At 32.5% G+C, this 106,349-nt stretch overlaps 2 protein-coding genes across 4 annotated transcripts; both read left to right on the top strand.

The window, feature by feature from the left end:
* The first annotated feature begins 26,310 nt into the window (after positions 1–26,310).
* Positions 26,311–99,668, top strand: LOC127714477 (putative bifunctional UDP-N-acetylglucosamine transferase and deubiquitinase ALG13). Of its 3 annotated transcripts, none has more exons than XM_052220536.1 (15): positions 26,311–26,350; positions 30,616–30,688; positions 33,110–33,191; positions 35,833–35,965; positions 72,963–73,038; positions 84,582–84,696; positions 86,669–86,715; positions 91,315–91,412; positions 92,191–92,240; positions 92,656–92,687; positions 93,382–93,475; positions 94,409–94,783; positions 95,532–95,572; positions 96,735–96,798; positions 97,618–99,668. In XM_052220536.1, the coding sequence occupies exons 1-15, from the start codon at positions 26,325–26,327 to the stop codon at positions 97,626–97,628; spliced, it is 1,317 nt and encodes a 438-aa protein (XP_052076496.1). In that variant the 5' UTR covers positions 26,311–26,324; the 3' UTR covers positions 97,629–99,668. The 3 variants fall into 3 exon arrangements, with proteins under 3 accessions (XP_052076496.1, XP_052076495.1, XP_052076494.1); XM_052220535.1 differs by having other exon boundaries at positions 96,735–97,412; positions 99,619–99,668; XM_052220534.1 differs by having other exon boundaries at positions 96,735–99,668.
* On the top strand, positions 38,620–41,882 carry LOC127714483 (uncharacterized). The gene is made up of 2 exons (XM_052220542.1): positions 38,620–39,102; positions 40,716–41,882. Exons 1-2 carry the CDS (start codon positions 39,018–39,020, stop codon positions 41,228–41,230), a joined length of 600 nt encoding a protein of 199 aa, XP_052076502.1. The 5' UTR covers positions 38,620–39,017; the 3' UTR covers positions 41,231–41,882.
* Positions 99,669–106,349: the final 6,681 nt, after the last annotated feature.

The raw sequence follows: 106,349 nt of genomic DNA, 5'->3' as shown, positions 1-106,349 counted from the left end.
ATATTTAAGGACTGATAAAAAAAAATTAACGCAATTAAAAGGTAAAAATATCTAGGCCTTGTCAATATGTATTTTAAGATTTACTGTACACAACTAAAATCTAAAAATATAGGGTGCTTTATACAATGGAAAGCAGGACACCCTTGCCTCTACCTTTACACATATGTACATTGTGTTCATCTCATATCTTTCCTCATTACACTGATTGTATTATCTATATATTTAGCAAGAAGTTATTATTTTCCTTGTAATTTCCATACACGCTGAGAAGGGAGTCTATAACACATGTCCGTAGCTAATCTTTGAATTTTGTCCAATTCGGTCCTATTTCTAAGCTTTGGCAGCAGAAAAGATCTGTCGACAATAAGTCTTATCAGATCCAAATGTCCTTTGAATTCTTTACTGACCAATATCCCATGCCAATAACTGATATCACATAAGACTTAAGCCGTTTGCTGAATGTTTCTTTTCTCTGCTGATGTAAGGCTGGACACAACAGCTGGAAATGGATTATATCTTCATCCGACGTTCCACAGCATTTACATAATGCCGACTCCCTGCCACCACTAAATTTAGATCTGTGAGATTCAAGTAAATAAGTCCCAGTTAGTAGCCGGACTTTTATCGCTCCCTTTTTAACATCCGAGACGGTTGAAGAAAGGCTGGTCCAAACCGGAGGTGTAGATCCAATTCTTAACAAGGTTTTGTCCAAATATGTTAATGAAGACTTTGTTTCTATTTCTTTAATGATGGTTTTAGTCCAATAATCCTGAATTGCTAATTTTAAATTAACTGTTGCTTTCCATTTTGATTTTGAGGGTAAATATTGACTACGTGTAGTTATACTTGGCAGATCATATAAAGCTAGCACACCTGTGACCTTACAGAAGAAGCTGAGATGGTTATCAATATTCATGATGATTTGTCTGTCTACTAAGCCTTGAATTGTCGAATTGTTACAAGAAAGAACAATGTACAGAAATGAAAGTTGCCTTTTAATTATTTCTGCCTCAATTGTTAGAGCACCCAACAGCATAAATCATACCGATCCAGTGGCTGTTCGTGTAGGCAGAGACTGAATATTACGCAATGTTTTTGTGTGAAAGCGGGTCATGATATCAAGTTGGCTCTGGTTAAGAGGGGGTATTTCCATTCCATATAACAGACGAGGAATAACATAGCTCTGATATATCCTGTAAGATGTCTGTGGGTTTAGTCCATTTGTTCCATGTAGACCAGTATTCATCAGAGAGTATAGGGTTCTTCTCCCAATGCTGATGCGCGCATCAACATTAAGATTGTTTTCCTTCAATTCTGATCTTATCAAGCCAAGATGTGTTGTGTCTTCTGATGAATAAACAGGGGTATTGCCTAGTGTCCAGTTTAAGTCGGACCTGTTTATATTTTTCGGTTTGTTGAGGATGACAGCTTTTGTTTTGGTAGGATTTATTGTTACTCTAGACTGTCTGACATGCTGAGTTGCAACAGAAAGCATGCATTGTAATTCCTAATGGCTGCTGCTTAAGAAGGCTATGTCGTCCGCACAAGTTGGGCAACCAACATAATTTGTGCCAATTTTAAGACCAAGACTGTGCGATTTAAGATCCTCAAGCAGATTGTTCACATAGACTTTATATAGAAAAGGTAAAAGAATGCCTCCTTGTCGTACTCCCTGATGAATATTGAAGCTATCACTAATGGTTCCCTTCCATTTGACTCTTGAAACTAGCCCTGAGTAAAGATTTTTCACTATTGAACAAAGAGGATGATTCTGAGTATGGTCATATAACGCATCTAGTAGTATGATGTGATCTACCACGTCGAAGGCCTTCTGACTGTCCACAGTAATAAGAAATAAAGGCTCCATTGTGATTAGTTTTACTTCTGCTCTAGCTTCAGTGATAATGAGACTGGCCATAAGCATCGACATGCCTTTTGTAAAGCCGAATTGAAGTGTTGACTGATTAAAATTCACTGTTAGACGAGGAAGAATGGTACATTCGAAAAGTTTTGAGATGACAGGTGTTACGTACGGCAATTCCTCTATAGTTGTCCATTAGCATTGGATTTTTCCCTTTTTTGAGTACAGGTGTTACGATACCAGATTTAAAGATATCAGGTATATGATGATTGTTGAGAATGTTATTAAAGCAGTTTGTAAGAAAATGAGTTACAGTTGTTGGAGAATTTTTAAAATGTTCAGCAGCAAGACCTAATTCATCTGTTGCCTTGCCAGAATGTAGCTGTTGGATTGCATCACAGATATTTTTAAAACTAAATTGTGGTTCGTTGCTGCTTTGTTTGCAAAGTTCATCAACTATATTATGCCGGATATTGCAGAGATCTAAGAATTCGGGATCATATCCATTGTCTTTGGGAACAGCCAGGTCCTCAAAGTATCTAGAGAAGCTGTTTGTTTGGTCAGTTGCAGAATAGTGGTGCTCATCATTTTCCATTATGCAGATTGCATCTTTATTTTTGGAGCCTCTGTTTCGTCGAATGAGTTTATGAAACATATCATTGCTTGGATTGTCCATCAATTCATTATAGAATTGAGTTCTATCCAAATTCTGTTCCTTTCGGAGTTGTTTGCGAAGATTTCGTTGCGCCAGTATTTTGTCTGTTTTGAGATGGTCATTTTCTTGCCATGGGGTTTCCAGAGTTGATATTTTTCTTTACTTATTTTGAGGAGCATAAGAGTGGTTGGAGATGCCTTGAATTGTGGACCTTTTAATTTGATAATCTTTGATGGAACAGCAACTGAAGCAGCTTTTTTAAGACCGTTGCACAGGAAGTTAATGCTTTCTTCTATCGAGTGACTTTCAATATTGTGTTGAGAGAGTTCATTACTGATATGGTTATGGTATGTCTCACTATCTATATCTTTCCACTGGATTTTGAATTTACTGACATAGCCGGATTTGATTGCTTTATTCGTTGGTTTTGATTTAACATTCATCTTTGCACTCACAGGAACATGACTTGAAGTATTGGAGTGACATTGGTCATGGATCTTGTAGTCCGAAAGAAAGGCAATTGTAGCATTGTGCAGAATATAGTCAATTTGAGAGGTTGACATTCCAGAATGATGAAAAAGGTTGATTTCTCAGAGCGATGAGATTGAAGATTCATTTCATGTACGAAGGCTTGCAGAAGAAAATCGTGTTTGTTATATTTTCTGGGCGTCTTTAAAGTGCCATTGCTGTCTCCAACTATGACGATTCTATGTGATACTGAGTACATTGATAGAAGTGAGCTAATAACATCAAGACATTCTGTGTATTCTAGATATGAGTCCCCAGAGTTATTCGTAGGCATATATACACAAGTGATGCAAATCTTCATTGGTGATTTCAGTTCAATTGCAATTATCCTGTTGTTTCCAGATGGTATTTCACTGATGGATGGAGTTAAGAATCTTTTCCAAGCTATTGCAACACCACCTTTCCCTCTTGGCCGATTAAAATTTGAGATTTCCTCGTATGTATCGCTTCATCTGATGAACATGTCCATATTTGGTAGAACATTACATAATGATTGTTTTTGAAATTCATATAACCAGTGTTCTTGGATACAAATAATGTCAGATGAAGATTCTAATGAGTTTATAAATAATGCATTTCCTTTCCCTTCCATATTAATTGTTGTTAATCTAAGATGTTCTGCAGCATTATTTTGAGAAGTTTGTTTTAGAATTGATGATTTTGTCGGATTTTGATTAAGCCTAGATCGGGTGGTATGTTGTTTTGGCTGAACCCTAAAAAAGAGTTGTGAGATATTTCCGGTTGAGGATCATCCACTTTTGTTGTTGGAAGACAGTCCCTGGAGGTTACATCTGTTGCCATATCAGATTGAGGAGCGTAGTTTGAGGACGATACGGTTTGCATAGGATGTTGGCCGTCATGAGGAGAAGAGTCTGCAGAATTATCGCATGAAATGTCACCAGGTGAGTAAACAGCGGAGATCCCTCTTTGCTCTGAGCTTGCCGTACATTTGTCATGTTCTCATTTTGCTGGTGCTTGTGTTTTGTTAGCACTTCTTCGGAAATTTGCCGCATATTGTTATTGTGAAGCCTAGGAGGAATTTGACTTTTCTTGTGATTCTTCCTTTGCTGTGGTCTGTGGCACCTGTCTGTTTGAGACACTGACGGTTTAGGTTGTGGCAAGTTTACTCTCAGGTCCCTTTGAATATGCTGACTATTGTAGGATTGATTTACATTCTGATGTTGTAGATTTTGTATGGAAAGCCTCAGCTGTCATATATTAGAGATTTACAAAACGTTATGCTGAAGCTTAAAATGTAAAGTTAAGACAACGTGATGTTGAATTGAGTCACCAAAATGCTAACTCTAAATTACAATATGCTAAGTTGAATTTGCGCAATGTTGACTTGCAATGACAAGTGCTTTAGTCGTGATAGTATAACGATAAGTCACGTTGTTGTGATGATATACCAAAAACACGTAACGTTGGGTTTAAAGTACATGATGTAAAGTTGACGTTGCATGATGTTAGCTTGCAGATTGATACTGCTCAGTCATCCACATCGACAGCTATGATAACAAATAAAATGAATAGCTAAAATGTATGGTGCTGACTTGTTATTAATAAATGTTGAGCTGAGATAGTACGATGTTATATCATTGTGATATTACGATTGGTCTATCATGCAATCTGTTGATTTAAAACACAATGATGCACAGTTGAAAGCACATGATGTTAAGTTAAGATAACACGATGCTACACCACTATATTGAAACGAAAGGTTTACCATACAATTTGTTGACTTATAACAACACGATGCAACGTGTTAAGCTAAGATGCTCACTTGAAACTACAGGACGTACAGTTGAAATTTTGTAATGCTAAGCTACGATAGCATGATGTTATATCATTATAATGTCACAATAGGCTTATTATACAATTTGCTCATTTAAAACTACACAACGTACAGTTGAAAGTACGTGATGTTAAGCTAAGATAGCACGTTGTTATATCATTAGAATGTCACGATAGGCTTACCACACGATATGCTCGTTTAAAACTACAAGACGTACAGTTGAATGTACTTGATGTTGAGCTATGATATCAATATCTTATATCATAATAATATCACGATAGGCTTGCCATTCAATATACTCATTTAAAACTACACGACGTACAGCGGTTAAAAGTACGTGTTGTTCAACTAAGATAGCACGATGTTATATCATTATAATGTCACGATAGGCTTATTATACAATTTGCTCATCTAAAATTACACCACGTACAGCTGAAAGTACGTGGTGTTAAGCTAAGATAGCACGTTGTTATATCATTAGAATGTCACGATAGGCTTACCACACGACATGCTCATTTAAAACTACATGATTTTCAGTTGAAACTAGGTGATGTTAGGCTAAGATATCATGTTGTTATATCATTTGAATGTCACGATAGGCTTACCATACAATATGCTCATTTAAAACTACACAACGTACAGTTGAAAGTATGTGATGTTGAGCTATGATAGCACGATGTTTTAACATAATAATATCACGATAGGCTTGCCATACAATATGCTCATTCAAAACTACACGACGTACAGTTGAAAGTACGTGTTGTTGAGCTAAGATAGCACGATGTTTTATCATTATGACGTCACGAGAAGCTTATCATACAATGTGTTGACTTGAAACTACACGATGTAAATTTGAAGCAGTTTGGTCTTGACTTGAAACAGTAAAATGTTAAGTTATAAAAACAGAACATAAAGTCAAAATAAAACAATGATAGGATGACATATACTTGTGAAGAATTGAAGATTTTTGGTGTTGACTTCGAATATAGTACAAATATTAGATCGTTTTATGTAGATTGAAAGACAATAATGATGCGTAAAACATTACAGAATTATGTGAATTGAAACTGCAATTCTATGGAAAAGAATGAGGGACAAATCCTCAGGATTTTTTCTTCTTCATTTGCAAGTTCGGAGGCAAAATGATATACAAAGAAAGTTTTCCATACATTCATAAGCAAAAAGAATTACCCATCGCTATATATTACACTTGAATATAGTTTTGCCGTATATTTTACATGTTTTGTTTGGATTTTTTTTTATATGATTAAAAACCAGACTTTTTTTTATGAACAATATTTAAGAAAATATTTATCTATGTTGTGTGTTAATATATACAACATAATATTGTGCTTATAAGACCTCTGACTGTGAGGGTCAAATTTTACTCATATAAAATCACATCTATGTAAGAGTTAGCGGAGAATTTGTATTTACCACTCCCGTTTTCCACGAAATAGAACATAAAAATCTGGAGTCTTAATCTTAAAAAACAAAGATCAACTGATATGACAAATAATACGATTAGCGTAGGACTGAGAGGGTCAGAGCTATATCAGAATGTGACCCCCCGGTCTTGTTAGAGGTATCTGAAAATTTGTTGAATTTTCTTTTCCATGAAATAAAACAAAAGAATCTGGACTTAATCAAAAGCGATGCAATTACGATTTCCATAGAATGTCAGAGACAGTTTGTCGACTAGTTCGTTGAAAATTTGGCTAGGCAAGTAAAGTATGTCTTGTAACAAAGCAGGGTTTATTCATATTCATATCACACTTACATGTTCTCGTCCTGATATGCATGTAATATTTGCCACTGTACGTAAAACGCACCCCTTTTCCCCGAAATAAAACCAAAAAATCTGGACTAAATCAAAACCGATGCTATTTGGATTTCCATAGATTGTCAGAGTCGGTTTGTCAACTAGTCTGTTAAAAATTCGGCTAAGCAAGCAAAATATGTATTGTACAGAACCAAGATTTATTCATATTCATATTACACTTACATATTCTCGTCCTTATATGCATGTAATATTTGGCACTGTACACTAAATACAAATACATTATCATCAATTATTTTTTATGAAAAGGAGCCTATTTTAGGCACGTTCATCGATTTGACACCCTGTAGTTCATGTTTTTTGGGAGTTCCTCGAAAATTATAACAGAGTCCTTCTTTATTTGCAAAATCGCCAAGTGACGGGTGCCACATATGAAACAGGATCTGCTTACCCTTCTGGAGCACCTGAGATCACCCCTTTTTTGAGGGTTTCGTGTTGCTCAGTTTTTGGTTTTCTATATGTTGCGCTTAATATACTGTTGTTTGTCTTTTGATCTTTTTTCTCTCGTTTATTTCGGCTAATGAGTTTTTGTCATGACATTGTCAGTTTGGTTAAGATTTTTACTATCCCTTTTGTATCTTTCGCCTTCTTTTATCAATTTTTGTGTATTTTTTTCGATTCTCCCCTCCCCTAAACAGTATAATAGATAGATAAATGAAAACAGAAACCCTTTTCAACAAAAGGAGATCTACAAGTAACTCGACGTGACCGAAATTGCAAATTTCTTCCTCATTAGACATTTTGCCCTTAGGGTAGATCGGGTGTCTTCCGCCATCTTAGGGAGCTACTATTTGATTTTTAATGGGAGGAGGGGGGCTAGAATGAAATTTGAAAAAAGTCAGGACAGGAGTTTTGAGTAAAAAAAAAGGCAGGATGAGCAACTTGGCAAAAAAAAAAGCAGGATGACAATTTATGTAAAAAAAAGTCAGAATAAACTAAAAAAAAATGCAGGACCGAATAGAGTGAACAATAAAAAGGAAGGACAGAGATTACAACTGAAAAAAAGGCAGGACAAAATTTTTCGTCCTAGCACCCTAGTTTTTCAACTTTTCCATATAGGGGAGATAACTCGGATAACATTATTTTTTGTCGTTTTTTATTTTTTTTATTTTTTGCCATGGCATTGTCAGTCTGTTTTCGACTTATGAGTTTGAAATCCCTTTGGCATATTTCGTCTCTAATGATGGAATGTGTAGGGACTTTATCTATTTTGTTTTGTAGACAGAAAACGAGTCTCGTGATTCCAATTTTTATTTTTATTTTCTAACATTGAGTTTTCCATGTATAGTTTATACAAAATCTGACAATACTGCATAACCTGTAGCTTGCAAAATGCCCTGTGGCCCAAACTTTTTATTATGTTTTTTTCAAAAATGAATAAACTACATTTTGGCAAATAATTATAAAAAAATCTACCGATTTTAATTTAGAACACACTCATGAAAACTATAAGAGAGAGAGAGAGAGAGGGAGAGAGAGAGAGAGAGAGAGAGAGACTGTTGAAAAAAAAAACATATCTACAAATTAATCAAAGCAATACCAAAATAATTCATGGACTTTAACAATTTTTTACAGATTTTTGATTTTCTTCTTTTTCTTTGAAAACACATATAGATAGAGAGAAGCTGCAAAGAACCAAGAAAATCACTATGGACAAGAAAATAAGTGACGGAAATCATTAATTGGCTTCTTATTATAAGTTATAGGGGTCATTGTCCATTAATGACTTTACCAATTTAAAAAAAAATAAAATATTCTCCGAGTGGATATATACATAAACCTGGGCACTATCTTACTTGGTACTGGAAAAATGGTTGGCACTGCTGTAAATGATGTTTTTTTTTTAAAGTTGACGGTTTAGACTGGAGGCTCTAGGTCAAATTTCATTAGGTTTCATATAGACTTCATGTATGAACGAAAAGTATACAACAGAATCTACCATACTTTATGTTTGGGTTGGCCCCATGCAGTATTCTTCCACCTATCAATTCTTTTTGTTTTATTTCGTGGAAAAGAAAATTCAAATTTTCAGATACCTCTAACAAGGCCGGTGGTGGGGGTCACATTCTCATATAGCCCTGACCCTCTCAGTCCTACACTTTACCTTTTTATTTGTCATATCAGTTGATCTTTGTTTTTTTAAGATTAAGACTCCAGATTCTTATGTTTTATTTCTTGGAAAACGAGAGTGGTAAATACAAACTCTTACATAGATGTGATTTTATATGAGTAAAATTTGACCCTCACAGTCATAAGTCTTATAAGCACAATATTATGTTGTATATATTAACACACAACATAGATAAATATTTTCTTAAATATTGTTCATAAAAAAAAGTCTGGTTTTTAATCATAAAAAAAAATCCAAACAAAACATGTAAAATATACGGCAAAACTATATTCAAGTGTAATATATAGCGATGGGTAATTCTTTTTGCTTATGTATTTATGGAAAACTTTCTTTGTATATTATTTTGCCTCCGAACTTGCAAATGAAGAAGAAAAAATCCTGAGGATTTGTCCCTCATTCTTTTCCATAGAATTGCAGTTTCAATTCACATAATTCTGTAATGTTTTACGCATCATTATTGTCTTTCAATTTAACATAAAACGATCTAATATTTGTACTATATTCGAAGTCAACACCAAAAATCTTCAATTCTTCACAAGTATATGTCATCCTATCATTGTTTTATTTTGACTTTACGTTCTGTTTTTATAACTTAACATTTTACTGTTTCAAGTCAAGACCAAACTACTTCAAATTTACATCGTGTAGTTTCTTGAAAGTCAACACATTGTATGATAAGCTTCTCGTGACGTCATAATGATATAACATCGTGCTATCTTAGCTCAACAACACGTACTTTCAACTGTACGTCGTGTAGTTTTGAATGAGCATATTGTATGGCAAGCCTATCGTGATATTATTATGATATAACATCGTGCTATCATAGCTCAACATCACATACTTTCAACTGTATGTTGTGTAGTTTTAAATGAGCATATTGTATGGTAAGCCTATCATGACATTCAAATGATATAACAACATGCTATCTTAGCCTAACATCACCTAGTTTCAACTGAAAATGATGTAATTTTAAATGAGCATGTCGTGTGGTAAGCCTATCGTGACATTCTAATGATATAACAACGTGCTATCTTAGCTTAACACCACGTACTTTCAGCTGTACGTGGTGTAATTTTAGATGAGCAAATTGTATAATAAGCCTATCGTGACATTATAATGATATAACATCGTGCTATCTTAGCTGAACAACACGTACTTTTAACTGTACGTCGTGTAGTTTTAAATGAGCATATTGAATGGCAAGCCTATCGTGATATTATTATGATATAAGATATTGCTATCATAGCTCAACATCAAGTACTTTCAACTGTACGTCTTGTAGTTTTAAACGAGCATATCGTGTGGTAAGCCTATCGTGACATTCTAATGATATAACAACGTGCTATCTTATCTTAACATCACGTACTTTCAACTGTACGTTGTGTAGTTTTAAATGAGCAAATTGTATAATAAGCCTATTGTGACATTATAATGATATAACATCGTGCTATCGTATCTTAGCATTACAAAATTTCAACTGTACGTCCTGTAGTTTCAAGTGAGCATCTTAGCTTAACACGTTGCATCGTGTTGTTATAAGTCAACAAATTGTATGGTAAACCTTTCGTTTCAATATAGTGGTGTAGCATCGTGTTATCTTAACTTAACATCATGTGCTTTCAACTGTGAATCATTGTGTTTTAAATCAACAGATTACATGATAGACCAATCGTAATATCACAATGATATAACATCGTACTATCTCAGCTCAACATTTATTAATAACAAGTCAGCACCATACATTTTAGCTATTCATTTTATTTGTTATCATAGCTGTCGATGTGGATGACTGAGCAGTATCAATCTGCAAGCTAACATCATGAAACGTCAACTTTACATCATGTACTTTAAACCCAACGTTACTTGTGTTTGGCATATCATCACAACAACGTGACTTATCATTATACTATCAGGACTAAAGCACTTGTCATTGCAAGTCAACATTGCGCAAATTCAACTTAGCATATTGTAATTTAGAGTTAGCATTTTGGTGACTCAATTCAACATCACGTTGTCTTAACTTTACATTTTAAGCTTCAGCATAACGTTTTGTAAATCTCTAATATATGACAGCTGAGGCTTTCCATAATTTTGCGCAGCATTAAACTGTGGATATGGAGGAGGCTGGAATTGTCGATGATATTGGGGGTGATGATAAGAGACCCCAGGCGGAGCATATATACCATTTGGAGCAGAATTTGGTATTACATTTGGCACATACCCAGGAGGAGGTGGAATATGCCTTGGTATTGCCATGTGAGGATAAGTAGAGAAACCAGCAGTGGAATGTAGAAAAGATTGTTGCATCATCTGTTGTTGTTGCATCACCATTTGCATTTGTTGGTTAGCTAACATGTTGTTCATAGACATGTTTTGCATCATTTGAAACTCAAGCATTCTTATTCTCTGCTCGTCAATGTTCGAGCTACCAAGATTTGAAGTTTGTGGATTTGGCTGAGAGGATTGTTGAATATTGTTTGCACTAAAAGATGACGCTTGCTGATGTTCCTGTAGGTTTCGGAGGCTATTCTGAAGTTCAATAGTTCATTTAAGCTTATTGATCTCGTTTTCCAGTTTGATAATATATGCTTTGTCTTCTGTGTTTATGATTTTAGATTTAGCTACTTTTGAAGGTTGGCGTTTTGCCTTTTTCTGTAAATTCTCTGTTGATGTTTGTTCAGAAGTGGGAGGAGTCTGTGGTCTGGTTTCATTGCCTTTGGTGGAAGAGTTTAAAATGGAGTTGTCCTTTGGTGACTTTATCTGGTCATGTGTAGCATGTGGAATAAAGAATTTATTGACAATTGCCTCTTCAGTGTCACTAAGTTCATAGATTGGCGGAGAGGCCTCTGGATTATTGTCATCGTCCGAGAGAGAAGAACATGTTACCATTTGCAGAGTTTGTGATCTGTTATAAGCTGATGAGTCAGCATGGTACAACATATTGTCAGTACATAGAGAGCAGACAAAGGCTAGTGTGTTTAAGGCATCAACAGCCGATTGTGAAAGTCCAGCACAAGGATAATGAATCCAGAAAGAGCCCTCGGTGCATTCGATAGTGTCTAGAAGTGAGGTTGTGTTGCAAATTGGACAGATGTCTACAGGATCATGTTCAGAATCTTTACTTTCATCATCCCTAAATTCAATGCATAAATCAGCAATATTGTCTCTACAGGTTTTGGTAGCTGACGGACGGTTTTGATCTGTTCCTACACTATTTGACGTTGAAACAGTTGATGCGATGTTGCCATTAAGAACCGACAGCATGTGACCATTTATGGCAAGCTCGTCGCATAATTTATCATGAATTTCAGCCAAATAAAGATCTACTCTTGAGCCATTAATAACCATTCTTGAGCTGGTATGATAGAGATTAATAACGAATTTCCGAGTTTTGCCCTTGGTGTTGTCATTTTTTCGGTTAAAGACTTTAATACATGAATCAACATTAGCGCCAAAGTTCTCCTCACTGTGTCTGATTAGGCCAAAATATTGTGTGGAATTAGTCTATTATTTTGCTTAGACTAAGTCTGGCAAGCTCATATGCTGCTGTGCTAAATTCTAATACCAAATTGTTGCCAGGTTTCATAGTAAATTCAATGTGCGATTTTGAGCATGCATCATTTTTCCTGTGAATGGCTTTATTTTTGTCTAGAATGTAGTCTTTGTATATCGGATTTGTGATTTGTAGGTTGCTGCCAGAGTTCATACGAGTAATTCGTCTTGTTGGGACATTTGATGCAGCCATCATTGACTGTCAATATGATCCAAATACAAAGGTGAGGGTGGTGTGCAATAGAATGTTTCCTTAATCAATGATTGTATGACGAAGATAATTATAATGATCCAGTAATGGTTGATGCAATGGTAATATTATACAAGCAAGTATGAGGTGGTCACGCAGATGTTATATATAGCCAGGCGAGTATATGTTGGTTAGGCGATGATTATATGCTAGAGGCAGATATATAATAGGTTGATTATTTAAAGCAGGTAGATGAGACGCAAGTTTTCAAGTTATAGAATAGATTGGTATAATGGTGGCAAACGGCCAGTAGAGCCAACACGTCGTGGATATTCCCACCGTTGGAAGGCTCTGCTGGTTGAGTTGGGGTTCGGAGGCTGAGTCAGGGAGCACGTCGTGGATATTCCCACCGTTGGCTATAATATCAGCCCCAGCACTGTTTTTGTACCTGATTTGCCAATTTCTTGGATGCTTTGGATGTATTCCGTCCCTGTATAAATAAAAAAAGTACTTATCTCTGATGGTTAATTTTTTGGATTTTGAAGTTTTTTCTTGATGATGATGGCTGATGTCTATTGCAAAATTTGGAGAGAAGGTGTCTTAAGTTGAATTTATATAACGAATGCTGCTGTTTAGTTCTTCTACTTTTTTAATTAGTTGTTCCTCTTGGTGTTTGAAGGTTGACGGGTTGTCGTGCTTTTTATACGCGTTGAAATCAAGTATTGAATATGGAGGAATTTCTAAGAAGGTAATTTTACAGGCAGGATATGGTTTCAAAAGTTATTATTTCTTGAAATGTGTCTGTTATTTGCTGTATTTTGTTCTCTTCTGTTGAGAGTGAAATGAATTTCCCGTCGTAGTTCGTTAGGTCACAGATGCCTAGCCAGACGTATAGGTGTATGTTATCCAGTCGGCCAATTTGTTGGGCTATGTTTTGTTTAAGCCAGTCGTAACCTTTCACTTATGTGCGAGACGACTTACACCACCATCTGATCTCTAATTCAATTTGGTTAGGTACTTGATCCCACAGATTAAATCCTTTGCTGTCAGTGAGGACTACTGGAGTATGAGTTTTAGTACTGATGATAGAAGGCAATGGTCTTTTTAAATATTTTTGAAGTTTTCTTTCCGACATAAATGTCTTGTGTTGAAATTAATTCTTTATAAATAATAAATTTTTCTCGGAGGCAAGCAAACAAGAAGAGTCAATTAGCTATGGTGGTCCAGCGACTCTTTTCACAAAAAATCTTAAGAATAAAAATACTCGTAAGTCATACACATTTCAGTATAACTTACGATAAATTTTAATCGTAAGATTTTTTGTGAAAAGAGTCGCAGGTGAGCAGAGACTTGTAATTGTGGATATGAACTGATGAATGGAGAATGGTGAACTGAAGTTTTTATCGAAAATGATACGCCAAAGAGTTGATGATCAGATAAAAGTCCAAGAGAGCCGACACGTCGTGGATATTCCCGCCGTTGGAAGGCTCTGTTGGAGAACGGTAGAAGTTGTTGTTAGGGAGCTACCATTTGATATTTATGGGGGGGGGGGGGGAGGGCTAGGATGAAAATATTTGTCCTGCATTTTTTTATTTGTAATCTCTGTCCTGCCTTTTTATTTTTCACTCTATTCGCGGTCCTGCCTTTTTTTTTTTTAGTTTATCCTGACTTTTTTTTTACATAAATTGTCGTCCTGCCTTTTTTTTTTTTGCAAAGTGTCTCATCCTGCCTTTTTTTTTACTCAAAACTCCTGTCCTGCCTATTTTTTTCAAATTTCATCATATCCCCCCCCCCCCCCCCCCCCTATAAAAATCAAATGGTAGCTCCCTTACGCTGATAAATTTTTACTAGTTTGACAGATTAAAATAATCTCTGTTGAATTGAAATATTTATATCGATATACAGTACAATGTGCAAGGTAGATGCAAGGGGAAAATGTTTGCTAAAAAATAATGGTAGCCATTTTTTCCCGGGCAAAGTGTGAAAATAAAATATGATTCAAAATGCCAGTTCAAAATATTGTCTACCGAGCAATAAAAGTCTTTGAACGCATGGCAGTGCGACAAAAGGTGATAATAACACAATACTAAAATGTTTTCAATGAATGAAACACTATAAAATCTAAAAGATTTCTCTCAGGAGGTGCAGGTGCTGGTGCGTGGTTCAAATCCACATATTTTTCAGGCTTAACGAATTATATGTTGTTGATATATAAATTTCCGTTTTTAATGGTGTAAAATAATCATACGGCCTACAACCTCGTTTTTGGTGTAACAATCTGCTACCTAAACGTTGGTCAAAAATCGACGTTTTCAAGTGACAGCTTACACCGCAATGTTTCGCCTAGAGGCTGAGTAGAGCACCACTTTGAATGATGCACACCGTAAAAACGAAGTCGGTGGCCCTATTATTATTTTACATCATTAAAGCAGAAATTTATGTATCAGCAACATATCGAAATGTAAGAAAAACCTATGGATTTGATGATTTTAAGATATTTTTAAGAACGCTGTTTGTCGATTTTATGTGTTTTCTCATGATATAGACATATATACAAATGTCAAACTATTTTGAAAGAATTTAACCAGTTAATAATTTAGAAAATAAAAGAGATAGATACATTATTTTTTTCGATTTTCTGTTATAGATCAACGAGGTAAAGATGTATGCACAATTTTTACCAAAATGTACTGTACCTTGACCTCAATCAAGACTTTAGTACTTCTTCGCATAGCATTGTACAAATAAGTCCGACATTGTTTATGACTTGTTGGGGCCGATTCCTAAAAGGTCGCCAGATGTAAGAGCTCCCAACAAGTCCACCTAAAAGGCCGTCAGACGTCCGAGCAATATTGGACTATATTCAGATATGATTTCAAACTGCAGTTTTCACTGATTAATGTTTGACGAACAGGTTTTTTTTTTACTGTACATTTTCATATTACCTTTCTTAATCCATTAAAAACAATATACTTAATGTTAGATTTCTTCCGAGATTATTTTCTTTAAAAAAAAGATAGTCCGCTTTCAAAGAAACTATTGGACAGACGGTTCTAAACATGGTAAAGTCGATCCATATAAAAATAAGAAGATGTGGTATGATTGTCAATGAGACAACTTTCCACAAGAGACCAAATGACACAGACATAGTCCTGGCATTTTGCAGCATGATAACCGGACAATAAGCGACAACTCTATATTAGTTTCGGCAAAGAATATGAAGATAATACGGGGGAATGCAATATGATTTATTCTAGGTTAAGCATAAAAAAAGTCTTGGTTCCTAGCCGTTATCCGGAACTTTATAGACTGACGGAGAACCGGTTAGATGTCAGTGGAAAGCATGCGATGTCTTCATAAAATAAGTAGATGTGGTTTGATCCCCAATGAGACAACTATCCACCAGAGACCAAATGACGCAGATATGAGCAACTATAGGTCGCCGTACGACTTTCAACAATGAGCAAAACCCATACCATATAGTAAGCTATAAAAGCTTTATTCATCTTTCTATTTCAGTGTGGTGAATTCTATACTTGACTTCATCCTGCTTCAATTGTTCACTGTGAAGAATCTGACAGTTACCTCATCATGCCAGTTTGTTCCAAACAAGACAGAAGCTTGTTTGTTTTTAGTTGACCGTACGCCACCACCATCAATTTCAAAAGTGTTATCATGTTTATTTCAGTACAATATATACACTTGATCTTAATAACTTTTGAGAACTTTAATTAGTTGGATTTCATTATAATTTTTGCACAATCAGTTGAGCATTTCATGAATTTTATAAATCAATGTAAAATCAAGTTTTAACTGCATACGGATTTATAGCGGATATTATAAAAACAACACAATAAAGAAAGGAGACCAATAGTTTTCATAAGGTTCGAATTTAATATCCATGCACTGGATATAAAGCCAAGAAATTTACGTACATAATCTCTACCATTACATTTGAAATATCAACGATTCATTGTAAATTGTCATATATCAATATGAATGTAGTATGAAGTTTTAAACACTGAAAAAAATAAATTTACCTTGAATTTCAAGAAATATTCAATTGTACTGAATACTTTATAAATGAGCAGACTCATCCAGAAAACAAAAATGACCGCTTCAGATATATATCCATACATTTTCAGGAAGAATTTTGAAACCAGATTATCTATATAATATTTTATATAAATATGTTTTTTTGTTGTTGTTTTATTTGTTTGTTTTGGGGGATTTGATTGTTGCGTTTCATACATAATTATACTAGGGTCAACATTATGTTTATGCAAACATTCAAACTTGAGGGCAAACCGTTGCTGTTAAGCGTTTTGAAGCGGCAAACTAATTAACCTAAAATACGATTTACTTCAAAAAAAACTTCGTCCCCGACCCACTGACGCATGCAGAGATAATATAATGTTTATAACAATTGATATTATCCAAATCCAAAAAGGGTTAACACATTTGGAAAACGATCAAATTCGAATCTGCATGCACTTCTCTTAATATAAAAAGATATATACCTCTCATGTCTCGGAGAAAATTAGTGGAATCCCATCCAGAGCAAGTCAAGGTGTAACTAGTCTTGTGATTGAGATGAAAAGTGAATGTGGTATATACGTCGGTAGCCACCACAATGTTTAAAAGTTATTTTGATTCAGGGATTTCGTTACCACAAATTACTTAAAACCTTTACTAAATTCTCTCATAGATAAAAAGATTTGGTTTGGAAGTTTGGTTGTACCTGTTGAGAAACTTATTCAAGTTAAACAGGATAGCACATCCTATTTTTTGCGGAGATGTTGTTTATCGAACACGGAAATTTAGATACGATCCGGGTAAACTTATCGAACCTTTAAATAAACTTACTCTAAAATGTTACCAATTCAACACTGTAATTAGATCTTTGAATATTTGTTTATTGGTATTAATATTGATTTTGTTATCTGTCAATTTTTATATATATACATATGCAAATCCATGGCTCTACAATCTGTCGATACCTGTTTCTTGGCATTGCACAAAGTCATGTTTTTCTCTGACTGTTAATGACGTCTTTACACTAAATCCATCATTGGATGTTGGATGTGTACTGATTGATATTTTACACGGATTACCGTGGGACTCTGGACTATTTACTGTAAATGATTGTATATATATATGTGAATTTCAGTTATATTGTATATATAATTATTTTGCATGTGTCATAAACTTATTGTTTAAAGTTTATATGGCAATAAACATTTGAATTTGAATTTGAAGTTGAATTATAAGCCTTTATGTATAAAATTTAAATCAAGTTTCTAAGAGTTGTATTATATCACGACTGGTTTCAATGATATTTATTCATCACTAAGATTACTCTTAGTTTATCAACATAACACTACGGAGACAATATATACTCTCATCTCATGATTGTACATAATTTTGGACAATATTTATTTAGCGTATGCTATATACAATACACAGAGTCCAATACACAGCTTGCTTATCATTTTATAGAAGGAATGTTTGATAACATAAATAAGATAATTTGAAGAAAACGTTAAGAAAACAAAAGTAAATTACCACTCCTTTCTTTATTTTGTTTTTGTCAAATGCTTGTAAGGATAAACAGGGAAGGATCTAGAAATTTTTAATGGGTTGTCACCAAAACAAACTTTCAAAATATTTCATTTTTTTTAGTTGATATTAAGGTTATTATAATAACAAAGCAAATGGTAACACATGGTTTACAAAATTTATTCTAATTCAATTTTTCTTTGACAGCCTCGTAGTCTGATTGTAAGGTGCTCCCCTCGAATGCGGGAAGTTGTAGGTTCGAACCCCGACCGGATCAAACCAAAGACTTGGAAATACGTTTTTGCTGTCTCCGCTATGCACGTGGCATTTAGAGTAATAGCATAGACTGGTGGACTCGGAGTCAGAATAATTTGTAAGCATAGGCTGACATGTCTACCTGTGTACCTACTAAACACTCACATTCGGAAATGGTTCCTATCATGCAGATAGTTGAAGAATGGCAACAATGCATTTGGATGGTCAAACTAGATGTATTTCTTTATGCTTTCATTTGCTGACCTTTGGCAATATTTCTTTTGTATTTTGTCAGAAAGAAAGCCCACTTTGCTTAACACTAAAACAGTTTTATAGGCTTCGATCCATGACGTGCTAGGTCTAAACTCTGTGGAGGGGACATTTTCTATATAATTTGTATTAGGGATCGCTGTAGTAGGTAACTTTTTTTTGCCTCATTATATGGATCAGACTGAAAATGTGTCGGTGTGTGTGTGTGTGTGTGTGTGTGTGTGTGTGTGTGTGTGTGTGGAAAGGGGATGGGAGCAAAACAAAACTTTTCTATAGTCAAATATTCGAGAAGTAATTCAGTTTTGCCCCTTGCTGCAACGCCCTTGAAGTTTAGCAGGTACTTAATTCAATTTCTGAATTCCAGCAAACCAAACAATATTTCCGATAGACTTTGAATTTTCAATATCGCAAGTAGTCAATGGATGTCTATGCATGTCAATCTTTTATGTTAGGTTGCTCACCCGCTGAATTTAACTAATTATCTCCTTATTCATATCTTAAATATTAGTATTTAGTATAATAAATGTTTGGCTCGTTCCTCCTCTCCTAACTGACATGTAACTACACCCCTTTTTAATAGTTCCTTGATCCACTACTGATTAAACTAAGCGAATCAAAATATGCCTCTGGGATTTACCTCTTCCGTTTGAACAATTCATAAAGACAAATAAAACAATTGCTACTACAGTATATACATGGTAGAATTAAACTACATGAAATTAATATGTTGTGCATTGGTGGGGTTATTGCATAATTAAGAAACAGTGAGTAAACTAGAAACATTTAAAATAAATCAAAGAACAAAAAAGGTCTACGCTGTGAAGTTTTAAGGAAAAGGGAAACATACGCATACTGTTTACATAAGCAAGAGTCACATGACTATAGTCACATAAACTTCTCCAGTCTTGTATTGGGGGAGGTGTCTGTTTTAAACACAATCACGTCTGATCGAAATGCATACAGTACAAAACACAATATTTTTGTGTTTGTTATCCCTTTCGACCCTCTATGCCTACAGAACCTAGACAATTTATTATATGTTAACACTTGTATGTTAACGTATTAAATTTGACTGAAATGTTTGATATTTGACTTGAAAAGGCAACTACTAGTAGTCTATATGGAGGTAGAACTTTTTTTTTATCTATTTGCCAGCCATTAGATCTCGGGTTTATCCGAGTAGACAGCACGTCAGTACTTTGATTATAGTTTGTTCTTTTGTTGTACTTTTCCACTGTTCCAGGTTAGGGGAGGGTTGGCGCCTTCAAACTAGTTTAACCCCACCATATTGTATATGTGCCTGTCTAAAGTCAGGCGCCTGCAATTGAGTGGTTGTCGTTTTTTTTTGCACTGGTTGTTTCTCATATAACCCCGCCACATTGTATATGTGCATTTCCCAAGTCAGGAGCCTGTAATTGAGTGGTTGTCGTTGCACTAGCTGTTTCTCATATGTTTTATTCGTTTATTGTTTTGCATAGTTGTTTTTGTGTTGTGCTGTTACACCACAATCCCAGGTTAGGGGAGGGTTGGTGCCTTTAAACTAGTTTAACCCCGCCACTTTCTGTATGTGCCTGTCTCGAGTCAGGAGCCTGTAATTCAGTGGTTGTCATTTGTTGCTGTATATCATATTAGTTTTCGTTCATTAGTTTGTACATAAATTATGCCGTTAGTTTTCTCGTTTGAATTGTTTTACATTTGTCATTTCTGGGCCTTTTATAGCTGACTATTCGGTATGGGTTTTGCTCATTATTGAAGGCCGTACGGGGACCTTTAACTGTTAACTTCTATGCCATTTGGTCTCTGGTAGAGAGTTGTCTCATTGGCAATTATACCACATCTTCTTATTTTCATAGTTTATATATTCATATATATATAATTATATGTTAATATGAACTATTTGAAATATACATACAAATGCAGATCGTCTTAATATCATTTGTTATTTAGAAAAAAACCCGCTGTAGAATCTTTGCTGAATATTGATAAAACAACCTGGTACAAAATTGTAGCCATATATAGAATTTGAAGCTTTTTCCATTAATCAATTTTCTGTGCTAATTGAATAAGCTAGCCACCTTACGGCAACAAGGTAGAAATGACTATTCCGTCAAATAATTCTCCTGCCACTCCTTCCCCACACACTAGAAAATCTACATAAGAAAAGAAATACTAGTATACAAAAAAAAAAAAAACATATTGAGACTTGGAGTATAGTCTTAGCTAAAACAAACCAACAGACGATAAAATAGTCATCTCACAAAAGAAGAGGAAAACACTTTATTTTTCCATGAAAGATAATTTTGAAGGCATTTATTGTTGTATTTTAACTATTCGTGCGTTTAAAGACACAAAACTGAATGATTTCAGCTTCCCAATTGTGAACTTTCCATTTCAATGTGTTAACATTCCAGCAGCGCCTGCATAAAGAGTGTATATCTCTTAGTTGGTACTATATTCCAGAGCTTGCGTTTCCAGCACAATTTTCTTGATAGAGGGTCGCAGCTGACAAAGGAACTATTGAACCATGGGTTTCAAGGGGTAATGTTGAAGTCATCAAGTTTTACGGAATACGGAAGCCATTTAGAGATAGTTGACCGTTATGGAATATCTGTTTCACAGATGATCACGGCTATATGTTCCAACTGTCATAACCAAAATCCATATAAACATGAGGAGATGTGGTATAATTGCCAATTACAACTCTCAAACAGAGACCAATTGACGTAGGAGTTAACAACTATAGTTCACCGTACAGCCTTCAACAATGCGGAGCAAAACCATACCGCATAGTAAGTTATGAAAGGCACTGAAATGACAAATGTACAACAATCCAAACGAGAAAACTAACGGCCTGATCTATGTATACAAAACAATAAACGAAAAAAACCAAATATGATTTATTGCAACAAACGACAACCACTGAATTACAGACTCCTGACTTGGGACAGACACATACAGAATGTGGCCGGGTAAACCAGTCCACTCTTCTTGGATTATAACATCACCGATTGAGACTTATTACCGAATTTGTAATTACTATGAGCAACATGACGAGTGCCTCTAATGCAGCAGGATCTGCCTTTCGGAGCACCTAAGATTACCCCCAGTTTTTGGTGGGGTTCATGCTGCTGAGTTTTTAGTTTTCTATGTTGTATATGTGGATTAATTTCTTTGAATTTTGTCGTATTCTTTTTTTTTTCTTCATGAAATTGTCCACATTTCCTTCTTTTTCGACTCTTTTTTTCCTAAATATAGTGTGATTTTTTTACGTAAGAAAATAATTAGATATTTTAATTTTTATGAAACGTTTTACTAGTTACTTTATGTATTAAGAATATTGATCTGTCTTCCGTTCTAACATAAAAAATGTTGAGAGATTTTAAAAAGGAGTTGACCTTTTTGCAAATTTGATAAAGTTGCTGTAAAACATGTCGACAACCTCCATGCACCAGCCATTATCGTGTCTTGCATCTTCTTGTAAGGCCACAACCATTTATCTTTTTTGTCTCATTGATACTCAATGTTGGATTTTTCATGGAAATAAATTGTTTCCTCTCCACTTTTGAAACAAATTAGGGGGAACCATTTGATTTTCGGGTTTGTGGGATGTAAAAAAAGGTAGCTTTCGTAAAAATGAATTATTATAATGGTTGATACCAAATCAGTGGCTGATTGAGGGGTCGTAGAGGTCGTATACCCCCTTTCATACGAAAATTACGGCATTAATTTGAAGAAAAAGTCTTCTTACTACGCTTGTCGATGATGTTAGTTCCATGCACTAAAGAAACCTACCCCCTTTTCATCGAGCCCTGCATGGACTTCTCTTCAAATGTCTGAAAATCCAGAGGTCAGCAGATAACAAACCAAATGCCAGAAACAGTAAAGAGCCTCCTCATGGGGTTTTTGATTATGTGATTACTTGGCCGTTTTTATAGTGATTATTTGATTACCAGACCAAATATTTCATGATTATTTGATTATTTGATAATCTAGGACTGTATTTTTGATTATTTTATTATCTTGTTTAAAAAAATAATTAATGCTTATGTGATTATATTGTAAATTTATTCTGGGTGTGCACAAAAAAACCACAAATTTTGCAGCCTTATCTGAACTTGGTCGGTTTCCACTGTACTTTGACTTAGTCAAATCTATTTTGAATTATTGGCTTAGACTAGAAAATTTAGACTCATTTCCTTTATTACAAGTTGCATACCAGCATTCAAAAACTTTATTTTCTCAGCATAAATCGTCATGGTATGGCTCTCTCCAACAAATTTTAAAAACTCTTCCTGGGTTTGCAAACCTAAATGATGGGAAAAATATTTCAAAAAATACCATCAGGAAAATATTGAAAGAGACATGCATAAAAATTTGGAAGGATCAACTGACCAAGAATTCAGAAGGGAAGCTCCGCACTTATGTAAAATTTAAGAATAATTATGGTTTCGAAAAATATCTAAATATCATGTCCAATTTTGAACTTAGGAGATCATTAACAAAATTTAGGGTGTCATCTCACCATTTGCAGATTGAAATAGGACGATACCAGGGTACTCCTCCACACCTTAGACTATGTCAGCAGTGTAACTCTGGTAATATAGAAGATGAAGTTCATTTTCTCTTTTATTGCACAAAATATAACGAAGACAGACACCATTTATATCACATTATTTCGGAATCATGTCACAATTTTATTAACTTAAATTCCCAAGAGAAATTGCTATGGCTGTTGTCTTGTGAGAACTTAACTGTATTAAAAGAGTTGTGTATATTCCTGGTTAAACACTGCAAATAGCAGATTTATATGACATGTTTCGCATAATTGATAATTGTTGTTATTTAAAAAAAAAAATAATTATTTGTTAATTGACCGGATTCAGTTTCTCTTTTTATTTTGTTCATCTGCTTCTGACACGGGGAGGATTGCTGTTATTGCCTATCGCAATCAACAGTATATCCTAGAGCACCGTCCCTTGGTGTCTCCTGCAGATGAACAAATTTCCATCTTTATAGATAATAATTTAAGGTTGTTCAAACTTTATTATTAATACTTTTTTTTTATTTTTACACTGCTGGACATAAGGAAGGAAGGAAACAACAAAAATACTCAAGAGTACTTTTAATGTACTTTTGTTATTAATGCTATTTTCATTGTCTATTATAATATCTGTCACGTTATATACTGTACAATAAAATTGTGATTACGTGATTACTTGGACACCCCCATGAGGGGCCTCACTAAATTCTCAGCAGTCTTGTTTGCGCCAAGAATAAAAAAAAATGTTTTCTGTTCTGGGTTTAAAAAAAACTCCGTTCCTCGAGGATCAAATGCCTTTTGGGGTTGCTTCCTTACCCCCCCCCCCCCCCCATATATATGATCAAGCAATTTAGGGAATGATCATTTGATTATCAGAATTGGTGGTAGTAGGATTTTTTATTTTCATTCTTGTACACAACTATATCCTGCATTGTCCTGCATATTGTTGGACAGAATATTCATGTCCAGGCTGTCTTAGGCAAAGCTTTTTATTAGGTATTACTAGACTAGAATATTCATATCAAAAAAAGTCCTGCCCTAACCCCCCAGAATATTAAATTGTCATTTATTAAAAAAAATGCCATCTCACAAGAGACTATCGAATACGAGACTAGTGTAATTTCTAAATGTATGTTTATTTAATTCTCAAACTGGAATTTCTGCAGCTAGATACATTTGTCAATTTCGGGTTAGGAAAACAAGGGTGCTGAAAATGTTTTTGATCCCTATAAACATTGATTTGACCCACATTCTCGCCTGAAAACATCAAAAGAGATTTTTCCCGATTTCTCGTGGGAAGTAATCATCGGTCCTTTGATGTGTGCCACGTGACCTTGTCAGTTTCCACATGCGGAGTTCATCAATTTCGTGCACTTTTAGTCTAATCAGCTGATGGACAGTGTGTAACAGGGACACACGCATAAGGTGTACACGCGTTGTCGCGAAAACAATGCATTATTATGTGAGCAGTCCAGGAAAGAGTAACCAAAGATCACAAAAACTTTCAAGCATGGACAATTATTTGTCCACCCTTGGTCTGTGGAGAAAACCCGTTGCCCGTGATGGGTTTTGCTTGTTTCGAGCAACTTCAGAACAGGTGAGTTGACGAATGGAGTTTCTGTTGCAGAAACTGCTCTTATTATATTTGCTAAATTGCTATTATTTGTACGATGTTTGAATTATTATTATTTTTCTGTAATCTGCCTTTTCACGGCATGATATCGTTTTTTAAAAATATTATATAAAACCTGAGAAACAATTTCAAACGGCAAAAATAACTGATAAATTAGTTGTTTGTTATTCATTTTTTTCACAGTTGCAGTTGATGTAATTATATATTGTTGGTTAACTCCTTTAAGAATGGCAAAATCTGACAACATCAAGATTGTTATATATGTACGTTGATACCAAGCATCATTTCAAGGGGGCAATATATTAATATACGTAGTTTTATGAATTGAAATTTTGGAATTGATATATAAAAGGTAAAATTCTGTGGAAAAGTGATATATTTGTATGTTTTTTAATTGATAACATACTCTAGTTATAGTCATTGATAGTTGTGAAAATATATTTATATTTATAGGTATACATGACACAGGCTCATTATGAAAAACTATATAATCTATCCAAAGAGTTTTTCTACAGACTTGAAGGAATAGACCAGGATTATGTAAGTTTTCTTCTAACATAAGTAATTTTATTTTTTTTTAACAATTTTCATTAACTTGATAAATAGCCGATCCAGTTCAGGAAGCTAGTAGTCTGGAATGGTGATTTTTTTAGAGCACAAAAAATCTGATGTAGATACTAAAAAATAGTTGATTTGTAGTAGTATTTTTTTTTTCAAATGGACATATTCTGATTGTAACTTAACTTAAATGACTGGTGAAGCCAGGCGACCACATGATCAGTCCCATGAAGCCAACAATTTGTGCTTTTTAGTACATATTTTTTGAATTTTTACTGGAAGGCCCCCTTTATTTTTTGGTGGCCCTTCTGTGCCTCCTTTTTTTTGAAAATCTGGATTTGCTACTGTTTGTCTGTAGAAATTTTTTGCAGATAAAAATCTTATTAGACCAGAAACGGTAAGTTTAGTGTAGTTTCATTTTAAAAATGTATAGTAAACAGCTTCACTTTGTGCAAAATTCTCTCATTTACATTTACAACGCAAAAACCATTTGTGTTAAGAAGAAAACAAAATCGTAGAATTTGAAGGTGATGGTGATAGGGTTGTAGCATTTGTACTTTCAGAAATAAAAGACAAAATTAAGCAACAATGTTCAATCTTTTCTTCCTAACTTTAAAGAATAATTTAGTTAAGTTCATCCTGTAGAAAAAAAAATTTCCGAGTTATCTCCCATTATAAATCTTTGAATTTCTAATCTGTTATTTGTTATCAAACATATATGAATTAGAAAAAATAATCATAAATTGCTTCATTTCATTAAGAAAAAGCTTGCAAATATATTTATTTCTGCATTAAAATTTGCTAAATTCCGTAAAAATCTGGACTGATCATTTGCAGTCTTTGGCTTTATATGGAATGGAAAACTCTCATACTACTTTTAAGACCTTATGGTCTAGATATCTGCAATTAAATATTCATTTCATTTACTAATTACAGGTATGGACTGAATCTGATGCTATGTTTTCTTTGTCTGTTATATGCAGGTAATTATTAAAATTCAGACAGGATCCTTTTTAAAAAATCATTACAGTGAAAATCATTCTCTGGTTGAAATAAACAAAAAAATCAAGATTTCCATCAATGCAGGATTGATGCATAATATGTCCCTATGAAACTAGAATTGTGATAATTAGAGGTGATTCTAGAATATGATTGTTTAATTTTAAATCCCCATTCTGAAATGAATTACAAATATACTAAATATACAAAGACCAATTTAATTTTTTTTTATATTTACATGATTATGGGTAGGTTGTTGCTGTCATATTAATGAAAGATATTTGAAAATAGAAAACTTAACTTTAATACCTTTCTTAGTCAATTCAATGTGTGATGAAGTTAATTTCCCAGACGTTTCCAATTATATTTCCAAGATATGTATATTTTAAAACCTTTTCTAGTTTGTCACCATTTGAGTAAAAACCATATTTATTACATAAAATATTCATCTGTTGAAAGACCATTATTAGCTCACATGGCCAAAAGTGCCAAGTGAGCATTTCTCATCACTTGGCGTCTGTCGTCCGTCGTTATAGTCCGTCGTTGTTATCGTCGTTAACTTTTTACATTTTGAACTTCTTCTAGAGAACCACTGAATAGAATGAAACCAAACATGGCATGAATGTTCCTTATGAGGTGCTGACCAATTGTTGTTACTTTGAAGCAGATCCAAGATGGCCACCAGCATGGGACTTCGTTTAACATAGGACCCTATGGACAATACATACAAATGTCTTCTTTTAGGGAACCACTAAATGAAATGAAACCAAACATGGCATGAATGTTCCTTATGAGGTGCTGACCAAGTGTTGTTTCTTTGAAGTCTATCCATCATTCAAGATGGCCGCCAGAGGGAGACTTAGTTTAACATAGGACCCTATGGGAAATACATACAAATGACTGCAATCTTTTAGAGAACCACTAAATGGAATGAAACCAAACATGGCATGAATGTTCCTTATGAGGTGCTGACCAAGTGTTGTAACTTTGTAGGCAATCCATCATCCAAGATGGCCGCCAGCATGGGACTTTGTTTAACATTGGACCCTATGGACAATACATACAAATGTCTTCTTTTAGAGAACCCTTGAATGGAGTGAAACCAAACATAGCATGAATGTTCCTTATGAGGTGCTGAACAAGTGGTGTTACTTTGAAGCCAATCCATCATCCAAGATGGCTGACAGAGAGGGACTTAGTTTAACATAGGACCCTATGGGAAATACATACAAATGTCTTCTTTTAGAAAACCACTGAATGGAATGAAATAAAACATGGCATAAAGGTTCCTTATAAGATGCTGACCAAGTGTTGTAACTTTGTAGGCGATCCATCACCCAAGATGGCCGCCAGCGGGGGGGACTTGTTTAACGTAGGACCATATGGACAATACATACAAATGTCTTCTTTTAGAGAACCACTGAATGGAATGAAACCAAACATGGCATGAATGTTTCTTATGAGGTGCTGACCAAGTTGTGTTACTTTGAAGCTGATCCATCATCCAAGATGGCCGTCAGCGGGGGACTTCGTTTAACACAGGACCCTATGGACAATACATACAAATGTCTTCTTTTAGAGAAGCACTGAATAGAATGAAATAAAACATGGCATGAATGTTCCTTATGAGGTGCTGGCAGATTTTAGTGTTGTTATTTTGTAGCCAATCAATCAGCTAAAATGGCTGCCAGCGGGGAACTTAGTTTAACAAAGGACCCTATGGACAATACATACAAATGTCTTCTATAAGGGAATCACTGAATGGAATGAAACCAAACATGGCATGAATGTTCCTTTTGAGGTGCTGACCAATTGTTGTTACTTTGTAGCCAATCAATCATCCAAGATGGGTGCCAGCGGCCCTATGTGAAATACATACAAAAGTCTTCTTTTGAAGAAACACTGACTGGAATGAAACCAAGCATGGCATGAATGTTCCTTAAGTGTTGTTACTTTGTAGCAAATTCATCAACCAAGATAGCTGCCAATGGGAGACTTAGTTTAACAAAGGACCCTATGGGAAATATATACAAATGTCTTCTTCTAAAAAACTGCTAAATGGATTGAAACCATACATGGTATGAATGTTTCTTTTGAGTTGCTGACCAAGTGTTGTTACTTTGTAGCTGATTTGTCATCCAAGATGGCTGCCAGTAGGGGGAGTAAGTTTAAAATAGGACCCTACGGGAAATACATACAGATGTTTTCTTCTAGAGGAGCACTGAATGGAATGAAACCAAACATAGCATGAATGTTCCTTATGAGGTGCTGATGAAGACTTTAATACTTGTATCTTTATAGATTGAGATATACTGTAAACTGCAAAAATATCAAGAAAAGAGAGGCCCCTCTTGGGGGTGTCCAAGTAATCAAATTTTTTGCCAATATAATCACATAATCAATAATTATTTTTTTAAACAAGATAATCAAATAATCAAAAATACAGTTCTAGATAATCAAATAATCATGAATATTTGGACTGGTAATCAAATTATCACTATAAAAACGGCCAAGTAATCACATAATCAAAAAACCCATGAGCAGGCTCAAAAGATGATCTACACATAAGTCAACATGAGCAAAATTGTCAATTGACATCTTGTTGGAGTTATTGTCCTTATAAAGTGATTTTCTACAATCTCAATTTATATTGTAATTTCTGTAAACTTTACAAAAGTCTTCTGCTTTTGATTAAATTACGGGGCCAATATTAAACCAAATTTGGCCTCAATCATTATTAGGGTATCTGTTATGATTTTAATCTATTTTAACATGATTTCCAATACCAAAGTAGAATTAGGTGAGCGACACAGGCTCTTGAGAGCCTCTAGTTTCAGTTTTTTATACGCCCGTTTACGGGACGTATTATGGTATACCGTCCGTCTGTCCGTCCGTCTGTCCGTCCGTCGTCAACATGTCGGACATTAACTCAAAAATGCTTTAACCAATTTGCATAAAACTTTGGTGAATTGTTTATATCTATTGACGTGAGCTCCCTTTCCTTTTTTATAAAATTTAGATTTGACGTTTCCGAGTTATGGGGTTTTATTCATTAAAAAAAGGGGGATTTTCCAGTTTTCGGACAATAAGTCAAGAATGCTTTCACCAACTTGCAAGAAATTGTGGTGAATTGTTTATATTTATTGACATGAGCTCCCTTTTGATTTTTAAAAATTTCAGATTTTACGTTTCCGAGTTAGAGGGTTTTATTCATAAAAAAAGGGGGGATTTTCCAGTTTTCGGACAAAAACTCAAAAATGCTTTCAGCAATTCTTATGAAACTTTGGTGAATTGTTTGTATGTATTGTTGTAAACTCCCTTTAGAATTTTATAAATTTTACATTTTACATTTCTGAGTTATGGGGTTTTATTCATTAAAATAAGAGGTTATTTTCCAGTTTTCTGACAATAACTCAAAAATGCTGTCATTAATTCTCATGAAACTTTGGTGAATTGTTTATATCTATTGATGTAAGCTCCCTTTTTATTTTCATAAATTTCTAATATGACATTGAGAATTAATTGAACTTTATTTGTTTATAGTCTGACAACAGATTTACTAAGTATTGCACAACAGCAAGAAAACTTTACATGTAATTGAACATAAATTCAATTCATATAACCAATTTCAAGTTCTTTGAATACATTTATTCAGAAACCTATAATATGTCAAATATTTAATTACAATCCAAATTCAGACCTGAATCAAGCTTGAATATTGTGTCCATTTTTGCCCCAACTGTTCAGGGTTGGACCTCTGTGGGCGTATCTAGCTGCGCTCAGCGAAGCAGTTTTTGTGTTTTTATTGTGAGCTGCCACTGATTACAATAAGAGTTTAATTTATCTATAGAGTTCTGTAGACCTTCATGAGTTGCAGGTATTACTAACAGAATGTCATCTACAAACATAGGCAGTTCATCGTCATTTTTTCAGTCACTGGTTTACAGTTTTACTGTTTACATCAACTATTTCTGATAGATCATTTATATATATACAATCTATGATAAATTAAAATTGTATTTACCTCCCCTAAAAGATATGACCAGTTTGAACCCACCTTGGCAGGAATAACTAGTTCCTTGTGTTTTCTAAATGAAACCCAAAAGATGTTATTTATCTAATTGGTCAGTTTTCAGATTTTATTCCTATTGAAACTATGAGGTCAAATTAAATCCTACAAACTTATTGGAATGACAATGGCAAAACTGATAAGGTATAGATAAATATTATTTTCATTATTTTATTTCAGACATAATTTTTTAGTATATGAAGTACCTGGGTGTCCACCATATTTAGCTATAGATAATTGTTTTTCAGAAAATGTAAGTTATGATAACTATTTCAAGAAAAGTTTTATATGTTTGTCTGATTTCTATTTACTACTAGCATCCAAAACTGATTGTTTTTGCCAAAGGATACTAATAAGGTCTTCAAAAGATATGATTGCCTTTAAATGCCTTATACATCATATGATATAAAGCTCAGTTAACTGCCTAGTATAAAAAGAAGGAGATATGGTATGACTGTCATAATGAGACAACTATCAATCAGAGTTCCAATTGACTGAAAATAAAAGCAATTATAGGTCACAGTACAGCCTTCAACAATGAGAAAAACCGAAACCATATAGTCAAGCTATAAAAAGCCTCGATATGATAAATCAGTCCAGTGTCTTGATAAGTTAATAAATCTAAAAGAGACTTGCATAGATCTACAATGTTGTCTGTATTTTCTACTTCTTCTTTTTGTGATAACGAAAAGAAATAAGTTAAGCCTTTCAATTGATTATCTTTCTAGTTGATCCCATATGTTGGAATTTTTTTTTAGATACAACCTTGAATAGCTAATTAGGATAAACCTTGATGAATCAGCAATCCAGCAATACAAGAATAAAGAGATGTGGTATGATTGCCAATGAGACCGAATGATTACCAACTATCCACCAAAGTTCAAATGAAGTAGATGTAAGTGTAAATGCTCTTTTGTTCCGACGTTGGAAAGTTCCGGGCGGAAAGAACTAACTAGCCGAAAAGTTCCAGAGGAACTTATTAACTAGTTACTTTGTTCTTCCACTGGTTTAAAAGTTCCACCGGAACAAAGTGACTAGTTGAAAAGTTCCAACGGAACATATCAACTAGTTAGAAAGTTCCTTTTTGCCAAATTAGTCAAAACCAGAACTAACAAACAAGCCCAAAAGTTCCTACAGAACTTATCAACCAGGCAGAAAGTTCCATTTGGAGAATTGATGCAAAGTAAAAGCGCAACATATTATATTTGAACCTTTCAAAGGGAAACCAAGATACTGATTACAAAAGTCAAAAGGAACTTATCAACTAGCCACAAAGTTCCTCTTTGGCAAATAAGTCAAAACCGGAACTAACAAACTAGCCCAAAAGTTCCAACGGAACTTATCAACCAGTCACAAAGTTCCATTTGGAGAATTGATGCAAAGAACCACATGAGGAGGGGGGTATTCTTCCCTCTCTTGAGGGTACTATGAATACTAAATTTGCATGATAATGCAACTTATTCCGTTTTATGTGAGCTATGAAATACAACTTAAATTTTGCATATTTGTCCCCAAAGAAACCCCTTTCAGTGCGTTGGGTATTCTTGTAAATTAATGATTTGCTCTTATATATACTGATACTCATTCTCCCCCCTCTTTCTACAAAAAGGACGAAATATGGTATATTCGGAACGATGTAACTAGTTGTTCTGTTCCTCCAGAACTATTCAACTAGCTACATTGTTCCGGGACTTTTCAACTAGCTACTTTATTCCGGAACTTTTCAAGTGCACTCGAAATAAAACAACTAGTTGGAAAGTTCCATCGGAACGAAATAACTAGTTGAAAAGTTCCGCCGGAAGAAAGTAACTGACGGAACATAGTGGCTGTTACATAAGCAATTATAGTCAACCGTACGGCCTTCAACAAAGAGAAAAACCCATATGTGTAGTCAGCTATAAAAGGCCCCGACATGAAAAATATGAAACAATTCAATTGAGAAAACTAACAGCCTGATTTATAACAAAACAATTTAAGAAAAACAATATGACAGACATGAACCAGTGACAATCACTGAACTACAGGCTCCAGACTTGGGACAGGTACATATAGAATGTGGTGGGGTTAAACATGTTTGAAGGCGCCAACCCTCCCCTAACCTGGGACAGTGGTGTAACGGCACAACACAAGAACAAACTATAGGGTTAAACTGGTTTGCTGGCTCCTAATCCTCCCCCTAACCTGGGACAGTGGTGTAACAGTACAACATTAGAACAAACTATAACAAGACCGGTAGACGTGCGCAGGGGACAAAAATCAGTTGAAAAGGGCTTTACTCGTCAGATCGATACAAAGTTTACAATAAATATATATCTTTAAACATGCTAAATGTGACAAAAAATTTAAAACAAAAAAACAAAAAATCCATTTTGATTACTGTGGATTCATTTATTTTCGTTGGCACCAATTTTCGTGGGTTGAGGAAAACTTGCATATTCGTGGATATTTTATTTCGTGGTTTTGGTAAAGTCTGCATACATTCCTTAAGAAAATTTGTATTTCGTTGAACATTTAAATTCGTGGTTCTCCTGTATCCACGAAATCCACGAAAATTGGTATCCAACGAATAATAATGAATCCACAGTAACATAATTTGGTTTAACTTACTCCATTGATGATCAGACCTCAAGCAGTTTCATTTAATGCAAAATGTAAAACAAATGATTTTTTTCAGGTTATGCTATGTAGAATAGATGCCACACACCTTGAAAGTGTTTTTCCCAAGTCATATGTACAAGATTTAGCTCTATGTCAGTGTAAGTTGATTATAAAATATAGATACTTTAATCATGTTAATAGACTTTGGATTTACAAGAGCTTAACATTTTGTTGTTGGGTTGCTGTCTTGAAAACACCTTGGACCCTGTTCACGCTTGGACATTTAGATAGACTTAAACTAGATTGATTCACTTTAGATCGATTAAACTATAACAACAAAAGAGGTAGTTTAGTTTGAATCGATCTAAAGTGAACTATTCTAACTTTAAATGTGAATGCAGAGATCAATCTAAAATGGTACTATTGAATCGAAATAATTTTTGCGCATGTATGGCGGCAATTTATTACAAAATTGACGACCAACATAAAAGGGATGAAAATTAACGAAAACTATACAAACAGCAGTATTAACATTTAAACTTGTAGTTCAAGTGAAACAATAACTTCATCCATTAGTTTTTTGCAAGCATATGTATCGACACATTAATTTGATTTAATATTTCTATATTTATACACTGATTTCACATTCATGGGTAATTAGGTCAGATCGATTGCATTTTTACTTGTAGTGTGAACCCAGTGGTTCAAATTAGACTGATGGAGATCCTCTGCATCCGTAGGATTAAAGATAATGTGAACGCTAACTGGTTTTATTAAGATAGATTCAAATTTAGATTGATTAAAAGAATGCTAGTGTGAAGGGGTCTTAATTTAGAGTGTGATTTTTCTACACAAATTGTTGATAGTAAAATTTACTACTATTGATTGCTGACCTAGTTTTCATGTAATAATTTTATGATTTTACATCCTGTTAAATAGTTACACAATATGACAATGTTTAGTTTCATCTTTAATCTTGATGATATTGTTAATTAAATGATGACAATAATTATCAGATTATAATTTTGATCCTGAGAAAAAAAAATTCTGCTCACAATTCACACAGTTGCTTTATTGGGGATGGGCAATATAATAAGAACTTGTAGGAAGTCAAAGGTCAATGTCACAACAGACTGAAAATTTGGAAAAGTTTTAAGTTTTTTGGATATTATCTTTTAAATCCTCCATGCCATCAATACTGAAGTAAGTTTTGTTCATGTCACTTGAAAAGAGAAAACATTAAAAAAAATTGATTGTTTTGGACAAAGATGTTTCTAACTCTACAAATCCACTTGGCATTCATGTGTGAGGGGCTGGATGGGGGTCCTCTAACTCTGTATTCTTAAGTCAATTTTTTATTTTTTATAAATTTTGCCCATTGTTCTCTATTTATATTTTAGCACCCCATCATTCTCTATTCTTTATATTTTTTGCTGATTATTCTGCACCTTTTGCCCATTATTCTCTATTCTGTAAACCCCATCCAGACCCTCATGTGTTAACTAGTATTATATCCTTTTGGTTGAAATACTAGTGTAAATATTCCCCGACATATTTCCTTAAGGTTTTATTTTAAAGGAATGAACATGCTTGTGAGACAAGGAATACAGTCAAGTGCTTTTCTATGGAAAGCCAAATGGGTAAAAATTTCAACATTTCAATTTTTAAATTGTTAGTATGTAACTTCATAATATTGAAATTCGAACTTTGCAATTTAAAAAAAAATGTATCAGTGCAACTCGGTAAATAAACTTCTAAAAATTGAAGCTTTTGTTGCAACTCTACAACTATGTAATTTTAAATTCTAAATTTGATGTTCCATACTTTCAACATGGTATATTTTTGATATGTTCATTTAGAATTTAACTGTTGTAATTGTGACCCCTTTGGCTGTTTGGCTTTCCATTCATTTCATGTACCAGAACTCTACATGCCAGAATAAAAGTATGCTTACACGTGATGCCTTTATCATGTTTATTATTTTTGAAAGTATCTCTTAAAAATGATTGAATTCATAAGACTGAAATTTGAAGATATTTCTTACATAGGTAAGTAATTTTGTTGAATTATTGTTATATAAAGTTCAGAAAAAAGTATGTGGGAAAGTATTATTAGGGAGCTACCATTTGATTTTTATGGGGGCAGGGGGCTAGGATAAAAAAATGTCGTCCTGCCTTTTTATTTATCACTCTATTTGGTCCTGCCTTTTTTTTTTATTAGTTTATCCTGACTTTTTTTTACATAAATTGTCATCCTGCATTTTTTTTGGCAAAGTTGCTCATCCTACCTTTTTTTTACTCAAACTCCTGTCCTGCTTGTTTTTTCATATTTCATCCAAAGCACCCCCCCCCCCCCCCCCTAAAAATCAAATGGTAGCTCCCTTACAGATATTGATTTGTGGTCTTATTAATGGCTTTTCATCCATTCCTCGTAGTGAAAAATATCTGCAATACAATGATCAGTTGAGTTAACTTCTTAAAAGCAACAGAAAAGTTGTATTATATTTGTCAACGTATATTTGTTCTGCTTAAGAGAAGTTCCCCTGGAAACTTTGTTATAAACAATGTCATAATATCTGTTCCTGTTGGAACAAATATTCTATACCCTTTATTCCGTAAGGAACAAATACTGTAATATTTGTTCCAGTGGAAATAATATTACAGAATATTTCTTCCACTTGGAACTTATATTATGAAGGAACTTCTATTTCGTGACATATCTACATTTAAATATTTGCCTACTGTAATTTACAGCTGCTTAATTTGCTTCAAAATCTGTAAATGTTAATAATTATTTCAGCTATTGTCTATGATATATTATATCATGGTGTCTACAACTTTGGTGAAGAAGAAATAAAAGAAGCAATACAAATAATAAGGGAACAAGAAGGAAAACAGAGGAAGAAGTCCTATAGATACAGTGGAACTCCATGGTAATGTATTTTTTTTTTAACAACTGTGCCTAAGGGAGCTACCATTTGATTTTTATGGGGGGGGGGGCTAGGATGAAATTTGAAAAAAATAGGCAGGACAGGAGTTTTGAGTAAAAAAAAAAAGGGAGGATGAGACACTTTGCAAAATAAAAAGGCAGGATGACAATTTATGTAAAAAAAAGTCAGGATAAACTAAAAAAAAAAGGCAGGACCGAATAGAGTGAATAATGAAAAGGCAGGACAGAGATTACAAATAAAAAAAAATTCAGGACAAAATTTTTCATATTAGCCCCCCCCCCCCCCATAAATATCAAATGGTAGCTCCCTAATTAAACCAGACTTGGCTACAATCATCCTTGTTGTATCTTGTTTAAAAAAGTGTGTCAATTAATCCAAACTTGGCTACAGTCATCCTTGTTGTATCTTGTTAAAAAAAAGTGTGTCAGATGACCACAGGGTTTTTTGTGGGTATTTTGGGAAAAAGCACCCTGGGCAGTTCTGGGAATTTTTCACATGATTTTCAATGAAATTGGGACAATCCAACAAATATACCAGATGTGAGTTTTGATGTGTATAGTTCATATAAAATTATCTCTTTTGTGAAAATAAAGTGAGAAATAACATGATTGCCATTTATAATTTGTTTGAATTTTGACATGAACACTTGTGGACTAAAAATGTCTTCCGAGTTTCCGTAAAAAAATATTTACTTTTTTCTTCTTCCTTTTTAATATATCTTTTGGTTATCAATTCAAGAGTTTATATGTAATAGCTATAGTTTGTCACCTGAGGCGAATTTAAAAAAAAAAAAATTTGTATTTGATTGGCAAACCCAGAATTAGAGGTAGCACTCCACAGTTAAGTGTGTAGTTTCACATTTTGGCCCCTGTGGATTTTTCAAATATGAAAGCTAGTGTGCAATAAAATTCATTTTTGGATGGCTGAAGATTAATGTAGCCTTCATACTTGGATTATAGGAATATCAAGATTGTGTAATGTATATTTTATGGGCTGTTGTCTGTATTTTCATATCCATACCAGATATTGGTCCGGAAATTATTGTAATGTATTTTTCCAACTTTTTGTCACACGAACTTTGTGATTAAATTTTACAAAAAAATGAGCCGAAAGACACCCAATTTTCATTGGCTTATTTGGTAGATTAATGTCAATCGTTTCAGAAAATGTGTCACTCAAAGGGATTGCAATTCTAGATTGAACCAAATTTTGTGGGAATATTTGACATTTTCATCCCCCTTTTTTCAATATTTTATTGTAAATTAATGCAGAATGTTGCCATGGATACACAAAAAATGAATTATATTACACTATTTTAACTTCTGAAAACAAATCTATGTAAGATACTGATTACATACATATGCACATATATGACACAAACAGATGGCTTAATGTATTAGAGAGCCAGGAATAGAAGATGATTAAACATTTTGTGGTTCAATTTTAATTTTATTTTCTAACTGTGGAGTGCTACCTTATCCACTTGCGGAATCTGATCAGGTATTGCATTTGTCTACATTTCCGGTTTATAGCGGCCATTTGTCAAAGTTGTATTTGTCAATCGGATATGTCTTAACTCGGTTTAACACATTTACTTGTTTGTGATTTTCTGCATAAAGCTAGCGGTTGAACAAAAAGAACATCGCTGTCATGAACAATATAGGTGAAAATGTAATTTGAACAATTTTCAATCCTGCCTGCAGATGTCCCTAAAAATCTCGTATGGGAATTTTTCCACCCGAAATTGGGAAAAATGTAGAGGTTTTGCCATTGGGAATGGGTCCGAATACCAGACCCTGTGGGATGCTAGAAAAATCCGACCACGCCTGCCAACCAACTTGGCCCCTAATGCTAAAAGAAGAACACGGGTAAAATGCAAGTATTTTCTATTATCTTGTAAACTGTTGTAGGTAGAGAAAATCTGGCATGGGCGGAAATGTTCCAAATGATGGCATCTTCCTATTGTCCATTTACACCAAAATTGCCAGATAACTCCTTTCTTTTTGCAGTAGAAACTTTGCTTTTCTTCAAAAATCACAGATTTGGAGAAACAAGACTTATTGTGCTAATTTCAATTAAAATTGATATATACAGAAAAATGTAATAATTATGGTCAAAAAGTTTTTGTTGAAATAATCATGAGAAAAATCTTATTGTAATAGGATTTCAACAAAAACATAATTTATTCCAAATTGATAGGGATGTAAACAAAATTAAATATGTAAGCATACATTCATTCTGATGTATAGAATTTCTAGTATATGATATGTCCTATTGTATATCTTCTTCCAACTAGTGAAATTATTCAGTCAGATATAAAAACCTTGGGGAAAATTTGTCTTGGATTTTTTGTTTTTAAAGGCAGTGCTTTAATGCCTTTCTAGTTGCCGTGTTAATATTTCTTTCCGCGATATCCAACTTATCTACGTGGGGGGTCATTTAGCTCCAAGTAGATCCGGAAAATGTTGATTCTCTCCTCTTCTTATTGTGGTATAAAATGTTTTTTGTCTCATTTCATTTACATTGGGAAATAGAGAAACGATCATTGTGTTTTGTTAGTTTTAAAAACTTTTGATATATTTGTATTTTACATTATAAGCAGTCAACCGATTGACAAACTAGAAAGAGGACGGGTTAATTTCGAGTGTTATCTGCAATCTAGATGTTTATAAATCATTTCAGTCGTTGATATAATAATTAAAGGTCGACTGAACATGAATTATATTATACAATTTAAAGCGCATTTCTGTTTATGCACGCGAACCCGTCTAACGTTATTGTTATTTCGCAGTTATATAAAGTAGCAAATTATCGTTCCTGAATAGGTGGCGCCGTGGTAGCCGATCCTGTACTTCAACTTCCGGTTTCTGCACTGTGCAACTATTACAGTTGCATTTTTAATTAACGATGCCAAGTACTTGTTGTTGTGTACCTGGATGTCATTTAAGAGGAGGACATGCATTTCCAAATGACTTAAAAAGAAGGAAAAGTTGGATCAACGCCATGGCCCATACGCAGATTGGACGAGAACACGATGAAATCGTGGAGTCCATCTCAATCAGCTGTTGTTTGCAAGGCACATTTTACTGAAAAAGACTACGTGCAGGAAACTGTTCATGGTAAAACTCTATTTTCTTTTTAAAATATATAGTTATAAATGTAATCGCCATGCGAATAAACCAAAGTCAGTTTACAACCGCAATTATCGTTTTAGAATAAAAGGGGGTGGTTAATTCAAGACGTCATAATTTTTTGGATTACGATTCAATGTGATCTGTTTGAGATTTTTTGGTGCTTGCTACAATTATAATGATTTCTTACAAGAGGTATATCATACTGAGAATTATTTTAGCAGTAATTATGCTTATGTAGTAATGACAGGAATGCATAAGCTTTGCCTCATAGACTTTCTTGAAAAATATCAATGACAATGTTAACAGGAACAAAACAATGACATGCTCTCATCTATATTATAGTTATTTAGGTACAAACAATGTATGTTTGTTGCATACGTCTCTCATTGTTTGTCCTTTGGATTTACATAACATACATTTTGATGTACATTGAATCAGGCTAACATAGTTTTATCCAGATTGTAATGAATAAATCTAGTTAATATTTTGCCAGGTTACGAGTACAAAGGAATTATAGTTATCTCGTACCATTGTAACTCATACCAATGTCAACTCGTACCACTAAACAAAAACTCGTTCCAATGCAAACTCGTACCACTGCTAACTCGTACCACGGTAAATTCATACCATTGTAAACTCGTACCAACTTATTTAAATGCATTCAAATGGTGTTTAATGATAAATATATACTTTAATTTCACTCAATACCTCTTAAGTCTGTAAAATTTATATAATTTGAAATTACAATAACCAATTTGTAGCTAATTTTCCTTGTCTAATTGGATAGAGAAAACCGTGGCAGATTGGCTTTGTTGTCTCCCTTGAATAGACTCTTTTTTAAACTTTTACTGACAACTATTTGATTTAATTTTTAATCATTCCAAATCAGTAACATTGAATAGATTTGGGTATTTTTCTATTGTTTCTAAAAGGAATTTTATTTAATGAAAGAATTTATTGATTGTGTTTTAAAGGTTTAAAATTGTTTATGACCAACAGTTAGAAAGTATGAAATTTATTTTTATACAATATTCCGCACATTTCAGCAGAATATGTATGACCATGCTTATATGATTATACAAGTTGATTAGTTAAAGATAAAAAAAACAAGTTGATTAGTTAATAATCAACCAATAATCACACAATCAAAGGAATTTAATATATTTATTAGCATGGTAATTAAGAAATTACATATGTATTTTTGTCTAAGTTTTCATTAAAATCTGGTATAAATTTCAAAGATATTTTAATTTTTTGTATAAAGCTTAAAAAAATAATAATCATAAAACATTCATATTTTTGTCTAAGTTTTCATTAAAATCTAGTATAAAATTCAAGTAATTCAACTTTTTTTATTTAGTTTACCAAAAAAAAATCATAAAACTTTCGTATTTTTGAATATATTTTTAATGGTACGAGTTTGCAGTGGTACGAGTTCTGATTGGTACGACTTCCCAGTGGTACGAGTTTACGTTGGTACGAGTTTACGTGGTACGAGTTTACAATGGTACGAGTTAACTTGCTTCTGTACAAAGTATGCATTGCTAATGGAAGTTCATTTAATTATCAAAAAACAAATGTTTTATAACCTTTTTCAGGGCACAAACCCACCATACAGAGACTTAAGTCTACTGCCAATCCCAGCCTATTTTCCTGGACCAAGCAAGAGACTGAATCGTCCGCAAAAAGAAAAATCAGGGCAGTTTCCTGTGAAAACAAAAGAACTAAACTTGATGAATATTGTAGTAGAAATCTAGAGGAAAGTTTTGATTGTAAAGTTGGTTTTCCTGAAGAAGTAATTCATTCTGCAGACAGGATTTATGACTGTCCACCACCAACTGCCCAGCTAATGTTGAGCTTCACAGATGGAATTACGCAAACATCATCAATGCCTATATTTTCAGCAGAGAATTTTGAAATGAAGACACGTGACACAGCCATGCATTTTTATACCGGTTTAGAGTTGTATACTAAATTTTTATTTGTTTTGACCACACTTGGTCCAACAGCACATTGTTTGAGATACATATATTTTCAAATTGATAGGGTGTCATTTGAAAATCAGTTTTTTTATGACTTTGATGAAATTGATGCATTATACAACCAACTTTGAACTGTCTAGATTCTAGATTGAAACTAGTGTTAAGAATATTGTGTAAACATGGATTGTTTTTATGTCTAAACAGTGGCGTGAGGCTAACGCTTGGCCATTTAGTGGTTTAGTCAGGTATTTTTCGCCATCCAACTTAGAATTAAAGTTTCCTACAACTTGGATTATTATTGACAGCACAGAATATCCCGTGATAAAACCTAAAGCTCCTAGAGCTCAGGCAACCTTTTCATCATATAAAAACAGAAACACTGAAAATACTTGTATGTTTGACACCTGGTGGTTTAGTCAACTATGTCTCTAATACATATGTTGGTTGTACCAGTGACTGTGAAATAGTTGAAAGATGTAGAATAGTTCAATTATGTGATCCAGGTGACAGTGTGATGGCAGACAAAGGTTTAAATGTGCAAGATTTGTTTGCTCACTTTTTTCAAAAAAAGAAACAGAATTAGTTCCAAAACTCTTATACGGGATAGAAAAGTCTCCAATTAACACGTGCACATAGAGCTAATTATTGGACTTTGCAAAACATACAAAATTCTAATAAATCCTATGAATGGAACTGAAACAAAACTTTCATCTGAAATAACATTTAGTTGTTTTATGTTGTGTAATTTTAGAACTTGTATTGTGCCAAAGGATGCATAAATAAAAGTGTGCAATGAAGTTTGTTCTGATATATATATATATATAAATATTATTTAGAATTACATGCACATGTAAATTGTAATGCATATAAAAATAAGGAGATGTGGTATGATATTCAGTGAGTTTATCGAACCAAAGTGCATAAGAAATGGGTTAAGCAGTTACAGGTGTTACTGTCACCATACAATCTCCAACAATTAGAAAAACTTGTAAAGTGTAAAAAATTTCAGAGATCTTACAACTAAGTTTTGTTGTCTCACCTTGACTTTGGTGAATTGTTTATATCTGTTGATGTAAATATAAAAAATAAGATGTGGTATGATTGCCAATGAGACAACTCTCCACAAGAGACCAAATGACACAGAAATTAACAGCTATAGGTCTCAGTACGGCCTTCAACAATGAGCAAAGCACATACCGCACAGTGAGCTATAAAAGGCCCCGAAATGACAATGTAAAACAATTCAAACAAGAAAACTAACGGCCTAATTTATGTACAAAAAATGAACGAATAACAAATATGCAACACATAAACAAACGACAACCACTGAATTACAGGCTCCTGACTTGGGACAGGCACATACATGTACATACAGAATGTGGCGGGGTTAAACATGTTCACAGGATCCCAACCCACCCCCTAACCTGGGACAGTGGTGTAACAGTACAATATAAGAGCGAACTATAAAAATCAGTTGAAAGAGGCTTAACTCATCAGATGGATAAATACAAATACAAGTGGACGTGGCCGGGTAGTTGTACATCCAAACAACAAAAAGACACTAAGTACAGATCTGAGAGTACTCGCATTTACTGACAGCTAGTTCAAAGCCACAAACAACTGATAAAAAAATCTTGCATCTAAGACTAAATTATCAATCCGTAAGCTCCCTTTAGAATTTTATAAATTTTAGATTTTACATTTCTGAGTTATGGGGTTTTATTCATTAAAAAGGGGGGGATTTTCCAGTTTTTGGACAACAACTCAAAAATGCTTTAAGCAGTTCGCATGAAACTTTGGTGAATTATTTATAGCTATTGATGTAATCTCCCTATTGATTTTCATAAATTTCAAATATGACATTGAGAAGAAATTGAACTTTATTTGTTTATAGTCTGGCAACAGATTTATTAAGTATTGCGCAACAGCACAGTGTATTGCACAACAGCAAGAAATCTTTAATTGAATATAAATTCAATTCATATAACCGATTTCAAGTTCTTTGACTACATTTATTCAGAAACTATAATATGTCAAATATTTAATTACAATCCAAATTCAGACCTGTATCAAGCTTGAATATTGTGTCCATTTTTGCCCCAACTGTTCAGGGTTGGACCTCTGTGGGTGTATCCAGCTGCGCTCAGCGAATCAGTTTATTACTTAATTAAGAACTCCTTTTTGTCGAGCCTGCGACTTTTGTCGCAGAAAGCTCGACATAGGGATAGTGATCCGGCGGCGGCGTTAGCTAACTTCTTAAAAGCTTTATATTTTAGAAGGTGGAAGGTCTGGATGCTTCATACTTTGTATATGGATGCCTCATGTTACGAAGTTTCCGTCAGTCACATGTCCAATGTCCTTGACCTCATTTTCATGGTTCAGTGACTACTTGAAAAAAAAGCGTGCATACCTTGCAAGGTCCTCATGCCCGTCAGACAGTTTTCACTTGACCTCTACCTCATTTCATGGATCAGTGAACAAGGTTAAGTTTTGGTGGTCAAGTCCATATCTCAGATACTATAAGCAATAGGTCTAGTATATTCAGTGTATGGAAGGACTGTAAGGTGTACATGTCCAACTGGCAGGTGTCATCTGATTTTCATTTTCATGGTTCAGTGGTTATAGTTAAGTTTTTGAGTTTTGTCTTTTTTTCTAATACTATATGCAATAGTTCAACTATATTTGGTGTATGGAAATATTTTATGATCTATATGTCAGTCACGCAGGTTTTTTTTTACCTTGACCTCATTTTCAAGGTTCATTGCTCAGTTTAAAGTTTTTGTGTTTTGGTCTGTTTTTCTTAAACTATAAGCAATAGGTCAACTATATTTGTTGTTTGGAAGAATTGTTAGCTGTACATGCCTGCCTAGCATGGTTCATCTGACCTTGACCTCATTTTCTTGGTTCATTGGTCAATGTTTAGTTTACTTGGTTAATGTTAAGTTTATGTGACAGTTGTAATAAAGCTTTATATTTAGGACTATCAACATAATATCAATGATTAGTAAAGAAGGCGAGACATTTCAGCTTGTGCACTCTTGTTTCATTCATAAATTACTTTATACTTGGAAATATAATTTTGCTTGGAGTTATAGTTTCTAAAAAAAGTATTGTCATTGAAAGAGTTGACATGTTGCAATGTACATTTATTCTACATAGTTCTATGGTACCAAATCAAAAGTTTATATTAAAGAAAGAAGTCAAAGGTTTCCCATCATAGTTTAGTTACATACATTTTTTTTGTACCTGAGGTCGTTGAATATAGATCATTATATAAATAAGGAGATGTGTTATGATTGCCAATGAAACAACTATCATCCATACATTGTACTTACCAGTAACAAACCACATTTGCAAAGTTGAATAAAATACAGTTGATAACATTTACTTATTACTTAAAAGAAAATGCCAAACTATTTTAAACAGTATTTGACTATAAACATAGATAAAAAAGGTACAAACTGGACACAATGCACTAGTTCATAAACAAGTGAGAACAATCGCCTTCATATAGTGCTCAGAATATGACATTCATAAAACTTGTTCAATATCATTAGAGAACTCTAACTCTTAAATACTGAAAGCCACCTCTGATAAGTACAATGTACTATGCAAGATAATGATATAACTGGACTAAAAATACACACAACCTGTAATTAACTGCCTTTACAGCGCTTTCGCGCTTTGATTAGTAATTAACTTGTTGTTGCGCATACACATAGAAGACAAAACATACATCTTTACACCACTGAAAATGTTTTAAAACATGCAAGACATGTTGATTAAAAACAATTTGGATATATGAGAGCATAACTCCAGACCTAAATTCTTACACCTTCTGATATCACATCCAAGGTCTTGTGTATATGTTGCATTAAAACATTTGATACTCTGTTGAAAATAAATGTTTGAGAGTAGAAATTGTCCCTTTTCCATACCATTTGACTTTATACATTTATTTCCTGTGCCTGAGGGAGATATGAAGATTTATTCACCCAAGAAGATTCATATTTTATGAGGGTGAACAAAATCTTCACATCTCTCGAGGCCAAGGGAAATGAATGTTTTATTCCACTGCCTAGGCTTTGTTTACTACCTGAACATAAACTATTAATTTACATACATTTTTAGCTCACCTGGCCCGAAGGGCCAAGTGAGCTTTTCTCATCACTTGGCGTCCGGCGTCGGCGTTAACTTTTTACATTTTGAACTTCTTCTAGAGAACCACTGAATGGGATAAAACCAAACATGGCATGAATGTTCCTTATGAGGTGCTGACCAAATGTTGTTACTTTGTAGCCGATCCATCATCCAAGATGGCCGCCAGCAAGGGACTTAGTTTAACATAGGACCCTATGGGAAATGCATACAAATGACTTCTTTTAGAGAACCACTGAATGGAATGAAACCAAACATGGCATGAATGTTCCTTATGAGGTGCTCACCAAGTGTTGTTACTTTGTAGCCGATCCATCATCCAAGATGGCCGCCAGCGGGGGACTTAGTTTAACATAGGACCCTATGGGAAATGCATACAAATGACTTCTTTTAGAGAACCACTGAATGGAATAAAACCAAACATGGCATGAATGTTCCTTATGAGGTGCTGACCAAGTGTTGTTACTTTGTAGCCGATCCATCATCCAAGATGGCCGCCATCGGGAAACTTAGTTTAACATAGGACCCTATGCACTACAAAAGTCAAAAAGTCTGAAAAGACCAGTTTTTGTCTGAATTTGCATGAATTTTTACTCGACATTCTTAATTTGTCTGAATAATTTTTAAAAATTCTTGACATAGTATGAATTTGTCTAATAAGGTTCTTGATTTTTCTTGACAAGTGTCTTGACAGTATGAACATTGTCTTAAAATTTCTCGACACTTCCTGTATCATCTGATAAGAGTCTGGATTAGTCTCGACCAATTCTTGACTGTCTTAAATTTGTCTCGATCTGTCTTGACATATTCTTGACATTCTTAATAATGTCTGAAATTTGTCTCGACATATTCTTGACATTCTAAATAATGTCTGAATATGTCTCGACACATTCTTGACAGTCTTAAATTTGTCTTGACACTATCTCAACAGTATAAATTTCGCCTGAAATGTGAACAGACTTATTCTGCACTGTTTATGACATTCTATTGCTGTTATATACTCCTTTTTATTATGGCTAAACTAAACTTTGAAGAATCAAGGATTAATTTGGTATAGTAAGATACCCTTTTGGTGCAACTAAGTTGGAATACCCTGAATAATCCCCCATGTAGTTTAATTTTGATTTATTTTTATTAAACATTTAAGTAATTGTTTTCACTTGGAATATAAATCGAAGGTATTGACAAACAGCATTTAGATTTTTGCCGTTCGCAAAACTGCCAGTCAAATTTGCTTTACTAAAATAGGTGTCTTGTATCTCTTCTGGACCCCACAATTCATCTTTTGGGTTTGTGTGGCTAAAAAAAGAGGGGGGGGGGGGGGGGTGGGGGGGGGGGGGGGGGGGTGGTTCGTTTAGGTCAAAGAATTTGTTCCCATCTTGATTCAAAAACCTTATTCATTTTTTACAAAAAATGTTTTAGAACAACCCAAAAACATTTTTTATTCAAATTTGATTGTTGAATTTTATAATTTTTTATCAAAAATAAATATTTGTGATAACTCCTTCCTGAAAAGAAAAAAATGTTTAGATCTATATTATGCATGTCTGTTTGAGAACCATTTCATAAGACCGATGATTTTCTATAGAAATCATTGATGGGACCCATTATAAATACATTTTTTTTATTATTCCTGGAGTAGATAATAATTTTCTTTTAATCTTTGGGAATTATTCAATTTGTTTTTATGTTAAAATAATTAACTTCATAATTTTGATGAAGAAAATCCATTTCAATTCAATTTTTTTTCATCAAAATGATGATTTTCATTTTCATCTATCAACAAACTTTTTAAATTGTAGTGGCATGGTCGGTCAACTGATAAGTTGTATGGCTGATTACAGGTAAAGCAATAACTTCTATTTGACAGTTGTGTGTACTCTGGGGTGTGGAATACCTTAATTTTATGGGGAACATCCTGTCCATGTGTAATACTTAATATATTCCAACAGATGACATTACACAAATTTTTCTTCTGTTAAATGAATGATTTGTATATCATCATAATTTGCTATTTATATAAACCACATTTTGGTATAATAATTATTTACCATATCAACATTGAATATTATGAATGTAGAATGAAATATGTCTACAGTATGATTGGTTTGAATCATTTAATTTATAAGATTTAGGAATCAAAATTTGTAATTATTTAAAAACCCACATTGAAATTGTTTTATATCAACACTCCCACATTTGAATTATTTTATACTTTAGATTTCATAGCCATATTTGCATTTGTAAAAATATGTATATACCCAAATTTTCAATTATTTTACATGCCCAACTTTTATTTTTGTTGTAAAGAAGTGTAACTTGAAACAACAGTATATCATATAAAGAGAAATAAAGAGTAAAGTTATATCATGAATATTGGTCATGGTTTGTAAAACTCAGAACTGTCAAGTAAATTTAAGACACGATTCAAAATGTTCAGAATATGTCAAGCCATACTGAGAAAAAATAAGAATGTCGAGAATATGTCGAGAAATTTCAAGACAGTATTCAAATGTCAAGAATTTGTCAAGAAATTTTAAGACCATATTCAGAATGTCGAGAATATGTTGAGTAAATTTCATACAAATTTAATATAAATGAGAATTTGTCAAGAAAAATTAAGACACAAGTCATACTTTTGGAGAATGTCGAGTAAAAGTTTATGCAAATTAAGACAAAAACTGGTCTTTTCAGACTTTTAGACTTTTGTAGTGATGGGAAATACATACAAATGTCTTCTTTTAGAGAACCAGTGAATGGAATGAAACCAAACATGGCATGAATGTTCCTTATGAGATGCTGACCAAGTTGTGTTACTTTGCAGTCGGTCCATCATCCAAGATGTCCGCCAGCGTGGGACTTAGTTTAACATTGGACCCTATGGGAAATACATACAAATGTCTTCTTTTAGAGAACCACTGAATGGAATAAAACCAAGCATGGCATGAATGTTCCTTATGAGGTTCTGACCAAGTGTTGTTACTTTGTAGCCGATCCATCATCCAAGATGGCCGCTAGCGGGGGACTTAGTTTAACATAGGACCCTATGGGAAATACATACAAATGTCTTCTTTTAGAGAACCACTGAATGGAATGAAACCAAACATGGCATGAATCTTCCTTATGAGATGCTGACCAAGTGTTGTTACTTTGTAGCCGATCCATCATCCAAGATGGCCACCAGCAGGGGACTTAGTTTTACATAGGACCCTTTGGGAAATACATAAAAATGTCTTCTTTTAGAGAACCAATAAATGGAATGGAACCAAACATGGCATGAATGTTCCTTATGAGATGTTGACCAAGTGTTGTTACTTTGCAGCCGATCCATCATCCAAGATGGCCGACAGCGGGGGACTTAGTTTAACATAGGACCCTATGGGAAATACATACAATTGTCTTCTTTTAGAGAACCACTGAATGGAATTGAACCAAACATGGCATGAATGTTCCTTATGAGTTGCTGACCAAGTGTTGTTACTTTGCAGTCGATCCATCATCCAAGATGGCCACTAGGGGGAGGGGCTTAGTTTAACATAGGACCCTATGGGAAATACATACAAATGTCTTCTTTTAGAGTACCACTGAATGGAATGAAACCAAACATGGCATGAATGTTCCTTATGAAGTGCTGACCAAGTGTTGCTACTTTGTTGTCGATTTACTGTTCAAGATGGCCACCAGGATATTTTATTAAATAACGGGACCAATATTAATCAAAATTTGGCCTCAATCATTATTTGGGTATCTGTTATGATTTTTATCTATCTTTACATGATTTCTAAAACCAAAGTAGAGTCAGGTGAGCGACACAGGCTCTTGAGAGCCTCTAGTTTTCTTATCCACTTGCTTTTATAACTAAACACGACATAAACATTGATAAACAGTACGGATCAAAAGGTGATTATTAGTCTTTTTGTTTTAACGTCTGGAATAAATTTGAAAATGTTAATGACTTTACTATCCCTATTTAAAAAAAAAACAATCCTCAAAACATTATGTATGTTAACCGTGCGTAACGTTGCACGATGAAGTCCCTTTCTTCAGAGGGGAATATGAAGTTTTGTTCAATGACATGTGGGATAGTCTCAACCAATCAAATATTGATTAAGCTATCAATATGTAAATGCAGTGGAATAATACCAGTTGCTTAATCATTTGAAAAAAGTTATCCATACATTTCCTCTGGTTTTTTACCTCCCATGGAATAATCAAATGTATAATTAAGGGTCTGAATGGACAATCTTCATTTCTGTATTTTTTTTTGATTTCTTGGACCATTTTTCTTATCCTCTAATCTCTATTCTTTATATTTATGTGCCCAATTATTCTCTATTCTTTATTTTTGGCACATTCTTCGCTTTTCAAAAAACTGCATACCTTGTAATAGCATGAATAAGAAAATATTTTGAAATAAAAAGATGAATAACAAATAAACCAAGTTATCTCCATTTTTTATGCACTGAAGGAAAATGAACTTCAATGTAAAAGGTAATATTTTATACATTTTACACTCTTATTTCATACCAATTCATAGTAACTTGCAGTTGTGCTGATATTACAAAAATATTAAGAGATATCTCTTATCAGTAAATTTATAAAACAATGAAATTTTTAATTAAAGTAGAAAGTAAAACTTCAGAAGAATATAGTAAGCTAAAAGCAATAAACTACACATGTAATTTTGATTGTTAAGATAAATGATGATTTAATATTCGATTGAAAAAATAAAACTTTTGTAATTTTGAATAGCCTTAAAATACACCTTGACATTGTATTGATGTCTTGTAAGGCCAAATAAAAATATATGTGTGGTTCCAGTTACCCGATCAATCCTAGTTTTTTTCAGGATGTAACTGGAACCACACATATATTTTTATTTGGCCTAATAACTTTGCAGGACAAAAGTTCAGATTGTCTGTAAAGTCATACAAAGCACACATGAGCTATTCATTATATGTCAGGGCTCACACTACTTCAAAATCATAGGGAGAAGTGACTTCTCTTTTTGAAACTAGTAGGGAGAAGTGTTGAGATTTAAAGAGAAGTGCTCGTTCGCTCGCAGCGCTTCAATATTTGGTTTTTACTATAATATTAAGGGCCATATGTTACCTATTTCTGTTTTTGTCGAGCCTGCGACTTTTGTCGCAGAAAGCTCGACATAGGGATAGCGATCCGGCGGCGGCGGCGGCGGCGTTAGCTAACTTCTTAAAAGCTTTATATTTTAGAAGATGGAAGACCTGGATGCTTCATACTTTGTATATGGATGCCTCATGTTACGAAGTTTCCGTCAGTCACATGTCCAATGTCCTTGACCTCATTTTCATGGTTCAGTGACTACTTGAAAAAAAAGTTCAGATTTTTTGTAATGTTAAATTCTCTCTTATTATAAGTAATAGGATAACTATATTTGGTATGTGCGTACCTTGCAAGGTCCTCATGCCCGTCAGACAGTTTTCACTTGACCTCGACCTCATTTCATGGATCAGTGAACAAGGTTAAGTTTTCGTGGTCAAGTCCATATCTCAGATACTATAAGCAATAGGTCTAGTATATTCGGTGTATGGAAGGACTGTAAGGTGTACATGTCCAACTGGCAGGTGTCATCTGACCTTGACCTCATTTTCATGGTTCAGTGGTTATAGTTAAGTTTTTGTGTTTTGGTCTGTTTTTCTTATACTGTATGCAATAGGTCTACTATATTTGGTGTATGGAATGATTGTAAGGTGTACATGTCTAGCTGGCAGGTGTCATCTGACCTTGACCTCATTTTCATGGTTCAGTGGTCAAAGTTAAGTTTTTGAGTTTTGGTCTTTTTTTCTAATACTGCATGCAATAGGTCAGCTATATTTGGTGTATGGAATGATTGTAAGGTGTACATGTCTAGCTGGCAGGTGTCATCTTACCTTGACCTCATTTTCATGGTTCATTGGTCAATGTTTAGTTTACTTGGTTAATGTTAAGTTTATGTGACAGTTGTAATAAAGCTTTATATTTAGGACTATCAACATAATATCAATGATTAGTAAAGAAGGCGAGACATTTCAGCGTGTGCACTCTTGTTATATATATGTGTTCAATTCATACCTGTGACAATTAAAGTAACAGTTGTTTCAGTTTATGTCTTGAATAGTCATTTATAGTTGCACAATTATATTAGTCCTCTTGTCAGAATCTACCAACTAAATATCTAGCACTAAAAAGAACTTTTTTTTATATCAAAAAGGAAAAGAAAGTATCATATATCAATTAAAATGCAATTAAAAAACTATTCTGTTTATCATGTTAATAAAATTCAGTTTCTCATTAAAAAGATATATAAATTAAACAAAGTTAAACAACTTTAATCAATAAATTGAAACAATGTATTTACATGAAAACATATACATTTAGAAGGGAGATCTAACCAAAAGTCTTGTGAATGCGTGTGGAATGCCTAATTTTCACTTTTGGGATCATTATTCTTTTGTCAGCTGTTCAATTCAGGCGTCTGTAGTTATTATCGTAAGAATACAGATTTCGGTCATAGCTGGTCCGCTTCAGATGATTCCCTCCTCTGATCCATGGTTCGTACATGGAAGATGAAGAAATTTTACGAAAATAAACAATGTTTGACAAGCGATTCGGAAAGGAATATGACGCTTTTAATGCAATAAATGGATCAAACATTAACTAAAGGCAATTTTGATTACTTTATAAAGAAGTAACAAACTTATTTTTCCGAAATTCAGAATATTTTGATATACGATCTCGAGTAACTAGTACTGGAAGTGAAAGATAATACTTCATAAAAGTTGTTTCTTTGAAATAACATACGATCAATCTGTAAAGTCAATACTTTCACATCTTTTCTAAAGAAATAAATCGTGTATGTCTTTGAATTTCTTCACTTTTAAATGGAAAATATGCTGTTTCATTGACTTGGTAAAAATGGGAAATCGTCGATGACAAAAGCGACTGCAAGCGACTATTGTGAACACCAGGATGACTAGATATCGCTTTTGATGGTCAAGCAAAGCAAGTGATGGACGGGAAAGTGACTTTGTCGCCACAGTCGCCTGCTAGCGTGAGCCCTGATATGTTATTTATGTTGCCAAAAAGGAAAAAAAAAGACTTCACAGTGTTGTTGTTTTGATAACAACCAGAGAAAAGGGATAGCAATAAATATGATGAATAATTAGAATAAAAGGAAATGATAGAATACCTCAATGACAAAAATAACTGTAAGACATCAATGATAGATCAACATAGTCTTCAATAATATATAAAAATAAGAAGATGTGGTAGGATTGCCAATTAGACATCTCTCCACCAGAGACCAAATGATGTCGAAGTTAAGAAATATAGGTCACTCTACGGCCTTCAACTATGAGCAAAACCCATACCACATAGTAAGCTATCGAAGCCCCGAAATGACAAATGTAAAACAATTCAAAAGAAAAAACTAACTGTTTTCATATTATTGCCTGTTTAAGATTATGACATTGGCTGCTAACTGTTTTCCTATTATTGCCTGTTATAGATTATGACATTAGCTGAACAACACTTCTTTGTTTCACTTGCTGTTTAAGTGGATTTCTGCAGATAGTCCAAGATGTGCAATACTGACAATACTTAAGAATGTCAAAAGAGGGGAGGGGGGGGGGGGGGGGCATTCTTTTTAACCTTTCATCATTTTGCATTTTGAAATACCTTTGAATTTTTTTACAAGAATACTTATTAACACATATGATCCAAAAATTCTTTATTTTGTATTGAATATGATACATTCATCGAAGCTTTACATGAAGATCTCTAAAAGTACTGAATATACCCCTGTTTACGGGACCTATTATGTTATACCGTTGTCCGTCTGTCAGTCCGTCGTCAACATGTCTGACATTAACTCAAAAATGCTTTAACCAATTTGCATAAAACTTTGGTGAATTTTTTATATCTATTGACATGAGCTCCCTTTCGTTTTTTTATTAATTTTAGATTTTACGTTTCCGAGCTATGGGGTTTTATTCATTGAAAAAAGGGGGGTTTTCCAGTTTTCGGACAATAACTCAAGAATGCTTTCACCAACTTGCAAGAAATTTTGGTTAATTGTTTATATTTATTGACATGAGCTCCCTTTTGATTTTTTATAAATTTTAGATTTTACGTTTCCAAGTTACGGGGTTTTATTCATAAAAAAAGGGGGGATTTTCCAGTTTTCGGACAATAACTCAAAAATGCTTTCAGTAGTTCTCATGAAACTTTGATGAATTGTTGATATCTATTGATGTAAGCTCCCTTTAGAATTTTATAAATTTTAGATTTTACATTTCAGAGTTATGGGGTTTTATTCATTAAAAAAGGGGGGATTTTCCAGTTTCAGACAATAACTCAAAAATGCTTTCAGCAATTCTTATGAAACTTTGGTGAATTGATTATATCTATTGATGTAAGCTCCCTTTAGAATTTTATAAATTTTATTTGTTTATAGTCTGACAACAGATTTACTAAGTATTGCGCAACAGCATAGTTTATTGCACAACAGCAAGAAATCTTTAATTGAATATAAATTCAATTCATATAACCAATTTCAAGTTCTTTGACTACATTTATTCAGAAACCTACAATATGTCAAATATTTAATTACAATCCAAATTCAGACCTGTATTAAGCTTGAATATTGTGTCTTTTTTTGCCCCAACTGTTCAGGGTTGGACCTCTGCAGGCATATCCAGCTGCGCTCAGCGAAGCAGTTTATTTTTTACTATCGATAATTTAAAATCTTTACAGGTTGTAAAGTTATAGATTTACAAATCATCTCAAAATGTTAAATCTCTTAAATTGAAAATTTATATTTTTTACTTTAGACATTTTTCTTAGATTAAATCAATTCTCCAACCTAAAACACAAGCTTGCAACATCTTGGATATGTTTGAGAAAATGATTTCAAAACCTGTTACCAAGATAAAAAATATATGTAAAACTAATATTTAAATACAGTAAAATCTGTAGACAGGTGTTTATTTATCATATTCATCATAAATAAATATGTTTCAAAACTAATTTTAATCCCAAGTTTTAGAATATTGAAAATGATAATATGCTTGTAGGAAACCAAAGATCCCTCTTTCTCTCCTTTAAAACTCAGCATTAACTTTTTTGTTGATTCAATATAAAAAAGTTTGTTTACTTCATCTTGCATAGTTGTGAAAGGAATTTGATCTGATAAAGTCATTGTTTTCTAACGATTGAGAGAGAAAATATGTTTTTTAGTCCTGTATGTTTATATAACAATTTTCAGTGCAGAAGGTCAATATTTATTATTACAGTTTTCACTTGACATCAATTGTTAATTTTTACTGCAATCAGTAAACTATTGTACAAATAACTGGTATACAAATCAGGGCTTCCAAAATTATTTTTAGCCAGCCTGACATTTTATATATTATCCCAATTTTAATCCCTTAAGACTAAATAAACCAAAGGGAATTATGGTAATCAGTTGCCGAGTTGGACATCCCAATGATTGACATTAAAAAAAAAACAATATTAAACTTTCTTTGATTCAAATTCGAAGTTCTGACGTAAACTGTTTAATTGGCAGTGCATCATTAGAAGTGTGCAACATCAGCATACTTATATCTGCCTTAGACTCTTTATTTGGGCAAAATAACGTTGTCAAAAACTTTACTTTCGTTTTTAAACCGGATGTTATCTTGACAATGGTAAAACATGGACCAGAGGCGAATACGTAAATTCCGTGTACGTTTGCAAAGCATGAATGAGTGTAAGTAGCTCTTTCTACGTTATTTCTTCAAGAAAATATTCGAAATAAACGTGAGATAAAGGTATCAATGACAATTTAAGCATTTTTTGAAGAAATTAGGCTGCATAATTAAATTTCACACCTGCGCACATGCGCACACGTGTACTTGTTCATACATGTCTCTGGTTCAAACAACGTGGTTATGACGATTTTTCATTTTCACCTTTTTAATTTTTTCATCAAATCATATTTGTAAACGTATTTCTGATAATTTGAATCTATTTGACTAAATTAATTAGATGCAAACCGCTGAAATGTAAGAAAATAACTTTGATTCGAATAGACCGATCAATGTCCAGTTCAAAATAGTTTACCTGTCACCTGAACAGGTAAATTTCAGCTGTTCGACAACTAATTAGCCTTGATTAAAATGAGAATGTATTAAAGTAGGGGTTGTTTTGATAGTACTTAATGATCATGTCACTTTTATGACCGGAAATGTGTGGCTGTTAAAGGCAAAAGGTTGGGTCAAAAAGATCGCGAATTATGTTAAAATGACCGTCTCTTAAGAAAGCCTTGAAAACTAAAAAGAAGATGTCCGTCTCATGCTTTGCCAAGCTGGACTTTTACCGGACATTATACAAATGTCCGGAATATATGACCGTTTTGGAAGCCTTGATATAAAAAAATATTTGCTTTTTTTCAGGTATATATACAAATATAGTCTTTTGGTAATAATAATAATAATAATAATAAATTCTTTATTTAAAGAGGGTAAACTCAGTTAGTTACAATAAACTAATCTTCCCTGAGGCCCTCACATACAAATTACAATACAATCAAAAACAGATATTTACACATAGTTAATTTACAGTCAATTAGTTCAATGTAATATTACTAACATGATAAGATATAAGGCTGTTCAAGATGCACATGTAGTCAAAAAACAAATAAAAATAAAAATAAAAGAATATACAAATCCATTGTAGAAAACATAATCTTATCAGGACTGTGTTAAGTACTTCTTGATACTTTGTTTAAAAGTATAAGTGTTTTGAGCTTTACGCATTTTGTGTGGTAGTCCATTCCATAACACTGATCCAGAATAAACAAAAGATTTCTTAAATAGCTCAGCTTTTGGCTTAGGAACTATCATATTACCTTGAGTGACACCTCTCAAGGAGTAAGGATTATTATCTGATTTCAGTTTAAACTTTTGAACTAGGTACATTGGAGCTTCCATACGCATACATTTATATAGAAGTAAATATTTGTGGTATTTGATTCTATTGTCAACTGTCATCCACCCAAGTTCTTTAAATAAGGGGGCTGAGGGGGATAAAGGATCTGCATCTAGAATTAATCTTGCTGCCCTTTTTTGGAGTTTTAAAATTCTTGTTATCCCTTCATTTTTACATTCACCCCAAATAATACAGCAGTAGTCAATCAGGGGCAGAATATACCCATTGTAATATGTTTTCCTTGCATTTATATCTAAAAATTTCTTTATTTTAGAAAGAAGGTATATTCTGGATGATATATTAGCACAAACTTGGTCAATTTGATTTCTCCAGCTAAGTGTGCTGTCAATTTTAACACCTAATAATTTTTCACATGAAGAATTTTGTAATACTTTTGAATTTATTATCAAGTTTGGTTGATAAGTCTGAATTGATAGTTTCTGCTTTGTTCCAGTAACCAAACATTTTGTTTTGTTTGCATTAATGAACATGTTATTCATTTTGCACCACTCTTCAACCCTGTATAAATCTTCTTGAACATCATCATGTATATTTTCTATGTTTTTCCCTGATTTATGAAGACTGGTGTCATCAGCATATAGGTCTGTTTCACAATTTTCAATGCATAAGGGAAGGTCGTTTATAAATAGCACAAACAATAGAGGACCAAGTATAGAACCTTGGGGTACACCAAATTTTACATGTTGTTGTTTAGAGTAAACATTACAAATGTTTACCTGCTGTTTTCTGTTATTCAGGTATGACTTGAAAAAACTAACAGAAGCCTCACTAAATCCATAAATTTCAAGCTTTAAGCAAAGAATGTCATGATCTACCATATCAAAAGCTTTTTTAAAATCTAATAAAATTGCTAGGTTTAAATTACCATCATTCATTTCTTGCAACCATTTGTCAATGATATTAATAAGTGCAGTTTGACAAGAATGCTGCGGCCTGAAATCAGATTGTGTAGGGTGTAAAAGTTTAAGTTTAGATAAGTATTTGTACATATTATTAGAAACATGTCTTTCTATTAATTTTGATAAAGTTGGAAGAACAGATATAGGTCTGTAATTTGTTGCTAAAAGCTTGTCACCATCCTTGAAAACTGGTGTTACCTTAGCATTTTTCAGTAAAGAAGGATATATACCAGTATCTTTCCTTCCTTTGTGTTGAGTTGCTAGCAATTTGAAAACAGTTCACTTTTGGTCCTCTTTTCATTCAGAGTTTAAGTCATAAAATTGAGATGAGGTACATTTGCCATGAGACAACTTTCCACCAGAGACTAAATTACGTAAAAGTAAGCAACTTGTGTTGATAACATATGTTGATTTCATTTAAAATCCAATTGAACTTCTGATAAATGTAATACCAGTTATTCAGAAATTATTGCGTGCATTTATTATTTTGATTATTGAAGAATAGACAAAAATGCGAGATTAATTATTGCGATTTGAGGAAAATCTGTATACAGATTTATGTATCAGATTGCGAAATGCGAGTTCTTATTATTGCGATACTAGCACAGTCGCATTATTCGCATTATAAATAAAAACCTCGCAATAATTTCTGAATTTACAGTATACTAAAAGTTTAAGAATAAAATATATTTTTCTACAAACTACGAAAATATTGTATATTTACCATTTGTTCACTAACATGAGTCTTATTTTCCCCCCTGAATTACAAAAATTATTTGAGACCATATTTTTATTGTTCTCTCTAAATAAATGTACAATGTATAACAGTGGGAAAGCCAGTGACATTGAAGAGTTGCTTTCATCGGTCACGCGGGAAAGGGGACTTAATCGAAAAATTTCGTGGTGGCGCTGCAATCAGCATGTAAACAAAAACGTAGCTTGTGCTTCAGATGATAAATTTATCAAAACACTTTATTATTCAACGGTATTTGAGATTTAATTTTCATTAGAATAGATTTTGTCACACGACTGCCAAAAATATATTAAAATAATTGCTTAGTTTTTGAAATATGATAAATCAAAAGATGAGCTCTGTTGACTTCCAAAAAACTGCGGGTAATACCCCCGTCTGAAAATAACTGACACAATTGCATCCTAAAGCTTTTCATTGGTTGAGATATAAATAAATGTGACCCAGAAACATATTGGCACATGACTATGTAATAAATTTCCCGTCACTCCTTGTCTTGTTTACATAATAAACACTTCAACTGGAGGTCAAAATTCAACATTTTTCTGTCGTTTTTGTCGTTATTTCATTGCAAAATGGAGCATATGATGTCAAATTTTCCAGTTTTTAACCCCGAAATTGATTCAGACAATGAAGTGTGGCGATGTTTTCTGGATTTTAAATATATTTTATATCAGAAAATAAAGAAGGTCTACAACATTGTCTTAACAAACTAAACTCCTACTGTACTACATGGAAATTACAAATTAACTTAAATATAACAAAAATAATGATTTTTAGCAAAGGCAAAAAGGATTATTCAAAATATAATTTTTATCAAAATAATTCACAAATTGAAATAGTGGAAAGATACAAATATTTAGGTATTGTATTTTATTTCAATGGAAATCTAAAACATGCCGCAGATGATCTCTATAATAAGGCTCTAACAGCCTTTTTCTCTGTTAAAGGTAAATTTAATAACTTCCAAGAGGTACCATTGAAAACCTGCCTTAAACTTTTTGATAGTCTAATTAAACCTATTTTCACATATGGTAGTGAAATATGGTTATCTGATTATAACATAAATTTAAATAATTTTGACAATCTACCAATTGATAGATTACAACACAAGATGTTGAAATCTATTCTGGGGGTCAAAAGACAGTCATCAAATATGGCTAGTAGACTTGAATGTAACAGGAATCCAATGTTGATTTTTTCATTATGTTTACAGCTGATTTCAACGAGTGTGTAGGTAAAGGTAGAATCTTTGGTTAGCTTCCTTGCTAGCTCAACCATGAAATCATTATTAGGTAAGGCACATCCACCCTTTGGTTGGAGTCAATAGTTAAGCAGACAACCAGTCAGAATTAAGTGACAGAATATAAACATTGTAAATCTAGTTTTACAAGTCAGTTTAAAAATAAGTTTTCAATCTAAATTTAAAATTTAGTGATAATTATAAGCTCATTCACAAGCATGCATGTTATAGGTGTGTTTGATTTGCCAAAATGATGAAAAGTTAACTGAAAGCTGAAATTCCTTATTTTTTACTTCTTCTTCAGACATAACAAATAATAATATATTTAACTTGTCTGTTGAATTTGTTACATCAAGTTAATAAAATGTAGATGGATATGATTGACAAGTGCTGACCATATTCACTTTTACACATACACATATGTTTAAAATACACCCGGACAGGTAAAAAAGATTGGAAGGTGTCCAAAAGTACATATGACCTGATCATTCAATCTAGGTCAGATTAAAACTGAAGTAGAGACATAAAAATTGTTCTTCATGGCTGCATTATTTATCTAAAACTAATATGTAAGGTAATGTTAACGGACCAAGTGGATGTTCATAAACTCTGCAATATATATTTTCAATTCCAGACTGCAGTTGTTTGCTGTTTTTTTTTCGTACTAAATAAAAGGTCCACAAATGCAACTGTGCATGATATTAAGTAGTATGATATTTTTTTCTTTTCCGTGTGAATATAAAAGATTTTAGTTCTAAAAACTATGCATATATATGAAGAAAAGACACCAAGACCATAACAATGTTATTTTGCGTGCACCTAAAGACACTAATTAACTAAACTACCTATTCACGGCGTAAATATTTAAAAAAAAAAACCGTTACTCTGCTTCTAATTTATTGTAATAAAAAGATTTTTTAATTCAATCAAAAGACTAAGAAATGAAATTTTATTTGCAAAGTAGTCTAGGTAAACCTTTGTATGAAACATACATATATTATAAATAATAAACAGGCCATTGATATAAATGTTTTCATTGGATGATAAAATGATGCTTTGCGCCTCCCAATCTTAAGGTAATAATCATTTCATGGTTGAGCTAGCAAGGAAGCTAACCAAAGATTCTACCTTTAGCTACACACTTGTTGGAATCGGCTGTAATGTATAATTACTATATGAGACTACTTAAAATAAGTAGAGATAGAATATTATATAGTGCGTTTACTGCAGATCAAGAATAATCTCAAGAAAACTCAAAATGCTGGTTTTCTACACTAAATAAAGTATTTAAAGTACTTAAACTTGATACAATAAATTTGACAAATAAGAGTGTTTTTAAAAATAAGATACTATAATCAGCAATCTAACTTACAACTACAAAAAATCATATCTGGAGCTGTGGACAGGAAACTGATGCTTTTCAGTAATATTTTTGTTCCCTACTACCTTCAAACCAATCTTATCAAAAAAATAAAAAGTAAAATTACACAACTACGTATCAGTGCTCATTGTTTAAATATAGAACGGGGTAGATATAACAAACCCAAAATTCCAAGAGAACAACGTTTTTGTAAATTTTGCCCTGAAGTAGAGACCGAAGAACATTTTTTGATATCTTGTGATAAATATAAAGATATAAGGCAAACTTTTTTTTATTATTTTTCAGTTTCTAAACTTTTAAATCCACAAAATGTTACTGAATGTAATTATACAAATTTATTAGAGATGCATTAGAAATAAGAAATAATTCTTAAAAATATGGGTACAATTGTATTATTATATATATATATGTATATAAACTCGTCTAAACATCAGCCCAACAATGTTAGATCTGTAAATTTGCTTTCCCAAATTTTTTCTTCCCTCGTCGGGATTCAAACTCATGCTACTGAGATATCGTGACACCAAATCGCCTGCACTGTATCCGACGCACTAGACCACTCGACCACCTAGGCTTCACAATAATAAAGTTTTTTCGGTGGCCGGGTGTTACCTTTCCTCCCGGCCACCGAAAGCTTTATTATTGTGAAGCCTAGGTGGTCGAGTGGTATAGCGCGTCGGATACAGTGCAGGCGATTTGGTGTCATGATATCTCAGTAGCATGAGTTTGAATCCCGGCAAAGGAAGAACAAAAAATTTGGGAAAGCAAATTTACAGATCTAACATTGTTGGGCTGATGTTTAGACAAGTTGTATATACAGAATGTACACAGCCATGAATCACCATCACTGCTGATGATCCGATGGATAAATCTGTTGTAGAGTTGTCACTGGTTCAGGCGTACTTATATATATATATATATATATATATAAACGCCTAAAAAGTGTACACAACAACACCAATAACAAAAAAAGGAACTATAAATGTAATTATTTATAAATATTTCGGATAACAGATATCCTTCATCAGTAAATATGATTGTGATGTTGAATGAATCATATATCAGTCTACTTAGATTAAACTATACAAATCTTGAAATTTATACAATAAAAATGTCAAACCGAACATCAGGTAAGACGCTTGCACAATTCTAAATATGTGTTAAACACGACATAGGTTATATGACTAATTACAACAGAGAGTTCAAATATATGCTTTAAATAAAAATAATAATGTGCGATATGAACTAGCACAATTCTAAAGCTTTAACGGTGACGACAGTTATGATGTTACAAGAACGATTGCGTCAATAAGAATTCCAAATAAACAGCACTGAACGATCTAAATTTGTAAATATTTCAAATTTGACAACGGTAGAGTAGTTGCAACAGAGTCTGCGTATTTAAACATCGCAAACAAACGGCCGTTAAAATATAATAATAAATTTTGACTAAGGTTAACTAGTTGAACGTGGCTTGGTACTTTTACATCCCTCAAAAAATTAAGCAATTTAAATTGGTATATTCAACAGATTTATTTTAGAGATGAGTAAGGTAAAGAAATAGAAACAGAGACTGTAATAAAAAGTAATACAACCCAAATGTGAAGCACTGCATGGAGTCGAACTACATCTTTTCATTTATCCCATTTGGTGCCAAAGTTGTTAATTTTCTTATCCAAAATCTTTCCCGAGTGAGTCTATCCTCCCTAGACCAAGCAGAGTTGTGGTCAATGATTGTAATGGTCAGTCGATTGAGATCTGCCTTAGTATGGCCAGGGGATCTCAAATGTCGACTGAGAGGGAGGTCTGGCTTGCATTGGTAGTCGCTACGATGACCATTCATTCGTTTGTGAAACGGCTGTTCTGACTCGCCAACATACTGTTTACCACATTTACACTGTAGGAGATACACAACATTTGTAGTCTTGCAATTTACATTGCAAAATATGGTGTATTCTGTACCAGTGGAGTGACTGTTAAAAGTCTGGGTAACCAGTATTTGTTTGCAAGTCAGACATATATATATATATATTACATGTGAAACTTTGAAATGTTGTTTTGTATATTATCATATGATTTGTAACGGAGAACACTAATGTAATATTAGGTATCTTAATAAAGAATCTGAAATCTGAAATCTATATAAAAATGTCGACAGATTGAAGGCTTTACTCGGTCATTTGTTGATCTTTTCCATGTTGCTCAGACTCCTAGTATCAATAATTTACTGCAGTTATTTAATTATACTGCAGTGTATAACAGATTTATGTAGTACATTGAAACTTGTTTAGTCTATGAATGAATTTGTTCATATAAATGACTTCAGTTGTCTAGAAGTGTCCCCCCTTTTTCCCACTTTTAAAAAACTTCAGTTTGGGCAAAAAATATTGTCTGAATGAAAGTCTTGCACAAATGCAAAGTGTAAACACTCAGCTTATCTCTGTTTAAAGCCATTTTTTAGCCACATGATCACAGTCATTCTTTGTTTCTGTAAATATTTACCTGAAATGTGTCAACTTGTCAATTTTAAAAATATTAAAAGTATCAATTAACAACTGTGACCTGAAAATCTGATGAGTCAATTATTTTCACTTGATTTTTAGTCTTTGTTCTTGTTGTATAAACAACACTGTACTAAGCTAGTGTGAATGTGCCTGCCTGTTGTACACTATTAAACCATTCATTTTTATACGCCCGTCAAAATTTTGACGGGACGTATTATGGTATACAAATGTTGTCTGTCCGTCTATCCGTCTGTCCGTCTGTCGGTCTGGCGTAAACATGTCGCACCGTAACTTGAGAACGACATATCCAAATTTCATGAAACTTAACATAGTTGTTTCTTATGATGGTCAAACGATCTGTATACTTTTTGGTGAAAATAAGATTAAAACTTTTTGAGTTACGGGACTTAGTAACTAAAACAGGTGTGTGTTTTTTTTCACATGTCGCGCCGTATCTCAAAAACAGTTAATGATTATTGCTTAAAACTTTACACACTTCTTAGTTATATTAATCTTAAGATCTGTATACTTTTTGGTGATGATTCAAAATTTTATTTTTGAGTTATTGAGTATTTTGTAAAAAAAGGGTGAGGGGTTTTTCACATGTCGCGCTGTATCTCAAAAACGATTTATGATTATTGCTGAAAATTTTACACACTTCTTAGTTATATTAATCTAAAGATCTGTATACTTTTTGGTTTTGATTCAAAATTTTATTTTAGAGATATTGAGTTTTTTGTAAAAAAAGGGGGTTTTCACATGTCAGGCTGTATGTCAGAAACTATTTATGATTATTGCATAAAAATTCACGCACAAGACGACGAGCGTATCATGCGCTCATGGCGCAGCTGTTTATTAAGTGTGTCTGTCTTGAAAAAGAATTGCTTTAATCAAGAATTTGGTAACAAATATCTGTTATTGAGTTTTTCAAAGTGTGTACATGTTCTTAAAGAATTTTTTTGAAAAAGTGGAAGAAACTGCATGTATCTTATCCAGTTTTGTGTCCATTCATCAAATTTGTTTTTCTTCCATAGTGTTAATTATTTTACCATTTATAGTTCTGGATTTAGAATTTTTATCACATGCTGCTTTACCAGGTCCTTTATACTTGACATATTGGTTTGCTAATTGTTGAATGCTGAAACAGTGACCTATAATTATCCTCTTTCAATTGTCAATATGGATTTCTTTTAAAACAACTTTTCCCAAGGAAAACTAAAGTTGAAAAAAATAATTAATTATCCTCTTTCAATTGTTAATATGGATTTTCTTTTAAAACAACTCTTCCCAAGGAAAACTAAAGTTGAAAAAAAATAGTTCAACCCAGATATGCTGCTGCTGAAGAAACTAACATTAACGATGGTATTTTTCAAATATAGCATTCATTATGTACTCTATCATTGTCTATTCCTTCGTTGAAGATAAAAAAAAATTTTTTTTTAATTGAATGCATCAAAGAGCTTTTTCTGGATTAACTTTTAACAGGAATGCTCAATGCCTAGTACATACAAGTCTTAATTAATACACGTTAGAGCTATAAGAGCATTAAAAAAAAGCTATATCGCTTCTAAGGTCTACTTTGAAGATGGCATATGAATGTCTCACTCTGATTTCGGTGATCCTGTTTTATTGCATTGATATTAATGTTCGACCAACAACTTTTATTTCACACTAATCTTTGTGGTCTTTCAAATTATCCCCCTAAGTATTGCACGTGTCCGCACGAGGTCATCGGTGTCGGGTCGCCATTAAGGTCGTGAAACATTGTAAACATTAGAGAAAGCACGCTATCTGAACACGCACAATTTTATTGTTGATACAACCAAAATGAATGATCTGAATCCACCAGGCTTGGATAAAATAACAACATGGGCAGACGATATGAGGGTATGGCCAAATGTTATGTACGGTGATGTGTACAACTTTTTTATTTCGTCAAAAGCTGTCGATGGTCAAATATGAAGAATTTCAAAAGCCCGCAAAGTTATAATTACTTTCAAAGTGGAAATTTCGGAGCTATAACACATCATGTTAATACTGACAATACTTTTTTAACGAGGGCAGAAGTCCGTTCTTCTCAAACAGTATCGAGAATGAACAGTGTATATGTACATTCTACGCAAGATGGCACAGTGATAAATGGATGGTGTTCATGTATGGCAGGCCGATGTCATTCGTGTAGTCATGTTTGGGCTCTTCTTTGGAAATTGGAACATGCTGTGAGCAATAGTCTTACGGGGATTGCCTGCACTGATGAAAGTGCACAATGGAATAAAGGGACCACCAGGAATGTGGAACCAAAGGCACTTTCCAATATAACACTTAAGAAGCCCAAGGTTGGTGAAACTGTCATGGAAAATAATGAGGATTATGTGCCAAGCATTCATGACACTCCTTTATTTTCCTCAGATGGGGAATTCATAGCAGCTATGAAGAATTCAGCTATATCGAAACTGTTCGATATAAAGGGAACAACTGTTTACAAAAGTTTTACTTGTACACCTATGTCAAATGTGATTATTCAAGAGGAGCATGGTGAACATACTTCTGTTAGTTCATGTAGGAAATGTTATGCCTTTTTCAACAAATATATTGAACTTAATGACACAAAAAGGAAAAACTTGGAACTTGGAACAAAAGGTCAAAGTAGCAGCGTTTTATGGAAGATGCAAGGAAATTGCGCATAACCACAAGTGTAACAGTGGTTTGATTCCGCCAGTGTAGTTTATCCGGAGGAAGAAAATCCCCAGTGATTTTTATCCACCAACGGGCCCAGTGTAAAACATCCACCAGTCATTATAAGGTTCTTAAAAGGGTTTTTTGAAGGGGAAATATATATAAAATGTGGCTTTATAGTTTTTAGTGTATTTGAAACTTGAGTAGTTGATTTATGTAAAAAGTGGAGAGTTTTCATCCAAGGAATGTTCACACTAGTGTTTTTAAACAAGGAATGATTACACAAGTGATTTTGTACCGGAATGATTGCACTAGCTATTTTATACCGGGATTAATTACACTAGTGCTTTAGATCTTTTATTAAAATAAAACAATTTGAAGGTTGAATGAAAATGTAATAAAAAACAAACGAAGGACGAAAAACACAATTTACAATGTAATTCTATTCAATCCTTATCTACATTGACATCCCGTATTAAATCTGATCTCAAATTTACTAATGCGGCACAAACAATAAGAATGTCATCAAAATTCTTTAAAGACGACACTGGTACAGTTCCACTTAAAATTTTAAATACTTTCAGTCTTCGAATAGCACGCTCTACATGTATTCGTACATGTGCAATACGTCTAGTAGTTGTTACGTCTTCATTTGAAAGCTGGGGTTTGCATTTTGTAAATGCAGGAATGTTCTGACTGCGAGAGAGCATTTTCAATTACGAATAAAGAAATTTACACTTAACTCAGATCAGAACTCAACAATAATATAGTGTGTGCCTTGTTATCATGTAAATGTAAGCAAACTGACAGTTGTTTTAAATATGTGCCTAGTTGTGTTGTTCTGAATGCAGCAAAACAGGCCACTGTTGAATGCAATAAAAGTTTACAGTAGAATATTGTTTTTTATATTAAAAAATATGTATAATGTTCATATTAAAAAGTCCGCATCTATGTCACGCGTTTTCACACGCTTTTTGACATGTCATGTCATGTCATGACATGATTTGTCATTGTCAGAGATTGGCAAGTATGATATATGTTAAAATAAAGTTTAACTTCATAATCAACATTATATTATCATATCTGTTAACTAAACGGTAACGTTTCCTTCATTCATTCATATCTTTAATTCCTCATAAATGAGATTAAATGAACATACATTTAGTGAATATAAGTCATAACTACAAACAAATTATCAGCATGAGAGCAAAAATATAAAGTAAAAACACAAGATAGTCTACATTCAGGTTGTGAGTTCAAACTCTCCTTGTACAGGATGGTCTGTGGTTATCTATGAGCATTCTTGCATCCACCACCAATAAAACCTGGCCACCACACCTAGCCAATACTTAAAGTGGTGTTAAAAATCAACAATCAATCGCATATAATTTGTGTTTTTATACGCCCGTTTACGGGACGTATGGTATACTGTTGTCCGTCGTCAACATGTCGGACATTAACTCAAAAATTCTTTAACCAATATGCATGAAACTTTGGTGAATTGTTTATATCTATTGATGTGAGCTCCCTTTCGTTTTTTATAAATTTCAGATTTACCGCTTCTGAGTTTTGGGGTTTTATTTATTAAAAAAGGGGGGATTTTCCAGTTTTCCGACAATAACTCAAGAATGCTTTCACCAACTTGCAAGAAATTTTGGTGAATTGTTGATATCTATTGACATGAGCCCCCTTTTGGATTTTTTATAAATTTTAGATTAAACGTTTCCGAGTAATACAGGGTTTTATTCATAAAAAAGGGGGATTTTCCAGTTTTCGGACAATAACTAAAATATGCTTTCAGCAGTTCTCATGAAACTTTGGTGAATTGTTTATATCTGTTGATGTAAGCTCCCTTTAGAATTTTATAAATTTTAGATTTTACATTTCTGAGTTATTGGGTTTTATTCATTAAAAAAGGGGGGATTTTCCAGTTTTTGGACAATAACTCAGAAATGCTTTCAGTTCTCATGAAACTTTGATGAATTATTTATAGCTGTTGTTGTAATCTCCCTATTGATTTTCATTGAGAAGAAATTGAAATTTATTTGTTTATAGTCTGACAACAGATTTACTAAGTATTGCGCAACAGCACAGTGTATTGCACAACAGCAAGAAATCTTTAATTAAATATAAATTCAATTCATATAACCAATTTCAAGTTCCTTGACTACATTTATTCAGAAACCTATAATATGTCAAATATTTAATTACAATCCAAATTCAGACCTGTATCAAGCTTGAATATTGTGTCCATTTTTGCCCCAACTGTTCAGGGTTGGACCTCTGCGGGCGTATCCAGCTGCGCTCAGCGAAGCAGTTTATTTTAGTGTGGAAGGAGGTGCAGAACTGATACGTGGCTTTCTTACTGATTTATAATTTCATATACCTGAAATTTGTTAAAAATATTTTTCATGACCATATGCACAATTTAACAAAAATACTAGTACTAACCAAGGGTCTAGATGGGGTGTCCTCCATTTCTATATTCTTTAATCTTGGGTCATTTGTCTCTATTCTTTATACTTTTTGCCCATCATTCTCTTTTCTTAATATTTTAGCACCTCATTATTCTCTTTTCTTTATTTTTTAGTCAATTTTTCTCTATTTATATTTTTAGCCATTGTTCTCTATTCTGTGAACCCCATACTAACCCCAATAAATGATGGGAAGATGTTTAGGAGATTCAGTAATTTTTGATAAAATTAAACTATAATTGTTATTTCTTTGCTATATTATGTTTGTTTTTTGTTTTTTGTCACACACTAATTGTGTTTAAATAAAGATATCAATATAAAACCATGCTTACAGGTTTAACCTTTTTACTATTCGAGACAACCAAACAAATGACCACAAATGTTTAAAACAACCGTAATAATTAATTTAAAATATAGATGCTAACATTGACAGGCCAAAGATAAAGTTTGTTTTAAATTGAAGTCTCACGCTGGGAAAGGGGCGTTTATTTACATGTGGTCTGTGGAATACTGGATTTCAGCCTCAAAAGGGACCAATAAATAACTATATACCAATCTGATCAATTGAAATTATGTAATGGATATTGTTCAGATCGTTCTACAATTGAAATAACCATTAAAAAGTAATAATAATAGGATTTTGTGAGCTCAGAAACCTACTATTCATGTGGATCTGTTGAAAAATGGTGTCGATTTATGCGCTTCCTTTTCGCAGCCTCAGTTGCAATTTGACACGGAGTGATGGGTAGTTATGCAAATATTTTGGGACTCCCATCATCATTGATACTATTTTTGGTCATTTTATATTTAAATATCAATTAGGATGCAAATGTGTCAGTTATTTTCAGAAGGGGAAAACAACCGCCATATTTTTATCTTCCAAAACAACAACGTCACTTGCCATTTTCAGAAGTTTGTTTCTTGTAAAATAAAATCTCTGAAGAAGAAAAAATAGCAGTGTCACCTGTTAAACTTACCTATAACTAACTGATAATGAAATGGTGCAAGTTTAATTGTTTTTAATAATAATTGCTTGAAAAATCACACGTACACGTTGTAAACAAATTACTGAGATGGTGTGATACTGTCGCAGTCTATGTAAAAATCGTGATTGTCGCCCTTGAATTCTTGTCCGTTACGTCATATGGAAGGAGGCACAGAACCGACGTGTGGCTTTCCCACTGTAATACACAAAAAAGCACCAAAAAAAATTACAACAAAATTAACAATAACATCAGCAGATTGTTTATTTTAACAACATTGCTTTAAAGGCACCCCCTTATTATGATTTATTGAAACTTTCTCACAATCTTAACCATATAATGCCTTTGGAGCTTTCCCTTACCTAAGCATGGACTTTGATTGATAGGGGTGGGGTATCATTTTATGAGATTCACTCGTCGAGCCTCTAGCTATATATAGGTTAGTATTGTTTCTTTGCTTCTGTGTATCATGTTGATTTTTATTCTGGTACCATAAGAGTTCAGTGCTAGTAGCTATTGATTTATATTGTACTCAACATATCTTTTACTTAATCATTCACCAAGATTAAGGATGTTCGCTACTCTGTTTCAAAATAACAAGCTTTTTAAAAGACTGTTATAAATTGATAGTATATAAATAACGGAACTAAGAAATCAGAAAAAAATGAAGGGTCCATGTGCTTGTTTTCGAGATATAATCCATTGAAAATTTGGCAGGAAATGATTCTCTCTAGACTTTTCATACAATTAATATTGGCACCTTTTTCTTTCAAAAACTATGAAATAATAACAAGTATTTTATAAGATTTTCAAATATGGCTTTTTTAACTATACATACGTAATAAGATTATGAAAAGAAAAGTACGGCTTAGTGGCAAAATTTTATTAATAACACTACATGGATAAAACCAGAGGATTAAGAATATCTGACAAAAATTCAAAAACAAGAGGAGCGAACATCTTTAAAAGGAATTGTGAGAGTTTTAGACACTAGTTTAACCCTGCCATATGTTTGTACCTGTCCCAAGGAATTTTGTCAGTTGTTGTCTTAATTATATTGTGAGGGTTTTTTCTATTGAGGAATTTGAAGATGATGGCAGATTGTTGATAGTCGCTGTTGAATTTATTCACATCCTTTCTAGACTTGTGTTGACTTACAACTTGACATACTATATTGACACTTTTTTTTTGTCATTGGGTTTCTGTCTTGTTGATGTTTAGCCTATAGTTCTGTTCTTTCATATTTATGTTACATTCACATTTTAACAGTATTATTTGCCCTATTCCCCAAAACCAAAGAGCTTAAGATTCAAGACCGGGAGCTTGTGCTCAAAGTTTTTGAGTAAGATGTCTAAAATAGTCTTAGACTGGATTTTGGGCTAGAGAGGGTACAAATGAAGTATGAAAATCAGTTGATGGTATTGAATTAAGAAAAGATTCATGAGCTTAATGATTATTGATTATAATTATTCCACAATAATTTTTTTCAACATGAGTAATAAGCTGTTTAAACTTTTTAAATTTAAAAATAAGTTCTTACTCCAGATAAATAAATTCAGGTTTTTGCAATTATTCATCATGTATTTTTGTTATCAGAAATTAGACATTAAATTTTCCATGTATGTTAATCCTTCCCTCACCAATAGTACACATTTATTATCAGTGAATTATAAAAGGCAGTATAGTTATTAAACTAATCTGGTATCCTTAATTCCTTCTTCACCCTGCAGTATATATCCGTATTTATTCATCAAATGACTGGAATGACAGTTTTCTTTATACTTTATATAAAGTTTGATATAAATAAAAGGGGTTTTAAAGAAAAAAAATATTGTGATTAAATATAGAAAGCTTAATAGGTTCTATATACTTATTTTAAGATAGAATTTTAAAATGGAAGTCTGAAGTTTAAGTAAGTACATGATGTATATAAATTTCTTCATTTTCAGGGATTGATTCGGAGGGGGATTGGATGTCATTAATTAGAATAGCAAATTTGAAGTGTCCGCAACTTGTTGATAATTTTTATACGCCCGTTTACGGGACGTATTATGATATATCGTTGTCCGTCCGTCTTATTTGCCTGTTTACAGGACGTATTATGGTATACAGTTGTCCGTCCATCCGTGTGTCTGTCGTCAACATGTCAGACAATAACTCAAAAACGCTTTAACCAATTTGCATGAAACTTTGGTGAATTGTTTATATCTATTCACGTAAGCTCCCTATAGATTTTTATGAATTTTAGATTTTACCTTTCCTAGTTCTGGGGGTTTTATTCATTATAAAGGGGGATTTTCCAGTTTTCGGACAATAACTCAAAAATGCTTTGAACAGTTTTCATGAAAATTTGGTGAATTGTTTATATCAATTGACTTAGCTTTCTTTCGATTTTTATAAATTTTAGAATTTAAGTTTCTGAGTTGTGGGGTTTTATTTATTAAAAAAGGGGATTTTCCAGTTTTCGGACAATAACTCAAAAATGCTTTGAGCAGCTTTTATGAAACTTTGGTGAATTGTTTATATATTAACCTAAGCTCCCTTTTGATTTTTATAAATTTTAGATTTTACTTTTCCAAGTTATGGAATTTTATTCATGAAAAAAGGGGATTTTCTAGTGAGCAGTATTCATGAAACTTTATTGACTGGTTCATATGTATTAAAATTACCTCCCTTTAGTTATTTTAAAAATAAATTTCTGATATTACATTGAGGAGTTAATTTTGGAACTTTATTCGCTGAAACAATGATGGGCATATCATGCACTCATGGCACAGCTCTTTATTTGATAATAAACTTGTTTTCAGATTTCCATCTAAGCTCAATTGTGACATTAATTTAGATATTTAAATTGCTTGCCAAACATAATACGTTTAAAATGTGTGTTCTTAGATGAAGTCTATTAAAAACTGTAACACTATACTCTGTTCCCTTTCTTGAGACAGTTTCCATTAAAACAGACTTTTCAATTGATATCTTGTTGTATGATTTGGCCCAATAACAAATATTTCATGCATATTGAGGACAACAAATTAAAAATTCTGTCAAAAAGAATTAAAATGTTTTGCACAATATGCTAAATAAAGCTTTTGTGTAATGAAAGATCAAAGATAAATAATGCTTTAAAGATGTATATTTTCACATATCATGTGATTTAAAAAACAAATTACATGAAAAAGTTGTAAAATTTTATAGATCTTAAATAAATATTTGTCTCTTATGTAATAAAACACTTATTTGCGAAAAAGGTATAATGCTACACAGTCTGTATTTGTAGAGCACAAGGTTTGAGATATTATCCATATAATACACATTTTCTTATTTTACATGTTCTGATATATTGTCAACCTGATGTTAATTCATATTTGGTATTAAAATCATTACAATATAAAAATGGATTAAAATTATTATTGCATTTTTGATGTCTGATCATTGAAGTTTTCTATAAACAATAGTTAAATAATAAGTTATTGGAAACGACTTATGCGATAATAGCTATTATTTGGTGAGCAACAAAGATTTAATCAGTTTTATGTTTTAATGTTCTTCATTTGAAAAATCTTTTAGCTTACAATTGAAAATCTTTAATGATAACTTCTCATTGATTTGTGTAACAGTTTGTCGTCTTTTGTTTCGTGGTAGATAGTAAAGGATGTCCCACGCTTGTTGGCTATTGCAACAGACTGTTTTCCCTTCATGGATCAATCATTTAATGACGGAGATCAGTTGATGCAGTAAGTGAGAAATAACATCTTGTCTTTACTGATTTAGGATCTGTCTTTTGTAGCAGCAGTCCAGACTCCAGTGACAGTAGCGGGGAACAATCGCCAGAAAAAGCCTGCATTCTTTACAACCGTCATTCGGTAAGAGAGTTTTCCGTGTGGCTAGACATAAAAACATCATCGTTTGATTTGTACAATATTGTAATAGGATTATAAATCAGTCAGTACATAATGTAAGTTAGGATTTAAATCAATTTAACAAATAGGATTACAAGTAAAAGGCAAATAAGTTAGATCAATATTGTTAAGAAAAATAATGTCTTTATTTGTCTAAAAAAAGTAAAAAGATGAAAAGTGAAACTTTAATGATATTAAAAATCTAACAGCCTGAGGGTCATATATTAATTATTGTAGGTAAGAAGTTGAACACCTTATTGCCAACTCGACAATGGTCAAAGTTTTAAATAGAAGTGGTTGTATATGAGACTAAATTCTCAAGATATACAAGAATACTATACCATTTATCTTACACAGAGTGATATTCTTCATCTTAAAGTTTTCTGGAAGGTCTTCAACAGTGAGGTAAAGAGTTCATCATGCCTTAAACAACAAGACGCAGTCTGGCTCTTATCTTGAACTTTTCCGTTAAATAATGTTGTTGCAGTCCCTGTATAAACTGTTAAAAACATCATTGAAAAACTAAGAAATTTCTTATTGAAATCAGAAAGTTACCTGCTATCTTTAACAAATTGATTTGAAGTGTTGAACATTTAAATGTGAGATTATGTTATGTAATTGTAAATTCAAAACTATTTATATATAACTGTTATATAGTTCCTTTTTAGTACATTAAATGATTTATTCTAATCAAAACAAATTTTCAATACGTCAATGAGGTACTAAAAACAAACAGTTTGTAAGTACAGTTTGTAAGTCAAATTGAAATGAAAAAAGTTTTATAAATAGATATGAAAATAATGTAAGCCCTCTATTAAGCTTTAGTATTCTGTAGTATAAATTCTGACAGGCGTACATACATTACTTGTGAATTATTAGAACTTGAAAAGTTGTGGTTCTTAATTTTTGAGTGTTGGGTAAAATTATAAGCTGTATTCTAGTATACATTCTGACAAGCATGCATTACTGGTGAATTATTGGAACTTGAAAATTTGTGGTTATTATTTTTCGAATCTTTTGTTATTATAAACTGTTGTGAATTAAGCTTATCACATCCTGGACCTTAATCTATAGCTGATAACCCTGGATTATATATTGTGGTTTCCTGAATCCTACAAAACTTAAGTGCAGCCCATTATACTGTAGAAATTGTTGACAGGTTTTTATTAATGCAAATAATGTGACTGGGCAAGTATCGCAGTGATAAGAACTCACATTCTGATATCCCATACATGTATCTGTATGCAGAATTTCATGAGATTGCAATAATTATTTTCAAATTTTTGGCCATTCTTCAAAGATCTGAAAATTCAGAAATTATTGCTTGCATTTATTATAGTGATTGTTGAACAATCAGCACAAATGTAATTTTGATTGTTGCGATTTGTGAAATGCTTTATACAAATAATTCTATCGAAATTTAAAATGCAAGTTTATTTTTGTGACATACAAATCTGTGTGCAATTTTTGAAATAATTAAAAAGCATCACAAAAATTTCTGAATTTACAGTAGTCTTAAAATTCAAGATATAGATATGTAATGTGTGTAGTTAATTCATTAGGTTGCAGACTATTTAAGGTAATACATTCTACTTAACTGTTTTTGCAAGAATTTTATTGTTTACTGACTTGTTTTGACACCTGATGTCGTGTCCATCTGCTGCTAGCAACACACAGGGATCACATATGTTGTCTCTGTGTCCTTGTCCACATCAATCATTAAACCACAGCTTCTTGACAACTTCTGCACAGAATTAAACCAAATTTTTATGCCTCACCTATGATAGTAAAGGGGCATTATGTTTTTCGGTCTGTGCGTCCGTTCGTTCGTCCGTCCATCCATCCATTCGTCCGTCTGTCCCACTTAAAGTTTTTGGTCAAGGTAGTTTTTGATGAAGTTGAAGTCCAATCAACTTGAAACTTAGTACACATGTTCCCTATGGTATGATCCTTCTAATTTTAATGCCAAATTAGAGTTTTGACCCCAATTTTACGGTCTTCTGAACATAGAAAATGATAGTGCCAGTGGGGCATCCGTGTATTATGGACACATTCTTGTTCTACTTGAAATTATTTTTTTAATCTTTAGGATATTTTAGGTTTCTCATACCAAAATGTAACGACTGTCTTAGCCATTTCTGTTTTTATCAATTTGCTAATCTACAAGTCTTTAAAAAAGCTTGAAAGAAATCAACCAAAGTAGCAAAGATTCTCCTACAGGACATGGAAATAGTGCACCTGCTACGCATATTTGAATTCAAAATTTTCAAGTGATTTTAGGGGTTTCCAAATTACAAACCTTGACTTGCCCATCAGCATATATCAGTTTGTTATTTACAACTCCTTCAAAAGGACTTGACCAGAGCTCCAGATAAGAATTCACAAATTGGGGTTTTTACCCACCATTTTTTTATGTAATTGGGTGATAAAGTTTTTTAATTGCATTATCAATTCCAATTCACCCCTCAAGCAAATATCAAATTGGGTTTTTCACCACCAAGCTCCTTAATGTATTGGGTTTTTTCATCAACACAATATTGAATATTTAGGCATGTTATAATCACATTATATCAACCCCAGATGTGTTTCCATCTTAAATGTGTTTCTTTCTTTGAATATGTGCTTAGCTGTTTTATTTGGTTTATTCACTGACGAGCAATTGAACGTTTAATTTGTGTCCCGTTTTAAACGTTCTGTCAGTTTTATATTTTCTCAAAACTTATGTAACTGCAGCTGGTGTCACTAGTTGGACAGTAACTAATTGCCTTTCTAGGTCCCATATGATCACCCTACAGTTTATAGTTGGGGTAGGTGTGGCTAAGTGTTTAGATTTTTATGTAATATATGTGAAATTTAGGTGCTGTAAGAAAGTTTTGCCAGTCCTTTCACCTATTTGACAGATCTACTTTTTAATAAAAATAAAAAGTAGTTCCCAGATTTAAGATATACCCCAAAACCTTGAGATTTATAGGGTGGTTTAATGATGGAGACCACATTCAACTTAAATTTACAAATAATTCTGCAACATCAAGTAAATAAATGACAATGTTATACTGCACTTGCCAATAAGACAACTATCTTAAGCATCCAGAACAATTAGACCAAAACAACGAAAGTGTCAAGCTGCATAATTTGACGTAAAAAACGGATATGTGTATTCATTCATCAACTAAAATGAAAAAAAATAATATATAAACTGTTTTTGTTTAATTCAATTTACATAAATCTGGGTTAAGTTGTCCCTTATCAGAACTTTTGGTTTCCGATGCTTTCCAACTACGTATCATGTCATAATTGATTTGGCCTTTCACTTTTTCCAACTGATTTCGTTTTTGACGAAACCCCGTGTTTATCGTTCTTTAGCAGTGTTCTCGTACCTTCAAACACGCCAGTGCGTTCAATGGACGCTTCCTAAAATCACTAGCTGAGTCTTGTTATCATCATAACTTTCCCTCAGCTATCAAAAAGAAGCCGAAAACATGCTTCTATTCAATATTTTTATCGGACATTTACTTTCGTTTTAATTCATTGTATGTTATGATAAATCCCGAGCAATTCGAAAAAATATGACAGCATGTCACACGCTAATTGGATAAACTCCGAGAAGATCGAAATGTTTTCATAAACACGTGTACCTTTTGAGCAACGGAAAATTCCAACAGGGACCCATTACAGCTACTTGATGCAGGGCTCTATTTTAAGAACGAAAGGACATTTCCAATTATAAATATTATAAAAATAGATTTACGCGACGACTGTTATCAGATACCGTAGAAAGGCTTGTATAGTCCGCGGTTTTATTCTCCAAAATTGGACCTTCCAGACGGGGTGCGGACTATAGAGTACAATAAGCAAGAAATAAGAGAAAAATTTCAATTTCGCGGTCGAGGTGGTTTGTTTACGTTCCGCCATCTTTGTTATTTCTATTGTAGAGGGCGCTCTTATCATTTTTCAAACTAATAATTTTAACTCATCCATATTAATAAGTTATTTCTATTCAATATCAAATTAATACTGATAAATATAAAAACTAAACCTTTCATTACAAATTTCTCGTTTCTTTTCAATGCATTGGTTGAAATAAACTGGTATCTGCTCGATTGAAACGATACAAACATAGTGAAAAAGACAACCGTAAACCAGCTTAGAATTTGTAAACTACAAAACAAAATCGGTTATTGTTCGTTCCGTTTTGGTGTTTCATACTGACTAATATGGTTTGTATTAGCTTAAGACCCTTCAAACATTAATGTGATAGATATATTTAAGACTGTTTTATAAAAGGATGGAACTGTTTTACTTTCAAAGTCGTATTATAGTGATATCTGTTATGTACGGATTTCGACTCTCACCGGTTAATTTCTTCTTTTACACGTGCTTTTTAAACTTCCTGTTTAAACATACACAAGTTTCTAAATTGTTTTTTAAGTGAATTAAACTTATTTTAACAATCATGAAGCGTTCTAGAATCATTAACAAGCAGTTTCAGCTTCTGTTTGATGATGGAAAACAGGTTTTTCCAAGAAAATACCGCAAACGACCGCACAGGATTTGAAATTACCGGAGTTTCATTAGACCTTTTCTAACAGTTACAAAAAGTTTTTTTACCTAAAATTTCGTGGGGAGAAGGGGGTGCGGACTATGTACCACTGCGAACTATACAAGCCTTTCTACGGTAAGGGTAAATAACGCAAACGATAGCGAATAAAAGCGTTAAGAACTCATGGTTTTGGGTTTTCCTTTGAATTAATTGGGTTATTGAACCCTGCAATGGGCAATTGCATTGGGTTTTTAATTATTTGTATTGCGTGATCACGCAAATACGCAGCTTATCTGGAGCTCTGACTTGACAGAATTTAACCAAACTAGCACAGATTCTTGTACAGAACTTGGAAGATTATGCACCTCCAAATTTAAGTTTTGATCTTGAGTAATGGGTTTCCAATACGAACATATATACTTGACCATTTCTGCTAATATTATTAGGGGATGACTGGTGACACACCTTGTTCTTGTAAGACTTATATATAAAGGCACTGTAAATTATCAACAGTGTTTTGACTGACTCAAATTTTATACCAAGACAAACATGGATCAATTCATACAAATGCTATAAAATATCAAAAATTTATCCATTATCAAATGTCTGGAAAGCCTCTGCAGCTTTAAGTTATGTTCGGCAAAGGAAAATACCAATAATACATAAAATATGATATCCATAATGACTAGCTGATGAGGTCACACAGTTCAGAGTTTTTCCAGTGAAAAAAAAAACAACAGAATGGAAAAAAATTTTTATTGAATAAATGTATGAGACATCAATATATTAGTACATACTAATAACACTGATTTTAGAGAGAGTAGAAGAAAAGTATAATTTGTTATATTGTTAGAAATACATGTATTGATATATAATGACTGAACATGTTCATTGTAGAAGCATAGGATGAAATGTGTCAGAGTCATTTGCCGATGTAAATGTATTTTTTTACCTTGTACAAGACTCTTAAGATCACTCTAAAAGCCTAAAGCTGATACCTACTTAAACTTGATATGAATGAATGAAAAAAGAGCTGTAAAAAACATTGAAAATTTGAAAAGTTTGAAAACAACACCATTAGGCAAATATACAATTAGGCAGATAAATTTTACACAAAATTAATATATTCATAATTTGAGCTGCTAGGATAGAAATCGACCTTTATGATGCAAATGAATATCTATACATATGTTAACTTATTTCGGGTTGAAAAAATCTCTTTGCAAAGTCTTACTGTTTGAAAATTGAGCTGATATAAGAACTGTACAAAACAGACGGAAATTCATCTTTTATTTCGTATTTGAATGTTCCGAAATCAATCAAAGTCTTTTACATATAAATGTATGCATGCACTTGCATAAGGTCGATTTCTATCTGACACAGCTCATTTATATCCTTACATAAAACAAAGGCAATGACAATACCAGAGAATAACTAGAATGTTGACATTGTCATGACTATATAAATAATTAAGATACAGATACAGATAGTTTCTGATATTAGGTTAAATTAATATTTTGAAGATTCGGAAAAAATTGATATTAAAGGGAAACTCCGCGATTTTTTACTTATCATCTAAATATGTTCATCTTAACATAAAAAACACATTCACAAAGTTTTAAATTTATATTCTTTCTAATAACGGAGAAAATCAAGTATTTGTAACTTTTTTGGTTGACCTACGTCACTGGGTTGTGACGTTTTAACCCGAATTGTTGAATCATGGGAAAAAATAAAATCTGTTAAAGTCTTAATTGCTTATCAGAATTTTACGTAATTAAAAGCGCACAGATGACCGTTGGTCGTAGTTAATAACCACAATATAAGAATGAAAGAAAATGAATATGTGTGTACCGTTTTGTATTGATTGAATAAAACTTCCTATATGAAGTTATCTTTAAATATAAATATTTTCAAATTAATTTCATAAATTATTGAGATTTTTTCATAAAATATCTATTGAACATTTTTACTGATATTGAACTGAAAATATTTTAAGTTTTATTTACCGTTATAACTTTGATAACCATTTCAATGCAAAATATTTGTGAACAGAGTATGATATAATTTTGTAAAGTCATTGTTTATTTCTCGATTTGAGGAGAATTCGTTTGAGCTTTACCTTGCAGCAATTTAGCCTCAGGCGTACACAGGTGTGAATTCAAGCGTACACAGGTGTGAGTATTGTCATTTTGAATGGATTAACAGAAAGAGTATAGCGTTATTAATATACCCAGATGAAATACCCGATGACAATAGAGAAAGAATAATTAAATTGTATAAATTAATTGAAAACTAACATTCAACTTTTTAATTCCGGAAGTGTTACAATATTAAAATGGAACAATTTTCGGTTACGTTCTATGCAATTAGCATTAAGTTAAGATATGAAGTTAAAAGAATAGTACTTTTAATCTTAAAAATTAAATGTTACATTTCCCAATTAATAATCATTGCACATCTGTTTAATTTACTTTACCAGAATTCTTTAACTTGTATTTAAATCTGGCGATGTTTAAATGCTAACAATCGTAAAACTATCGCAATTTTAAAGTTTTTAATTGAAAAAATACAACAGTACAACATGCATGATTTTTTTTTAATTTTCTTATTAACATTTCATCTTACATAGTTAAATTCATTTGACAATCACTTAGACAAATTATTTGTGAAAAGAATACCAATTATCGTTTATTTCATTAATGAATATACATACATTATAAATCTAAGCTAATACATTAATTTGTTTGAGGGTTTTTTTTAGGATAGCCGTCATTAATCCAAATTAGTAATACAATTGTTGTAATTAAAGGCATATCTTAGTAATGTATTACTGATATTGACGATTTTAGAACAGTTCGTCCCAACCTCGTTGTTCTTGAAACAATCTTTACTAGTATACTTGTAAGTTTCCTGACGTATAAGCGCCATTGAGGATGAGCTCCAGAGATAGCAGACTAGTAGCGTATTTGTTTGTTGGGGCAGGAGAGGCCATGCAACCACTTGTACAGATAAACAAGCTTATGTTGTCAACACTATCAGAAAGAGTTCCCATCGTCGGATGGGGTATATGAAGGTTCCAAGAATGAACTATTGACATGTCTGACTCTGAACAGTTAGTAAACGGACTTAACAATGATCTAAAGACATCGACCTCTTGTTCTTGATATTTGAAACTGCATGCATATACACGTTTATGAGAGTCATTATTTATCTTGTGTCTGATGAAAACTAAATGCCTGCATGGTTATCATCTTGCCATACGTTTGAATTGGTTTGGTGGGTGTTCACTCAAAATCGTAATTCAAAAATTGTGTTTGTGAGATGTAGATTCACTTCAATACCGAATATCGTCTACATATTTCACAAGTGTATACCACGGAGAAGATCTGAAGGTATATTACTCCCATTTTGTTTGGATGTGGACCATCGATGTTTACAGCAATATTTAATGAATAAGATGATGATGGTAGAAAGAACTATGAGCGTCATGAGGAAAATATTACATGCATGTCGGACCATGAGTTGACAATCTGTATAAAAAGATTTCCAATACATCCATATTGAGTAGGAATTTTTACATGCTATACTCTCGTACTAGTATTACAGGGTTCTTGTGTCGTTTAACTCTGACACACATCTTTTACTTTAAGATGTATGAAAGGTTCTAAATGTATATATATATATCTTAAATGTAACAATAATCAAACGCCTATAGGCAATCACTAAAATGGTATGAAGTTTTTATACAGATTTGTTCTTATTTACACAATCATTAACAAACTAAATAAATTTAACAAAGTAACACCGTGACACTACGATATAACAAATGGGATACTAATTATGTTTAACCATGCTATGCAGAAACTTAACACATCAAGCAGGAACATATATATTAATATACTGTTCCCAGCATCAAGTTAGTGCACGTGAATACCAATTAGGAACACGATACATGTGATTTTTTATAACTAAAAATATCAAAGCGAGCAATAACTTTGTCAAGCAAACATTTTTATCATTATGCCTCTCTTTATCTCCGCTCCTTTACAATAACTATTTCGCTTTTCGTCGATCATTCTCTATATTGTTCTCTATTCGGTTATTTTTTTTTTCACTGCCACTCTTACTCCGCTCCTTTTCCCCCTGTCGTCCTAATCCTTATAAAGATAGGGACATTAGACATAGAAGGGGCTCTCTTATCTTCAATGAATTAATATTGATAGTGACTATAAGTGCTGCATTACTTTATATATCTGCATGTTTGCCAATCGACAAAAGTTTGTATTTGCGTGAAGAATTTTTTTTTCTTCAAAAATATGGTCCAGAATCATGACAAAACAATATTCATTTTACCAAAATGTTCAAAGGTCATGTTTATAATTTTTTTTAAACTTACTATCAGCAAAAATAGTGGATAATATTATTATCAGAACATCATTCATTAAAAGGTGGAATTATAATTTCAAACACACACAAGATAAACAACGTTAGACACAAATATATGGTTCAATAAATGTTACCTGTGCACACCGGGTACCTCAATAAAGAGGCCATGCATGAACCTGTATTATATAATTGTGTAATACGAATTTTTAGTTGACAGGATGTCACTGGAATACCCAGGGACGTGTATCTAATATACGTCCTTGGAATACCTAACTGAATGTGTCGCTCTGACACGACATCTATCAATAATTCTGACATACCTATTATCAATTCGGGAGGAAGCCAAAATATATATATATATAATAAGATAACGTAAATAAAATTAAAAAAAAAAAAAAAACCTATAAATTTTTCACCGAACATACCAGATAGAGTCACACATTTAACTGTAAAGCTAAGTGTCTTTATAAGTGACCGTTCCGAATTGATTCCGTATCAATTTGATATAATTTAAAGATTAGTTAAAAAAAACACTTTTAATAAAAAAAATTGAGATGTCCGATATTTCGATATTTACATATCTATAACCTTGGAATATTATACTATATCAACATATTATGTCCCAGCTAAAACCTCTTCCTAACATTGCTCATTGTCAATAGCCGTTAAATTTCATAATTAAAAAAATGTTATTTTATATCGTATATCTTTATTAATTGAAAAATTATCTTGTCTAAATACGGAACTATTCTTTATACAAATCAATGCACTTTATATAAAAGAGGCATACTAATGAATCTTCTGTAAATCAGTGATTGTTACAAGAGCACTGCATTTGTCTTTCTTATAATTGAAACTGTTCTTCCTCATCAAATATATATTTTTTTTATTCAACGAGATCTTATCATATAAGGATTTGATAACTATAGCTATCAGAACTGCTAGGTTATTTTGTTATTAAAAAAGGATAATAACCATCGAATCTCCCTCGTCACAATATTGTTCAAAATGGTCTTCACACACCAACTTGTGATTGCTATAGATGCAACTATTTACTGTTAGTTTAAGGTTGTACAACCATGTCTGATACAATTCTTTCTTTTTTGTGGGATTGGGAAAACTATGTAGACTTTTGTCATAACCTTGTCTGACAGAACAACCGTACGCTTGACAAGACATTTTGACACTGAATAATCGTCTACGGTAATCCCCAATTGATGATGGGAGTTTTTAACGCACGGTCGGTAAATCCCCGATTCTTTTTGTTCTTTGTGGTTTATAGATATCACGTGACTTTTTAGATCGAACATGCCGACAAGATGGCGATATGTCGAGAACTGATAGTGAATTTCAAAATTCGATTTTGATCTCTTTACATAGAGAATAAAAGTTTATTATTTATGAACATGTGGTTTTTTATGCTTAAAGAACAAAATATCAATTTTTCATTTTTTTGCGGAGTTTCCCTTTAAATAGAGTTGGATACATTTAATTTAAAATCTTGGTCTTTTGAACAATTAAGTCCTCAGTAATTTCATATATTCCTTAGCACAGTTCTGACTACTGTTGGGTTTTTATTCATAATGGACCCTATTCAGGTTGTTGAGATTCAAGTAAAATATAACTTGCATTTCATGATTGTCCTACTTGAATTTAATTATTTTAAAAGTCGATAGGAACCATATGTTACAGCTGTGTTTTCTGTTAATCAGTAGGATCTTCATATTGTCTGGTAATTTCAGTCTGTTACCCTAAATATTCCTAACCTATGTACTTTTAATACTTAATATTTCTAATTTATGTACTAACAATAATAAAGGTCAATATATGTCAATATCACAGGAGTAATCTTTGGGAAATAAAATGAAAAAAAAAAAAAATTGTATATAAAGTCGATAATATACTATCTTAAATACCAGTTGCTCAAAATGAAAGAAACTTGTACTTATCTGTAATGAATACATAAAGATTAATTGATTACAATATTGCTTAATATAAGTCAAACAAAAAATTAAATAGAGTTTAATTATCAAAATTGGTCAAGAGTTATCTCCCTTTGTTTGATGGCACATCTGTGGAATGATAAACAGACATTGATTTAGTAATGTCGTAAAGATAGTTTGTAATCATCAATACATGCATAAAGTTGTCTCTAGTTGATGATTTATTTGATATCAATTTCCTCCACAGCAAATATTATTCAATTTAAATATTGTGTAATTTGTTTTTTTTTTGGGTTAAAATATGATATTTGGACAATGATCAGGGGCCGATCCAACCATTTTTAAATGTCCCCATTCAAAAGCATTGATTGTCAAAAAAAGGGGGGTTCCAACCCCTGACACCCCCCCTTTTTCTGGATCTGCCACTGGTGATTTTTTAATATATGACATCAGTAAGTGTTTGGAAGTGCACAATTAAACTCTTCATTAATATTTAGATTTTAATTGATTGAAATTTTTTATTACATTATAAAAGCTATGAATTGAGGTTACATTCAAGGTAAAGATAATCACTGTCAGCCAATTTCTTCTGTTATCTAATGTAAAAAATGATGTAACTCTTTCATATATTTCAGGAAGATACTGGTATTTTTATAATAAAGCCCCCTGTACCATTTAGAATAGCTAAAGCCTTAGATCCTCTGATATACAGGAACACAGAACTTGATATTTGGGAAGAAGATAAAAGAGGTAGGTTGTTCAGGCATATTATTTACAATCAGATTTAAGGACTGTTCGAAAGGATAAAGATAAAAAAAAAATGCTGTTCTGTAGAAAGATAACTACAGGTTGACAAATCTTGTGACAAAGACAAAAATTGATGTATTGATTAATGATTTTAAATTAGTTTAATGCAATAGAATTTAAAATTAATTAGAAATAATTGAAAATTTTACGGGATTTCCTTGCAAGGTATCCCAATATGAATTTTCAAGTGATCTTTAGATATATGAACAGCTGTTTATTTATTGTGGTCATCGTTTACTTGACATCATAATCTTTTCAAGGTCGGCTTAGATTAAGATGTGGATAATATCTTATTACAGTGTACACTGTATATATACTGAAACAGAGAAACTCTTTTATTAACTTTTAAGAAATGGGATAAATGTATTTCTATAATTCTGTGTGAAATGATTCTGATAAATATGATAAATTTTTGTATACCACATGTTATTAGTATTTGTTGTGTGTGATTTGTTGCTATATTTATTCCCAACATTGCATTCATTGTTTTCCTTTAAATCATTATAGAAACAGATTCTACCACTTTACCCAATTAATTATGACATGTATCTACTCGAGATAGTTAAAAACTTAAAAATTTAATTATGAAGTAAATAGAATCTATATTCATACACTTTGGTGACGGCTTTTACAATTAGTACAAGTGCATTAGATTTAATCTTTTATTAATTAGAATTAAAAAAAAATATGAAAGTCACACATGTATTAAAATTGAGAATGGAAATGGGGAATCTGTCAAAGAGACAACAACCCCACCAAAGAGCAGAAAACAGCCCAAGGCCGACAATGGGTCTTCAACACAGCGAGAAAATCCTGCACCCAGAGGCGGGCTTCAGCTGGCCCCTAAACAAAAATGTATACTAGTTCAGAGAAAATGGACGTCACACTATGTATTACAATTTTCCAAAGCTAATGATCAAATTTCATCATTTCTGAATTATATTTACATTACATTTATTTGACTATTTGATACATTAAATTTAAAGTTTATTCCTCATATTTTGTCACATATATGCCCTAACCATGCTAACAGTGTAATTACTTCAAATTTACTTGATGTAAAACATAGTTAAACACCAGCAATTCCAAATCTTTGATGGTGATTCCAGCAGGAAAGAATTTTCAATGAAGGATTCTTTTTGAGAATATAAAGTAAAATTATATTTCTAAATTATAATTTTCATATGGACGGACACCAGAGATTAAGAATTATCAAGGTCATATGAATAAAAAAAAATGTCTTCCTGACTGGATTAAAGGTGTATGGGTACAAGCGTCTTCAGTTTAAAGTTTCGCCATGCCACCCTACTATGGATTAAAAAAAAATAAGTGTTTTGATCATTCATGATTGATAATTGAGTGTCTGATAACATTAATGAATTAAGGTTTATTGCTAGTGAAATGTTTACCCGTTAAGACCTTTAAATTTAAATGCTGATTTAGATTTTTAACTGCTATTAAAATTAAACGTAGGGGATGTCCCGAAATAGGTTTCCATTCTCTAACTTTAGTTTACCTCAACCAAATAATATGAAACTTACACACAATGCTTATTACCACAAAACACAGATCAAGTTCGAATTTAGGTGGCGTGAATTTTGCCAATCTCGAGTTGTGCCCCTTTATAATGTTAGATGGAAGCTGGGGCATCTCCATTTATTTGTACTATTTGTATTTTCTTTTTCTCTAAGACTTCCAACATAATTCAATCCTGATCAGTAAAGCAGGCAAGACATTTCTAAATGTGGACTCTGTTTGTATATTCTGTGGATTTATTTGACGGAGAACTGGGATAGCACCAGTTTCATGCAGTATTCAATGAGATAAAAATAGGAATCTTCCCTTTAATGTTTGATTTGGGTTATCCTTTGAAGCTTCTGTGATGAGCTCTGTATCTTATCATCTTTCATTTCAGAAGCAAGACACAAAGCCATCGTATACTGTCCTGGTGATAGGTGTATGGTAAGTACAATACAACTGGTTGGTTGTAAATAATCTTTGGTGACAAACATATATTTTGATAAGTCGAGAATAATTTGTTTTCTATGATAACATCTGTGATTAAGGCTATTTGTAATCTATTTAGACAATTTGGGCTATGGCCATTGCTCTGGGTTTAATTGTCAACTAAAATCTCTTCATGTTATAATCCTCTCAAAAACTACAGACAAACCTTCCTCTAACGGTCACTTTCAGACCATCCCAAACGGTTTCTCTATATAATTTAACACTTTTGAATGGTCACTTGTCTAACACGGTCAACTGTCACCTAATTTTGCATGACATCATCATTTCTACTTTTAACAACGGCTATTTTCATGCTTTAAACAACGAAAATACATCATGACGAAAAACGTGTGTGTTCATTATCTAGGTCAAAATGAAAATCGGAACTTGTTTGCAACTGAGATCGTGCAATAGGCGGTGAATTTGTGAAATTCTTTTGTTACACTCCTTTATGTTTCCGTTTAAAATCGTATCTTCGACTTGTTTCTCCATGAATATTTACTTTTTCAAATGTTTTATTCAAATTTGGAATGCAGGAATCCGCCACTTTTTATTTGTCTGCTCACAAGAACAAAAACTCTACCCATTGAAAACACTAAAACAATTTTCGAAGATCCAGGTCATGTGTGATATTGGAATCAGAATTTTTTCGAAACCTCATTTAAAAGGTCACCTCTCTTTAGTGGTCACTATTAATACTTCCCATCAGTGACTGCTTAATACAGAATTGACAAACTTTTATGATGATTCTTAGCCCATTTTGTTTAAATTTTATAACAAAGATTTGTCATAGCAAATTGCAAAGTTAATTTTTTAAAGTAATTTTATGAATGGATAGTTCATTGATGTTTTACTTGAGAATTATAGAGTGGATAAATACAGACAGATAAGAAAAGACTCAAATGCTCCAGATGTTACTGATTTACACGATACTTGTCATGTACTAGTTTAATCAAGTCATAATGGGAACTAGTACATGACAAGTTAGAGAGTACAATTAATCTAAAAATTACTTGAATGATCGAGGTCGAAACTAGGGCGGGCAGGGGTCTTACACCTCTCATTGTGATTAGGTTGCTATTAGGTCCTCGGGATTCTTACACCCCATTCTTGATTGGGATTACACTCTGCCCTCTGTATTCTTTCACCTCCAATGGTGTAATTGGGTTTACACTAGGCCAGAAAACTTGATTGCTTTATAATGGAAAAAGATTGTGGTGTGAAAATTTTAGATCAACCAAACAATAAATTGTGAAAATGTTTGAATATGCATCTTTTATTTAAATAAATCATGATTATGCATCAAGTTTATGAAAGTACACAAAAATGTAACTTCAAGCAGATTTTTATCTTTTGCAACTTGAGCCTATAAATTTATGTTCATTTTATGCATTTTACAGTTAAAGATTTCATAAAGAAGATATGTTTGTCACTGCTCATAAATGACTACACATTTAAATTAAAATTTGAATTTCAACAAAATGTGTATCAAATTTTTAATGCCTAATGTATTTAAATGAGAATTTACGAACTACAGTAATCAATAATGAACCAAAGTTTTGAGTATAGAAATTTATTTCCTTGGAGATCCTGTAGTGGTGAGAATTAGTTTAGACTTGATGCTCAAGTTTTGTGAAATGGTTATATCGGTTTATTGTAAAGATGTATGAACTTATTGGTTGATCAGACAGAAAATGTGTGCTACATTTAAATTAGCATTCTAATGGGTCATATCTACACTTTTAAATCCACCCAGTTTGTATTAACCTAGCTAATGATTTCTTCCATGGAGGCTGACCTTTGTCAAAGTGAGACATAATAAAGATTGGTGATGTTCAGTATTTTTACTAGTTGCAGAATTCAAAACAACATTACAGTTTAAATGAATAGTCTCAACTTAAATTTGGTGGTGTTGAAGTAAAATTTATCATGGTTAACAAAATCAGTGTAACAGACTGAGGCCATTCAATGAAGCTTATGATAAATATACATTGGAATTGACACAAATCAAACAATATCCTTTAAAAAAAGTGTTCAAATTATGTTAGTTTTCTTTTGATATTATTATACTAAATATGCCAATCAAACTTTGAAATATCGCTTTACAGCAGGGGTCAATTCAAGGGAGATTATTTCAACCTCTCGGTTGACAACGCCATGGCTAAAAGGACAAGATATTAAGGTGGCATGATACAAAATCTGACTGATCAGTTTGACATATTTCTGCAGAAGGAAGAATTTTACATTGCTTCCATAGGATTTTTTGCATGGTTGAGTCTGTTTCTCAGATACTGTAAGCAATTGGTCAACTATATTTAGTTAATGGTGTGATAGTAAGGTGGACATGTTTGTCTGGTAGGATTCATCTGACCTTGACCTCAGTTATATGGTTCATTTATGTCATGAAATAGAAGTTCCAAGTGGAAAAAATATTCTGTAATATTATTTCCACTGGAACAAATATTACAGTATTTGTTCCTTACGGAATAAAGGATATACAATTTATATTCCAATAGGAACAGATATCATGGCATTGTTTATAACAAAGTTTCCAGGGGAACTTCTGTTAGGCGGAACAAATATATGTTGACACATTTGTCAACATTGATGTTTGTGGTTAGTTCAGTTTCTCAATCATGATCAGTAACGCAGGCAAGACATTTCAGAATGTGCACTCTTGTTTTATAATATTGTACAGTAATATACATATATTATTTTACCTTTTTTGAAAACTATTTTTCAACCAAAAAATGGTGATTGAACATAAATATTTACTTAACCATTAATTTAAAACATAATACCCTCTAAAAAAGAGACATTTTGGGAGAAGACTTTATAAGTTTGATTAACTTGTGTCTCATCCCTTTTGCATATTCAAGCAAATAAGATATGTTTAAACTAGAGACATTTTGTAATTCCCTTAACTGAAAAAAGTTTTTGTGTAAATGTAAATTGTATAATAACCAGAAGAAATTTGTTTTGTTTTAAAATCACAAAAAAAAATTGCTATCGAAGTAAAAGTTATTGTATTAGACTTGAAACGTCGACAAAGTAGGGAGGTTTTCATAAAATTTACATTCAAGGCTATTAAAAAATCGAATTTTTAAATATTTATTGAATTCAGCAGACGTCCCAAGGTCAGGACAAATTTACATTAATGGATTAATTATTTACTAAAGTTTATGAAAGACATCATACTGCTTTATATAGTAGTGTGAGAAATCTTTCATCTATGAGTTGTGAATATTTAAATGCCCAAGTGAAATATAGGGAGTTTGCCAGGCTGTAGACATGGATGAGTGAATCTTTTTGCAGAAATGCTGTGATATTGTCTGGTTGAAGGGAGTTAATGTAAACGCCCAACAACATAATTGATATTTATTTTAAATCTTATATAAAAACACTCCAATGTGTGAGATATTTTTGTTTATTTATTTATATTTGCAAGTCACCACTAGAAAAAGTATAAGTTGTTTAAAATTTCATAATCTAAACATTTATACATATAGTGGAACTCTCTGCCCTTTTTAAATGACTCATCATAGACAGGAATTTTTGTTATAATGGATTTTAATTCTTAAAAGGTAAATAGAAATTTTAGTCTTGCATCTTAGTGTCATATCTAACATATATATGATAAGAATGACCATGAAGTGTTTTAGTAATACCATTTAATATTTAAAATGTGTTTTATGTTGTTTTGTTTTTTAAAAATTTTGATATTACAATCGTCCTATTTTCTGGTGTACATTATAAAAAGGAAGCAAAAGCAAAGATAAGGTACTTGCACTGCAAAATGTGAATATGAAATCACCAAAATAAGATGGATGGTGCTTCTGTACAGAATATGAATAAAAGCCTTTAAGAGTGCTATTGTATTAAAAAAATTAGCTGACAAGTTTTCATACATGTTTCAAATATCAGTGGGAGCCTCCCATATCTCCTGATGATATACAGTAGTATTAATAGTCTTTTAACAGCAACTAAAATTCCCACAACTGAGTTAAAAAATCTCCAAATGTCGCCCTGCTTCACCATTATTTCAATATAACTAGATGTTTGCCCTGTAAAAACCAACCAATTGTAAAAACTAGCCAATTGTTTCCTCTTATGTAAAGACTAATCCGGTAGTCGTGTACTAATACATTAAGTTTCATCAGAAGTAATCAAGCATATATATTCAGCAATTTTGAAAACAAAAATTATTTTGGATTTAAGGGCAAACAAACGCTTTTTCTGAAATTTAAGAAAGTTGGAATTTAAAAAGATCCTGAGTAATTGTTCAATGAAGAAGTGTCAATTTTCATTTACAAATAAAAGACAACAATTTAAAAAACCTTCACAAAATTTCTTTAATGTTTGCAAGTATTGTTGACTGAAGCATTTTTATATTTAATTGTTATTTACACGTCCATACATTTCTTCTACTTAGAAGTATATGGTCAGATGGTGATCATGAACGGATACTTCCTGAATTGAAACGATTAAGGTATATTGTTTAGTCTTGAGAGCCATAGCATGAAAATGATAACATTCATTATTTTATGTTTGTAGATAGTATCAGAAGAAGGAAAACAATTATATCATGGACACATACAAGAAGTGTTTGACAACAAAGCTGTGATCGCATTTATTGAAGAATTAGGAGAAAGGTATGCATCCCAAGTCCTCTGTCTCAAACTGGAAATCTTTTCTTGTGTATCTCAGGCAATATTAAGTATTAAGTATTAAGATAAATTGTCAAATTACTCTTTAAATAATAATATGTTTGAATATGTAAATTTAATATTTCATGAGGAACTCTGCATCGATATGGCAGTCAACTTTCAACATAATTATTTTAATAATATTTGAGTTATCTCCCATTTTGTCTTTAATATTATAACTTCAAACCCACTGTAGTGTTAGATAGTACAATTCAATATTAGAATCTTAGAAATGGTGCACTGTAACCATTATTTTGACGAATACATAATTAACTTGTTTTCTAAAATAAATTTATGATTTGAAATTATGATTGTTGATAGTTGATTGGTCTCTTAACATCCTTCATGCTTAGAAAACATCCAATGACCTTTTTCCTTTAATATAACCTGACATAAGCCTAAAATTGAAAACAGAAAAGAAAAATATATATAAAAACACACTTTTGTATTACTTGTTTACACAGGCAGGTATAATTGTGCTTTTAATAAATTGAAAGGAATGCATTTTATTTAGATAATTAATATGATAATTGACCTTTCAGGCTTTTTTCTTATTATTGTACTGGAAGTGTATTGACCTTTTAAGTTTAAGGAGATAATCCTGTGATGTCAAATGCATTTTTTTGGTGTTGTTTTGAAATTGTAATGGACAGTGCTAAGTAGATAATCTTATATATGTATTATGATGATTTCATTAATACCAGGACTTCCTTCTTAATTTCAGGAAAGAAGTAGATGTAGATAGACTACGTCCAGACAAATCAGCTAAAGCTAGTAAGTCACAATACTTTAGTGGTGAAAGTGTCGAGTAACACATTCAAATATTATTTAGGAATATTTCATTTTTTGTGATTTTATCATTGAGAGGTAAAATTATATGTAATTTATTATTTGTCATTGTAATTATGATATATAATTTTATTTAACTTTTGCTCCAAGAAAATTGCAGTTTGAAAAAGAAAATTCACATTACAATTAAAATTTTATTCTGCATTGTTTTGTTCTTAAATGATTATATTTCAACACTTTTATTGTTTATGAGAGCTTGTCAATTCGTAAAATATGATTTATTACCATTTGTATTTTAGGAGTTTGAAATTTTCTATTGTGATTACTTCCCTTGAAACTACAATACCCTTGTTAATTTTTATAGATAAAACAATACAATTTGTTCTATCATTTTTTTCAGGATCTATTATTAAGCACTGGCAAAAAAGGCGGGTAAGTGTACATTAGTTAAGTTTTCTTTTTTAACATTTAATTCCTGCTATGAATAATTACTTTAGGTTTTCTGGTATATATATTTGATATTTTGATTTTGTGACGTATATATTAATATATTTCCATAACTGGATATCAGAATATCCTCTACTTTTGCCCTAACCTTGTATGAAAGAGCAGAGCTGATTGATTGATATTTGGAGAAAGATTTTCGTACAAACTTAATTTTGCATTCATGTCTAAATCCCATGTTATCATGAGCAGAAGTGAACATATTTATACTGATGATTATTTTATTTTCGAGGGTACCAATTTTTGACGATGGACAAAAATTATATTTTTTGACATCTTTCTAAGCACATGATAAATTAAAAAAATTGGATGTCTTAATGGATTCCATTCATTTATTTTTTTCTCTCTCCTGTCCAGGTTTATAACATTTTGAATTAAATTGTAAAGTTTTAAAAGTTGACTGCCTCAAAATTTTATAATAAAGAATATTAATACACAGAAGAAAGTCCAAAACCGTGGATTCAGATAAATTTTTCCAGGTTTTTTTTTCCATATTTAATGTCGATGTGTGTATTGATGTAGCTTCTTCATTAAAGCCTCTATTATATGTTTTATTTCATTGCATGCAGAATTTGTTTTAATAGCCTTGGTGTTGTTGTTATGGGTTTTATGTTTTTTACAGATGAAAGCAATGACTGTTGAACAGAATCTTCCCCCTCGCATGACCCAGCCTGCAGCTCTCCCCCCTCCTCCTCTTTCTAATGTACAGAATGAAAGTAAGTAGGAATGTGGTGTAGCTATTTATAAAAAGGGGGTGTGGCTGTTATTGGAAAGTTGGACAGCAGTTAATAAAAAGGGGGCATGAGAGTTATTAGAAAGGGGTTTGGCTATTATTGGAAAGTTTGACAGCAGTTAATAAAAAGTGGGCATGGTGTTTTATAGAAAAGGGGTTGGGCATGTGAAAGTGGGAGACAATAAAAAGGGGCATGGCAGTTTATAGAAAGAAGGGTTTGTCATTTTTTGGAAAGGGGGGGATATAGCAGTTAATAAAAGAGGGCATGGTTGTTTATAGAAATGGGATGGGCTGTAATTGGAAGGTATGATGGCAGTTAAATAAAATAGGGTACTTTCTGTTAGTAGGACTAGTAGCATGTGGTTATTTGGAATGGTGCATTGGAATATGGTAGTAAATGGAGTTGTTAGAATTTTTGATTATAGAAAGTGAGAATTTACAGTATTATAACCAACAAACTTGTCTGACAGATGATTGTTGGATCGAAACGATAAATTAGTTAGATCATATTGACAATTTATTTGAGATTTAACCTTGGTGTCTAGAACAAAAATCTTACAGCAAAAGTAGGCTTAAGATTGTTTTTGCTTGAATTCCATTCAAATTCTTTTGGCAAATCTACAAGTATTTACAAGTTGATGGTAAGCTAGTATTGTAATTAAGTACTAGTTTTACAGTAAACTACCTTTCAGTACATAACTTGAAAGATTTTAGGGTTTAATTGGTTTTTTGAATGTGTCATCCATTTGTTGTTTATTATACCTTACACTCTATGGTAAATGTTTCCTATGTTATATCATTTCGGTTATGGGTAATTTTCTTAACAAACAGTTGCATGTTGTTTCCTTTACTATTTGAAGTTTCAGTGAAAATTAAAAAAAACAATTACGATATTATATAACATGATGGTTTTCAGAACAAGCAGTACCAGTATCTAACATGCCACCCCCTCCACCAGTTACGATGGCTGTCCCATTACAGCCACCACCAGTCTTCCATCAGCCTCCACTTGTGGCATACGGTGGCCCAATGATGGAACAACCACCACATCCACATATGAATGTACCTGTGGCATGTCTTGGTATGGATGGTCAGCCACCACCCATTCCACCTCATATGATGAATGGTGGTGCCATGGTTGCCTACAATGGTGAGAATGGCATGATGGGACAAGAAAGTATGACAAATCCTGTAGTTTATGTTCCATTCATGGAAACAATTATGCCTACAGAAGTTAATGTGGATTATCCTCCTTCTGAAGATTCCAGGGGATTGGATCTCCCTCTTAATGGTATGTATTTTATTAGATAGAGTGCTAATGGATGATTGTTTAACATGTTGGCACACATGGTCTATGTTGTGGCAAGAACAACCTAGGTAAAAAAACGGGACAATTTCAATTAGAATATGGTTCCTAAAATTGTATGATATTATCTATTTATTCGATTCAGAGCTGTAGGAGAAAGAAAAATTTATCCCTCGCAAAGTTTGTCTGTCTTTTGACCTTGTTTACGATAACATCTGCAAAAAGACAACCAACAAAATTATTTGATATTTCATATTAAACTTAAAACTTTAGGAAAGGTGAAAAAACTGTTTTGTGATGTGTAAGTGTGAAAATAATGTTGTTACTTGAGAAACTTCATCATTGTGATGATCATAATTTGTAAAGTACAAAGATATGCAAGCATTGGAATAATTTATTAAATTTAGTGGTAAGATGATTTTTTAATCTTTCATGAAAAAAAGTCCATATGACAGATTTCTCAAAAATTTTCATAGAGCGATAATCTAGATAGTTTTCAGTGAAAGAAAACATTTGTAAACTTTAATAGAAAATACTTATGCTGATTCCTGTCTTTCTGAAATATGTACATTTCATTTTGAATTTTAAAGTGGAAGGTGTGGCTAAGGGCTTTATACTGTTAATGACTGCTCGAATAGAAGAATTGGAACATAAAATCTTCTCTGTCAAATCTGACCTAGAACATGTGGAAACTTTCATTTACTCGTTTATAAAATACTGTTTTCTTTTTCAGATATCAACACACTAAGATTCTTTTTTAACCTTGGTGTCAGTGTAAGTATTAAATTGTCTCAGAATAATGAGAAATTCCATTAACAAACATATTGGAGTAACTGTACATAATATGCCAGTTTGAAAATGTATTGTGATGGGATAAACTTCATCATTCCTATAATCATATGTGATTGATTATCTAATAACAAAGATTCAATAATAATAGCAATGGTTTATGTAAATGTGCAAGTCGTGAGATATTTACACAATTCGCAATGGGTAAATATCCGTGAATCTTTTCTGATTGTGAACTTTTCCTTTTTGGAAATTTACTGGACAGATTATTTCTAGGGTATTGTTCCCAATGGAATGTGTGAAAGTGAAGAAATACACTAAAGCACAGCTGAATTAAAATATACATAACATCTTAAATGTGAGTTGGGGACAATTCAGGTGTACCTGACTTGGTACTAAATACAAAGCAAGTTTAGAATTTAAATTCTTGTGGATAGTTGCATTTGGCAATCATGCCACATCTTAAAATTTTTATACTAGGGCTGCTCTGAACGTTGAAAATTTTCACTAGTACAAGTATTTTGTAGTACACATACTGTGGATTCATTTATTTTCATGGGTACCAATTTTCGTGGATTGAGGAAAACTTGCACTTTTGTTGATAATTAATTTCATGGTTTTGCCAAAATCTGCATACCAGCCAATGGAAAATTTGTAATTTGTTGAACATTTAAATTCGTGGTTCACCTGCACCCACGAAATCCATGAAAATTAGTATCCAAAGAAAAATAATGAATCCACAGAAGTATACATGTTTTTCATACAGTTGAAAATGAGAACACAAAACAAAATGCAGAATATTTTTGCTTTCAAATGTTAAATCATTGACTTCCAAAATATCTCTATAGATAAAACTAGATATAGGAGCATATGTCAGTTTGAAACAACCAATCAACAAAAACCAACAATGGACTGGTGTCTATATCATGTATAGCTCTAAATAGAAAAGTAGTGTTTGTTATAGTTATTAATAGAAAAGTAAATTCTTCTTTTTATTGGATGATTTTATATTTTGATTATCTGATGGGCATACACCATATAGAAAATTATTTAGAACAATGGTGATGCATTGATTACAGAACATCAAATGCAATGTTTTTATATTCAAATGCAAGTATTATAATGATAGAATTTTTTTTTATTTCAGCATTACAGAACTGTTAGTCTTCTGAGTCACTCGATGGCTGCTAGTCACAATGGAATCACACAGGGTCAGTCTCCGATTGTTTTATGTCAGTCTGCCCCAGTAACAAAATATAAAACTAGTCCTAGTAATGGAGTTGAGTGTGCTCCCGTCTTTACAACTTTCATACAACCAACAACGCATAGTCCGGACAATGGTAATGAAAATGACGACAGAAGTAGTAACATATCGAATGATAGCGGGTGTGAGGCAAACAAGAATGATAGCGAACAAGATAATGTCAAAAATAACGAGGGTAGCATGAATGAGAGAAATGGTAATAGTTCAGATATGTCAATATCCGATTCTGTCAGCACTCCACCTCCAGAGATCGATACATCTTCAGACCATGGTTATAAGACTGTTAAACGTAGGAAATATTTTATGTATAAAAATCTCAAGCTTATAAAGCCGATAAAAGAAATTCCTACAAAATATCTTGATTTGTTAAAATATTTAAGTCTTGAAAAATCAAGGTGTGAGGGTGAACCAATCATTTTGGCACCTCAGAATGTACCTCAACCTGTTAATGTTGGGAATATTGCACATAATCAGATGCCACTGTCACAGTGTAATTCATGTCAAGTCAACTTGAACCCTTCGGCACAGAGTTTTGTTCCAGGGAAAGTTCCAAGTGGCATGGTAATTTCAAATTTACCAAATAGCTGTAGTAGTCGAGGCAACAATAATACAAGTAATAGTAAGAATAGCATGCCACCACCATCCTCTCCTTCTGTGCACACTGCATGTTCTAGTCATACTCGCCTGCCTAATATGCCTAAACCTTATGTATCGCCATTGCCACATAACATTAACTTTTCACATTTTCATACCATTCCCTTTCCAGCAGGTCAATGAAGATCACAAAGATTTAAGTTTCCAGGTTAGAAGCATCATTCACCTAGGTGCAGGGCCTCAGCCTCATTTTATGATGTTGGTGACGGAAGAAAAAAGAAAAAATGACATTATGTATTTTGGTGCTCAACAAAGGTTCATGCATTAATAAACATTCATCAGAAACAGAAATCCAAATTGCATATGAACTTATTCTAGTCAAATGAGTGTTTACTTCAAAGACAATTGTTGCCATGGTGATGGGTTTTAGTTCTTTGGTTGTGGATGTAAACTTTTGATATATATATGAATATCTGCACATATTTCTCCTATGAATACTAAATTACCATACAGCAGACTATAATTTAAAAGTCGACAAGTTCAATAATCAAACATCTGAAATGGGGTATAATTTTCATTCGATAGATAAACATGTTCCAGACAAATAGAATATACTAGCAAACTGTCTGCGGATGCATGATCTGCCTTTCTGTGAACAATTTTTGCACGTTTATGTTCAACCACTGCTGTATTTACAGGATCTTGTTAGGCACATGTCTATTAATGCCCTTCATTTTCTTTTATTAAGGCTCCCAGGTATCAAGGGAGGTGAGATCACTGGATAGTATTGTTTCTAACTTTAGAATCAATACTGATGCTGAATCTACCAAATAGACATAATTAAACTATTTCAAGTCATAAAAATTATGTTAACATGCTGTGTATTAATAATCCATTTTTCTTGTTACCGGTAATAAAGATATCACATTTTTCTCCTGTAAATACTAAATTACAATACAGCAGACTTTGTAATTTAAAGGTTGATGAGTTCAATAATCAAATATCTGAAATGGGGTACCATTCATTGGTAGAGGGATTTGTATGAATAGACAATATCAATTTTTGTTGCTATTATAGTTCCTTCATTTCTTATCAGCTTGTCTTCAAATTTATATAAACAGGTTTCCACTCATCAAAACCGTGGATGAGTACAATGATGTAAGAAAAATCTGAAATGGGGAGCCATTTTTCAGAGAGGGAATTTGTGTAAAAAAAATTCCCAAATTTATTATTGTTGCCAGGACAAAACCTTCTTTTGTTTAAAATTCTCTTCAAATTCATATGAGAACTCCAGTCATCAAAACCGCGGATGAGTTCGATTTTGTCAAGAAAAAACAGAAATAGGGTACTACTTAAGGGGAATGGGACTTGTATAAATATCCCAAACTATTATGGGTTGGATAGAATCACTCTGTCTGCTGTATGGTACACATACACATCATATATTTCATAATGTATAAAACTTTCTTTCACTGTTAGTGTCACTGGACTATGTTGCATATCGTTTACAAATGGCAGCAATATTATAACCTTTTTGTACTTTAAATACTAAATTTTATAATGATCAACATTTAACATGCACATTTAAATGAAAAAGAGAAATTTTAAAAGTGAAATAGCTACTCTTCAAAAACACCCTTTTTCATCAAAGAACAAGTTCTAGAGTAAATGGTCACGAAGTCTGTTTACTCGCATAACACTCTTGACAAGTCATCTTTGCTCATAAATATTCTCTTTAGATTTGTTAAGATATCAGTGAAATTTATTAGCAGAAGAAAGATTGAATAGATTGATTTGTTGCATTTTACATTATTTAGATAAATATGCAGTTGAGAAAATAACATTTTTTGTCAACTCCAAATGTTATATCCTAAAAAGTTAGTTGTCATGGTTACATTGCTGTCATTTTATATTTATTGCTTCTTATTAAACACCCTACCGTATACCATGCTTGCATTTTTATTTTAAACATTCTTTCATACTCACAGATTTTCATACCACAAACAGATCTGTTGTAAGATCACTAAGGAATACTTGAATCTGAATCCTTCATGATTTTAAAATTCAGGTACATTTTTGCCTGTCTGCTTGTATGAAGGTAAAACTGGAGAAAAAGCTATTTCTCAATTTTTTTTAAACACATTTATAATTCAGGTATATTTTTGCCTTTCAGCTTGTTTGCAGGTAAAACTAGAGGAACTGCAATTTCTCAAATTTTTTTTTTAACAAAGACATGTTTCAGTTCTCATTTATAATCTGTTTTACATTAAGAGGTTTGGCCCTTTTAAAATACATATATGCCATTTATAAATTTTACAGACATTTTACAAAACTTTAGAATTTAATCTGCTTATATTATACCAGATTTTACTTTCTTGATATAAATTGTTTTTTATCAGCATTGCCATGAACATAACAATATCACGAAAACCACAATTTTAATTTGTTTCGGAAAGTTTTATATTAGTGCTATATTGTTGAATTCATGTAAATATATGTATGAAGTGTGTATAGTTGTCAATGTATGAAAGTTAAAAGAGTTTGCTTCATCATTCAAAATGTATACACAGACATTCCAATATTAATTTGTCAAGTTCAAAATGTCGGAAGTCATAGAATGTTTGATTTTACAAAGTGTATCTGCTCAAAATACCTTTACTTTCTAATTTTTAAGCAAAATGATATGAATAAGATTCCAACAGATTTTGTTTTGATTAAACAGGTGTTCTGTATACACAGGTTATATTACAGCAGATTATTAAATAAATGTTCTACTATGTTCTCTTGCATATGAAATAACATTTTCTGTTTGTTTTTGCATATTTTGTGTATACTTGGTTAAAAGTGGTGATACACAATATTTTTTTTCAACTCTGTTACCATTGAAGAAGCAAAAAAATCTAAAGTGAAAATCTTTTGAGAGAAATTTACAATGAAGTTAATAGATGAAAGTCGTAAAAAATATTCAGTATTTTTATGAAATGGTTGATATAGATATTTTCATGTTGAAATCTTATTTGACTTCTGAATGTGATTTTTGTCTTTCTTGCGATGATAGAGAAGCAACACTTATATGAGTAATCCCTCTTCAGGTATCAACAATTGTTTAAAGTTAATGATTAAACAAGGAATTAATTGAATCTGGAATAATTTTGAATTCTGGAAAACTGATTAGAAATGTATGATGAAAACTAACCCAACTAAATGGGGTTAGCCATGCATGCATGGCTAAGGTTAATTTTACTTTCACTATCATTTCAGTATGAACTAACTAACACCCCTTAGCCATGCGTGCATGGCTAACCCTATTTAGTTGGGTTAGTTTTCATCATAAATTTCTGATCAATTTTCCAGAATTCAAAATTATTCCAGATTCAAATAATTCCTTGTTATTATGTTATTTTTACGAAGTTCAAACTCTGTACTAATTAAAAGATTTTTTTTTATTGTTAGCCTTACTGAAAGATTTTACTGTTGAGCAAAAACCAAGTTATTTTGATGAAATAGTAATTTGAAAAGTGTTCAGCACTGGATAAATGTCATCAAGCACAATCTTGTATTTCCTAAGTTCTAATATTTTCATTTGATAACAAGGAAAAATAATTTTGTAAATCTTTGTATACTAACTACATACATAATATACACAAGTGTTCTAAGAACACATATCTTCTTATAACATATTTATAGTGTTCTGTTCTGAAAAGATTGAGATTTGATTCAGAATTAAAATATTTGATGTATGTAAGTGTAATATATGTGTAAAATATCTTTCCTAGTAGATTTAGAAAGTTCATAGTTTACCTCAAATTCTAAGGCAATTTTTGCTCATGTGGAATAAGTGGAACATTGCAAACACTATCTTGTATATTGTGTCTGGACTTTGTTTTATATGTGAACTTCATATATGAATTCTGTAAGAATGCAGATTGAATAAAAAAATTATTTTGAGTTTCAGAATTTAATATACTGTATTGGATATTTCATAATAATATTCTGGTGCAAGAAATAGTTCTGTTCAGGTGCAAGAAAAAGTTCTGTTCAGGTGAAAGAAATTGTGTTTTTCAGGTGAAAAAAATGAATGATTTTTTGAGCAATTGTCTCATGAAATGCATATGAGCAAAAATTGCATGTAATTGTTTTGTGATAATACCATTATTCTATTAGTGAATCTAGGATTTAACTCTTTTAAATATATTGAATGCAGAACATTTGATGAATATTTCCGAAAAGATTTTTTCTAGTAGACAATCAATCAGTTTTAAATGAAAAGACTTTTCAATAAACAGAGAAGAGGGTATATGTCAGTGAGACTGCAAAACAAAAAATGGCACCTAGTCTGTAAGTATACCCTTCATTGAACTTAAAAAAAAACCAGCATTGTAAAATAAGTTGAGATGACTAAAACTAGATGAATTTCACAAATTAATATGAATTCAAGTGAACAATTATGTTTTTTACTGATAAATTGTTAAATTATGAATAAAATTGTTGGTCAAATGAAAATGAATGTTCTTCAGCCATAAATATCTAAGTTGAAACTGAAGACTGGTAATGATTTCACAATTCACTCTTCACATTAAAAAAGGCTTGTTTTTAAAGTTCAAAATATCTATCAGTTTTTGCCCCAAAAAGATTTGTATCCATAATAACATAGTTATTTCTTGTAACTATATAATTTATATTTTGTTGGTAAAATGGTTGCATTTGTGTTATTTGATGAATTTCCGATCTTTCATCGTGTCAAGGACTGTGAATACTGTGGATTCATTTATTCATTTATTTTCGTTGATTAATGAAAAATTCAATTTTCATGGATATATGATTTCATGGTTTGCTGAAATCTGCATACAAGCCAATATCAAATTTGTGTTTTGTTGAACATTTTAAACTTGTAGTTAACTTACACCCACGAAATCCACAAAAATTTGTTTCCATGATTAAACATGAATCCACTGTAATAAACTTTTTACAACCGAGAGACCAGAGGTTTGACATACAATAATCGAATGTTTTATTTTCAAATGTATCTCTTATATATATCAAAATGGACAGAAAGAAATGAAAAGTCTTTATTTCAACACGGTTAATCAAATTATAATCAAACTTATAATAAAACACTCCAAAAATCTGTGATAGCACCTCGGTCAAATGAAAGTAAATAAGTGTTAAAAGGGTTAAATCCTAGACAATTTATATACAAAGTGTAATATATTTATACAACTTTAACCATTCCAATGAATAAGATGCAAATGATTGTTTATATTATGATTCCTAATGATCTGTTTGTTAGAGTTATTATTGTTATGTCATCCTATACATGTTTTAATCATTTTGAATCATTTAATTTTTTATTCCATTTAACATCATTAAAAACTTCATTATAATTGTGTGTTATTTTTCATTTGTTGAGAAAAAAGATACTTGGGGAATATTGAGACAGCAATTCAGCAACAAGTATAATCAAAAGACATCTTGTATGCAACATTCAGTCTTTCACAATAGACATGTGTCTGTTATTGCATGGTTTAGCATTATAGTAAAAAAAAAAGTATTGTAGGGAGTTGATTGACATTTATGTATACATAATCAAGCTGTTCAATTTGTAAGAAATTAATCAAACTGCTCTAGGAGATCTGCAGTTTAATCATGAATGATAGTAGTGCAAGTAAGAGAAGAAATCCTACTTACAATTTAAGAAATAAGGTGATGTGGTTTAATTGCAAATGAGACAACTAGTATCAATAAAGACCAAAGGACAAAGATGAAATACAGGTGACCATAAGTCCTTCAACAAAGGGGGTTAGGGGTAAACATGTTTGTGAGCACTCAACCCTCCCTATATTAAAATGGGACGTAGGCTTAACAACACAATAAAACAATAAAAGACCTAATTCTAACGAGAGTTCGCACAACGAAAATATTTTGCCTGCTTTGCAGATCAAGTTTAAATTTTATATTGAGTCTTCAAGTCTTTGAATAAAGTTTCTACATCAAGTTTCATAGAAACTTTTAAAAAACATCATCAATGATCCATGAAATTAGGTTAAGTCCAGTGAACCCTGGCAGACAGTAAAGTACCCCTAGCAATCATTCCATATAACAAATATAGCTGACCTATTGCTTACAGTATCTGAGAAACAGATCTTTCCATAAAAAGTTTGACCAATGAACCACTATAATGAAAATGTACACCTTACAAGAATTGAACCTTACCAGGAAAACTTAATGTTGACTAATGAACCATGAAAATAAGTTCATGGTCAGGTAAACCCTACAAGATGGACATAGATGCCTTACCATCATTCCATACACCAAACACAGTTGACCTATTGCTAATTATATCTTGAAAATGAACATTACCGCAAAACTTAACATTGCTTCCAGTATTTTAGATACAGACTTGACCTGGAAAACCTATCCTTGATAACTGATCCATGAAATTAGGTCAAGTGAACCTGAAGAACTGCAATAATTCTATATACAAAATATAGCTGTCCTATCACTCCGAATTAATGACTTTTTTTTCAGCAGTCCCTGAATTATGAAATAAGGTCAAGGACAAAACAGAAATTTCATAACATGGAATCTATAAAAGATATGAAATATTCAGGTATGCTTCTGCCACCATATCAGCACCTCTATGTCTTGCATTCTCCAGCACTTGTCACAGGCTAGAAAAAATTCAAATAGAAAGGGCTGGACACATCAGATTGGTACTTAAAGCACAAAGGAGTTTATCCAAGAAGTCAATTACATTTTAGATCCACAGTCTACAACATTGACACATGAAGAGTAGCAATTTTCCAAGTTGCACAATGTGCAAAAATTACCTTCATTATTGGGATGTCAAGGGAAATATTGGTACTGTAACTATTTTATGTAATAACCTCCTCGTACAGTTTTCAGCCCAGATCCTTGAAACTTCACAGAACATTTATATCATAAAATTATATAAGGATTTTTTCCCCTTTTTCGCAGACTAAATTGCTAAGTTAGTCTTTTTCTCATAAAAATTTTCATAAGGCAGTACAAATTTTGAGTAATAAGCTCCTACAGTTTACAACCAAGGACCTTGTAATGTTACAGAAAGGTTGTGCATATATATATATTAAAGTTGTGCATGCGCTATTTTGGGATTTTCTTGAGGTTTTTTTACCCAATATTTCCAGATTTGGGAACTCGGTAATTTATCAGCAAAATGTTTAAAACAAGTTATTGTCTGCGTATCAAAATGTCTTCAGATGCAGACAACATCATAACATAATACTACTGCTTTGTGGTGGTATAATAAGCTAACAATAATGTTTAATCATCTCCTTCAGTTTTTAACCCAGATCCTGAAACTTCACAGAAATATTGTATACATACTGTGGATTCATTATAATTCGTGGGATACCTATTTTCGTTGATTTCATGGGTAAAGGTAAACCACGTATTAAGATGTTCAACGAAGTACCAATTATCTATAGGATTGTATTCAGACTTTTTTTTGGCTGATTTTATATGTTTTCTATACAAATGTTCATCTATTTTGAAAAATTCATTCATTTAAAATATTTCAGAAAATAGGTAAATGCATTATTTTTTTGAATTTTCAGTTAAAGTTCAACCAGCCAAAGTTGTATGCAATAGTTTACCAAAATCTGTGACATATCCCATTGACTGTACCATAAGATCTTGCATACAGACAATCTCATCCTTCCTAGCAGATCATGTTGGTATTTCTTTTCAATTCTTATGTTAACAAAAGGTTACAATCCGGTTTAATTTTGACGTATTTACAGGTGTAACATGCTACAGTGAACAAATGTCAAATTAATTGCATTTTGGGGTTCAATGGTTGCAAGCAACATACAATTTGTTTATAAGTGGGGGTTATATTGCAATCATCATGTCCGTCTATTCCTCCAACAAATATTTCTGTCACTCAGAAACTTCTAAACAGAATTGGCTCAGTAGCTTGACAGTGATGAGTTGCAGTATGTGAACATTTGGGATCTATCAAACAAAGACTTTCTGTTTGCTGATACTTTAAATTTTTAATTTTGTCGAATGAAAACAAATATTTTCATCACTTTTCACAGGAACTACAGAACAAAATGACTTCATATCTGGTCAGCAGTTTGACAGTGCCAATACTTTAAATTTTTCAATATGTTGAATGAACTTAATAGTTTTGTCAAACACTTCTCAATTCCTATTGAACAATCTGACTTCATATTTGGGCAGCAGCTTGAGTGATAAGTTTTAATGGGTGAGCATTTTTTTTTTTTATCAGTCAGAGTCAGATGCTTCTTCTTGTTTTCTGATCTGAAATAAATGGGGAATGTGTCCATGGGACACAGATGATGCCCCCACTTGCATATAACATTATAAAGGGACATAACTCTAGAACGGCAAAAGTGACGCTACCAAATTTCATACTTGATCTGAGTTTTGTGGTAATAAGCATTGTGTATAAGTTTCATAACATTTGATTGAGGCAAACTTAAGATAGAGAACTGAAACGAAAAATTAAGCAATTTTTCAATTTGTAAAGGGGCATAACTCTAGAACAGTGAAAGTGACGTCACCAAAATTCAAACTCGATCTGTGTTTTGTGGTAATAAGTATTGTGTATAAGATTCATAACATTTTGTTGAGGCAAACTAAAGTTAGAGAACGGAAACGAAAAATTCAACAATTTTTACATTTGAAAAGGTACATATCCCTAGAAAAGTAAAAGGGATGCCACCCAAATTCAAACTTGATCTGTGTTTTGTAGTAATAAGCATTATATTTAAGCTTCATAACATTTGGTTGAGGCAAACTAAAGTTAAATAACGGAAACCAATTTCGGGACTTACAAACAGACAAGGGTAAAACTTAATGCCCCTTCCACTACAGCGGGGGCATAAAAAGAGT

The sequence above is a fragment of the Mytilus californianus genome, unplaced genomic scaffold, assembly GCF_021869535.1.
Source record: "Mytilus californianus isolate M0D057914Y unplaced genomic scaffold, xbMytCali1.0.p SCAF_9, whole genome shotgun sequence".
In the NCBI taxonomy this organism is placed as follows: domain Eukaryota; kingdom Metazoa; phylum Mollusca; class Bivalvia; order Mytilida; family Mytilidae; genus Mytilus; species Mytilus californianus.
This window is presented reverse-complemented; position numbering and strand designations above follow the sequence as displayed.

Coding starts and splice junctions, on each gene's coding strand:
- LOC127714483 (XM_052220542.1), top strand. CDS start 39,018: ATGAAATCGTGGAGTCCATCTCAATCAGCTGTTGTTTGCAAGGCACAT. Junction 39,103..40,715: donor CGTGCAGGAAACTGTTCATG/GTAAAACTCTAT, acceptor AACCTTTTTCAG/GGCACAAACCCACCATACAG.
- LOC127714477 (XM_052220534.1), top strand. CDS start 26,325: ATGTTTTCTTTGTCTGTTATATGCAG. Junction 86,716..91,314: donor GTCCTGGTGATAGGTGTATG/GTAAGTACAATA, acceptor TTATGTTTGTAG/ATAGTATCAGAAGAAGGAAA. Junction 95,573..96,734: donor TTTTTAACCTTGGTGTCAGT/GTAAGTATTAAA, acceptor TTTTTATTTCAG/CATTACAGAACTGTTAGTCT.